The sequence below is a fragment of the Rousettus aegyptiacus genome, unplaced genomic scaffold (genome assembly GCF_014176215.1).
Source record: "Rousettus aegyptiacus isolate mRouAeg1 unplaced genomic scaffold, mRouAeg1.p scaffold_m13_p_2, whole genome shotgun sequence".
NCBI classification, from domain to species: Eukaryota; Metazoa; Chordata; class Mammalia; order Chiroptera; family Pteropodidae; genus Rousettus; species Rousettus aegyptiacus.
Window position 1 is genome coordinate 128,611,582 of NW_023416295.1, and position 128,534 is coordinate 128,740,115.

Below are 128,534 nucleotides of genomic sequence, written 5' to 3' on the forward strand. Positions count from 1 at the left end.
GATGAGCGCTGTTGGATAATTCATCCTTCTTTATCATCGTCTTTTTTCGTCATCGACCTCTTTTATGAGCTGAGAATCTAGTAGACAAGACTATTTAAAACAAGAACAATGACATCTCCAAAGAATCTCAGCATTAGAATGGTAATATTAACTCAGGTGCTGTGTTATAGACATTACATACATATCTCTTGTAGGCTAAGGGACCCAGCAGAGAGGAGATATTCATAAATCATGAATACATCATTCCCCCAGTACTCAGTTCCTCTTACTTACATCTTAGCAATCAGTGCTCATTTACATGTAGTACAGCAAGGGTGCTAGGACTTTTTTCCAGTGTATTTATTATATCTACTTGATTCCAAGTGCCTCAAGGGCAGAGAACTTATCCTTTTTTATTCCTCTTCTACTTCTTACAAGTAGGAAATTCAAGAGATCAATAAATGCTGACAAATATGAACCTGAGTCACATAATTTAATCCCTCCCCTGAATCCCAAGTTTATAAAGAGCAGCACAGGATGGTAGAGAGAGCTTTGAATGTGAGTCTGGACAGAGAAGCCAGATTCTAGTCCCAGCTCAATTTCTTGCTAATCTGTGAAATGGGGATAGCAACATCAAGCCTTACTGCCTCCCAAGGGTTCTGCCAGCCTCAAATAGCCTTGAAATGCTTTCCAAAAGTCCTAACAATGCTTTGCAGCCATTAAAAAGCATGTCCTATATATAACATATAAAGATGACATATAAAAATACATGAATGATTATTATAGTCTTCTTGTGGATTTTAACTGTTTTAAAGAGGAAAACAAGACATTGTTATGTAAAAAAAAGTTTCAGAACAGCATGAATTGTATGATTCAATGTCAATTAAAAAAAACTAATATTAAGTTATACCATTTAACAGTGGTATGAAGAGTGGGATTAAGGGAGCCTGTCATTTTTTACATCTTACATTTCTATATGTAGATCTGTAATTTAGTTATATATCAATAAAATATATGCATTTTATTATATAAACAGATTTACACTTACATGTTCATATTAAGTATGTATTTCTGTATTTGCATTTGAAAATTTTACAATAAGTCCATTTAAACTTTTTATTGTAAAAAAATCTTAAAGCAAATGTGAAGTATTTTTATAACATTAGATCTGATCCCAAGCATGACAAACTTTTGTTTATTTTATAATTCTACTCCATGATTCTATGGGGAAATGGTGGCAAAAATAATAAAAGGGACAAGGACAACCACAAGACTGGGCTTAGGGGAAGAGTAATGGAGAGTAGAACCTAGACCCAGCCAAAGGGCCATAGCCATTAGCTGAAAACAATCCCCTTTCCTCCCTGAGCGGGGACTGAATTTCCAGGAAGAGTTAGTCCTCCAAGCCTCAGAACCCAGTACTGTCCTCATGCCCCAGTCCTCTGGCCTTCTTGTCCATTGGCTCCTGGTTTCTTGGGATGTTTCTGCTCTTAACATCATTTAAAAGTGCCAAATCAAATAATCATAAGTCCAGCTGGATGGAAAGTCAGAAAATCAGGAGCCTCTTTAGTGAAAGATGGTGGTGTGTATCAAGTCTGACACCAAATTGACCTGCCCGCTTGAGGAAGAGGAAATGAGTTCAAGTGGAACATATTGACACCCTACTCAGTTGCTCACATACCCTGAAGTCGAAGGCCTCTCAGATAGCTGGATATATCTATCTGGGCCAGCACCAAAGATAAACACTTCTGGGAATCACTCAGCCACTGGGATTTGTTGGAAAGTTCTACACCTCATTACAGCCTCAGCTACTCATTCTCACACCCAAATCCAATGGGCTCAGCTGAACTGAAAAAGTTAAAAAAAGAAAATACAAAAGCAAACACTTATGTAGTGCTTACATTGTGGCCTAAGTACTATTCTAAGCACTTAAATACAGTAATGCATTTAATCTTCACAAGAGCCCTATAGAGTAGAAATGATACTATCATTTTTCAGATGAGGAAACTGAGGCACAAATTTGAACCCAGGAAGTCAAACTCTGGCTCCACACTTTTAACCAGCTCCCTATGCTGCCTATTAGCTAAGTACCATGAGCAGCATTTTGTAGGCAGTGTGCGTCTGCTAAACCAATCTCTCATTTGACACATATGGGCAGAAACCCAAAAGTGGACTGGACGGCCAAGGCTAAATTCTCTCACTCTCTTGCTTTTCTCCAAAGACAGGGCTTGGGATGAGGGAGCAGGGCCAGAGAGGGAAAGGCAAAATAGGTGAAGGCCCAGGGGACACAGACAGTACATGTCATAGAAGAGGCATTGGGCAGGCAGCAAGAGGCAAGGTTTAGCCTTGGCATTGCCATTCACTTGCTATATGCCCTTTCTTTAAGGGGATAGTCACCAGAACCTGGTAATACAATGCATGGCATATAGTAGGTGCTCAATAAAATAATTAAAAAATGTTTAAAGCCAAATGGAAAATCTCTAAAATGCCTTTGAGCTCTTAACACCCTGTGAGTGTGACAGGAAAGAACCCTCCCACTTTATCTGCCACTAGCCCCTTTGACGAAAGCTTAGCAGGGACAGAATTAAAGGAACCTCATTAATTTGTCTCCTCTACCCCATCACTTTGAAATGTGGGGCCCCCTCATACTTACATCAAAAATAATTACTGTCATCCAAAATAACAAATCATTAACTAGGCTCTAGATTTTAGTCTAATAGCTGCCTAAGGGGCAGCTCTTGAAAAGCCAGGTGTGAGCTAGCTCGTTTCCTCTCCAGACATTTATGGAGCATAGTCATGGCAAAGCACCTACTTGTGTGCATATATGGGAAGACAAAGGCAAATAAGACACAACTTCATCCTGTCCTCAAGATCATAGTACCATAAAAAGAGACAGAAAGTCTACAAATAACTATAAAATATATCTAGGTCCAGCCCAAGAGGGCAGAAAGAGGAAGTGGAGTTATCGTAACAGACTGTCTTAACCTCAAGATGGGAGAAGACAAAGGTATGTTTTTTCCATACTTAACCTCAGCTTCTATTCCCTGCAGCCTCGGTGGGAGAACATGTTTTTTTTCTGTTCTGAGCAGAGACCTGAGACCACCACTCATTCCTCCACCTCAGCCTCACCCTGCAGATGCCCATCCACACTGCATTCCTCCAGTACTAGCAAATGCTATCTCTCCACACAGGTTGGGACTTGCAGGACTTGGAACATCTTGCCTTTTCCTGTCTGGGAAGTAGTCTGAGACCCAAGGAAAGGTCGTCAATTCCTTTCCAGAAGAGTGGGTCCCCCATACCCATCTCAAGTACATTCCAGGACACACCTTTGAGCCTACACTCCCTCCATCCCCACCCTTCTTAAAGCTGGCTCTGCTTCCCCTGCGAAGCCCAGGTATTGGTGGGAGGAAAGGCAGATACCATCAGAGGTGAGTCAGGGAGGGGCCCACAGAACTGGTGTTCCCACTGTTACTGTTTCCTGCCCTGATGGCTCATTCACCCTCAGTCTGGGTGGGGAACAGTCAGGTACAGACAAGATGTCCCAGTCCCTAGGCCAGTCACTACTCTTTCCCCTTGGAAGTCCTTCACTTAGATTTCATGCAAGGATACAGAACCTGATGGGCCCAGGTGATACTGGACAACTGGTGCATTCATAGCCACAGAGGTAGAAGGCAGGTAGCATGCATGTGCTGAGCTGCAATCTTCTTCCTGTAGGAAGGCCCTTGATGTGCCCCAAAGGGTGGTCACAGAAGCAGCTCAAATCCCTGGAATCTTTGTTCCACATGCTCCAGAGATTGTCTCACCTTGGATGTAGAGCAAGGGTTTTGCTTGGCAACTGGGGAGGGTGCTTGTTCCCAGGGTAACAAGATATGAAGGACTTAGGAGCCTCAGGCATTTCCCATCCACTTCTGCAGTCTAAGCTGGAGTCTTGAAGAGGCTAGAAATACAAACTTTCCATTGGTAACCCCACCTCTACCCTCAAAACCTCCAGCTGCCCACCCACCAAAAACTATTAAGGTAGGTTCAGGTGAGGATGAGTAAATCAAATCAATGTCGGTTAAAAGTGTTTATTTTTAGGGGAAAGGGGAAAGGGAGCAACACAGAGGCAACTTTTGGCATCTTCTTTCCAGGCCTTCACCTCCATGTGCTTCTCAACCCAAAGCACTGGCAGGAGGGGGCCCAAGGACAGGCTGAAGGGCCAGACAGTCACAGTCAGTCAGAGAAATCTGCACAATCCTGGAGAGGTGGGATTCAAGAGTCTGTCCCAGGCTCCTTGTCCCGGAACAGGGTTAGAGCTCAGGGGCATAGGGCTCCCCAGTGGGTGAAGGCACCCGCAGTTCAGCATCATGCCTTACCACGGTGAAGAGCCCCACCACTGCCAGCAAAGCCATCACCATGACAGCGGAGCAGATGCTAAACATGTTCCGAGTGCCTGTTTTGCGATCACTGTCATGGAGGACTAGGAGTCCCAGGCAGGCCAGTAAGTGCAGGGGCACCCGGAACCAGTTGAGTACACCAGCTTGCTCTGTCTCAGGGATCACTTTTCTCCGCAGGAAGCTCATGCTTGGAAAGTAGAGCCCACAGGCCAATTCGATAAGTAGGAAGGCGATGAAGGACTCCACTGGACTCTCCTGGCCTGGGTTGGTGGAGAAAGTCAACATGAAGAGGGAGAAGACCACGATGAGAACAGCAAGGGAGAGTAGGTGCATAGGTTGAAGGTGGTACCTCTTGGAGGTAGCGATGCGATACAAGGAAGAGCCAAGCAGGCTGGCTGCCATGAAGCTGGAGAAGATAATGCCCAGTGGGGCCCCATGTGGGTCCAGTACAGGTGTCCAGAGGAAAACAAAGATGAAAATGACACTCTCAAACAGGGCCTGTATGGTACCTAGCAGCAGCACGCGGCGGTCCGACAGGAGGCAGCGCAGGCCCCCAGCACAGGTCCTTGAGAAGGCACGCTGCCGATCATAGTTCTCTCCCCAGTTGTGAAGGGCAAAGGCCCCAGCCAGAGCCAAGAGAGGGATGGCAACCACAAAGGGCGCTACAGGCCCTAGCCCCATCCAGCAGGCCACAGCCTCAGCTGCCACACCTGCCACTACAGCCAGCACATGGTTCCAGAAGGCAGCTCGGGCAAAGGTAGCTGGGATCCACTCAGCAGGGAAGTCATGCCGATCCACGTGCTCATGGATGTACCATGCCTCGAAGGCAGAGAAGAGCAGGGCAGTGGACAGCCCACCAAGTGCTCGGCCCACCAGCAACACAAAGTAGTCCTGAGAGAGTTTGGTTAAGCAGCATAGAGAGTAAGTGAGGGAGAAGAGGACACAAGACTTCTTTCGACCCAGCCAATCCACAAGGGAGGAGGCCACCAGTCCAAAGAGTACTGTGGAGGCAAGCCCACAGACGTAGAGAATGGCAATTTGACCCTCCAGGAAGTGGTAATGCTGATAGAGTTTATAGAGATAGGGGGCCTGAAGCCAGTCAGCTGCCAAGGCCAGGAAGTAGACCTGATAGAAGTCCAGCTGAAATCGAAGGAAGGAGGGATTGCTACAGGCCCTTCCAGGGGGCTTGGCCCGGCATCTTGACAGCTCCAATCCCAGGCAGGAGGCCAGGAGAACCACAAAGACAAGGTAGGCAGTCACCAGCATGGCGGGCCCCCGGACGACCTGGGGAAAGACGGGGGTTTCAAAGTCACATCCATCGCCTAGTCAGCACTGTCAAGGGGCTGGGTGTCTAAGCAGAAGGAAGCTCCACCCTACCCCGCTGCCAACTGCACTCCCCCACCCCTCAACTCCACTCCCCCAGAGCTCAGACCGGAAGGACCAGTTAGGTGGGAGGAGTGGCCGGCCAGAGCGGTCTCCTAGGACACTGTGGGGCAGGGAGGGGTAAGGCGAAGGGAAGATGAGCATTCACCCCACCCTTGCCTGGCATATGAAAGAGGGAGTCCCTTCATTAAGCCTAGCCCCGCAAATTAAGGGGCTGCTGCCCTCTTCCCCAACAGCTTCTGCAAACTTCCTTCTATTTCCTTCCACCCTCTCTGAGGAGCCCGTTTTGCCCTCAATGTCTTGTCATCTGTCCCAGGCATTCCTCCTGCCGGCGCGGGGCTCTCAAATTCCTTCAGGGTCACGCGCGCGTATCTCAGATTCCCCATCCTCCAGGTCACGGGCAGCCCCCTGCGCTCCCTAACCCCCCCGCCCCCAGTGCCGCCACACCCGCTTGCCCCTCGCCCAGACCCTGTCTCACCTGCTGCCCCGGTCTGCGGGGACGCTCCGGACACGTCCGGCTCCAGGCCGCCCGGCCACCCTGGCCGCTGTACCTCTAGCTCCGGTTCGGGTTCCAGCAGCGCACCCGCCCCTCACAGCGTGCTTCCGGGAGCCGGGTAGGCCTCCAGCTGCCGCCATGATAGTCCTGTCACGTGACAGGGGTGCGGCACTTAAACCCCGCCTTATTCCGCCTTCCTGCCCCTACCCGCGCACCTCCGAGCGCCCGACGCTGGGTGGGCGACTGCTAGAGGTTGGGGCGTTGCTGTTCCCTGTCAATCGTCGTCCGTTACCCTCCTGTGACACCGGCTCCTGCGGCTTTCGATACCTGCGGGCCCACTCCTAAATAAAGGCCTATTTTCTATCTCTTCCTCTGTGCCGTGGGTTAGAGAACGCGACTGTACTCGGGAAAATGCCCACAGTTACGCAGAGCCCCAGGGGCTGGAGCTTCCCAAAGGAATCCACGGGTTCCTCTGTTTTCCCTCTCCATTAGAGTGACTTCCAGGCCAGAAGTCAGTAAGGCCCAGACACCTGAGGGAGGCAGTATGGTGTAAAGGACTTGGACTCTGTCTGCAGACAAAGATTCAAATCCCAACCTTGTCAGTTACCAGCTGTCTGGCCTCGGGCAAGCCATCTAACTTCTCAGTGTCCCAGTTTTTTCGTCTGAAGTCATAGGAAAGCATTGCCTAAATATAAAGGCTAAAGTTCAGCGGCAGCACAGGGTTAAGACCGCCCACCTCTTGCCACTTACCAGCTGTGTTACCTTGGAAAAGTTATTTAACCTCTCTCCATCCTTGGTATGACCTCTTCAAGATCCTACAATGGCCTTTCATCTCACTAACCATAAAAGCCAAAATCTTTATAATGGCTTACCAACGCCTCTGTTTGTTCTCTATTTCTCTGACTTCATCTCCTACTATTCTCCCTCCAGCTCCTGTACTGGCTACTACCAGAGCCTTTGCACACTGTGCCCTGGTTCTCCCAGGTATCCACATAATTCCCTTCCTCAGAGCCACCAGTTCTCCGTTCAAATATCACCTTATCAGAGAGACCATCCTTGGCCATCTTGTTCATTTTTTATTTTATTTTATTTTAATTTAATTTAATTTAATTTAATTTTATATTTTTAGGCGAGGCAACTCTTGGTTGACCTCACTGATTGCAAGGACCTTGTCATTTTATGATCTCTTATTTTTTTGGCTATCTTGTTTAACATAGCAATCTACAGTAATCTACCTGATTTCCTTCCAACTCCCTATTCTCCTTTGCTGCATTTTCTTCATAACACAATACCATCTGGCATACTATATAATTTACTTATTTACTATCTCGTCTCCCAACAGATTTTGATCTGTTTTGTTCACTTATATTTCTAGCACTTAAAACAGTTACTGGTACGTAAAAAAATCCAATAAATATTTGATGAATGAATGAATAAATTAATCCATGTAAATTACTCTAAAAAGCGCTGGCCTATGTTAGCTGTTAACATTTATCAAATGGTTATTATGTACCTAAGCTCTATTTTAAGAAGTCCCGGGCCAACAGCTATAGATGAATTATCTCCTTTAACTGTCACAACAACCCTTAAGGTAAGTACTATTATTTTCCCCCAGAGTGGGGAAGGTTAGGTAACATGTCCAGAGTCACATGGTAAGAGGTCGAGTCAAAATTAGGACTCAGATCTTTCCAATTTCATGCTCATATGGTTTCTGAGATTAAATGAGTTCACCTTGCTGCACGGGTAACTAGTAAATGTAGGTTTTCTTTACACAAAGGCTTGGAGGGTAGGAAGGTCTGGGATTACATCTCAAGAAGTACTTTCTTATGATAAAGAAAACAGCTGAGATTCATATCCAAACTCCAGAGTGCCTTCATCCCTAAATGGCAAACTTCTAAAGAGTAGGGAGGGGTAGTGGTTCCCATGCACTCATCTAGAAACACTAAGACTCAGAACTCATGATTTCTCCAAGGTCATTCAGGGAGTGAGGGCATGAGTGACCCAAATGTCCTCTATCCCAGCCCTGGACTGAAGCCCACTGAACTCATGACACCCAGTCTCTCAATTCTTGGTGGTCTTTTTTTGGGGAGTGGAGGTTAACCTGAATGAAGGCAGGGAGTGGGACAGGATGACCTTACATTCCTTGCCTTCTGTTTTCCAGGACTGAGACCAGTTTTCTCCTATTATTGAGTCGCATTCTGTTCAAAAACACCTGACAGAGAGAGACTTGAAGCAAGATTACATTGTTTTGGATTATTTTTGTTCATTTTAGGACTTATTCATAACACATTTACTCTTTAAAGTTCCCCTGGCCCCTCAGAGCTGTGAGGCACAGCTGGGAAAGATCCTAGATATGGGGAATGTGCCAGCAGATGACTGTAAAGGACAAAGGGCAGGCTATGAGTGCAATTCATCTCTAAGACACACTTCTAGTAGAGGGCAGGAAGGTCTGGGGTGTGTATGTGGGAGTCACACAGGGGAGTCTTGGCTTTCAGGGCAGGTGGGGAAGATGCTCTGAGAGTTACTAGGAACCATGCAAAGGAGCAACATTTAAAACTTTTATTATGAAAATGTTTACACATACACAAAGATAGAGAGCATAGTTCTATGGACCTCTATATACTTAATTCAACAATATCGATTTTATCACTTTGTTCTTTCTACTCCTGTCTTTTTTTATTTGCCAAAATATTTAAAATTAAATATGTCTCTTCACTTTAGCATGCATTTTTAGAAAATAAGGACCTTTTCTTACTTAACCTCACAGTTATTTTTACATCTAACAAAATCAACACTGATTCCTTGGCATCATAAATACTCAGTCCATAATTAACTGTCCCCAACTGTTTGAAAATGTCTTTTTACAATTGAGTTGTCCAAATCAGGAACCAAACAAGATCCTTATATTCCATGTGGTAGTGGTCTTTTCATGTGCCTACTCATCTTTTCCCCCCTGCCATGGACTAGTTGAAGAAATTGGGTCAGATTTCCTTTAAAATGTCCCACATTCTGGATGTGTCTTCTTACTTCCTTGTTATGTCATTTAATCTGTTCTTCCATCACAAGTATTTCCTATTAAATGGAGGTTAGCTCTAGACTTTTGATTAGAATCGTGCTCAATGTTTTTGTTTGGCAAGAGTCCTTCATAGGTGGAGCTGAGTCCTTCAGACTGCGTCGCAACAGGAGGTACATGGTGTGTGGCTGTGCCCCTTTTAGTGATGCTAAGATTCATCAGGGTATCAGGTGATGACAGTTTGATTCCTCCGTTGTAAAGTTCTCCATCAACCATCATCCTTGGTTTCCTCCATTGTAGATATTTGCTTTGATCAATTATGTCATTAAGGGTTGCAAAATTGTGATTTTTCAGATTCCATATTCTTTCCACCTTAGCTGGAATTCTTCTGTAAATAACAAGTTTCTCCACCACTTACAGCTATTTGGCTACCCTGAAATATAGTTTACATAGGATAGGCAGCATAAATGCTTAATTCTTTTTCTTTTTAATTGTCAATTTTCAGAATAAGAAGCTGGGAGAAGCATCATTTTTCAAGAGTTTTGGGCTTAGAGCTGAGTAGGGATGGATGGCCTGAATAGTGGGTGGGGAAAGGAGGGATTATTCTGAAGCTGTGTCTAGCCCTCACTCACTCCAGGGCATGGGGTGTGTGGGGGACAGACCGATACTAGAAGGCTTGTTGTCCTGGTGCTTGGACAGCAATGAGATGGGTATGTGACAGGCCTGGTGTGCAGGTAGCTGCAGGGGGGAGAGAGAGAGAGAGAGAGAGAGAGAGAGAGAGAGAGAGAGAGAGAGAGAGCGAGCGCCAGATATGGGTAGGCAGAAAGAGAAGTAGGAAGTGAACAAACAGCTAGACGCAGAGACAGGAAGAGAGATAAACACAGAAAGGGAAACTAAATGAGAGATCATGAATGAAATGCACCCAGGAGCAGAATAGGACAGAAAAGGATAGAAATATGAGAACTGAAAGACAAAGAAAGAAAATAGACATAAAGACACAAATTGAGACGGGGAAGGGGGAAAGAAAAAGACATATATGTTAAGTAGATTTTAAATTATAAAGGGAAATAGAGAAAATTAGAAGGATAGAAAGTGAAAAAAACCAGATGTCAAGACACAGGTGAAACCAGAATGCCCCAGTGATAGAGAGTAAGAAGGAAACAGAAATAAAGGAAAGTGACATAGAAAGAATAGAAGGAAAGATAAATTGAAGGATAGAGATAAAAAAGGAAAGAACAGGGTCCTAGAGAAGGAGGGTGAGAAAGAGAAGATTGAAAAAAACTAGTGTCAGAGAACTTGAGAAATGTGGAGGGGGGCTCAGAGGCTCTCAGCTTAGGATCTAGTGCTGGGTAGCCCTGTGTGAATGGAATCATTGGGAACCTGAGTCAAGGGTTCCCAGTTTCCTTCACCCCCATGCCAGATAAGCAGAGATATCGCAGATGGAATTAATCCTGGAAGATTGAGGTCATGAGGCTGGGTAAGCACTCAGAGATTTGAAAGACAAAACAGCCAGACAGAGAACGCCAGGTTTTTAGAAGCAAAGGACTATGTAAGATGCCATGATATCCAAGGGGAGGGAGGAGCCAGAAACCCTCTGTTCAGCCTCCTCTTCTGGTCCAAGAACCACTGACCATCTTCACTTTACTTAAGATGAGAGGTAAGAGGTCAAGAGACTCTTGGGTCAGTTGGGGATATGGGCAGAGGTCCAAGGGGTAAGAAATGGCTCCTTTCAAAAGGATTCTCCTACCACCTCTAGAGGAAGAATCTACCTTATCCTTGTGAATTGCAGAGGAGTTGAGCCAAGAAGGATCTCCAAGGGAGGCTCACTAGAGGGGGAAAATGGTCAACTTGCTCACCTTCAGGGGCCATGGAGGAGGCTCTGAGAAGAAGTTTCCATTCCAGAAGTTGCAGAAGAGGAGGTTCTGGAACCAGCAAGAATATACACAGAAACTAACTTCAAAGCAGACACCTGCTCTCACCCCCAGGATTGAGGGGGAGGCCAGGGGCTCTGAGCAACCAGTTGCCTTTACCTGCCTGGATGAGGGGTCCAGGTGACCCCTTTCACTCCACCCAGAGCTTCTGCCTCCTGCCTGGGGGTTAGGGGTGGGCAATAGCCCATTTAGACTATCAGACAGTGCCTCTGGGAGGTGCGTTGTCCTCTGAAGCAGCAGCTGCAGTGGCCAATGGAGCCTGGAGTTCCCCAGGCAAGCCCTTGGCCACAGCCGTCACTGTAGCCTAAGCAGGAGCTTGGACAGGCAGCTTGGCCCTTAGAGCGAGGGTAAATGGGGCAAGGTGAGGGGTGGCAGCAGGTCGAGTGTGGACCAGAGCATGGGACACAGGAGCTGTGCGGACAAGTCGAGGGAGGACAGGCAGGGCAGGGTGAGCAGGAGCAGGAGCAGGAGCAGGGTGGTCCAAGGTTGGGACAGGAGGGGCAGGTAGCTGCGTAATAGGGATAAGCAGTACAGGAGCAGGTGGGAGGGAGACAGCCAGGGCAGGTGCAGGCACAGGCAGAAAGAGGACAGGACAGACAAGGAGAGGCAGCTGGTGGGCCGTGCCCGGAGGGTGCAGGAGGCTGTTGGTGGGTTGCCTTCTTGTTCCGAGGCCCCAGATGTAAGCCTAGAGAGAAGTCCATTAGGCTGCAGGAACAGGCAGGCTGGGGGTTGGGTGAAGGGGAGGGCAGGGATGCAGTAGGAGGGGCGGGCTGTGGGGGCAGGGGTGGAGGCAGGATTAAACCTAAGACACTGCTGAGCCTTGCTGATCCTTCAGGGAGCTCAGACCTTCCCATCCAGTGTTCCGATTTCAGGCCTGCCCGGCAATGCTCTTCAACCACCCTCCCTTCTCCACTGAAAATCCTCCAACTGCACCAGACTAGGACATGTACTTCAAATAAGATGTGCACTTTCATGCCTTCAGTCCTTTGTTCACACTGTTCCTTCTGCTTGGAGTGCCTTTCCTCTTTTTTTCCACCTGGGAGGTCCTATAGTCTCTGAAGTTTCCCCCTTTATTCAATCCAAAAATATTTCTTGAGCTCCAGGAACCTGATAACTGCCTAAGTAAGGACCCCCGCCCATCACTCTCCAGCCTTGATGGCCAGAATGGCTACTTCAGGCTCCCAAACAGTCTCTGTAGGGGACTTAGGGAAGAATAGGAGGAGGAGGAGTAGGAGGATGACGATGAGGAGGATGAGGATGAGCAGCAGCAATAGAAGTGCTCAGAGACTGAGCAAGGGATATGAGTGGGAGCTGGCAGCTGAAGGAGGACGCCTGGGTGTTTTCAGACAGGGCAAGTCCCAGGCGTGGGTGTGGGGATGCCCAGCTGTCTCTGGGAGACTGACTACCAGCTTGGACGAGACAGCTAGGTTTCCTCTCTTATGGAGCTCTGATGAAAAGTGAGGGGTAGTGAGTGAGGAGTGGGGACCAAAGCCAAAGAGGGTAAACAAACAAATATATTAGTTTATTTCAGAGCATGCAAATGGCAATGAAAAAAAAAAATGGTGATGTGATAAAAAAGTGACTCAGAGAGGTGGATCCATCAGAGGGGCAGCTAGACAGCCCCCTAACAGTCAGATATGACAGCCCTTAAGGATTTTGAGAGAGACACAATCTGTCAAGCCCTGACAGACCAGGGGAGAGCTGCCTGAGGCTGAATGGAATCCAGGAAGCTGGGTTATGGAGAAAAATAAAGCTGAGAAGGGGATAATGAGAGCTGGAAGTTGTAATCTAAAATTGGGTTATCAGGGAAAGTGCCACTGAGAAGTGACATTTCGGCAAAGACCTGAAGAAAGTGAGGGAGGAGTCATAGAGTTATCTACTGAAAGAACATTCCAGAAGAGGGACAGCAAGGGCGAAGAGTAAAGTGGAGTCATAATGATAGAGGTGGAGAGCAAGGCAGAGGCCTTGGGAGGCACGACAGGGACTTGAATCTTATTCCAAGAAAAAGGGAAAACCACTGAGGGTTTTAGGCCAGAAAGTGTAGGGTCTTCTTTGTCCTACTCCTGCCCCTGGTTAGAATGTTCTGTTTCTTGTGTAACTGGTAAAACAATTTTGGAAAACGGTTTGGCACTATCTGATAAAATTGCGATTGCCTATACATACACCGATTCTTAGTTTGGTAGCCTCGAAAATTTCTTGCATGTGTGTACTTGGAAACATGTACAAGAATGTTCTTAACGGGATTATATAGCCCGAACTAAAAACAACTCAAACATCCACTAACAGTAGAGTAAAAAAAAAAAAAAAACAAAACTGTGGTATATTCATGTAACTGAATATTATGCAACAATGAAAAAGACAATTATATGCAACAACTTGGATATATCTCGCAAACAAAGTAAGACACAAAAGAATAATACAGTATCATTCCATTTATATAAGCTTCAAAACGAGCAAAGTTAAGCAATTGTTTAATACATACATAGGTGTTAAAACTATAAAGAAAAACAAAGAAATAATGGTCACGAAAGTCAGGATGGTGGTTACTTCTTAGGGGAGGGAAGGAATTATGGAAGAAACACATGGAAGTTTCTGAGGTGTAGGCAATACTCTCATTCTTGACCTGAGTAGCAGTTGAATAGGTATTTATTTGATTCCAGTTTATTCTGTACACTGTTCATAATATATTTATATGCTCTTTCAGGAAAAGAAAATAAAAGTATCATTTCTTTTACTGCTCCATGCTGCCTCATCCAAATCATGATGTTGAAGTTAAATGCTCCTAATTCATACATCTTACATCAGACCTCAAGGACAGCAACCTTCCTTGTATTTCTGACACCTATCATTGTGTGACATATAGCAGATCCCCAAAAACTGTTTGCTGAGTTAGCTTGAATTGAATTCCCCCAACTCTCTCATCCCGTAGAGAGGCAGATAGCTGCAGAAGAGGAGGAAGCCTGCAGTGGTGAAGAGAGCTCAGGATCACCAAGACCTGGGTTCCCATTTCCTAGCTGTGTGATATTGGTCAAGTCACTTAATCTCTCTGGTCCTCAGCTCCCTCTTCTATGAAATGGGGATTATAACTGCTACCTCTCTGTACTGCTGTGTGGATTAGATAAATGAGTTATATACAAATGTATGTGCCTAGCAAATGCCTGGAACATTTAGGTACTCAACAAAGAATAGCTTACCAACCCTCTCTCCCAGTCCCACACCTTTTCTTCAAAGGAGTCTGCTAGAAGGGGCGACCAGACATCAAATATGGGCCCAGATCCTCAGGGCTCCTTGGGGCTAAGGCTGAGATGTAGTCTGGTCAAGAGCTGGCAAACAGTGAGATCTGATTGAAGCTGAACAGATCCCAGGCAGTTGGTGGGAGCTGGCAAGGGAGGTAAGACACCAGGGTCTGGGAGTTTCCATCCAGGGGAAGTCCCAGGTGTGGGTGCTGGGGTGCCAGGGTGGCCCCACCCAATGCCCTGGCCCTAGGGGATGTGGGCACAGGGAGGAAAGTGGGTCAGAGCAGGGCTAGAACTTAACCCTATTGGTCCCATGAACTTTTTGCCAGCTCTGGAGGAGACACAGCCACAAAAAAAGCCTGCTGCTTTCTCCAAAGGGCCCTCAGTTCCTTTTCTTCGGAAAGGAAGAACCTTAGAACGTTTGGGTCTAGACAGGAGGAACTGGAAGCCCCCCAGTGTACAGAGGAGAGATAACGTCCTAACTCTTGAATGGAGGTTCTGTACAAAACAGACTGCTACACCCACCCACGCGGTGGCTGGCAGACACCTGGAGCACTCACCTTACACACACTCTAGGCAACTGTGGAGGCAGGCATGTTCCTTGCTCCTCATTCCAGGAGCAGGACAGGTCAGGGCTGGATCTTAGAGGGGGTGGGGTGTCTGGTAGAACAGCTCAGAGGAGCCTCTGGTGAGACTCCAGCTGGGTAAATGCAAACATCCCTCACTCAGAGGGCTTTGCCAAAAACATGGGGCCTTGCTTTCCATGTATAATCTCAGGCCTAAACCTATAGATTTATCTTCTCTATTTGTACCTCTGTTTCCCTTTCTGGAGGAGATAAAGAAATGGATGGGATCACCAGGTGTCCCAGGGTCCCGCTTTGGCCATTAGGAGGTACTTACCATGCCTTCTTTGCAGCATATCCAAAGCTAGTTAGGAGCAGAATGGAAGGTCCCTTTTCTTTCTAGGGGAGCAGGGTGGCTGGGAGCCAGGACCCCAATTCCAGGGCCTTTGCACATACTCTTCTGTGGCCCTCCCTTCTCTCCACTCTTCCACTCACTCTTTCCCAGAAGCCTTTCTTGATCTTGGCTGGTGGAAAATCAGCTACTATCCATTCTCATAGTACCTTATGCCTCTCCACACTGGTTACCACTTGCAATTTTGTAAATTATTTGGTTAACATCTGACTACAGACTACAGGCCTGCAAGGGCAGGAACCACACCTGGGTATTTCCTGGGCCTAGCATAGTGCTTGGCATACAATGAATGCTTAATAAAGATTTGTTGAATTCATGAAAAGTACATGTTTAGAGAAGAAATTCCTAGAGTTGTTTAGGTTAGTTCTAAAATCCTGTGTTTCAAAACCAGGGCCTTATTCTATGTGGGGATCTGGGCAGCACTGAGACTGGTAAGGGCCTTCCACACACAAACTTATTCACCAGAAGGGCCAAAAAACTGGCAAGCACAGAATAGGCCTGGTACAAAGGGTGGAATTGAGCAAGTACCCAGGGCAGGGCAGGCACCAGCCTTGGCACAGAACAGGCCTAGGGGAGGAGATGAGAAAGGAGGGGAGGAAGGGAAAGGAGAAGACACGTGTTGTGCAAAACATGTTTTCATCACACCCTCCCGGGCGCCCTGGTCTCCAAACCCCGATGGCACTTCTATGCCTTAATGATGTCCTTGGGGGTTGTAACAGAGCTCCCCCAACCTCCCGCAGACATCTGCCAGCCACCTCTGAGTATGGCGTAAGACATCCTCCCTAGTACCAGACTGGGCAGGGGAAAACTACCTATTCAGTTTCCTGGTGCTGATGGGGAGAGGGCAAGAGTGAAAATTTGGGGTGGGACAATGAAGCAAAGTCAGGGCAGGTGGGACAGATGTATGTATTCTTTTCCTCTCACGATCTCTCATTCTAGTCTGCGTGATGAAGGGAGCAAAGAAGCCTATTCCTAGAGCCCCCAAGATACTATTTCTCTAAGTTGCCAGAGTGACCAAGTAGAGCCACCACAAACAGAGCAAAGCCTAGAAATAAAGATGACCCAAGAGAAAGAGAAATGAAGGGAACTCTCTTCACCAGTTTCCAGAGTGGGAGGCCCTCTTCAGAAGCCTCCTCCTGAAATCCCTGGATAGAAGACTGGCTCCATTGCAAAATGGAGAGAAGAATCTGAAACCTTCCAAATGCCTCTCTTCCTTGTTTCTTAGTCCTGTCTCAGCACTTTGTTTTGACGTCCAAACTGCTATAGCCACTAGACAGACCCCAGTCACCGGGGCCTGAGGAGGCCTGGCAATCCTGAAGGGTGGGTCTTCCTGGGCATCGCCTCCTGGCTGCTGTCCCTGGCTGGGAAACAAGGAGGCTTCCAAAAGGGCAGAGCCACAGTTACCAAGATGGATGGATAGACGAACACCCACTAGCAACAAGGACAGGGGCAGACAGACTAACCAGGACAAAGAGGAGGGCAAAGAAATGGGATTCCAGACCTCCTCTCTCTTTCTAGGCTATTCTAAGTGTTTTGTTCCCCATTTTAGTTTCCCTGTCCCCATTTGCTACCCTAATTGCATAGTCTCTGAGCTCTTGGCCTGGGGACCAGCCCCTGAACCCCTCTAAGAAGGAGAAAGGGAAGAATTGAAAGAGGAGAAACCTAGCAGGGAGAGACCCAGCACAGAGGGTGTCACGGGGCTTGGGAGGTCGTGGTTCCTGGTTTTGTGTTAAGATGCCCAGCAGCTAGGGGCCTGGGAGGGAGTGGTGTCCTCGCCTGGTTTATGAGGACAGGAGACTCATTCACTGTAAACCAAGTACAGATGTGCAGGGAGGGGCGTGGGGGAGGGGGGAATCAGGGCCACATTCACAAACCACAGCTGAGCCCGCCCTCCAGCTGCCACCCCAGGGCAGGAGGGGTTAACTTTGCAGCCTCTTGGCAAAATCCCTGCCACACAGGCAGGGTGCCATCCCATCCCAGCCTGGAAGCCTGGGTCCAACTCCCTGACACCTGCCCCTCCCACACTGCTGAGAGCTGCTCCCAGGGTAACCAAGCAAAGTCAACAGCAGCCAGGCCACCTGGGGACGGGACCCTGGAGTACCTATTCCCAGCTCTTCCCACCCCTGGAGTGAAAGGGAGGGCCTTGTCTGCCCCCCATTGACGTCTCCTGTTCTCCAGAGATAGCCACAGTATGCCCCTTCTTTCCTCCTCTCCTTCATCTGACTCTGGCTACCAAAAGTGGCCTTTTTCAGAAGGGAGGACACTTGGCCCTCAGCGTGGCAGAGAGGACAGAGCAGAGTAATTCCAGTATGGAAAATGTGATGTGATCAGAAGTCCATGTCTCCATTGCTGGCCACCCCCCGAGGATTTTTGCTGGGAAGGTCCTTTGGGTGCCTCTTTCCAGCCTAGCCCAGCCACTGCTACTGCTGCCCTTCTCCACTTTCTCACTCCCACTCCTAATCCCTGTGGGACTGCTTAAGGTTCATGCACGGAACTTAAACTTCAGACCACTTCTTTTCTCTCGCTCTGTCTTCAGTAGAATAGAGACCGATACCCTGGGTTCCCATTCTAGGGCTGACAGTCTGTGGTGGTCACGATGATGTCAGAGAATGTCTCTCTCAGACACTACTAACACTGATTCTGGGTGAGCATGCGCACGCGCGCATGCGCGCACACACACCCAGAGTCAACCACATTCGTGGCGCATCTACCAGGCAGGCAAGCGCTGGTTAAGGCAGACACACACCCTGGGCTAGGGCTTTCTCCCTCACACCCAGCCCAAGGCTCCTCCCACTCCCAGCACAGTTCCTCTTGCCCTCCTCCCCAACCTCTCCCCCTCCAGATCCAAGCCTAAAGATGGGGATAACTTTGGCAGCCAGGGAGCCAGCTGCCCTAACTCCTGGAGCTTATTCAAGGCAGGGTGAAAGGGAGGAGGTGTTTGAGCCCAGGCCTCAGCACTCCCCACAATCTCCACTAGTTAAACCAGTTTGCTCCTGGAACCAAAGGACCATCTAGGGTAGGCAAGGGGAAGCAGAGTTTACTTTGCTCTGCAGACGAAGGCTAAGCAAAGGGCAAAGACTGTGGCATCTGCTCTGGCATACCCCTGCCCTATCACTCCACCCCTTGGAGTAGGCTCCCATTGCCTACTCTGGGGAGGTACCAGAGACTGGCCTCATTCAACCACAGCCTGACCAGAGAACTCAACCAGTACCCTCAGATGGCAGGAAGGGGGAAAGCGCCAGAGAGAAAGGGTGGCATCATGGGCCCAGGACACTGACCTCTTCTGCCAGCCTTGCCCGGCCTCCCCGGGATGGAGCCACGGAAGCCCAGCAAATGGGAGGGGCAGAGAGACCCAGGCGTCCTGAGCCGCCCCGCCCAGCCCCCCTCCCACCACCCCCCGCCCCCCAGCCCCAGGGCACCGAGGAGGGAGCCGGGCAGGGGCAGGAGGCAGGGGAGGGAGGAGCGAGGGCGGGAGGGGGAGGAGGGAGCCGGGCTGGGAGGGAGGTGGGGGGGTGGGGAGGGAGAAAAAGAAAGAAAATATTTTCCGTGTCCCCGCCTGCAGAGTCAGTGTGCGGTTTGGGAGAAAATGTGTCGGATATTTTGGGGCGGTCACGTGGTCGGGCAGGCTCCGAGAGGCCCCGGGACAGTCCCAGCCTAGAGCCCGTGCCCCCCCAAAGCCCCCCATTACTCCAAGCCTCTGACACTGCGACGCTCCAACCCCGCGATCGCCCTACGCCGGGACCTCGGGGCTCCACGGCCTCCCTTTCTCCTCCTTTCCCCTCCAGGTGAGTCAGGAGGGGGAGCAGGCTCGCCCGCCCGGACGCCTGGGTCCTCCAGTGAGGTGGGCTGCGGGCGGGGGCGCCGAGGAGGACGCCAGCTCTGTTCTTCTCAGGGTTGGTCAGGCTGTCAGAAGGGTCTGAGGGTAGCTTCCTGCCCCGACTTGGGGATCAGTCCTGATGTGGGAAGGGAATGAGGAAGATCTGAGACGAGCAGGGGCTGGGCTGGGCTTTATCGTTGCTCCATTTGGGTGAGGAGTTGGAGAGAGCATTTGGGGAAGAATCTTCAGCCAAAGGGCTTTTAGCCTAAGTTTGTACATAGAGTGTGAGGGAAGATAGGGTTCCCTCCTGTGGGGAAGACCACTGCCTGCCCTCCCTCAGGATTCCCCTGGGGAGCCTGAGGGGTGGGTTTTTGGTCCAAGCTAGTCCAAGTTGCTCCTTCCCTAGTGGAATGGCACTGCTTGGACATCAGCAGAGCAAGGAAAGGGTCTCTACCAGAGTGATCCTGGCTCTCTAGGTCCAAGAGTTTGTAGAGACAAGTGGATGGGATAGGGATCTGTGAAGTTTCCTTGAACCACAGTTTAGGATTCCCTATCTCCAGCTGTGAGTGTGAGTTTTGGCTCCCTCCAACTAAGGTTGGGGGTGGGCGCTCCTTAGATGTATTCTTGAGGGGAAGCCCAAACAGAACAAAGGAAGAACAGGAAGGCTGGGGCAGGGACCCAGGAATCCTGGTCTGGAGCCCCACTGACTCTGTCTTTCTGTCTTTAGCAGTAACAGTCCAGTCCCCTCAACCTGACCCAGTATGTAGGAGGGAATCTCTGCAGGTGGCCGGAGGGTAAGAATGTGCATTGTTGGGGGGGGGGGGCAGGAGGACAAGGGAGCCTGAGGAGGGGTCTAAAGGGCAAGAAGGAGAGAGATAACTGTTCTCCTTTGGGGACCACATCCAGGCAGTTGCAATCCCAGTCTTCAAGTCTGAGGCTCCTGCCTTTAGTTACTCCTCAGATACTGAGTTGGGGTTGAGGACCAAGGGAATGTCTCACATCCTTAAGGCAAGAAGAAAGAGGATAGGGGAGGGGGCAGGAGACAGTGTGCCTGGAGCTTGGGAATCCTAAATAGACAGACAGATACACACACACGCACACAGACACACACACACACACGCACACAGAACAGAGGCTGTGGCTTAGAGCCTGGTAGGCAGCACAGGGCACACACCCCCACCCGGCACACCCCCACCCCTGGCTCAGAAAGCCACCTAACTGGCACCTCCAGTTCCCCCCTCTGCCCCACCCTGCCCATGCCCTCTGATGCCCACACACATTCCACTGGCATTGCCTGCCTGCCTCCTGGGCACTGCCCCTCCCTGGGGCCAGTGGGGTAGAGGGAGGGCACCTGGGGATGAGAGGTGGAGACTCAAGGGTCTGGACTCCTCCGAGGGTGGCACAAAGCCAGAAAAACGAGGCCCACTGCTGCCTCCTGGGGAGCAGGCTGGGGGCCCAGGCTAGAGCAGAGGATGCCTGGGTTCTCTGCCCAGGCTGGGGATGGGGTCATGGAAAAAGGTGGTCGTGTTTATACAGAGGGGAGGGGGGCAGCGGGTGGAGAGCAGCCGACAAGAGCAGCTTTGTTCCAGACTCTGGAGCCGGTAGGGCAGCAAGGGAGACGCCCCCACCTCCATCCGGCAGCCCCCTTCATCCATGCCCTCCCTTCAACTCCACCTCAGCTCTAAGAGAAGCAGCTTTGTATGGGCCCCTTTCCCCTAGTCAGCCCCCGCTCAGTCTGAGGTGGCATCTTGGGAGGGGAGAAGTGTTCTTCCCTTCCACAGGTCCCCAAAAGACCAAGGCATCCGGGTCCCTAGTTTAGGATATCCTTTTACTCTCTGTACCACAGTCTTCCATTCCTTGGTCCCTTTCTCCACCCTGACTTAAGACCTTCCCCTCTCCTTCCCAGCCAAAGCAGAGAAACCAAGGCTCAGAAATGGATGAATCTCTTTCTCCTTGTCTTCCCTCAACTCTCAAGTTCCTTCTCTGAGGCAAGATAGAAGGAAGGCCAGGGAGAGCTGGGTTTTCCTTCACTCCTTATAGCTTCATTCCTTGGTAAGGACCAGGAGTCAGAAATATCCCTCTAAGACCCCCTCTTCACAAATCATCCTGCCCTATCCTCAAGCCTCTGTTTACCATCTGTAGGGGAGGAGTGGACAATGAGGCCTGGAGCACAGAGTGGGTCCCCAGTCCAAGTCAGTCTGGGGAAGATGGAGGCGGGGGGCCTCTACTAGTGTCTCACCCTTGGCATTGGAAAGGTTAATCCACCTGGAATGTGGCCTAGCCTGTTGAGCTATGGCCCAGGGGCCTCAGGGGCCCCGGACTCCTGGCTCTACCTGGGCTTAATCAGGGATGAGGACTTTAGGGAATAGGGGAAAGAAGAGGAATGGGACCCTGAGGGCTTGAAGCTCAGACTTTTAGGGCCTGGGGAGATACTGGGCTGAAGAATCTGAGGCGTTAGGGATATGGGTGTTGCCTAGTAAGGGGCAGGGGCTGCTTCATGCATTGAGACTGAGTAAAGGGTGGTGGTGTTGGGGTCTGAGTTCCTATAACCACCATGACAATTTACCCTTAGGAGCTTCAAGGCCAAGGGAGATGAGAAGTAGAAAAGGAAGAAAGAAGGAAAGAGGGAAAGAGGGAAAGAAGGAAAGGAAGGGAGGGAGGAAGGAAGGAAGAAGACAGTAGAAAGAAAAAAGACAGTCGAGGTACACAGACTGAGAAATATTGACCTTAGAAGGAAAGAGATGCAGAAATACCTATCACCTACCTCTGAGCCTGCCTGCCCTGTGGTCTCTATGTGTTTCACTCTCTCTTGGTCCTTCTCCACCCTTTTTCACCTCAGTTCATCATGGTTCTGGCTGGTAGAGGAGGTACCCAGGTTGGGGTAGCTCTCCTTTCCCAGCACCTAGTTTCTTAGAGAGGTGGGTGTTTTGGGGCTCCTGGGAAAGCCAACCTTTCCCTTGTTGGAGCATCAGGAGAGGGATTACCTGCCTAGCCCTAGGATTCCCATTTCCTTTCTTCCTCCTTCTCCTCCTTCTCCCATGTGCTCAGGTTAAAAATCTCAGGAGTCAAGCTACATTTGAGGGAGGGGAGTATGTAGGGAGGGCTTCCTTGAAACAGAGGGCTCAGATATGAGAGAAAAGGAGATGGAGAAGAAAAGTAAGCTGAGGACAAGGAGAGGAACTCTCTGGCATCATCTCTGGTCCACCGTGGGGCTTCCACCAACATCTGTGGATTTGAAGTGAAGGGTGCAAGAATGGTTAGGGAGAGAGATATAACTGGAGAGAGAGATAACTGGAGATAGAAAGACTGGGAGTGGAAACTGGGACTGGGAATATTGAGGAAGGCAGAGAGAAGGAAATGCTAATTAAAGAGAGGTATGGAGGAAGAGAAGATACAAGCAGGAATAACATGGGACATATATAGCATTCAGTATGTGCCCTAGAGTATTCTAAACACTTTACATATGTTAGATCATTTAACTCTTACAACAACCTTATGAAGTGGGTGCTATTTTTATTCCCAACTGACAAATGAGGAAACTGAGGCACAAAGAGATTAAGTAACATGACTAAGGTCCCACAGCTAGCCAAGTGGTGGGGATCAATTTTAGGAAGTCTGGCTCCAGAGTCCATGTTCCTAACCATTGCACTATACTCTCCAGAGAGTTATAGGGCCCCAAAGCCACAACAGAGATATCTTTGCTTTCTCCATAATGGTAGAGAATTTGAGTCTGGACTCTACCACTTACGGCTGTGATTTTAAGCCAGTCACTTAATCTCAGTTTTCTCATCTGTGGAATGCTTTTGTTTATTTATTTTATTATTTATTTTATTGGTTAATGAAATCTAGTAAGTTTCAGGTATACAATTTAATAGTAAGGCATATATTCATCTGCAAAATGGGAATTAGAATTCCAACTTCGTGGGATTGATGTGAAGGTTAAATTAAATGTCTAGACCAGTTGTGGTGCTTATTGGTCACTTTTCAGCTTAGGAGCTTTCCTTGCCAGGAGTCCTAAGACCATCATTCACCTTGGAAACTCAGTTTACCTTTCCTTGAAGAGTTTCTCTGAGCCTGCCTAAGCATCTACCCTGCTTTCTCCCCCTTGGGCCCTGAGCCAGGGCAGTATAAACCCTAGTAGCACAGAGGGGAGACACTTTACCTGAGAGAGGGCCATGGGCTTGGAACATCAGAGTGATCATTCTCTCATCCCTCTTTTTCTTCTCTTTCTCCCTAGGACTCTTGGAGATCCAGCGGGGAGGCCAGGAAGGGCGGGCACGGAGCCTCCCAGGCTAGGGCGGCAGTGGGCATGGGCAGGGGGTGTAGCTGAAGACCTCCCTTGCCCACTGCAGACCCCAGGGGATTCAGCCTCCCACACTGCAGCTGCCATGGCCACCAATAAGGAGCGACTCTTTGCGGCTGGTGCCCTGGGGCCTGGATCTGGCTATCCGGGGGCTGGCTTCCCCTTCGCCTTTCCAGGGGCACTCAGGGGGTCTCCACCTTTTGAGATGCTGAGTCCTAGCTTCCGGGGCCTGGGCCAGCCTGACCTTCCCAAGGAGATGGCCTCTCTGTGTGAGTTTCATGTACATTGGGGGATAAGGGCAAGTGAAAACAGGACATTTGGAGGGTGGGTGATATAGAAAATTGGCACCTCAGTTAGGAAGGCAGGCAGGAATGGGGGCTTGATCTAATGGAGTAGCTGACGGGGGTGGCTAGAAGTGGATCTGGATGTGGAGCAAATGGAAGTGTTTGCAAATGAGAGTTCTTCTGCCCAAATAGGATGGGAAAGTAGCATGCCTAAATTTGGGGGGGGGGGGGGGGTGTCTAATATTGCCTCCTGAGTGAGTTAACTAGTGGAGGAGAATACCTTTGTACAGGAGCCAAGGAGGGGTTCTCCTAAAGTCTGAGGCTGCTGTTGGCATATAATGGGGGGTGTGGGGATCTAGGCTGGGAAGTAGAGGAGTCTGGGAGGTCAATCAGCTGGCTCTGTGATCAAGAGGTGAAACTGTTCTGAATTAGGGGAGGCTGCAAAAAGAGGAATGGAATCTAGTGCCGGGTGCCCAAAGATATGTGAGGTCAAGAAACTCTCCTGTTGGTTCTGGAAAGGGTAGAAACAGCTGCAAGGAGGTGCCTCTTGCACCAGAAGTAATCCAGGGAGGTGGAGGGGGTGTTCCAGAAGCATCCTCTCTACCATCCATGTGGGTTCTGGACTCCTCCCCTCCCTCTAGGTCTGGCAAAGTGCCCATGTGCTGTGCAGATCCCTACTTGTCCCTCAGGCTTGCCCACTTTAAGTTAAGCCTTTGAGTGCTGACAGCAGGCAAGCCTTAGGCCTCTCCTCTTCCCTCTGGATCCCCTCTCCTCACACTTGGGAGTCGTTCTTCCCAACTAGGCCATCAATGGTGTGGGTGCCATGAAGTGAAGGGCTGGGATGCTGGGCTTTGTGGGGTAAATGGTCAGCATGTGAGCTGGTGTAGAGAAGGCCTCACCTGGAAAGAAGAGGAGGTGATACAATGAGAGACAGAGAGCAGTTCCAGAAAAACAGAAACAGAGATAAGAGGAAAAGACAAAAAGATAAAGACACATCCTTTATAGTTCCACAAGCTTGGGGAAAGAGGGCAAGGTGGGAGAGAAGGGGCCTATTTGGGGGGGACAATTGGAGGGTGGTGAGGATGTGTAAAGGGGTGACTAGACAGGGCTGGCAGCTCTACTGGAAAGAGCGTGTTCATCTGGGGAAGTGAGTGTGTGTGTGTGTGCGCGCGTGCGCGAGTGCGTGGACCATATGCAGTTGTGTGTGCACAGCATGTCCTTGAAACTGCTCAGATACAGAATTCCAGTGTGTGCAACAAAGAGTCAGTGTGAAGAGAGAGGCGGGTTTTAATAGGGCTGCTGACGGTGTGTCTGGTGTTGGTGAGCCCTGCCGGTGGCAAGTCCGTAGTCCAACAGAATATTTGGGTGGTGTGCAGGTGAATAAGAGAGCACAAAGCCCTTGTTTTTGGAAATCTCAGCTGGGCTTCCCCTACCTCATTTACACCCCATGAATCTATCCTGAGGCCTGGGGTAATGAGAAGGAACCACCCTCCCCACATGAATATACTTCTTACAGAGAACCATACAGCTCAATACCTTGAGACTTTATTTTCCCAGGTTCTGGGAGAGGCAACGAAAGGAGCAAGGGAGGGAGAGGAGAAAGAGATTGGTAATGGGGAGAATGCTGAGAGTCATAGCCAGTCCTCAGTGAAATTCTCCTTGTGCCCCTATGCCCTGGACACACTGAGATCAAGGTCAGGGTTCAAAGTGAGGTCAAGGTAGAGAAAGGGGTCAAACTGGGCTTTATCTCCAAAGCCTGCCCTGAAGGAGAGGGGCTGAAAAGAGACTCCAAGGGAGGAGCCAGAACCAGAGCAGGTAGCTGGGGAGGGTGCGGCTGACAGTGGGGAACAGGCCTGGGCAGAGAGGCAGTGGTAGGGAGGAGGGGAAGGCTTGGGTCCAGACAGCTTGCATGAGAGTGGGGCATGCAGCATCTGGGGTAAATAAGAGGGAGACAGAGGGGAGGGGAAGGGATCCTGGAGTCTGAGAGACCTCCCATAGTGGGAGATCAGCAGAAGGGTGAGAGTGGGGTTTCTTATTTCTCTGACCCACTGTCCCTTTTTGGCTGGAGTCATTTAGTGGAGACAGAGGAATTAGAGGCCAGAGTCTGATGCTAAAGCCACACTCACTCCTGAGTCTGTGTCTCTCTCTTCACTCTGTCTCTTTAGTCTATAGGAGGAAGGGTGGTCTATGAAGGAGTCTGAATTTCTCCCTGGGGCTGGCTCCTGGATCCTATGCTGGGTCCCTAGCACTTTGGAGAAATCCTGTTGATAAGGGACATCTTGTTCCACCTCCTGGCTTCTCCAGGGGCCTGAGTGGGTGAGGCAGGCATCTCAGAACCGGGTGGTGGAGGAGGGGAGAGGTAAAGGGAACATGTGCTGCCAAGGCAAGCAGGGGCTTGTATGCATGGGAAAGCAGAGGGGGGTGTGCATGCTCACACATGGGCATGAAACCCTGGTGCCTGTGTTCCTACTGGTGTGTTGTATGTTTGCTTTATCAAGACTGCAGGGAACAGAGTATGATAAAAGGAAAGGGAAGCCTTGTCCTCCTTCCTCTCTTGAGGTGATGAATCTATCTGTGGTCCTGAGAACCTAGCCATGTTTGTGCTCTGAACTTGGTGACAGTTTTCTTGGGGCAAGAAGCCCAAGCTGTACCACATTAAGTCACATGGAGAAACTGAGGGCAGGCTGGCACAGGAAGTAATAGAGTTCTACTTAAACTGAAAAAGAGACACAGAGACCTAATCAAGATGAGAGAGAAATACACAGGCTAAAAGGCACAGACAGAGAGAACCCAGACGTTGGGAGAGGCTAGGAGAACAAGCAGGCGGGTGAGGGTGGTGAGCAGGCGGCAGTAAGGCCTCCTCCAGGAAAAAACCCAGCCCACTGCCTCCTTCCCCTCCCCTCCCGATCTCTCTTGCTCAGGCTCAGGCTCCAGCTCCAGCCGACACAAACGGGGCTTTGATTGCAACAGGAAACCTCTCTGGCGGGGGGAGCCGGGCAAGCCGCCGCTGCTGGGGCCCAGGCTGCACCCCCCTCTCCTGGCCCCCTACCCAGTCCCAGCCCCCATCCTGCCAGCACTCCTCACATCCCTGCTTTGGGCCTCGTCTTTTATTCACACCTCTCTATTCCCCCAACTCTTCTGCTGCCCCCTCCCATTGCCCTTCAGGTGGGACTCCTAAGTTAGGACTTACTCTTGGGGTGGGGCCTTTGCTTTGAAATGCCCCTTTTTCAGTTTTTTTGAGGGAAGGTTTTAGAAGAAAAGGCGAATTTAGCATGAGGAATTTAAAGCTAGTTATCCTCAAGCCCCATCCAGAAGGTGGCAGGAGATGGGGAAAGAAGGGGTGCATAAAGAGTTAGCTCTCCCTCTCTCCACTCTCTCATTGGCCAAACTCATTCTTGCCAGAGTGGTAGAGGCTCTGAGGGGTGGCCATGCAAGACTCTTGAGTGCTAATAGCCTGGTTAGTGGGGGAAGGGTGCACTTCTCTTTGCCTCTTGGGCCATGCCTTTGTGGGGCTCTAGCTGGGAGGGGTGCGCCTTGGTGGTGGGGATCATAGGAAAGGGGGTGAGTCAGGCAGCAGCCCCCCTTCATACTCCCACCAGGCTGGTGGAGAACATCTGTTTCCCATGAAATGCTAGAAGGCTAATGGGTCTAATTGCTGCAATAAGGGCTGGGGAGACTGGGGAAAAGAGGGGGCACTAGATTCCCCCATTCTCTTACCTTTTCCTCAAGGCTGTACTAAGACTGTCTAGAATGGGGGGTTGGGTTTGATTGGAAGGGTGGGCCTGACTCCCTAATTCCTGGTCCCTTATAAGACCCCCTCTTCATGCAATGCCTGGGAAGCATACTCAGATGGGGTGATGAGGAATGGGGTGCATCTGGTAAAGAGAAAGGGGGGGCATTGAGCACTCACGACTTCCTGGAGCCCTCCCTCCACTCCTCCTGTGCCCCACTTCCAACCCCCCTCCTTGTGCCTGGCCACTTCTGGTTCTAATTACCAACCAGGCAGGCCTGACTTAATTGGGACCTTTCAGATTTCAGAGGGGGAAGGGTGGGTGGGGACTGACAGCCTGGAGTTGACTTATCAGGGCTCTTTTGCCCTTGTTTTTGGGGTACTCCCCATTTTGCACATTTTTTTTTTTTTTTTTTTTTTTGCCATTAGCCAGATTCTGATTCAGAAGTCTATAACCCTTTTTTTTCTTTTAGGTTGGGGGATGGCTGGATTAGAAATGGGGTGTTTGGGGTTGGGGCAGGAGCAGGGAAAGAGCACTGCATTCCCTCTTCATCTCTGTTCCAAGACCCCAATTCAGCCTTACCACCCCACGCCCTCTCTTCAGCAAGCCAGGCCCCTCCTCAGCTCTGCCCTGACTCGGTACCCGGCAGCCACCCGGGGCCCTCGTAACCGCCGGCCTTTCCTTCTCTCGCCTACTCTGGCACCTCTTCCTGCTCTCTATTTTTCCAAACTGGCGCTCCACTCCTGCAGCACCCCAGTGCGCCCCCCACCCGGTACAACAGATTCTTAGAAAAGCGTGCCCCGCCCTGGCCCAGCCACAACCGCCAGGCGGGGAAGGGGCCGGGCCGGGCGCAGCTCCCGCTTCCCCCGGCGCTGCCCGAGTGATCCGCGCTGACAGAGCCGGCTGGGCCGGCCCGCTGGGCGGCCGGGCGGCCGGGCGGCCAGGCGGCCAGGCGGGCCGCGGGCGGGGCGCAGAGGAGGGGGCGGTTTCCGGGAGTCGCCGCCGCTGGCGCTGTCCCGGGGCCAGGGTCCCCATTTGGCCCGGCCCGGCGAGGGCAAACTCTTGACGTGGCCAAGTTCCCGCCCACTCACCCCCTTCTCCGCCGGGCGAGGGCGCTCAGTACCCGGCAGGGGCAACCGAGAGAATAGGGAAGCGGCCCTTAGAGATCTGAAGGACACTAAGTGTGGCACTGAAGGGAGAGGGGGCGATTATTGCCAATGGCGAGGATATTTAATGGCTGAGAAAAGTTAATGCCAGACTTGCAGTTATTGCCGAGAGGGGCACTTGGCAATTTGGGGCAATTGGGGGAGGGGAGTTGGCACGCAGGAGGGCAGTTTCATCTAAGGCTCAGCTGAGGCTGTAGGAACAGGGATGGTAGTTTTGTGCTCAAAAAATGAAGTTGGGTCGAGGAAGGGGCATTGAGAGAGGCAGTGGAAGCGCTTAGGGAGTGTCCGTCGCGGGATGGGGTTTCGGGGACTTGGAGGAAGGTGGCTGGGGACGCCGCGGAGGTAGGACAGTCCAGGCTAGGAGGGGTAGACTCCAGGCAGCACTGGAGGGGGCGGGGGGACTCCGCGCCGGCGCTGGCGACTGCCTGGGCGGGGTGGGGCGGGGCCGGGTCAGGAGGAGGTAAGCGCGCCCGGCCACCCGCCCCGAGGGGGGTTCCCGGAGAGTTCACAGCGGGAGCGCGCTCCGGCCCTCCGACCGGGGGCGGGGAAGACGGGAAGGAAGGAGGCCGCGCGCGCGGAGCCGCAGGAATGTACTGTTGAGGCCTAAAGCGCGCGCGCGCTGAGGGAGAGGGAGGAGCCAGGCCTGGGAACCACGGGGTGGAGGTAGCACAAGTCCCTGGGCTTTGGAGAACTGCCGCGCCGGGAACCTCCTGTTCTCCTCTCCGCAGTCATCCTTGACACCCCTGCCTGTATTGACTTGTGTGAAAAAGGGAGTGTTTGGGGTGGGGGACAACTCGAAAGGAAATGCATGTGTTTGGTTCCTCCATTACTTCCCCTATCCCCGACCAGGGCACGCGCCTAAGTGCAAATGCGTGCAAAGCCTCCCAGGTTGGAGAATGCCTGCAAGCATTCTTGCAAAGCCAGGTGTGCTTGCACATACGTATGTGCATCTATGATCTTACGTGCGTGCAGATACGCATGTGCATTATTGCTTATTTGCAAGTCGTGACGCCTGCCAAGATAAATGCATGCACGGATGTGTGTCCAAGCAAGCAAGCGAGCCGCGGTGCAAGTGTGTATATGTAATGTGTGTGCGCTCCACTCCCAGCTCTGCTCATCTCGGTGCCCGGCCCCCTTCGCTCTCCAAGCCCCACCCCCCACCCCTCCGGGCTTCGCTTTTACAAAAGGTCTCCCCAGTGCTAGACGCTAAGGCGCCCAGAGTGAGCCGGAACGCTGCAGAAGCGGCTGCCCCGGCTTTGCGCCCCGCCCAGTCCCTTTCCCCTGCTGGGGATCCCCCGTCTTCCCCGCCCACCCCATACCCCCCATGCAGCCCCGCGCCCTATGCTAGCCCTCCCCCTCCCCCCTCCAGGAGCGGGGCGCCGCTCGGGGAGGAGGGGGAATCGGCTGCGGGTCTTTGGTGTTCCTAGCACCCAGCTTCCCTCCAAGCTGGGTCGCGATGTACGACTGCATGGAAACATTTGCCCCGGGTCCGCGACGGCTGTACGGAGCGGTCGGGCCCGGGGCGGGCTTGCTGCGCAGAGCCACGGGCAGCTCCTGTTTCGCTGGACTTGAGTCTTTTGCCTGGCCGCAACCCTCCAGTCAGCAATGTAGGTACCCGAACCCGGGGGTGGGGTGTGGGGTGCAGGAGGGGCAGTAGTTCACTCTTCCATATGTAAAAGGTGGAACTGGGGTGTGAGCGGAGATTCTGACTCTATGCGAGGGGCGGGTGTGTAGGAAAAGAGGTACTGGCCCTTTAAACGTGGGGGCCTCAGCGACTCCTTTGGGTGTGTGCAGTAGTGTTTGGAGTGTGTGGTTTTTATGGTGGGTGTTTAGCTAGGATCTGTGGTTGATGCCACTCCAGAGTTCCCGGGGATAGGGAGAGACCAAGGTGTGTTGGTAGTCTGCGCGCAGTCCGTGGCCCTAGTGGAATATGGCACCCAGGACCGCGGGTGGCGTTTGTAAAGTCCATGTGGGAAGTTGGGAGTGTAAAAAGTATTATTTGCAGAGCGTGTGAATCCTAGGAGTGGGCAGCGCCTTGTCTAGGAGGTGTGGGTGTGAGTGAAGGGGTCTCTCCAGGCAGTGTCGCCCTTCGATAGCGTTGGCAGGTCTGCATGGCCCTGTGTGGGGATGTTTGTGGCGTGAGGCCGGGAGGGCGTGTGCCCCTGCGTGGCTGCGGGGGCGGCTTTGGAAAGTGCTGTGTTCGAGCGTGCATCCTGTGTGTTCTCGGTGTAGGGTGGAAGGGGTGGTGCACACAACCGGTGAAGGCTAGGCTCTGGCGTCTCCCTCCCCCATTTTAAAAGAAGCATTTGGAAATGTGTATAGGATTGTGTGCAGAGAGATGACTTTTTTCCTATGGCTCCAACACACACAACTTCAGTAGGAAGCGAAAAGTTTAAAGCAAAGTCTGTGTATGGTTGGGGGTGGCCTGGAGGTGGCACGGTGGTGGGGAGTACAATACTGGGTCCCCAAATACCCATCTTCTCTCTATGAAATGGGAGATGCCAGGCCTGGGGCCCTAGAACCCCTTTCCAGAGCGGTAATAAAAAGCTGGGGATTGAGAGGCAGTAAAAATGAAGTCCAGATGAGAGGCGGCTTTGAAGCCTGGGCCCAAGTGCCTGGCGGGGGTGGGGTGTGGGGAGGAGCGGGTAGGGAAGCCTGGAACCCCCCCACCCCGCCCCAAATTAACCGGGGGCCGGGACCGCGCTCTTAGCCCAGTGCAGACGCCTGGGGAATAGGGGCTTGGGGGCACGCTGGGAAGGGGCGGGTGTGTGGCGCTGGGGGAGTGCGCCCGCGGGGTCACGGAGCCCCCGCCAACGCGCCTCACTCCTTGGCACTCGGCACCGCTGTTTACGAGTTCGTTTTTTTTTTTTGGTTCCAGGACAGAGCTGCTCAGATTTAACTACAAGGAGACTGAAAGAGGGAGGTGGCAAACAGGAGACAGTACTTTGGGAAGGGGGGGGCGGGTGGCAATAATAAGTGTGACATTTAAAGGGAGGAGAAAGCATGGAACTATTACTTTGCAGCAAATCCTTGTGAATCCTTAACCTTCTCCTTGCCCAATAGGATGTGGATTTGGGGTATGCTGGGAGAGGTGTTGAGGTGGAGAAAATCTCCCAGGAAGGGGTTTTGTTGAGGCTGGATAGGTACCCTGTTTTTTTGTTTTTGTTTTTGTTTTTTAGGCCTATGGAGGCCCTTTGCATACTACTTGGCTAGTAGTATGTTTTTGCATTTCAATTTAGACCAATAATTTTGGCATTTAGGGTCTTGGTAGACTTCATGCCTGTTCCACACAGTTTTAGAGAGAAAGTTGTTTAGACCTGGGTGTCTAAACCAAGGAAGGAAAGAGGTCCTTTGAGAGGAGGGCCATGTGGTATGTTTGTGCATGTTTGGAAGCTTCAGTGTCCTGGTGCTGTGTTGGCAGGCCCTGGTGTTTGTCTGGTAGCAGGGCCGATCGTTTGCAAATGTAAAGTGGAGCACTGGGTGTTGTGTGTCTGCTTTGTGACTTGTGTGTCCACTTCCACAGGGTGGTTGGAGTCAGTGTGCCCTTATGCCACCTGTGCCGGGGTCTGTTTGTGGTATCGGAGCCCATTGGTGATATGTCTGCTTCGGTGCCCTGTGTGTTGTTGATGTGAAAATGTGTGGCTCCTAGGTGGTGTGTGGCAGATTGTGAGTCCAGGCTTCTCAGCCCTGGGCCTCGCAGCTGGGAGCGTTTACAGCCGGTTATAAAGAGTTTGTTTGAAGCTCCGCTCAGCCTGGCCAGGAATTTCCTCAATTTCAGCAATTTGGGCTTTAAAAGAAGAAAAACCCAGAGCCCACCCCTTACTCCCCAGCAGGAGCCCCAGCCTAGCCCAGGAGCTGCATCCCAAAGGTGGGGGCTTGGCCCCAGACTGAGAACGGGATCTGAACTAAGTTGACCCAATTCACTTCCCTCTGCCCTTTGCCCACTGGTCTGTACTTTAGGGTTCAGGGTGGGGGTGTGCCAGAGGGGTGCCAAGAAGAGGTGACAGTGCCACTTAGACAGGAAAAGTTATCCCTGGGCCTGTCTCTTTGTGGCCTCCAGTCTTATAATTGGCTGGCACTGCCCCATGCCAGTCTGACCACACCTAGGCCCTTTCAAAAGAGAGGAAATGAGGCAGCACTCTGCAGGCAGGGAGGGTGTCAGCAGTCAACACCACCTCACACAGTGGTCTGTGGCAGCACTTGTGCCCTTAGAGGCTACCTGGAGGGATCCTGAAAGGCATTCCATCTGGTCCCACAACTCTTAGCCCCAGCCCCCTCAGAGTCTTCCACACATACCCCCCCTTACCCCCACCAAGTCTGAATAGACTTCAGCACCCTTCTTTCCTCCCCTCCTCTCTCTCCTTTTTTATTGGGGGCTCTCCCTCCAACAGGATTCTTATGTTAATTGAGTGTCTGCATGTGTTGGGGGGCGGAAGGGCTTCTCTTCTGTGAGGTGGGTGGAGCTAGCCCTGGACCGGCATCTTGGGTTTTCCTTCTGTCCTTCTGGGGCATGGGGTGGACTTCTGACCAGGTGGGCTGCAGCAGGTTAGAAGGAAGAAGGTGTTCATGAGGTGGGTGTGTGGGACACTCCTGAGGGAGGGTCTTAGGGTTTTCTTGCAATCTTTGGGCCCTCCAGCTTTGGGGAACAGGTCCTACAAGTTGAATAATTTATAGATTTTTCCAGCCTCTGAAGGTCGACCAGGCACCCAAAAAAGGTTTACTTAGCAGCTTGCTAAACCGAGGGTATCCTCCTCATACACTCTGTGTGGTGTGGGCTGAGACCCCTTTTGAGCTGTAAATGGGTATTTGTGGGGAAGTTTAGGAGTGAAGACAGGCTCAGAGAAGGTCCAGAGATAGCTCCCCTCCCCCATCAGCCCTGTTTACCCAGTGTCACCTGACTTCTCTGGTTTGCTACACCCCCAACAGCTTCTAGACCTGAGAATCTAAGAAAATATCTCAGCCTCTCCTTTTCCAACTTCTGTGACTTTCAGGCGAGATCTATTTAGAAGACCTGAAAGCCTTGGCTTCACTGTGAACTGGCAGTGTGGCACTGGGCTGGTCCCTTCCCTCTGTTGGCCTCAGTTCCTTAATGTGTAAAATAAAACTTTTGCATAGTTTCTACTATACTTTTCTGATACCTGTGTCCCATTTGCTCCACTGTCTCAGTGGTTTCTGGGGAAAACAACATTGGCAGTTATTTGGTGGGCACCATGTGAGGGAAAAGCTTGAGGATTATCTACCTTGTACTTCTTGAGAGAAAATGAGGTCCTGTTCTCCTACTGAGTAGCCTAGTAGGTCACTTAGCCAGGTGCTGGGTACAGGTGGCCTGTAATGGCCTATCACCCCCAGTTCTATTGCTTCATGAGGAGGAGGATAGTGGAAAGTAGATTATCTGATGTGATAGGGAGTGAGTAAAGAGTTCAGGGCCATGTCCCATAACCCCTCCATCTACCCACTTTCTATCTGGGTAAAATGAGGCCCAGAGAAGTTAACTTCCAGGATGGCCTTGGCCTGGAATTTGGAGATTTGAACAGTGTCGTGTACGCCTTGGGCTGGCATTATTGTGAAGGGAGATGGCTCGGCTGTGGGAGGTGCAGTAATAGTGGTTGGGGGCTTCTGGAAGTGTTTACTATGGAGCCATACGTGGTTGTTGGCACTTTAAATCACTGTGGTTGTGATGGTATCACTGCTGAGCAGTATGAAGTGGGAATGGGTGTGTGTGTATGATGATGTCTGGAGCTCTGAGGGGTCCTTCTCCTCTAATCCTCATATTGTACTGCTTGCCCCCCCAGCGGTGGAGACGCAGAGCACTAGCTCGGAGGAGATGGTGCCCAGCTCGCCCTCACCCCCACCACCTCCTCGGGTCTACAAGCCGTGCTTCGTGTGCAATGACAAGTCCTCTGGCTACCACTATGGGGTCAGCTCTTGTGAAGGCTGCAAGGTATGTCCATGGTGGGGGTGGATGCATTGGGTATCCAGAGTTACCTGGTCAGATCAGATACCAGGGATCAGAGCAGAGGGGTAATGTGCTGTGTGTGGGTGGGCATCCCTCTGGAATAGGAGGGGGATGCTTTGCACCTAGGTGGTTAATAGATTGGGTCAGGCCTGGGGCAACTTGCAAGGTCTCTGAGAGGCTGGTGCTCTCAGCATCCGGCTTCACTGACACTCCTCCATCCCCAACTCCAGGGCTTCTTCCGACGCAGCATCCAGAAGAACATGGTGTACACATGTCACCGCGACAAAAACTGTATCATCAACAAGGTAACCCGGAATCGCTGCCAGTACTGCCGGCTACAGAAGTGCTTTGAAGTGGGCATGTCCAAGGAAGGTAGGCCCCTAGTCCTGGCCTGGGCAGGAGCACTCTTGTCCTAGCCTGTGGTTACCAGTTTTCCCACTGGCCACCCCCACTCCCCTGACCTCTGAGATCTAGCTTGCCCTGGGGTGCTGCTACCTCCTCTCTGGTCAGTCCTATTTGATTAGCTCCATTCACCCAGGAAGCCCCACCCTGCCCATTCACCCATCTCAGAGCTTAATTTACCCTTCCTCTGAGTGTGTGAATGGGGTTACCATCTCACATTCCCCTGTTTCATGGAGAAGTGAGAGGAGGGCTTGCCAGTCCCTTCCCCTGCTCCCAGGACAGAGCCTGAGGTGGATCTGGGGTGCCCCCCTCCCCTGCGCCATTGTGCTGCCAAGGCTATAAGTGGATATCCTGCCGCCTGCATATCCTGCCCCCCCCCCCAAGCTCCTGCAGGGTGACAGGAAGGGCAGGATGGAGCCGAATAGCCTGGGGAGGGAGTAGGGGCTGTAGGCCCTGGGTGGGGCTAGGGAGAGCCAGCCTGGAAATGGGAGCTAATGTAGGAGATAGGGAAGCTGAGACACTGACTAGGATCCCAAGGTGAATAGATGTTCATATAAGGACTGAGCACATTAAATTAGGGTGAAAGGGGATATCCAGAGGGAGATTCTGAGAGTCCTGACCCACTCTTTGCTCCTCCACCCCCAAGCTGTGCGGAATGACCGAAATAAGAAAAAGAAAGAGGTGAAAGAAGAAGGGTTGCTTGACAGCTATGAGCTGAGCCCCCAGTTAGAAGAGCTCATCACCAAGGTCAGCAAAGCCCATCAGGAGACCTTCCCTTCACTCTGCCAGCTGGGCAAATACACCACGGTGAGGAGTGGGCAAGGCCCAGTGAGGGCAGGGGACCATTCACTTTAGGGAATGGGTAGGGGTTCTGTAGGAGGCCATGATCTGGTGCTGAAGACAAGGAGGGCATCAGAATGCAGAGGGGAGTGTTTGGGGTATTGGCAGAAAGAAGACAGTTTGCAGGGCAGGTCTTAACCTTACATTTTCGCCTGCCCTCCCTGTAGAACTCCAGTGCAGACCACCGGGTACAGTTGGATCTGGGGCTGTGGGACAAGTTCAGTGAGCTGGCCACTAAATGCATCATCAAGATCGTGGAGTTTGCCAAGCGGCTGCCTGGCTTTACAGGGCTCAGCATTGCTGACCAGATCACTTTGCTCAAGGCTGCCTGCCTGGACATCCTGGTAAGTTAATAACCCTATAGTGTGTCTTTGGCCACAGCTTGACCCTCCTATGAGACCAAGGAGTTGGTCCATACAAAGAATTTATTCTCTCTCCTCCCCCCTCCAATCTGAGACTCCCCAAATCTCCTAAAAACTCAAGCCCTTTTTGTCTTAAACCCTGCCCCTAAGACCTGATCCTAGACCTCTGGATACCTTGCCTCCTTCGGACTTCACTCCCTTCCCCAAGCTTCAGATCTTCCACCTGTCTGCCTTTTTCTCTCCGTGTCTGCTTCAGGTTGCTCTCCTTCTGGGCCTAACCTCTTCATTTTCCATGTGCATGTCATTCCTTCTTTTCTCCACCCCCATATGTACCCCTCTCCAGAGACAACACTAACCCTCCCTCTACCCACCTCCAGATGCTGCGAATCTGCACAAGGTACACCCCAGAGCAGGACACTATGACCTTCTCTGATGGCCTAACCTTGAACCGGACCCAGATGCACAATGCCGGCTTTGGCCCCCTCACAGACCTTGTCTTTGCCTTTGCCGGGCAGCTCCTGCCACTGGAGATGGATGACACAGAGACAGGGCTGCTCAGTGCTATCTGCCTTATCTGTGGAGGTACGAGGGAGCCCCCTGGTGTTTGTTTAGTTTCCTTTCCCAGCACATCTCACACCTGATTTCTGACCAGGCTGGAGACCTCTGTCCCACCCCTTGGGATTGTTGTATCTGGCCCCATCCACAGACTTCTTAGATCCAATGCAGGCTCCCTGCAGCCTGGAACATAGGACTAAAAGGGGTAGAGCCAGGAGGAGCTAAGGAGATCCCAGACACTGGTGCTGAGGTAGGGATCTGAGCAGGAGTGACTTACCAGAGCAAACCTCTTACTGAAGGGGAGAAGGTACAGGGCTTGGAACAGGGAGATGGCCTGGGTAGGTCTCAGGGACAAACAAGTGAGGGTCTAGTGGGACAAAGTTTGGGGCCTGGAGGCAGGACTAGTTGTGGATCAGCCACTTGTCTCTGTCCTCTCCATATCTTCCTCTCTCACTCCAGTATGCTTGTCCTCATAGATCGCATGGACCTGGAGGAACCCGAAAAAGTGGACAAGCTGCAGGAGCCACTGCTGGAAGCCCTGAGGCTATATGCCCGGCGGCGGCGGCCCAGCCAGCCCTACATGTTTCCAAGGATGCTCATGAAGATCACTGATCTCCGGGGCATCAGCACCAAGGGTTAGTCACGAGTGAGCCTGTCCTCACTCTTCCTAGACAAGAACAGAGTGGGTGAGAACCAGGAAGCCTAAACTGGAATCTCCGGCACATGCTAGTGGGAAGACTTTGGGCAAATTCTTTTACTGTTTATGCCTTGTTCTCCTGCTTATACTTAACCTCATAAGTTATTGTCAGGACTAAACAAATTAACACGCAATGGGCTTAGAACTGCACTGAATTAAAAATCCAGTTGCTGTAGCCATATTTCAAGTGTTCAGTACCCATATGTGGTTATGCCGACTGTATTGGACAGAGCATATATTTCCATCATCTCAGAAAATTTTACTGGGCAGTACTTGTTTAGAAGGATGCCTGGAAGATAGTAAGTGTTTGATAAGTAGGTACAAGTATTTTTAAGAATGAACATAGGAATAATTGGCAAGCTCTGGATATTAGAGGATGGAGTGCCTAGGGAGTGGGGCTGGAAGTTGGGCACAGTGTGATCTTTGAGAAGATGGCCTGAAAGAATGGAGTGAATGAGCAGTAGCTTGGCAGAGAAGACATGTAGAGGCTCCAGGCAAAGGAGTGGTCCCCAGGAACCCTAAACTAGCTGGGACAGAGAGGTGGCAGGCTTGTACTGGGAGCCCCCAGAGGGGAATCATAGGGAAGTTGAGAAAGGTCAAGGAGGCAGCCTCAAGGCATGTGCCTCTGCCCCACTGAAACTCTTTGCTCCTTCATTGCAGGAGCAGAAAGGGCCATTACTCTGAAGATGGAGATTCCAGGCCCGATGCCTCCCCTGATCCGAGAGATGCTGGAGAACCCTGAAATGTTTGAGGACGACTCCTCGCAGACTGGTCCCCATCCTAAGGCCTCTAGTGAGGATGAGGTTCCTGGAGGTCAGGGCAAAGGGGCCCACAGCCCCCAACCTGACCAGGGCCCCTGACTTCCCCTGCTGTGGGGGTTGGGGCTCCAGGCAGCAGACTGACCATCTCCCAGACACCACCAGTGACTCGGGGAGGACCTGCTCTGCTCTCTCCCCACCTCTTCCAATGAACTCCTTGTTTTTGCCAAAGTTTCCAGGGGTGCCTCTGTGTTCATCCCCTTCCTGCTCTAACTGGCTCCCTCTCCAGTGTTGGGGGTCTGCCCTGCTCCCACCAGGAAAGAGGGCAGAGGGGTGAGCCTCGGTTTGGACTCTAAAATCTCAGCACTGCCCCTCAGATAGCAGGGTCTCATTCCATAGCCTCTTTCTCTGCCAGGTGCTTAGGCCTCTGGGAGCAAACAGGAACACTAGAGACCAAAAGAGGGGAATAGGGGGAGGGCTGAGCCCACCCTCTTGCCCCTGCCCTTGGTGCCTAATGCTGCGTAATGCACCTGCAGGGTGCAAGCTGCCCTCTGTGCCCCATCTTCATACCAGGTCAAAGTGGGGCAGGCTGGGCCCTGCATTTCTGTGGGGAGCCAGGGGGTGAAAGGGACAGATGCAGGTCCATTCTGCACCTCTTTGCTTGGGCTCAGAGTTTACCTTCTGCCCTCAGTTATAAGCCCTTCCTCAGCCCTGTCATGTGCCTTGGGCTCCCCCTGCCCCCCATCTCAGCCATCGGGGTAGGGACTCCTACACTACAGAGGGGCCAAGGGACCCCATCCCCCTAGTGCCTTCCCCCGCCCCCGACCCCAAGAGCAGCTTGGCCTAGGAAGAGGGGGTGGATGCTGCTTAGCTGATCCTGCCCTGACCCAGAGGAAGCCTCTATTTATTTATTAGCTTTTGTTTACACCCTGGAATTGACCCCTTCCTCTAGGGGTCTTGGGAGGGGGAGCCCAGGGCCCCTGTAATGCCTCCCTTCTTCCAATCCCAAGTTTGTATTTAGCTGCCAAATAAGATTCCCACTGGCTCCCCTTTTTCTCTGGGGGGTCAGGGTGCTGTCCCCTCCCCTCTGTTTACATCTGCCCTCCACCCGCTGTATCGCATATTGCTGAGTTTTCTATTTTTGCAAAATAAAGTGATGGAAACTCATGGGATGTGGCTCCCTGGGGGAGATGGTGGTGGGGGAGAGGACCAGCTGACCTAGAGAGGACCTGGGTGAGGAGGCGGAGCTCCTAATCTACTGGATTTTGCAGTTTTAGTGGGACCAAGGAAATAGGATGTAACGTGCCTGGATGGAAGGGGTGGTAGGGTGGGAGGAAAGGGAGCTCACAGGGCCCACCCCGAGTGTCTGGGCCACCTACAGCTACCAGTGTGGGTTCCTATATTGGATCCTATAGATCTCTGGGAAGGCAGGAATGAGCCTCAGAGGTCTTTAAACTGTCCCTACCCCCAGTTATGTACATGTACGTCTCTGCTTGTCTCTGGGGAGTAAGTTCATTGATGCTTTATTGGTTCTTATGAGGTTCTCTGGCCCCAGAAGAAAAGACCCATAGCCTGAATCTAACTTACAGTGTTTCTATTTTATACCAATCCCTCACTCTATGAGCTCTCCCACCCTTTATGAGCTCCCTTTTATGAGTCACTCCCTCTGTCCCTTCTGACCCCATTCTTCACCCCATGATGTCCAGTCAGCCTCCATGACTCCACTGTTACCTTCTGTCCTAATCTCTCCTTGCCCCTACTTGCCCCACTGCATTTGGCTTCTACCACTGTACCCCTGTACTTATCTTCCCCTTGTCCTATGTGATGTCCCCTCAATATCACATCCTGTGGTCCGCTTTCTTCTGTGGGCCAGTGCCTTGTCTACCTTGAGCTTGACTTTCTTCATTGATGACCTGTGCATATGGGAGTGAGAGGTTGAGGATAAAAGAATAGGGAAGAGAAGAGTGGGGAAAAGCAGAAGAAGAAAGTGAAAGAAGCTCTAGAGGAAACCACAGGGCCTATGGGGTAGGAGGGGTCATTGCCATGGTAACCTCCGGTTGTGGGGGAAGGGTAAAACACCTCATAGCTTGAGGCCAGCTGAAGCCCACTCAGAGAAGGAGTCCCTTCTCCCTAGTGGCTCCTTACAGGAGCTACACTTCTACAATCTACCTTCCATTTGCTGAGCACCTGCTATGAGATGGGCACTTTCCTAGGTGCTGTGGCTTCAGTCAGTCCTTCCTGCAAGGAGTGCCACTTCTGGTCGAGGCGAGAGACCTGTGAACATAGACTTCGGGTCCAGTTCCTTCTCAAAGTTCCCTGTGATCAAGTGTGAGCCAGGGCTGAATGTTTTCCACAACCCTGTCTGTCTCCTAACAGGCTTCATCCTTGCCCCGGCTCCAGCTGCCATTCTGTACTCTCTGCTTCTCCCAGGTGGCCTCCTCCATCCCTTTCCCAGGCTCCACTACTGTCTTGGCTCCTTGGCCCCAGTCTCATTCTCTGAGCCTGGCCCTGTGCCTCTCTCTTCAGCTTCTCAGCTATCTGGACCTTGAACTTCTCAAAGCCTCTACTTTTCACCTCCATTATATCTCATCCATTGGTTCTCTCTTCAAGCCCTTAGTATGTGCCATGTTTTCTTCTAAGCAATAGATATGAATTATCTTGTTTAATTCTCACAACAATCCTACGAGCTCTGCTTGACAGATGAGAAAACAGCCATAGAGAGGGCAAGTAATTTACTCAAAGTAAATTAATAAGTGATAGAACAAGGATTTGAACTTAGGCAGTTAAGCACCCACTATAATAAAGTGGGCACTGGGTTTTCAAAATGAACAATGGTCAATACCCCTCTCTACACTACTTACTACCTCCATATTTCTTCCTATCATGTTCCTGTATGAAGAAGTAGAGAGATCATCAACTGGGAGGCAGACAGACCTGTATTTAAATCTCAGACCAGTCAGTTGCTAGCTATATGACCATAGGCAAAGATTTTTACTTCTTACCTTTAAGTCTCAACATCTGTAAAACTAGGGAACTGGGGAGATAACCTATGTCATGAGGTTCTTGTGAGGATTAATTATAACATCATGATATACTCAGCACCTGTTGTTAGGTGTTCAAAAGATGAGCTTCCTTGCTTTCTTCGTCCAGATCCTTGTATCAACTCCCTTGGCCCAGTTCTACCCTTGTCTGCTCCACTTTCTAGATCAGTCACCCCCTCCAAGTTTCCCCCACCCCGGGCGTGTCACTTCCTCCTCTGTAGCCTCTCAGATCAGTACACAAAGGCTGCTGCTGCGGATGGAGGAAAGGCTGCTCTGCTCGCACCTGTGAGTATCTGGGCACAGTCCTACCTCTCCTTACTAGTTCAGGCCCCACCTGATCTCAACCTCTTGGGAAGAGGGTTCTGATGACCTGGGTTCAGTTGAAACTTGAAAAAGGCTCTGAACTCCTTTCTGCATTCCTAAGATCCCCTGTCTTGTTCCCTCTTCCAGTTTCACAAGCCCTCCTTCCTCCTACCTATCACTTTTGCATCATTTTCCCAAGAATGGGGCTGGAGGGAGGAAAAGAAGGTTTGGGAATGTATGAGTGCTATTTTCTGAGTGCCTGTCATGTCCTAAGGATTGTGTCAAGGTACGGTTTTCCCAGTATTACTCCCAGCCGCCATCCCTGCTGCTTAATGCCTAGTGCTCAGCTCAGACCTCCTCCAGATCAATACCTTGGCCACAGATCCCACACTCCTGGGAGAACTGTGGCCCAGTAACTCATTCTGTTTCCTCCTGGTGACTCTGAGTGGGCAGTAGAGGGTTCTACTTGACTTGGGAAGATCTGGATGGGAAGAAGCTGTTTATCAGCTGCCAAGGGAACAGTAGAGTGTGTATTGGAGTCAGAATTAAGTCTAGGCGAATGGGACCACCATGAAAGGAGAGAAGGGAAGACTTAATAAATCCCCCAAGGAAAGAAAAACGGGATTAGGTAGAGCCCATTGGGATTAGTGGGGAGAGGGCACAAATTTCAATGATGATGGTGCTTGGGCTAGAGGGGAGGGAAGCAGCAAACCAACCATAGGTCCTGCCTTGCCTCAGTCTCTGTTCTGCCTCTAATGCACTGTGTGACCTTGGGCAAGTCACTTACCACCTGGGATCCAGATTTCCATTTGTAAAAAGATTCTCCCACTCTATTGTTAAGGTCAGAGAGAAAAAAAAGCAAAATGAAGAACTGTTAAGAAGTAGAAAAGAGAAAAACAGTAGCGATAAAATCAAATTTTTGAATAGGATGAAGAGAAAAACGAGACAGATTAAGAAAAACAAGTGGCAGGTCACGTATCCCCAAGAAAGGGAGAACAAGGGAAGGGGAGAAGAATTGGGAGAAAGGGTTTGGGGTGGACCATCCTGGGAGTCCCAGAGTCCTCTTTAGGGGAGATGAGTTGGGCTTGAGGTCTCTGGGTTTGTCCTGTCTGGGGAACCAGTGTGGTATGGGGGCCCCACCTGTGAGAGATGAGTCAAAAGTGGGCTTCGTGCAGCAGTGTCTGCAGCCTCCCTGACCACAGGCGTGCAGAGCAAGCAGAGCTGAGGTTACACAAGGCTGAGCCCTGAGCTGGCCTCTCACAGGATGGTGAAGCTTCCGATATATATACATATATATTTTTTACTCTTGAGATCACAGGTAGTGGGGGGCAGGATAGGGGCTGTCAACGACTTGGCACTCTACCCCTTTCCTACACTCCATGTGGATTATCTGGATTTGAGCCTAGGCTGAGGAAGAGGCAGATACTACAACAAGGAGTTAGCAGATCTTTTTCATACACCGCTGATGGGGATGTAAACTGGCATAGTCTCCTAAGGAGGTTATGTCAGCAATACTTGCCAATATTACAAATGATACCTATTTACTGACTCTACAAATCCTCTTCTAGGGATTTATCCTACAGATTCACTTGCACACGTGTGAAGTAAGTATGTGAATTTTCACTGCAGCATTATTTACAATAGCGAACAATTAGAAACAATTTAAATCCCCATCATGAGACCATGATATATCCATGCGATGGAAAACTATTTGGTTGTAAAAATGAACAAGAAAGTTCTTTATTTTCTTGGGTAGGAGGATCTCCAAGAAAGCAGTTAAAAGATGCAAAACTTTGTGTATTCTATTATTTGTAGAATTCTACCATTTGATTCTACTATTTACAGAGTGTATATATGTTTATATTAATTTGTAAATGCATAAAACAATCTTTAGAAAGACTATAACAAAAGATAATAATAATGATTATTCTGAGTGGTGTGGAAACTAGGGTGGATGGGGGGATACAATGGGAGATTTCTCACTATCTGATTTAACTTTTTGATTTTTTTTTATTGTAGTAAAATATACATAAAATTTATCATTTTAACCATTTTAAGTGTTCAATTCAGTACCATTAAGTACATCCACAATGCTATGCAACCATAAATGCTATCTATTTCCAGAACTTTTTCTTCACCCCAAAAGGAAACTGTCCGTTAAACAGTCACTCCCCATCCTACACTCCTCCCCAACCGCTGGCAACCACTAATCTACTTTCTATCTCTATGAATTCGTCTCGTTGGGCTCTGTCATATAAATGGAACCATACAGTATGTGGTCTTTTGTGACTGGTTTCATTTACTCAACATAATGTTTTCAAGGTTCGTGGATGTTAACATGTATCAGTACTTCCTTTTTATGGCTAAATAATATTTCATTGTATGGATATACCACATTTTATTTATCAGCTGATGGACACTGGGTCATTTCTACCTTTTAGCTATTATGAGTAGTATTGCTATGAACATTCTTGTACAAGTTTTTATTTGAACACCTGATTTCAATTCTTTTAGGAATATACCTAGGAGCGAAATTGTTGGATCATAGGGTAATTCTCTGTTTTAACTTACTGAAGAATAACCCAACTGTTTTCCACAGTGGTTGTACCATTTTACGTTCCCACCAGCAACGAAGAAAGTTCCATTTACTCCATCCTCATCCTCATCAACACTTCTTTTTCTTTTTTTTTTTTTAAATTAGAGCCATTCTAGGGGGTATAAAGTAGTATCTCTCTATATTTTAATTTGCATTTCCCTGATGACTAATAGTGTTGAACATCTTTTTATGTGCTTGATGGCCATTTGCCTATCTTCTTTAAATAAATGTCTAAGTCCTTTGCCCATTTTAAAATTGGGTTGTCTTTTTGTTTTTGAGCTGTAAGAGTTCTTTCTATATTCTTGATACTTATCAGATATATGATCTTCAAATATTTTTTCTTATTCTATGGTTTGTCTTTTCACTTTATTGATATTGTCCTTTGATGCACAGTTTTAAATTTTAATGAAGTCTAATTTTTCTTTTTATTTTTATTGCTTGTGCTTTTGATGTCATAGCTAAGGATGCACTGTCAAGTCCAAAACCATGAAAATTTACCCCTATATTTTTTCTAAGAGTTTATAGCTTAAGTACTCATACTTAGTTAGGCCTTTGATCCATTTTCAGTTAATTTTTGTATATGTTGTGATGTAAGAGTCTAACTGCATTCTTTTACTTGTGGATATCCAGTCATTCCAGCATCATTGTTGGACTGTTCTTTCCTTATTGAGTAGGTTGGCACCTTTGTCAAAAATCAATTGGATGAATTTATTTCTGGACTCTCAATTATATTCCACAGATCTATATGCCTGTTCTTAGGCTAGCACCACACTGTCTTGATGACTGTGGCTTTGAAGTAAAATTGGGAAGTTGGGGAGTGTGAGTCCTCCTACTTGGTTATTTTGTATTCACGAAATTCCATGTGCATTTTAGGATCAGCTTTTCTATTTCTGTAAAAGAGGTGACTGGGATTTAAATTTTTGATTTTTGAAACATGGTAATGGAATGCCTATTCAAAATTTAATGTTTTAAAAAAATCAGAAATTTGCCTAGTCTTCCTTGGAGGTCAACCCAGGAATTACTCTGCCTTCTGGTTCTTTCTCTATTCTGGATCCCCTTTGTGCAAACTAGAGAATGGAGAGAATTTTACCACCCACAGCCTTCCTTCCTCCGTTTTTCCAGACCTTTAGAAAGTTCTTCTTATGGCCTGATCTTTAGTCCTTTTGTTATTATGTCAGTCAAGTATAACTAACCTTCCCTGCCTCTTTCACATATTCCCTTATCTGTTCCAGCTTTCTTCTCATTCCTACTCCCTTTCTCACCTTATTTAGAGCCTAAGATTTTCTTCCCTTATATACAATCCAAAATTATAAAAGCTACAAGAGCTCAGATTATTCAATGCTTGTAAGAGCATTACAGATGTGGAAACTAAGGCCCAGAGAGAAAGTCTGACTTACCATACAGCTAGTGAATGACTGAGGCAGGACCAGACGGAACCTGGTCTGTTTCCTGTTTGGTTCTATTTCCACTATGGCTTGGAATCTTGGCAGAAAGACCTCAGTGTAGACCTCAGTGCCTCCAGGCCCAGTGTCCAGAACCTTAGTTAGGCTGTTCTGCCTACCCTGGCCTCCTGAAGTCTGCACACAGGAGGGGCCTGGTCCTGGCCCCTTTCTGCCATTTTGAAGAAACTGCTGAATCCACAGAGGGAAGTGAGACTATGAGGGGGGATAAGAGTTGGGGTAGAGTTTTGAGAGGGACAACCACAGGCTAAGTTTAGAAGACTGAGAGCTTGGGGAGTCCTCCTTGATGACCTATGTGTCCCCCTTTATATCCTATTACAGACCATGGTGGCTTTGTCAATGGTCCTTGTTTTCCTGCTGGTCCTGAGCAGAAGTGAGAGTGAGTTGGACACCAAGATCTCATCCCCAGGGGAGGCCACAGACTGGGGGGATCCTGATCTGTCCCTGCCGGGGTCCTGCCAGCCAGCCCCCTCCTGCCAGAAGTGCATCCTCTCACATCCAACCTGTGCATGGTGCAAGCAACTGGTAAAGAGGAGGCTTTTGAGCCACGTGTAGGTGTATGTGCAACCTGGTGTGTGGGCAGCCATGTGTAGGTGTATGTGTGAGACTGTGTGGGCACATGTGTGGCGTACTCTACAGTCCTGTGTGACTGAATTTGTACATAGGATTCCTTTGTGTGATTGTGTGTGCATAAACATGCACGCACATTTCTTGTGCATGTACATTTATATCTATTTGTGTACTTGTGTTTATATGGATGACTTGTGACTATGATTTGGAGGAAGTATGTTATTGCTGGAACTCATGCTTCTGTAAAAGTAGAGGGACATATTATGCATGTGTACATGTGAGAGAGTTTGTCAGCTTGGGCTTCCATAATAAAATACCAGAGACTGGGTGGCTTAAGCAACAGGAATTTATTTCTCATGGCTCTGGAGGCTGGGAAATCCAGGGCCAACGTGTCAGCAGATTCAGTTTCTGGTGAGAGCTCTTTGCTGGCTTGAATATGGGCTGCAGATAAGCTCTCTGGTGTCCTTTCTTATTAGGGCACTAATCCTGTCATGAGGGTTCTACCCTGATGAACTCATCTAACCCTAATTTCTTCCCAGGGGCCCTATTTCCAAATACTATCACATTGAGGGGTAATCTATAGCAGAAGTGTCTGACTGGGTTTCTGAATCCGTGTTGGGGGCTGGCAGGAGTACGTGGCTGCCTATGACTGGGATGGTAGAGGGGAATAAGTTAGAAGCCTGTGGGTGAAAGGCTTGAGTTGCTCAGTGGTCAAGAAAGGTGCTGGCGACCGGGTATCTCCCTAGCTGGTCAAACAAGGCTATTCTTTGCTTATGCTTTAAAGAGACAGGGCTCATAGAATGGCAGAACATGAGGGGTGCCTGAGCCGGGGGTGGGGGCAGAACTCTCTCACAGGAAGATGGAAACTTAGATAAGAGATGAGGGGAAACTCACTAGGAGGCAGAGCATGCCCAGGGGAAAGGTACAAAGTAAATCTGGAAGGACTGGAAGGGAAGACAGTCTGCAGGAGGCAGAGAGCAGAGGTATCAGGTGGAGCTCTTGGGACATTCGGGTACATGTTTGCTTCCTCCAATCCCCAGACCAGAGGCTGGCACCCGGGCCCACTGAGAAGCCGCTCTAACCATTTCCTTCCTTTGTGGCTTCCCAGCCCGTCCCAGGGGTGGGTAACAGACATATTGGGGGAAAGGGGTCTCCTCTTTTGTCTCCACCCTTTCCTTTTCCAGGAACTGTGGGTCTTAACCTGATCCTCTTCCCATTTTGGCTTTAGCATGCAGGGAAGGTTGGACTAGGAGGCCAGTCTCCTCCTTTTTTTGTGGTAGTGAGGTCCCTGAGAATCTCAACAGGAAGTCTGTGGCCCTAGGGGGAGGGGAAGGGTAGGTCGCTGGGGAAAAACGGGAGTAGAGATAAGGGAGGAGAAACGGGATACTATAGGAGATGAGCTCTAACAAGGAAGAAAGGATTGGGGTTCAAGGATAGCTATGGAAGAAAGAGCAGGGGAGGAAATCAGAGGGGCTCAGGGAACTGACTGAGAAGGGAGAGGTTAGAAGTGGCTGGAATTGCAGGCTGGGAGCAGGGCTGGGGGTCTGCAGGGTACTAGGGTCCAGATGCACCTTCCCTTGCGGCTGCAGAACTTCACAGCGTCGGGGGAGGCAGAGGCACGGCGCTGCGCCCGGAGAGAGGAGCTGCTGGCTCGGGGCTGCCCTGTGGGGGAGCTGGAGGAGCCCCGAAGCCGGCAGGAGGTGCTTCAGGATGAGCCGCTCAGCCAGGGTGCCCGTGGAGAAGGGGCCACCCAGCTGGCGCCACAACGGGTGCGGGTCACGCTGCGGCCGGGTGAGTGAGGAGTGGCGGGGCTGGGTCAGAGGTATGGGCGGGGATCTGTAAGCACCCTGTTGACACCCCTGCCACCCCGTCCCCAACCCCCAGGGGAACCTCAGCAGCTCCGGGTCCGCTTCCTTCGCGCTGAGGGATACCCTGTGGACCTGTACTACCTTATGGACCTGAGCTATTCCATGAAGGATGACCTGGAGTTCGTACGCCAACTTGGGCATGCACTGCTAGTGCGACTGCAGGAGGTCACACATTCTGTGCGCATTGGTGAGCACAGTGCAGCCCCACCCTGCCACCTGCCAGCCCTCTGCCTCTAATTTCAACTGCCACCTTAGCCTCTGCCAATGTCCTGGACAAACAAAGGCCCCACTTGCTCTCTCCCAATTTTTAATAGGCCACAGGTTGCTGACATCTCTCCACAAAGATATCCATCTTTTAGGTCAGAGCTGGAGGGGATTTAAGAGACTGTGCAGTAGGACTACTCATTTTACAGTGAGGGGTAACTGAGGCCCAGTCTGGAGAGACTGTGTTCTGATAGCTCCTAGGGGTCAGACAACGCTCTGTACCTACCCACCCGGATACTGCCCTGATGCCTCTCAGCCTGTCTCTTGGACAAAGTCTAAATGCTGTTGTCCCTGGCTATACATTCTGCACTCATCACTTCTCCATTCGCCATCCCCTCCTTTGCCTCATACTAAATCCTACACTCTGCCTTCTTTCTCAGCCTTCAGGAAACCCCTGCCTGATTCCCATGTGTCCTTTTAATTTCTTCCATTCTCCACTTTCCTGAGCCAGTGGTCTCAGCCCTTTGCCCCTACCAGGTACTGGGTGTCTTCTAGGAGCACCTGGCTCCCATTACCTCCTCTAGGACCACCTCCCACCTCCCATGGACTCCTCCCTTCCTAGTGCTCAGCAGTGGCTCCTCCATCCTGCTGCTGTCCTGTGACTTCTGGCAGTTTTCACTTCTTCCCTCTCCCAGGCTTTGGCTCCTTTGTGGACAAAACGGTGCTGCCCTTTGTGAGCACAGTGCCCTCCAAGCTTCGCCACCCCTGCCCCACCCGGATGGAGCGCTGCCAGCCACCCTTCAGCTTTCACCATGTGCTGTCCCTGACTGGGGATGCCAAAGCCTTTGAGCGGGAGGTGGGGCGCCAGAGTGTGTCCGGCAACCTGGACTCACCTGAGGGTGGCTTTGATGCCATTCTGCAGGCTGCACTCTGCCAGGTGAGGAGGTGGGGCAGTGATCTGAAGGGCTGTTTGGGGCTAAGACTGCCATCTATGGTTGTGCAGTGCACAATTCTAGGGGATGTCATTCATATCACAGCCACTGTACTTTGCATATTTATTTTGACAATTTTCTAGTAGATTGGAGTTAAATAGCTTGAAGCAGCAGTGTGTATTTCTAATTCAAAAGAAGGCCCCCACTAGCAGCAACCCTGCTTTGGGGCTGGGGAGAAACAGGGAACTGGAGGCAGGGGGCTAGACAAACTGATTCAGAACGAGGCTGGCCAAATCCTTGGCTCACATCACTGGCTGGGGTGTCTCAAGGGCCATGCCTAGTTGCACAGCCTATCCCCCACCCCACCCTAGGAACAGATTGGCTGGAGAAATGTTTCCCGGCTGCTGGTGTTCACTTCAGATGACACATTCCACACAGCTGGGGATGGGAAGTTGGGTGGCATTTTCATGCCCAGTGATGGGCACTGCCACTTGGACAGCAATGGCCTCTACAGTCGCAGTCCAGAGTTTGTGAGTCCCTACCCTCCCCCAGACCCTCCTCACCTGACTCCCCTGCACCCCGGCCTCATTCTCCTTACTGATAACCACCCTGCCGTCTTCCCCAGCAGTTCCTCCTCTCTACATCCCCTGACAGCTCAAAGAGAAACCTGTGTTACCCCACTCCCTAGACCCTCTGTCCTTGCCAAGCCTCCAGGGTTCCTGTAGTTGGTGGAATCTTGGATGCTGAATTTCCCTGGGCTGAGGGGCACCTTGTGCATTGTGGAGGACTTGTGGTGCTCACCTTGTGCCTACTCCCTGCCCCAGGACTACCCCTCTGTGGGTCAGGTAGCCCAGGCTCTCTCTGCAGCAAACATCCAGCCCATCTTTGCTGTCACCAGTGCCACACTGCCTGTCTACCAGGTGAGAGCTGTCTGAATGCCAGATCCTCCCATCCTAAGCCTTCCTTAAGTTTCTCAAAGACCTACTCTCCTCCCCCCATACACCCTCCTTCCAAACCCCCAGAAGCCCATTTCCCTAGAGCTGTGACCTACCATTTCCTGAAACCTCTCATAACTCAGGAGCTGAGTAAGCTGATTCCTAAGTCTGCAGTAGGAGAGCTGAGTGAGAACTCCAGCAATGTGGTGCAGCTCATCATGGACGCTTATAATGTGAGGGGCAAGTCGGGAGAGAATGATGAGGGTGGGCACTGTAGGACGGGGGCTCTCAGGAGGGGTGGCAGAACTAAGAGGGAATAATCGCTTTTGGGTAACATACCACAACTCCTACCTGCAGTTTGCATATGGCTGTCATTAATAGTTCATTCACCCAATCTTACATTCATCAATCTCAAGTGTCTGACTTGTGCAAAGCATAGAGCCCTGTTCTGGCAAAGAAGGAAAGTTAATATTCATTGAGCTTTTATTACATGCTAAGCACTGTTCTAAGTGCACATACTGTTTTGCTATCTCATTTAATCCTACTAAAACCCCTGCTTGGTAACTATTACCATCCCTATTTTATAGACGGGGATACAGACACAAGGAGGCAAAGTGACTTACCCAAGGTCACTCAGGTAACAGATGGAAGGGCTGAGATTTGTCTTCTAGTCAGCCTGTTCATAAAGAATTTAACATCTGGAGCCTGCTTTCATTAGGCTTATAAACAATTCAGATATTCTTCACAGACACCATAAAAATTCTTGTTTCTTGGATTTAGGTCTCAACTCTGCAACTAGACTTATTGATGACAGGGACCATGTCCTAAAGCCACGGGGAGAAAATCTGAGACAGCATCAAATTTCCCAGGACAAAGTCTGGGAGAATTGCCCTTTGGCCCTTATATACACACAGCTTACATGTCCTGATTTGAGGTTTGAAAACACAGGTACTGCACATTTATAGTGCCTGGCCAGCCACTGACCCACAGCAGTTCCTTGTTGCAACTGCACAGAAATGCTATTAAGAGTCCTCTGGGTCCTCATGTATATCCCTCAAGATTCTCGCAGGTCCTTCCTTCCTCCAGAAATTCCTCCTGACTAGGCAAAATGGAAGGAGCCCCAAGGTGGGCTGAGGGCAGGGTTCTGGCAGAATTTGGAATGGCTGGAGAGGGCATAATGTGGGGCTGGAGTCCATCTTCACGTTGTTACTCACTCTCTTTCTACAGAGCCTGTCATCCACTGTGACTCTCGAACACTCTCCACTCCCTCCTGGTGTCCTCATCTCTTATGAATCTCAGTGTGGGGGTCCTGAGAAGAGGGATGGTGGGGCTGCGGACCGAGGCCAGTGCAACAATGTCCGAATCAACCAGATGGTGAGAGCCAGCCAAGATAGGCAGAAGGAAGGAAGTGGGGGTGGGAGTGTGAAATTGAAGCAGGCAGGAAAAGATGGGGGGCAGGCACGGAGAACAATGCAAAAGCATGGGGTAGTCCTCCAACCATCCTTTCTGAAGAGATTTAATGAGCAGCTTCCTCAAGTGTGTTACTAGGAGGTGGGTGTTAGCATGACCCTGTCCTTTAATTTACTAAGGAGTAGAGTTCTGGATGATCAATGGGTTTGGGGTACGTTGGGTGTGTGTGTGTGTACACGTGTGTATGCACATGCATGCATGGGCACGCACATAATCTTAGTTTCATTTCTGCCCATCTTGTCCTCAGGTGAATTTTTTGGTTACTCTCCAAGCTACCCAATGCCTCCAAGAGCCCCATCTTCTGAGGTTACGAGCCCTTGGCTTCTCAGAGGAGCTGACTGTGGAGTTACATACACTGTGTGACTGTAATTGTAGTGATACTCAGCTCCAGGCTCCCTACTGCAGTGATGGCCAGGGACACCTACAATGCGGGGTGTGCAGGTGAGGGCCACCTGTTTTCCTTCACCCATGTAGCTCTGTACATATGACCAGTCCCTGCACACCTCTTCCTCTGCCTTCCATCCTAGACACCCCTAGACTGCACCCTGATTTACATCACTTGAAGCTCCTCAGATATGCTGAGACGCTCCCCTTGACCAGGACTCCCTCTGCTCTTCTACTCCTTGGTGCATTGCTGTACTTCGTATCCCTTCGATCACCCTTCTATCTCTATCTCTATCTCTTAGGAGATCTTGGGTTTAGAGCATAGTGTGAAAGACAAGTTAAGGGATGGTCAAATTTTCTGCCCCACATTTCCCTCCTCTGCCGTTCCCTCCCAGTTGTGCCCCCGGCCGCCTGGGTCGATTCTGTGAATGCTCTGAGGCTGAGCTCTCCTCCTTGGATCTGGAATCTGGGTGCCGAGCCCCGAATGGGACAGGGCCCTTGTGCAGTGGGAAAGGACAGTGCCAGTGTGGACGCTGCAGTTGCAGTGGACAGAGCTCGGGGCACCTGTGCGAGTGTGATGATGCCAGCTGTGAGCGACATGAGGGCATCCTCTGTGGAGGTACCTGGAGACTTTGGGGAGAAGGGTGGGGTCAGAGTGGTTCTCCCAAGGTTATTTAGGCTCTGGGACCTTTGAGGAACTAAGGGCGGGTAACAAAGATTCTGGTATAGGAGTTGGAGCATGTGTCTGGCATACCTGAGAGGGAATAGGATGCACATGAACATATCAGCTCTAGGCAGCCTATGATATCTATTGTATGTGGCTCTGTCCCAGGCTTTGGCCGCTGCCAATGTGGAGTGTGTCACTGTCACGCCAACCGCACGGGCAGAGCGTGTGAATGCAGTGGGGACATGGATGGCTGTGTCAGTCCCAAGGGAGGGCTCTGCAATGGGCATGGACACTGCAAATGCAACCGCTGCCAGTGCTTGGATGGCTACTATGGTGTCCTATGTGATCAGTGCCCAAGCTGCAAGACACCATGTGAGAGACACAGGTAGAGGCCTCATGTCTTACATTTTGGGAATAGGGGCATAGCAGGGCTTGCTGGGCCACTGCCGCATGCCGGCTTTTTCCTGCATATGGTATGGGTGACAATTGTCCAGCTTGTAAACTTATTGGCATCCACTGGACAGGGACTGTGCAGAGTGTGGGGCCTTTGAAACTGGTCCTCTGGCCACCAACTGCAGCATGGCTTGTGCTCATGCCAACGTGACTCTGGCTCTGGCACCTATCCTGGATGATGGCTGGTGCAAAGAGAGGACCCTGGACAACCAGCTGCTGTTCTTCCTGGTAGAGGATGAAGCTGGAGGCAGGGTCGTGCTGAGAGTGAGACCCCGAGAGAGTAAGTGGGCAGGGATGCTGTGGACATGTCAAATGGAGTCCTGGAAGTCTGATGGATAGGGTTTCAACTTGGGGAGGCAAGGTAAAGATAATGGGAAACCTGGCTAGGGGATGAAGCAGAGCTGTGAATCCAGGCACAAGTAGGGGATGGACCAAGTGGACAAGGCTAAGGCCCTGGGCACTAAGGATAGCCTTGGAACCTGCTGAGTTCCATTTGTTTTCAATAGTAGGCAGGGCTGGGGAGGCTGGATGGGGCTGGATACACACACTGTGGGCAACTGTCCATCAATCCCTATGCTCCAGAACCCAGAAGTGTGTTGTTTCTCACCCACAGAGGGAGCAGACCACACCCAGGCCATTGTGCTAGGTTGTGTGGGGGGCATTGTGGCAGTGGGACTGGGGCTGGTCCTGGCTTACCGGCTCTCAGTGGAAATCTATGACCGTCGAGAATATAGTCGTTTTGAGAAGGAACGGCAGCAGCTCAATTGGAAGCAGGTAAGGAGACTGACTGCCCACTGAGTGAGTCTTACTTGTTTTCCTTGGTTAGGTCCTCTGTTGCTTTCTCATTCCACCCTCAGCTCTGGTAACTACCATGAAGCCCCTTCCCACTCTCCCAGGTCTGTGCCTCCTCTGTTCCACCCCTCTGCTAACTTCCATCAGCTCCTGGGGTCTGGCTCAAGTTCTAGGTTGGCTTTTAGGTCCAGGTCCAGCAGTCCTGGGACTTTCCCTCACCATTTCCAACCTCTTTCCCCAGGACAGCAATCCTCTCTACAAAAGTGCCATCACGACCACTGTCAATCCGCGCTTTCAAGAAACAGAGAGTCCCCTTCTCTGAAGGGGGTAAGGATACTTACCCTAGGGCTCTTCTCACTGCGGGATGGTGGGAAATGTGTGGGGAGGGTCTGTCAGGTAGTGGCTGGGTAGGAGACTAATCCAGTGCTGGAGTGGTCACTACCTGCTTCATTCTCAGTGACACCCAAGAGATTTGCCTCCTGTTGCAACTTTGCTTCCCTACCTCACAAGGAGTGGGGTTTACCCCAACCATGTATTTAATAAAGAGTCTTTCGATTGAAGCTGTCGTTTGCTTTATCCCAAGGTCAAAACAGGCTGTGAAGCTGGGAGCCCAGCCCCTCTTGCCACCTGAGGGCAGGGGAAGATTCTCAAACTTAGAGAGCCAGTAAGTGATTGCCAGGGAAGCAGCTGGTTCGGATGGGCCGCTGGATTCCCAGAGTAATGTTGATGGAGGACAGACCACACTTTGAGATATACTCCATGTACTAGTATCTAATCTCATTCTGTCTTGCTGTGCAGGTTGTTCTTATTCATAACTGATACTCTGTTTGTACTTCTACTTGCTGCTCATCTATGGTGAAGAGGAATTTTGAAGTGGCAGTTTATAGGGTACTGGAAGTTGTACGGTGGTTCTATTTGGGGGGGAAAAAAGAGAGACCACTTTGGCCTCAAAGGATAGCCTTCTCAGAGGATATTCTCCTCAAAGAGATAATATGTAGAAAAGCCCCATTTTCTTTTTATTTAAATAGCCTAAATATATCACGAAGGAACGTACACTGCACTTTAATGGTAAAAAGATACAAGTTTATAACATCTTATAAAAACTACCATTTAAAAGTGATCTTGTTCATCTGATATTCCCCTCCCCCAATAGCAAAATAAGTATATTAAAAAAAAAAAGGGGGTGTAGAGGAAGGGTAGGAGGGATTGTTAAGATAAAAGCCCCAGGGTACAGTAGAGGCAAAGAGCATCTGGGGACAGGGTTAAAAAGTTGTGGCAGGACTCAGTGCCTCATTTAACCCTCCAACGTCAAGCCATGGAGCACAATCAGTAGCTAAATGATGACAAGAGGCCGTTGGGGGTGGACGGAAAAGACTTGGGGTACTGGGAAGGGCAGGGCTGGTAGGGCCTGGTATAACAGCTCACCCGGGAGCTGGCGCCACTCTTTCCCAGGTCCCCAAATTCCGTGTCTTGCTCTCTGAGAGCCTGCCCTACCTCCCTTTCCCTTCACACCAAACACACCTGAGGCATCTTTCCAGTGCTAGACCCCACCCCAGCAAAGGAAGGGTGGGGCATTGGGCCCAGGAGCCTTTGCAGCGGTCTTAGTCTGTGTTTTCCCTGGGGTATAAGTGGGGCTCCTGGGTCCTCTGGGTGCTAAATTATTCCTTCCATCTCTTTGCTCCCCTCTCTTTACACATCCATGACCACAGAACATGAGCATCTGGACAACTGACCTAACCACCTGCTCCTGAGTTTTCCCCACACCCAATCCTTGGCAGGGGTGGTTCTGGGATGGCTCTGCACATCCACTCGGTTCCCTCTCCCACCTACCTAGGCAGGAAGCCAAGGCTTGTTTGGAGCCAGGGCACATTCTGACCAAAACACACATTCACACACATAGAGGCATAGATCACTCAAGTGATTCTCTCCAAACAGCTCCCCCTAACCTATCCCCCAACCCTAAACAGATTAGTTGCAAGTCTGGCAGGGAGCATGGCCTCCCATTTTCAAAAGCACTCTTCGGAGGACAGAATTTTCTAAATGTATTCTCCTTCACAGAACATGTTCCCAGAGGTGAACAAAAGACAAATTCCAACCCGAGTAGAGCCTCTTGTAGGAAGGGAGCTGGCTCACATGCAGAAAGATGCCTTGCTTATAGGGACCACAGGACAGATCCAAACACTGAGGTCTAGGTTCTGCACCACAACCAATGGAAGTGCCAGCCTAAAGCTAGAGCAGCAAAGGGTGGCAGACACATTCCCCAGAGTCCCCCGACAAAGGATCTCAGAAAAAAAACCTAGAGTGCCATGCCTTTTTTCTTTCCCTGAACTCCTTGTACATCAGAGGTATGGAGGACTGCCTTCCCCACCCTTGATTCTCCTCCAGAAAAGGTTAACAGCAGGAATTTACTGGTGCTGTTCCCTACATTTTCTGGGAAATGAAATCACATTTCCTACAGGTTGCCACCTCAGATGCCCACTGACAGCTTGGTCAGGTTTACCAAGTCTCCATGATTACTCCACACCCCACAGGTCAGGGCAAGTGACAGAACACAGGCCACAAACCCCAGAACCTCCATAATGATCATTTTCTTAGCAGGAAAAAAAGAGGGTTTATTTTACTTTAGAAAATTCATGTTTACAAGCCCCTGGCTTGGGTTAGAAACACCCTAACCATCAATCTGTTGAATAAATCTTAAAAACCTCTCCAAAATAAAGCCCTCCAGTCTCCTAAATTGAGTTCCTTAGTGCCTGCTGAAATCTCAAGCACCCTCAGGTTTGGGGTGTGTATATGGGGGAAGACTGTTTTATGCTCATCCTCCCCTAAGTAGCAGGCCAGAGAAGGGTTTGGCTCAATTTGCCATCTTCAAGCATATAAACATGGATACTTACACCACACTCACACACACTCACACTCACACACACACACACACACACACACACACCCTCCCCTGCCCCCATCGCCTTTTTGAGGGTGGATAGGGTGGTGGTGTTAGAGCAGAGAGGAGCAAAGATTATGGTTAAGAATAAAATCTACATCAGGTTTCTTCCTCAGTCCTTTCTCTGCAGCACCTCCTCCCCCGGCCCTACTCTCCCGGCCAATTCTTTGTTGGGTAGGGATGGCCAGAAAGAAGGAAGCCAAGATCTTGTTCTTTGGGACCAAAGGCCAGACCCTCTCTCCTCTACCTGAATACAGTGATAGGACTTGGGCAGGGAGAACAGCTTACACTGCTCAACAGTCATGGCAGGGGACACCAAATTCTTGTTTCTTGAACAGCTGTTACTAAACTAGGACTAGTTTTGGGTAATTCCTAAGAGGGCACAAGGAGAGAGAACCCACTTTGATATCCATGACTCCCCACTCAACAACTCTGTCTGGCTTAGGAGTCAATGGCAGCGAGGTAGCCACATTCTATCTCCAAGAGGAACTGTCCAAAGAGAGAAGGAAAGAGCTTCATGGGCCACTCTTACCCAAGTTTCCTCCAAAAGGCACTTGAGCTGACCCCATTAGGTACCAGTGTGGCACAGGCCATTACAACACCCATCGGCACAAATCTTACTCTTCCCCATAGGAAATAAGAGGTACCTGTCCACTCTTCTTGGATCCAGCCCTCGTGTGCTCCTCCTACAGTTCTTCCTTTTGTCCCTACAGTGTATAAGGAGGCCAAAGTAAGCTTAGCTGTCATCCCTGATCCTATTCTCCTTCAAACAGGAGGTAAGGTGCAGGGCAGTGGAACACTGAGGATCAACTGCAACTAAAAGCTCAATTTTGGGGGAGGGCTGGACCAACCACTGTCCCTGGACCAGGACTCTGCCTCCAGATTACCTGTATCCACAGTGCATCTGCTGAAATTGCTTCTGAATAAACAAAAACAGGACAAACAAACAAATCCCTCTCCCAAATCTTTTCCATTTCAGCTGCCAGCTGGAGTCCAAAGTTGTGGGCGCCACACTTCGGTCTTGGTCCTGTACCTTGAGTCCCCCATCTATGACCTCAGCCAAGGGTCCAGGGACTAGCTTCCCTACCCAGGAATGCTGTAGGAACTTCCCCGAGATACTCATAGTCTCAGATTATTTACAGAGCTGAGGCTCTGGGGCCGCCGTCCCCTGATGCATTCTTCTGGTCTCCTGGGTCCACTCCTCCAGGAGGGGACAGTACACACAGGGTGGTGGTGGGACCATCAGACCAGAGGGGGATGCACTCTTCGGTAGATTCTTCTGATCACTCCCACCACCCAGGGCCCTTGCGCCTATAGAGAAAACTGCCCATCGGAAGTCTTGGACTGGCACCCTTGGCACATCCGTTTGTGTCTGAGTAATCGATCTGTCCGAGAAAAACACTGAGAAGAAAGGGAGGGTTAAGTGCCTGAGTGGAGAAACTCAACTACCTCTTGGCTAGATCTGTCTTCCCCACACAGGAGGCACATGAACCATTGTATGTAGCCTCAAGCATGTACATGTACACAGATGGTATGAGTGCACAGTGGTTAAGTACAAGCAAGCTCCAAGTCTGAATCCTAGCTCTACCACTAAGTAGCTGCGCAACTTTGGGCAAGTAATCTAACAGTCCTGAATCTGTACATTCATCTGTAAAATGGTACTAAAAGTACCTACTCACAGTGTGGCTGCTTTGTTCATCAAATATTTGAGCATCTATCTCAAGGCAGGTACAGTTCGTGGGGCTGTGGACAGAGTGAAGAATCGGAGGGACAAAGTCTGCCTCATGGAGCTTTTGTTCTCGTGTTCTGAAGATTCAATGTAAGAGCATGGAGCAAAGCTTGAGATCTAGCAAAGCATCCAGGAGATATTAGTTGTTATTTCTCATCTCTTGTTCTTGTCTTGTTTTGGTCCTGGCTCTTACATTAGCATCACATCAGATACTGACCCTCAGCACAAAGATTATTACTTCTCTTCCTCCAAAGTGCACCAACTCTGAAGTTCAACTGAATCCTTGCTATGCCTTTGATATGCTGTGTCCTTGGGAAGCTTAACCTCTCTGAATCTCAATTTCCCCATATATGAAATGAAGACAACACAGCCACCTTATGTAGTTAATGTGAAAATAAAACAATCTATGTCAAGGATGCTCTCAGCGCCTAGCACAGAGTAAGCTTTTAAGAAATGCTATTATTACTACAATTATTCTAATGATCCCTTTCCATGATCAGCTACACAAGGCCAGAGAGATACAAGTCAACCTGAGGTACTAATTCAATAATGGCCAGGAACACTAGGTGACCAGTGTTCAGGCAGGAAGTGGGGGCTGGCCCTGATTCTTGGGAAAGGAATGGTTTGTGTATAGGATAATGGATGGCAAGTGAGCTTACCTGATGACACCGTTCACACTGGTAGGGCTTTTCACCACTGTGCACACGCTTGTGACGCTCCAGGTGGTACTTCTGGATGAAGCGCATATCACATACATCACACTCAAATGGCTTCTCACCTGGTTCACGTGGAGAGAGAAGTTAATGTCAAGAGATACATGGCAGAGACCTTGCTCCAGGTCTTTTCTCAGAAATTTTAACTTTTAGCAATATGCATACACCTAATGGGGAAGAGACTCCAAAGCTGCTGGTCTCCGTGACACTAGGTCTAGAACCATGCAATCTACCTCATTCACTAATCTTTTTCCTCTATTTCTCTTACTCTTTTAACCCGACAAAAAGTGTGCACATGCGTGCACGTGCCCCCTAAACTATAGACTACCTTCCTCCTTTGAATAAGAGCAAGAGACTTACCAGTATGAATAAGGATGTGCCTCTTGAGGTGGTAACTGCTCCTAAAGGCTCCAAAGCAGTGTTCACAAACAAAATTTTTGGGAATCTTTACTTGAAAAGAACCATTTTGTTCCACTACCACCACCTGGGGGCAATAATTAGGCATGTTATGAGGCTCTTTCTCTGTTCCCTTCTTGACCCCATTCTACTCAGGGTCTACTTACAGCTGCTGAACAAAGTAAACCCTCTGATACTGTCACCTCCCATATCCCTTAGAGTTAGCGAGACCCTCTGAGGAAGAGGTGGAGTGGGTGAAGCTATGTGCCTGGTTAAACTCAATACTCTGAATGGGACCTGAGGGGGAATCTGCCTGTTCCTTTGCCACAGGGACATGTATCCTAACCCTCCTTCCCTTACCAAGGATGTTCTGGAGAGGACAGAGGTCAACTACCAGAGTGGTCTCTGGATGAAATCAGGGTGACATGCTCACTGGCTTAAGGGACCAAAACATCTAGGGAAAGCTCAAGGTTGAGCCATAGAGGGAAAAAAGAGGACTACAGATTACCCCATAACTAAACTGTACCAGTTTGGGGATAGCCCCATTACCTGCCTTTTTAACAGTCTTTTTTGAATGAGAGGCCTCAGCCAAGCTGTCATCATCTTTGCGACTCCGGGTCTTATCGCTGTCTTTTCGGTGGCCCTTTGAATACAAATCAAATCTAAACTCACACTCCATCTCAGGACAGGAGACCAAATGCTGCTTTTAGGCAACTTATGAGAATAAACCATCTGCTCAAAGGTTTAGAAAAAGTACTCATCCACTTCTTGTTCAAGTACTCGGTCTTAAGGGAATGTAGGTACTGAAAAGACCTTCTTTAGCTCTCTAAAATACACACATTCATTCATTCCCCAGCTGGATCCCCTTTCCCCACTTCCCTAAACAAGTACTGAAGAGTCAAAGCTTGGTATCTCCTGGCAGAGAGCTTGGGCCACCCATCCCCCAGGTACCGCAATGGGCTCAAGTGCTGTACCTGACTTGAGCACCTCAGCACATCAGGGCTACCTGCCCGCTCTCCATTCTCGGCCTGCTTGCTGGCAATCTGGCTCAGCATCATCTTCTTGCTGGCTGCAGTAGGAACCAAACTCACACCTGCTAGGCCTTCACAAGCCAGGAGACTTGCCTAAGTTGAAAGGAGATGAGGTGTCAGGTCACCTAGCAAGGCAGGGCAAAAACAGGTTGCCATCCTTTACAGAATTACCTTTTATACCCAGCTACAAACTGCTTCTCTCAAGGGGTATCCCTTCTTACTGTGAAACCCTGCTTCTTTCAAGAGCCCTCCCTAACTCATCTCACCAAAAACTGCTTGTCATCTATTATTTAGATACAGATCAAGTAAATAATTCTTATTGACATTTTTATCATTAGCACTGTGCTAGGTATAGTGTGTTTACCAATATGGTCTTTTAAGTATTTCTAGGCCTTGTTGAGTGGGCATGAGGGTCTGTCTGCTAAGCTAGTGAAATGAGAGATTTCTAGGGGAACTTCTTCCTTTCTCAGTGACTCGATGCTTCACAGAGCCAACTGCTAATTGGCAGACCTCGCTGGTGCCCAATATATATTCTATCATGTCCCACGAATATGTTTATCAGTAAAATTAGGTCATTTTTCTCTTCAGATTTTCAATTCCCTAAGTGTTCTTAATTATAACAGATATAAAAATTAAACCACTTGGAAGGATTTTGGAGGTAAATATATAATTACTCTTGACCCACCAACCCATTTATGTATGCATTTCCGTTTTTTTTTTTTTTTCCACTCCTTGCTCCACATATAGTTTAAAAATTACTTAAGGAATGATTAAGAACATTTCCTCTTTTCACTGTTACATTTTCAAACTGATTTTGTTTAGCCAACACTAGAGAATATACTTTTATTAATGAAGAAACTTTTAAGAAACAGTAAGCAAACTTCCATGATTGATTTATAAAGATATTCCTTTTGGATTATCAGTATATTTTGAAATTTCTTCTCTCACCTTCAAGGACTTTAGACTGAAATGTCTGGAGGTGGAAAAAACAGCTTTGCTATTTACATTATATAATGTTGGGCAAATTATTCCACTTCTTTAAGCCTATATTTACTTAAATGCGAAATATTTATCACAGTATCTATCTTCACAGAACTGATAAAAATTAAACTAGAATATAAAATGCTTAACAGTACCCAGTACAAAGTTACTGACTAGTGAGGCAGTCTTCTCTGAACAAGAGCAAACATGATGATGTGAAACAAAGAAAGACGAAACTAAAGGGCTCCTACTTTGCATGGAAAGGAGGAAGATATGCATATAGCTGGAAGAAAGCCAATTATACTGTAATCAGGTTGCCATCATGGTGAGACTGGTAGGGGAGGGTCCCCGGAAGAAAGCTGGGAGAAGCTCTGGGGGTGTGTGCACATAGCTTTCCTACCCAGAGGATGACAATAACCTATCAGGTCATCCTGTATTTCCAATCCATCCTGTACCCCCACAATGACAACTTCCTCCTAATTCAGTGATCTGATGTCACTCTATTGCTTAACATCCTTTGAGTTCACATTCCCTATAGAATAAAGTCTAATTCCTCAGCAGTGCGTAAAAGGCTCTTGGCTCACTCTCTGCTTAATTCTCCAGGAAACGACTCCCTCACACTAACTTTCCCAACCATCACTATCTATCCTACTCCCCTAAGTACCTCCCATTTAAATCCTCTCAACTAGCAAGCTACCTGCAGTACTCCTACTTTATCACATTCTCTCATACCTCTAAGCCTCTGCCCATGCAGTTCTCCTCATTTGAATGCCCTGTTCTGTTCATTTAGCAAAATTCTATGCATCCTTCAAGCTTCATCTTCTTTTTTCATCCAGGTAGTTATCACTCTCTCCTCTGCAGTGGTGATACCTCAGTTATTGCACATTCTTTTAATCAACAGATTCACTGAGTTTCTACTATTAGCAAACCACTATATAAGGTGGTGTACTCCACCTCCCCCCGCCCAACACAACTAGCCTGGAAACTGGTGACCAGCACTATCTTAGTCATCTTTGTCTCCCCAGCACCATATCTTACATGTAATAGCTCAATAAATTCCTGTTGGGGAAAAAAAACAGGTGAAGCATTCACAAGACTGTTCACTCATTCATGCCGCTCAGCACTTAATGTACCAAGTGTAAACGGAGTGCCTGTTGCTTTGCAAATGTCCCATCAGTGCCTGTGATGCAGTATAGCCTACCTCCTTCATTTGACTGGAAGCTCCCTGAAGGCAGGGGCTGTGGCCTGTCTCCTTTCCTTCCTCTAGATCTCCCCCTGGTGCTTAATACAGAGCTTGGCTCACTGTTGGTCAATATGTTGACTAAGGCAGCATTCAAGAGGGAAACTGTAAACACGTTTCCCAGTGATCTTGAAGGAGGAGGACTCTAGAGCTTTTTACCTGAGCCATGCTGATTTCTCATTTAATGCAACCCGAAAGTTCAGGAGTTTCTTGATCCACCTTTCCTTAACCACTGTTGTTTGAAGAACTGTCACCAAATCACTGTAACAACTCCTTCACATCCATTCAGTCCCGCTGCCATATTGAACTGCCTTTGTCTTCAAATAAAACTTAGTGTCCTCCAAAAGGAAGATAGATGTTCCAAGAATCCCTGGACTCTGGTTCCTGCCTATTGTCTGAAGAAAAAGTCTGTAAGTCTTGGTTTTCCAATTGAATTCTCTTGATGAAGTTAACGATCTGTTCCTGAAACCTGAAACCAGAAAGGGAGATGGGACTGTTAGGTGCAACATCCTCAAACCATACAACCGGTAGTGAGCTGAACTTTTTTTCAGAGCTCTCTTTGAAGCTCAGGAAGAGGACATTAGTCAAGAAGTTATCTTTCTAGGTCAAGTGAAGAAACTGGTCTCTCGGGCAAGGGAGAGGGAAGTCAATAGGAACAAAAATAACTGGGGTCTCTTACGAAGGACCTGCAACAGGCCCACTGCTTGAATTTGCCATTTCTGGAATGGAAGAAAGTAGCGGAAGCCCTTCGGGGCCTTTATGTCTTAAGGTGGTCAGAACTAGGGAGGAGAAAAGCTCAGGGGCTTGGGTAGCAGGGAGAAACCGGACTGGCAGTGTGCACTGGGCCGGGCTACATGTGCACGTTCTTGGCGTCTGCCTGAAGGGACGGAAACTCTCTGCGGAGGTGGAAGGCAGGCAAGCGAAGCCCGGCGCTGCGCGTTCCCTCCCTCCTTTTTCCCTCCCGCCAGCCAGCCAGCCAGCCAGCCGGCCGGCCAGCCAGTCAGTCGATCAGTCAGTCAGCCAGCCAGCCAGCCAGTCAGCCGCTGATCCCGCCGCACGAACCCGGAGGAAAAAGCCAAAGAGCGCCGAGAAGCGCGCAAGGTGCGTGCTCGCGCCCGCGTCCCCTCCAAGCAAGCCCCCCTCTCGCCGGCCCGTGACGCGCCGGGCGCGCGCGCGGCCCCTTCCCCTCCCCGGCAAGCCCCCTCCTTTCGCTACGCGCCCCTCCTCCCTTCCCCTCCCCCTTCCCCGCGCGGCGCCCCACGGCCTGCGAGCTGCTGAAGCGCTGCCGTCTGCTCGGACGACGCTGCGCTCCCTGGGGCGTGCGCTTACCTGCCAGGCGCGGCCTCCAGCTGCCTACCCCGCCGCGCGACGCCTCCTCCAAGCCCCTACACACTGTGCCAAGCCCGTGGCCGCCGCTGCCCCCGCCGGGACCGAGGCAAGTTTACAAACACCAACCCTGGGCCCACTTCCCCGGAAGCACTTGCCCCTCCCCCTCGTCCTCTCCGCCAAGTAGCTATATCTACTTCCGGGCTTTGGAGCCTGGACGGGCGGGGGTAGCCAGAAACGGGGTGAGTCTGAGGACGCCAGAAGCGGGGTGCAGGTAGTGAGGTGGGCGGTGCTGTCGCGCGGAAGGACGGGAAGAGGGAGGACCAGGGGTATGGCGCGTGCGCTATGGTGCGAACGAGCCCCGGCGGCCATCTTCACTGAGGGCACTAACGAAGGCCTTGAGATGATTGTTTGCTGGGGGCTCCTTGAGGTTTTGCTATGTGAGCTGGTTAAGACTCCTCGAAAGAGGGCCGTCACGTCACTTTCACTAACTCTCAGACGTTCTTCCTGTCACTTCTGACCCTAGAGCCCCAAATAGAGCCAGGACAGTTCATACCCATCCTTATCACGTTAACTCGACTGAGGTTGTCTTTACCTGAGCTTTCTTTCCATCAGGTCTAGATCTGCAGTTTCTGGGGCCACCCAGTCAGCTGGGAGAAGAGTTAACTTTCTTTGCACACTCTTGCCGTGTACACCCAACCATAATCTGAAAATGGGTGCCCTGGCGGTGGTCTGCGCACCCTGAGGCCAGCCTGGTTGGTTACCTTTACCACTTTCCCTTTTATGCCAAACTCGGTAAGTGCCTGACCTTGGCCTCGTATGGAAAAAGCCATAGGACTCCCATTCTGTGGGAGACTAGTCTCATTGGAGACTTGGCCATGCAGGGTTGTCCCCGAGTAGGATGCATTAGGAAAATGGAAACTTGAGCCTTTCTTCAAATTCTAATCCCAACTTTAGCTCTAAGGAAGTGTACCTGCTAAAGATGGACTTGCACAGTGCACTTGATGGAAGGAAATGTCCATTCCGTTAAGGTCCCAGCTTCTGCTATAAGTGCTGTCAGATTGTGAATTTAGGAGAATTAATGGAGATACCAAAAAAGAGAAAAAATCTTTATTTATGAAAGAAGACAAGACTTTCCAGCCACTTTTTGCACGCAGATTTCCCTGAGCATTCCATGTTTGAGCCACTGACAGCAAGTCCCTGTGCTCTTAGGATCATCATGAAGTTGAGATAAGAGAAGCATCACAGAAATGTCTAATTTTTAAAAAATTAGCTCACTTATTTTAACAAATCCGCACAACACAAAAGAATAAAAGGGAAAAATGTTTAGTTTCCTCCTATACTATCCTATAATCCTGAAGATGGTCATATTTATCAGTTTGGTATATATACCTCTAGGCTTTTTCTGTGTTCATACACAAATATATATATTTTTTCGGTCAGAACATATGTATTGAGCACCTACATTGAGCCACACAATGTATCTTAGACATCTAAGTCAGTTCACGTTTTAAAAATTGTTGCCTAGTGCTCCAGTTTATGTTGTGCTTCAGTCTATTTAGACCTATCTTGAGGAACATTTAGGCTCCATTTTTGAAAAATAGTGCCATAATGAACATCCTTATATAATTATCCTTTTATATTAGAGTTGTAAATAGGATTTGTGCACTTTAAATTTTAATTGATTCTGTGACATTGAATTTTAGAAGTTTGTAACCATTTACATGCTTTCTCAGAACTACAACCTTGTCAACACTGGATGCCATAAACTTTTTATTAAATTACCAATTCGATAGGTGAAGTATAGTAATTTCATTGTTTTATTATACATGTCATTAATAGGGTAGTTGAGCATCTCTTGTTTTTTGACCATTTTAATTATTTTTGTTAACTGCCTTTTCATGTCTTTTACTCATTAAGGAAAAAAAGATCATTTGTCTATTATTGACTGGTAGAAATCTCTATTGACTTTTTATTTTTCATATGCATTTAAAGTTTTTCTTGGATTTTCATTTCTCTTTCAACTTTTTTTTCAGAGCAAAAGTTACCTTTTATGGGAAAATATTTGAAACATTTCTATCAAAGATAGGAATGAGACAAGAAATTTACCATCAAACGTAATAGTCTACTAGAGTTCCTGGCCACCCAAAAGTTTCATTATTTTCATATGATATATATTCATTTATGAAGAAAATCAATTGACAAAACAGTATAACTAATGAGTTCAGGAGCATGGCCAGATGTAAGATAAACACAAATTTTATAATAAAATATAACAACATAATCAAAAATATTGAATAACCTCATGCACAATAAAAAATATTACATTTCTAGAAATAAAATGAACAGGAAACTGCAAGTCATAGTATTAAAGAAATAAGACTATTTTAGTGAAAGAAAAAAGGGTTGGTTAAATGGAGAGTTTTACCATGTCCATAAATAGGAAGACAACATTGTAAAGACATAAATTTTTGCTATATATTAAGTTAAATTCTAAATTAAAACAAGACTTTGCATGGAACTTAAGCTGATTTTAAAATTTAGATGGAAAGGAATAATTGTGAGAAGAAAAACCATTTTGGAAAACATAGAGTGGGTAAAATAACAAGTGGGGAAAAATAAAGCCATGACTTATCTTTAACCGCTTTAATGGTGTCTTTCTTTATACAAAATTTTAAAAGTTTTACGTTGGCAAATCTGCCTGTGGCTTTTGGGTTTTTGTGATGTGTTACCTCAAGATTATAAAAATATTTCCCTGTATTTCCTTCTGATGTTCTTATAGTTGCATATATTTAGTCATGTCTTTGTCTTAGCTCTGATTTATTTTTGCGTATGATGAGAGGTAGTGAGAAAAGCTATATTTAAAAGGGACCATTAATGTAGTGGCAGAAGTACTAGCCTAGAAGTCAGAAATCAGTGGTCTAGGCTTGCTCCCATGTCACCTTTGTAATCCTGGATAAATTAATTCATTCTCTTTGGCACAAGAGTCCTCATCTTGAAAATGAGGATGAATAAATAGATTGTTTTTCAGGCTAATTTCTAGCACTACTGTGAGGAACAAATGAGATCATAGATGAGAAGGCTTTGAGAAGAAAAAAAACCCTTTGCAAGTTATCATTAATACAGATTTTTGGTTTATGCAAATAAATGTAAGTGGAGCACAGCATTATTTTTCTATACTTGTGAATAGTTGGTTGCATCACCAAATATTTATTGAGAACCTTTGTTCAAGACGTTGGAAGAAGGGAGCCGAGAGTGAGAAGATGAAAACTAACATTTTTTTTGAGCGCCTATTTTGTATTTGGTGCTTTACTTAACAAAGACTTAGTTCTCCCCCTCACCCCCAAGGGTTTACAGTCTAGAAGGGGAGAAAATGCTGTGTACATAGGGAGAATTGGTACTTCTTTTAATGTTGGTATTGAGTCAATGGGTTTTGTTAATAGGTAGATAGCACAGAATCAATGTTTTCACTTTCTAACAATAAACTTGGCAGAAAATGCTTTAATAAGCAACTAATCGGTTGCCCACAGGCAGGCCTCCTGTGTGACTTTTCCTCATTTTCTTGGCACCCTCTCCCCTCTCCCCTCACCCCACCCCATCACTTATTCAAATGGTATTGTAATGAATACCAATTAGACTTTTCCTGCAACACTTCTCTATGGCTTTAAGGAGAACCTGATTATTTTATCTTTGAAAGTTGCGCTGGGTCAATTGAGCACTGTTCACCAGCCCTGCCTTTTTTCACGCGCTTCCACTCTATTGTGTTGAGCATGCCTTCTTTTACATGCCCAACTTCCTTTCACCCTGTTAGCTAGAGCGCACAGCATAGACATAGTGCTTGGCTGGGGTAGTGCTAGGCAACAGAAGTAGATACTCAGCTAATGTTTGTTGAACTAGCTGAACCCATCTCTCTCTCTGAGCTCAGCTGGGGGTGGGTAATAGAAACGAGCAATATATGGCTACCTTTGTTACCATTAGACCTTTTTGATGATAGTATTTTGAGGAGTTGGGAAACCATATGATGTACCAGGATCCTTTCTTGAGCCTGGTGATTTGTATATTTTAGAATTCTTATAGCCCCTTAATTCCTCCTTTACCTTCTTTGTTGCTTAAAAATAACTTTTATTTTAATTACATAAGTAACATGAAATTATACAAAACTATAAAAATATAGAATTGTATAAATAAGAAATGTAAAATGATAATTCTAATACCCAGAAATAGGCACAGCTAATATTTTGAAGACTTTTTTCATCTTCAGTCTCTTAAAAAATGCCTGAGGAGGGACTACTAATAGGTATAGGATTTTGGGAGGGTAATGCAAATGTTCTGGAATTAAATAGTGGGATCGATGCGCAATTTTGTGAATATTCTAAAAAAAAAAAAAAAGCCCTCTGAATTGTATACTTAAAAGGGTAAACTTTGATACGCGACTCATTTCTCAAAAAAGCTGTTATTTTTCTAGACATAGTTGTAGATACATGCACACAATGTTGTCTTTTTCTGCTGAAAGTTACAGTATATATGCTCCTTTACTGCTATATGTTTCAGCATATGTTTTCTAAGAATAAGACTGTTCTTTTAGATAACCACGATGCAATAATAAAATTTAGGAAATTCGCACTGATAGAATACTAATATTTATGATGCCATTCATAGTCAGATTCCACCAGTTGTTCCAATAATGTTGTTCATAGCAGATTTTTTTCTTCCTTATCCAAGAGACAATCTAAGATCACCCATTGCTTTTGGTTGTAGTGTCTCTAGTTTTCTTCAATCTGGAATAGTTCCTCAGTCTTTCTTTGGTTTTCGTGACATTGACATTTTTGAAGAATACAGGCTAGTTGTTTTGTAGAATGACCCTCAATTTAGATATACGTTTCCTCATAGTTAAATTCAGGTTATTCATTTTGTTGGCAGAAATATTACATAAATGATGTTGAATGCTTCTCAGTACGTCAGGTCAGGAGGCCCATCATGTCTTTCTGTCCCATTATTGGTGATGTTAGCTTTAATAGCTTGGGTAAGATGGTATCCACCAGCTTTCTTTACTGTAAAGTTTCCTTTCTCCCTTTTGTGTGAAAAGGAAGAAAATAAGAATCTGTATTTGTATTTGTTAGTATTTGCATTAAAAACTCTGAAAGGTTACCCAAGAAACTAATAATAATGGTTACCTATGGGGGTCAGAATGGGAAGGTGGCATATGGAATGTGGTGGGAAGTAGACCTTTCACTACTAATATTTTTATACATTTTGGTTTTTAAACTACCTGAATATATTGCTTAATCAAAAATAAAAAAGTTGAAAAGAAAACTTAATGAACACAAAACTATATTAATAATAAAGGAGCAACTCCAACTACAGGTGATTGTCGTAATTTATTAAGTCAGGCCCAGTGAGTGTTGCTAGGTCTTCTGACTTTTTCATGAGAAGCTGGAAGTTTCAGATTGACAGTTATTTTAAAAAAGTTTTTAATGTACTGTGTAAGCCAGACAAAACCTTGTTTATAGGTAACAGTTGGCACAGTCTTCCAGTTTGTGACCCGTGCTTTTAGACTGAACTTCATGAGGGCAGGACTGTGATCTTTTGCTCTCCATTGTACCTCTAATAGCTACCAAAGTGCTTGGTACATGCTAGATACTGAATAAATGAAGGAAGGAAAGGAGGAAGGGAGGAAGGGGGGAGAGAGGAGGAGGGATCCAGAGTGTGTAGGTAACAAAAAGTTGAGTAAATTTTGATGACTTTTATTTATTATCTCTAAGAAATTTGAAATGAGGGAAATGGGGAGAAGGATGATAGGTCAATAATTTCAGAGATGTGGGAAATTTTTGAAATAGTTGCCACAGAGAATTGAAGATAGAGCTGACAATAGGAACATAGTAGTGTTGCCAAGCACTATTGAGTGTCCAGTTAAGCAGAGTCACTGTCGCTTTTTTCCTCTGAAGATAGTTAGTACCTTCATAACAGTCCTGGGAATTCCCTTCGCCTCTATCCTGTGTTGGAGAAGTTTGATGTGGTCTGATTCTCTAATCCTTTGTCTGTGACCTGGTTTTGGTTTATTTGTTTTATCTCCAGAAGTGTTTGGATCCTCCATTGTTCTGAGATAGTATTATAATCTGTCTTCACCGTTGTCATTCAGTGGATTCTTTTACTCTGTCCTTCTCTTCTATGAAGCTTTCTTTGATTTTATTTTTTTCCTGTTTTTTCCTTCTCTTTCTGAAACTAATGTTAATTGACTATTGGGCCTTTTAGATTGACCTTCTAAAATTCTTTTTTATTGTCTATCTCTTTGTATTTTTATCTTTCTGTGCTTTATTTTTTCTTGGCTTCATTTAATTTCCATTTATTTTTTTTTAATTTCAGTTGTCATATTCTTAAAATTCTAGAACTCTGAGTGTTCCTTTTTGAGAGCAACCTGATTTCTTTTTATCCATGCAATATCATCTTGAATTTTTGAGTTGTTCTTCTGCTCCCTGTATTTTTCTTCTTCCACCAAATGTCTTTTTTCAGTTCCTTTTTACCTCTGTGATTCATGTTAGGGGCTTTCCTCAAGTGTGTGGTAGGATTTGGGTGGCCATCTGCTCACTAAAGCATATAGGAGGGCCCAAGTGCATGGATAGACTGTATTGACTTGGCATCACTGACTAGGTGATTGGACAAGCACTGAAATAAGAACTTCAGAAGGTCTTTTCTCTGGGGCTTTTGAGGTCAGTTTTTCTAAGACAGGAATCCTCCAGCCTTCTGGCCTTGGAGGGTTTACCTCTGGCTACCGTTTCTGAATGCTGACTGGGAGAAAGATGTCCATTCAATATGTAACTTCTTACTGATCCTCCAGTCTTCAGTACTGTGCCTCATTCTAACCTCCTACTGTGCCTGGTGACCCTAATTCCAGGTCTCCCTATTTCAGTTTCTCTAGAACACAAACCTCCTGCTGCTTTGGAAAGAGGAGGAGGGAAGTTGCTGGGCTGAATGGGCAGGGACAGTAGAGTGGGGGTCTAAATGCTCCTTATACAGGTTTTCATCTAATTTCCATATTTTTAGCTATGCCCCTTCCTCTTGCCTTCCAGGATAGCTAGTGTTTTCAATTCCAGAGGCTTTCCGGGCCTGTGCCCGAGGAACCAGCTTGTTTCCTGTTGGCATAGCTCTCTGCAGACATACTGGTTTTGACTTTCTGCCATTTGCTAAACCAGTTACTACTTTTCATCTGCTTTCCATCTTCTACCATTATTGACATCTCTTGCCTCATGTCTCTTTTCTCATTTGCTTTATTCTTCTGGAGTTAAAATTCCGCTGATGTAATTTTAGTGGATGTTCAGGAAGGCATAGTGGTGAACATATGCGTTTAGTCTGCTGTGTTTAATTGAAATGAGCACAGACACCATGAATTTATATCGATACCAATTTAAATGGTTAGGTGGTTTTCATTAGCAGAATGCAGCAGTCCTGGTGATTTGGTAAGAGAGGGACTGGCCAGATGGATTTGGGTTTTGCCAGGGGGATTTGGTGGAAGCACAGTAGGGCTGAAGAGTTGAGGATTTTGGACAAAGAACAGCTGAAATGATGGACCATACAATCTAGGTTGTATAAGAAAAGAAAGGTATGAGGGAGCTGATGGTGAGGAGTTTATGGGCTAGAGATCCCATGAAGACTGAAAAAAACTTGTGAAGTTTCGAACAAATGCTATTTAGTCCTACCAGCATCTTCTCAGCCAGGGCCTAAAGCTCTGTTTCTAATTCTATTCCTGTTTCTTTGCTTTAGTATTCTATCTTGCAAGTTAATGTCCTTGCATTTAAAAAGAAAAAACTGCTGGCAAGGGCTTTTCCCTCTCTCAGGTACCCAGGACAGGATTCCATGTGGAGAATAAGGGTAGTGATTCCTCACCTCCCTGTTTACCCCAGGAAGAGATGGGGTATTCAGAACCCTCACCTTCAGATTTGATTTCTGAGAGGTGACTGACTTAAAATGGATAAAGAAGGTGCCAGGTGGACAGAGTCATGGTCTTCCCTGCAGATCCTCTCTTCGGAACTTTGGGAAAGACCTCCCTCCAGCCAGGGATCTCTCTTTCTTCACCAGTCATTCCCTCCTTGCAAAGCCTTTGCAGCCTGTTTTTCACTTCTACTGCTAGAAGTAGGGGCTTCAGATTCTGACATGCCTGGGTTCAGTCAAACCCAGCTCAGCCACATATTGGCTACATGATCTGGACAAGTTACATACATATTGTCTCTGAAATCTCGATTTCCTCGTCTTCAAATGTGGATAATAAACTTACTTGAAATGGTTGTGAAGATTAGAATAATACATATTAAGTTCAGAGTGTGGAGTAAGTACTTCAATGGTACCTTTTTTTTATTAGCCTTTCTCCCTTATGCCTCTTGACCTAAACACCCCGCTACTGCCACCCATCAGGTGAGCTAGAATGAGCACTGATGAAGGATTGACTCCTTCATTTTCAAGGCCTGAGCCAGTTCTCTCTTATTTTCTCCAAACCCAAACTACCGAGGAAAAGTTTCAAGGTAGGGCCACCAGGGTCCCTTGGACCTGTGTTTTCAACTAGTGTGTAGTCCAGTGGCTGTTGACAGAAGATTACATCAGAGTAGCCCACTTTGAGGAAGGTTCCTCTTTTTCCACATTTTCATTTGGAGGGTTCCCCAGGCCTTGGTGTTTGCCCCTCTCTCCCTGGCCATCTCTCTGAACTTGTCACAAGGCTTCTGCTGCACCCTGACTCTTGAATCTGCTTTCTGTTCTAGGATCTCATCAGAATTCTGGGCTTGACCTCCTCCCATTTGAGTATCTGTACTCTCAGGATACCTCTAGTTGGATGAGTACTTCCAAGAATTAACCATTTTACTTTCCATCCAGCTTCCCCTTTCTGGATCCCAATTTCTTTTTAGGGGCACCATTACTTTTCCAGTCACCCAGGCTTGGTCCTCTTTGATTCTTCTTTCTCCTCCAATGTAGATTTCCTAAGCGTTGAATTCGGTTTAATTGGTGAGTAGCCAAGCATTTATATTCCTCTGTCTTTTCCTGCTGACACCATTCTTACTCAAGTATGAATCACCTCTTGCCTGGTTTATAGCAACAGCCTATTAATTCTTCTGCATCCTGCCAGTGTGCACTGGTCTTCTCAGAACATCAATTTCATCATATTATTTCTTGCCACAGAATCTTTCAGCAACTTCCCATTTTCTGTAGGATAAATTTAGATTCCTTGGCCTTCCTGGTATTCCAGGATCCCCATAATCTTGTGCAGCTGGTCTCCTGTATCACCCTTACAGACCTTCCCTCCAGCCAGCTGGGTGCCTTCACTGACCTTAAAATAAGCCATACTCATTTCCAGTGTAAGCTCATGGCATTTGTCCCCTACTGCTCCTGCATTCCTCTCATCCTCCCTTTCACCAATCTCATTTCTCCTGCCCATTTTCAAGATTCAGCTCCAGTCCCACTACAGATCTTCTCCAGTCTTCAACTTCCATTGATTTCTTCTTTCCCTGAATAGTGCTTGGAGTTAGCATCCAGCTATGCCCTGGGCTGTAACCGTTACATGTGCGTCTGTGTGCTCCCAGTGGGACAGGAAGGCTTTCTCAATCCCTAGCAGTCTGTCCTGAATATAGCTGGTGCACACTTCAAACAGCCACCCCCTGTTTATTGAGCACTCAATCTGCAAGGCACAAGGTTACAGCTCTTAACATAATGCTTCCTCAATGTAACTTCCTTTCATTTCTACTCTGGGAGAGGGCTTTGGAAAATCAGGATGGTTCTGAAAAGATTCTAGGGGTCGAGATACAGAGACTGACCTCTGAGGCCTGCCTAAACCATTTCACCTCCACCCATCTCTCTCATGGCCTCCCTCCATTCCACCCCCTGCAATCTCCAGAGTCACCTCTAGCAGTTTCCTGCACCTGACCCCCCCTCTGGCCTCCTGTCCCCTACATGGCTCCCCCTCCACGCCCACACTTGTCTCCCTGCCAAATAACTCCCATGCGTTCCACTCTGGGCCCTCTGATTCACAGTGGAAAGGCCCTCTTCCTGCTGGCTCTCTGCTCCTCTTAAATCTGAAGTTAATGTAGTGTGTGTTTTTGCCTCTCATCTCATTTTTCTCCTTCTTCATGTCAGCTAATGATTATTCAGGGGACTTATCTCAACCTGTTGTCCCTATCTCAAATCTGTGTAGTTTTCCTTAGGGCAAGGGTCATGAGAGTGATGTCATGGTCATGTGACTGCTGCCCATACCTCACTCCCTCTGCTGCCCTGGTCCTAACATTCTGAAAAACTGATTGTGTACTCTGCCTTCAGCTCACCTGAACGGAGACCTGAGTGGAAAGGTAAGCCTCTTGTCATTGCCTTAGGTGAGCAGTGGCCATTAGATTCCACCTACTCAATGCTAACTGCCATTTTCTTTCCCCCCTCTTTCTATTGGTTATCTCCCTGGACACTCACTTGTCCTTCTCTTTAACAGGGAAGGCTGGGACTGAGCTGCAGGACTGAGTAGGGCCTGAGGCCCAGGGTTGGGTTCTTGTCGGTTAGATCCAGGTTGGATCTAACAGTTTGAATAGGGAATAACTCCTACTCTGTTCACAGATTTTATCCTGATGGCTGACTCTAAACCACTCTTCTCCCTTGATGGGAACCCTGTGGCTGCAGAAGCCTTGCTCCGGGATGTATTTGGGCTTGTTGTGGATGAGGTCATTCGGAAAGGGACGAGTGCCTCTGAGAAGGTGGGTCTTTTCTCCCTCCTTTTCCTGCCCATCAAACCTGGCTCAGAACTTTCCTCTTCCAACAAGGCTACTCCCCAGAATTCAACACTGTTTCACTGTGAGCCTCAGGGATTATTTACTGGGTCTTACTGTTTATTTACCCATATTCATGTGTCGCTTTGAAAACATTTCTACCTTGTTGCTTTAAGTGCAGGTTGAAGGTGTTGCATGTATTGAGATGTGGTTTGGGCTGCCAGTCAATGGAATATCTAAGGGCCACCAGGATCTCCTGCTTCTCCTCCTAGGTCTGTGAGTGGAAGGAGCCAAAGGAGCTGAAACAGCTGCTGGATTTAGAGCTGCGGAGCCAGGGGGAGTCACAGGAGAAGATCCTGGAGCGGTGCCAGGCTGTGATCCGCTATAGCGTGAAGACCTGTGAGCCCTGGGTTCTGGTGGGAAGAGTGTCTGGAGTTTGTACCCAGCTCCATTCTGAGCTCCCTGCCCCCTTCTCCAGGTCACCCTCACTTCTTCAACCAGCTGTTCTCAGGTTTGGATCCCCATGCTCTGGCTGGGCGCATTGTCACCGAGAGCCTCAACACCAGCCAGTGAGCCATGCCAAGGGCCCCTCCCACCAGCCCACAAAGGATATGGGTTTTCTGGAAACATGCCCTAGGGGGAGGGGAAGAGAATGGTGTTTTGCCTTTTTCTCTGGTTTCTGAGAATCTCCACTGGCACAGTCTCCTCTCTTGCTCTTTGGCCTCCCTTTCTCCAAGCTTTCTCCTGCTCCTGACCCCATTTTGTTTTCATTCTTGCTTCTCTGGTTCTTTGTCACCAACTCCTTCCTCTCTTTGAACCCCTCCCTTATTCATTCTCACTACCTCCTCTCTCCACTAGTCCTGAAAGTCTTACCTGGAGGGACTCCTCCTCCCTTCCCCTTTCTCACTGTTCCCTCTCCTGGCAGGTACACTTATGAAATTGCCCCTGTGTTTGTACTCATGGAAGAAGAGGTACTGAAGAAACTGCGGGAGCTGGTGGGCTGGAGCTCTGGGGATGGGGTCTTCTGTCCTGGTACGTGAGAAGGAGGGAGGAGGCCTTTGATGTTTTTAAGTGTTCCTCCTTCCCCACCATTCTGTTGCTCTAAGCCGGCAGGGACGGGGAATTCCTCTTTGTTTCTTCTCCAGCTGGGCTGGGGCCAAACCAGAGAGAGGCTGCCCAATACCCTGTATCTTCTTGTTTGCCAAATAGTCCATGGGATCACTGCTCCAGTGCTTGTTCTCTCCAGGTGGGGGCTGTCCTAGGGGCAGCCCAGGATATGGAGGCGGGTAGTATGGATCCCTGGGCTGTTCTGGGCTATTATCGTGCCATTTGTAGAGCCCTGGGAATGTGTGGCCTAGGAGCCAATCACTCGTGTTTTGATCAGTTCTTCTGGGCAGCGAGGTCAGGGGAGGCAAGCTTCACTTTTGACTCACTGTCTCTCCCTCTTGCCACCATCCCCTCTCTGTGACAGGTGGCTCCATTTCCAACATATACGCTGTAAACCTGGCCCGCTATCAGCGCTACCCAGATTGTAAGAGGAGGGGCCTCCGGGCACTGCCACCCCTGGCCCTCTTCACGTCAAAGGAGGTGCGGAAGCAGCACAGGCCTACCCTGGGCTCCTGATTTTAATCTCTAGTCAGCTGAGTCTGAGAACAGTCAGGTCCTCTGCCTGCCCAGATCCATCTTCTCCAAGGCAAGCCTGCCCACAAGCAGACGTGCTTCCTTTCAGTCAAGGGGGCTCCCATTCACCTAGCCATCTGTCTGAGGTGGGGGAGGAAAAACAAGTACAGAGCATGGTCCATGGACTAGCAGCATCAGTATCACCTGGACTTTTGTTAGAAATGCACAATCTTAAGCCCCAGACCTACTGAATCTGAATCTGCATTTTAACAGACACCCTGGTGATTCGAAGACACAAGAATGCTTGATAAGCCCTGGGCTGCAGGGTCTTATCTTTTGCAGCTCACATTTGACTTTTACTAGTCTCTCTCCTTCCTGTCCTCCCTGCCCTCTCTCCCCTAGCCTAATGTGCCCTCTGCCTTCCTCCACAGTGTCACTATTCCATCAAGAAGGGAGCTGCTTTTCTGGGACTTGGCACGGACAGTGTCCGAGTGGTCAAGGCAGATGAGAGGTGAAGATCTTGTCCACATCGCCCTGACCCAGCTTGGTACAGTGTACCTTCCTGCTGTCAGGAGCTGTGGCCGCTGGCACATGCCCCTGGTGGACGTCTCTCCCCTCTCTGTTCCTGCAAATTGCCACTCTGTCTCTCAGTGCCTGCTAAAGTCTCCTGCCCCATTCCTTGAGATCTATTTACCCTTCTTAGGGAAATATCAACATTGTGGCCTCTGCATTGCTAACCCCACATTACCCTGTTCTCAACACTTCTGCCTCCTAGCCTAGAGAACCTGTTACTTCCCTACCCACTCAATTTTCTTTTCCAGAGGGAAAATGATCCCTGAGGACCTAGAGAGACAAATCAGTCTGGCTGAGGCTGAGGTGAGTGTGTCAGGAGCACTGGCTCATGGACCAGGATCCCTCTTTCTCTTCCTTGGAATATTCTTTGGGCTCTCCCTACTCAAGGCATTCCTCATCCTTTTTCTTGATCTCTGTGCCCATCTCCCCTGTGGGCTGAAGTGATCCATGGAGAGCCTGAGGGGTGAGGATGCTCTGTGGTTCTCTCAGGGACTCTTCCAAGACTTGCAGGCTGGATCGGACTCTAAGAGGCAGGAGCATGACTGAGTCACTGAGTGGAGTCCCAAGACGGCACCACAGGGAGGGTGTTGGGGCGCCGAAGTGTAGTGTGGAAGGTTTTTATGATCAGAGAGAAGCTTGGGAAGATGGGCGGGCTAGTGGTGAGGAGTGCAGGCTGTGAGCAGTGGGAAATGCAGAGGCACCAGTATTCTCCTCCACACTGCGGAGTTGTGTGAACTGCTGCAGCCATCTTGGAGGGTCTTTGGCACTATCTGTATAAATTTTAAATGTATCTCTCCATTGATTCAAAGTCTCACTGTTAGGATTTGTTCTATAAATCATCATCATAGTATGTAGAATTCTGTGTACTGGGCAACATGTAAAATTTCAAAAAAATTTTACATGTCTATGTAAATTATAGTATATCTGTGTCTTGCTTTCTTCCTTTCAGAAATGAGCATAATATAGAATTTATCACATGGGATTGTTGTAGGATTATATGAATTGATGTATGTAAAGCACTTAGAGCCATGAAGCATATGTAAATATTAGCTGCCATTATTGTTGTTGTTGTTATTGGAGTACTCTGTAGCCATTTATAAGAATAAGGTGGGAATATATACACATGTGAAAATACCTCCACTATATATTTAAGTGTGTATATATATATACACACGTGTATATATATAAAATACATATAGCAAGTTGCAGTATAGAAAGGACACTCTGAGCCTATCGTTATTTAGAACAGTGTCTATTTATTGACTTATGGATGTTACCTTTGAGTAGCAGTATGAGCAGCAATTAGAACACTTAGTATCACTTTTACTGTATAAACTTTTTTGGGTAGTAGCATTATAGACATATAATTCCATTCACATGCCATACAATTCACCCATTTATAGTGTACAATCCAATGGTTTTTAACACATTTATGGAGTTGGGCAACTGTCACTACAATAAGCATTAGAACATTTTCATCACCCCAGAAAGAAACCCCGTACTCCCATACTTCCCATTAGGCAACCACAAATGTACTTGGTATTTCTATGGATTTGCCTGTTTTGGATTTTTCATAGAAATAGAATCATATCATACATGGTCTTTTGTGATGAACTTCTTTTACTTAGTATAATGTCTTCAAGATTCACCATGTACCAGTTCTTCATTCTTTCTTATTGCTGAAAAATATTTATTGTATGGCTATACCCCATTTTAATCATCACTTTCTCAGTTGATGGACATTCAGTTTGTTTCCACTTTGGGACTATTATGAATAATGCTGCTCTGAACATTTGTGTACAAGTTTTTATGTGAACATATGTTTTTCATTTCTCTTGATTATATACCTGGTAGTGGAATTGCTGAGTCATACGGTAACTCTATATTTAACCTTTGAGGAACTGTCTGACTGTTTTTCAAAGTGACTACACCAGTTTATAATCCCACCAGCAGTATGAGGGATCCAGTTTCTCCACATCCTCACTGACACCTGTTATTTCTCTTTTCTATTATAGCCACCCTAGTGGGCGTGAAGTGGTATCTTGCTGTGGTTTAGATTTGCATTTCCCTGATGACTGTGATGTAGAGCATCCTGTCATGTGCTTATTTTCTTTTATTCTAGATATAAGTCCCTTATCAGATATATGATTGCAGATATCTTCTTCCATTCTCTAAGTTGTCTTTTCATGTTCTTGTTGGTATTCTTTGAAGTACAGAAATTTTAAATTTTGATCAGGTCCAACTTGTTTATTTTTTCTTGGGTTACTTGTTTCTGTATCATACGTAGGAAGGCTTTGATTAACTCAAGCTCGTGAAGATTTACTCCTGTATTTTCATCTGAGAGTTTTATAGTGTTAGCTCTTACATTCAGTTCTTTGATCCATTATGAGTTCATTTTTGTGTACGATGTGAGAAAGGGATTCAATTTCATTTTTTTTTTTTTTTTTACATGTGGATACCTAGTTGTCACAGCACTATTTATGAAGAGACTGTTCTTTCTTCCAATGAATTGACTTGGCATATTTGTCGAGAATCAGTTGACTGTAATTATGGTATATTTCTGGATTCTCAATTCTATTCCATTGATCTGCATGTTGATAGTGTAGACCACATTGTCTTGATTAATGTAGCTTTGTAGTAAATTTTGAAATCAGGAAGTATGTCTTCCAACTTTGTTCGTTTTTCACGTTTTCGGTTGTTCTGGATCCCTTAAACTTCCACATGAATTTTAAGATCAGTTTGTCAATTTCTGCAAAGAAGCCAGCTGGGTTTTTCATAGGGATTGTGTCCAATCTGTAGATCCATGAACGTGGACCATCTTTCCATTTATTTAGGTCTTCCTTGATTTTTTTTCAACGATGCTTTGTAATTTTCAGAGTATATGTTTTACACTTTCTTGTTAAATTTATTTCTAAGTATTTTATCCTTTTTGATGGTCCTGTAAATGCAGTTATTTTCTTAATTCCATTTTTGGATTGTTCATTGCTAAAGTTTAGATATACAATTAATTTTTAATATTGATCTTGTACCCTGCAAATTTGCTGTACTCATTTATTAAAACTAATAGTTTTTTTTTTAGTGGTTTTCTTAGGATTTTCTATGCAATTTTATGTTATCTAGAAATAGAAATCTTTTTTTTTTTTTCCTTTTCAATCTGGATGCCTCTTTTTTTATTTTCTTACCTAATTGCCCTGCTGGTACCTCAGTACATGTTGAATAGAAGTGGGAAGAGTGGACATCTTTTGTCTTGTTCCTGATCTTAGGGAGAAGGCTTTTAGTCTTTTACCTTTGATTGTGATGCTAGCCGTGGTTTTTACCCTATATCAGGTTGAGAAAGTTCCCTTCAATTCCTAATTTGTTAAATGTTTTTATCATGAAGGAGTGTTGGATTTTTGTCAAATGTTTTCCTTTATCTGTTGAGATGATCAATAGACCACATTGAAATGTGTGTTTTTAGAATTTTTTCTATTGATAGGTTGTATTATGGTAATTGATTTTTGGATATTAAATCAAGCTTGCACTCCTGGGACAAATCCCAGTTTGTTATGGTGTATAATTCTTTTTATATACCATGTTACTGATTTCGCCTTGCTAGTGTATTTTAGATATTCATGTCTATGTTCATAAGATATATTGTCTTTAGTTTTCTTATAATGTTTTGTCTGGTTTTGGTATCAGGGTAATATTTGCCTCATAGGATGAATTTAGAAGTGATCCTTCCTCTTCTGTTTTTTGGAAGTTTGTGAAGAACTGGTGCCAATTCTTTTTAAATGTTTTGTAGTATTCATCAGTAAAGCCATCTGTGCTTGGGCTTTTCTTTATGGTGTTTTTTTGAATGCTATTTAATTTCTTTATAAACTCGTACTATAAGAATTTTTAAAACATCATTTTTATCTTCCAGTAAGACATTAAAATGTTTTTGAAAGGGTATGAACTTTGGAGACAGACCTAGGTTTAGATTCCATCTCTGGAGCTTCAGCTTAAGGGCAAGTTTCTTAATACCTCTGAATCTCAGTGTAAATTAAAGGGAACAGTAACACATTGTAAGGTTGAAAGGGCCCAGATTAGACATGCAGAGAGTTTAGAGCTGGGCTGTAGCACCAGGCTCTAGGTTGCTTTTGAGATGACTTCACAGCCTTTTTCTCTCTCTGCATTTTTTCAATAGGGTGCTGTGCCATTCCTGGTCAGTGCCACCTCTGGCACTACTGTACTAGGGGCCTTTGACCCCCTGGAAGCAATTGCTGATGTGTGCCAGCGTCACGGACTGTGGATGCATGTGGACGTGAGTGGGACTTGGGCCTGAGGGTGTGATGGGCTGAGCTGAGGCCAAACCCTTGCTGTTCCTTCTACTCCACAGGCCGCCTGGGGTGGAAGTGTTTTGCTATCACAGACACATAGACATCTCCTGGATGGGATCCAGAGGTGCATATGGCCCCTGCTCCCTGAATCCCACCCTTCAAATTTTTGTTCCACAAAATAGTCATAGTCTAGGGAGCTTCAAATGGAAGTGGGGGAGAGAGTTTGGTGAGAGGAGGATTGGAGAGATGATCGCTTGGGGCTGGGAGGTCAGATAGTAGACATGGCAATTCTTCCTGACTGCTGGGCTGAGGTGAGACTGCAGCCCCGTTACTGAGGACTGGAAAGGGAGGGGGCCTTGGTTGGGTGACTCGAGGAGGAGCCAGCAGACCCAGCTTTGCTGTACCCACCCAAGGGCTGACTCCGTGGCCTGGAATCCCCACAAGCTCCTTACAACAGGCCTGCAGTGCTCGGCTCTTCTTCTCCAGGATACCTCGGTAGGTCTGCCCCTGCCCTGTCCCCATCTCTCTCCTTGGACCTCTGTCTCCTTTTCTATCCCACCTTCAAGGGAGATTTGGCTTCACTGTGTTCTCATTACCATCCCATTTGTAGCTGAATATCTGTGACCACCCTAACTCCCTGTAGTGGGCTCCCTCACTTCCCCTGTGGTCTGTCTTCATGCAAAGGAAAAACTTTCCAGCTTGAAGTTGTAATCAAAGAAATTCTGGGTTGAGTTTGGGAAGAACTCTGGGTATGGGGAGAAAACCTAGAGAAAAGGGCCCAAGTTAGTTGGCAGCCATCCCACCAGTGCTACCTGGTTGCAGGGAAAGGAAGAAATCCTCTAATACAGTGCTAAAGGAAACCTGCGTGAGGAGGGTGGGATCTGACAGTTTCCTACTCCTCCATAGAACCTGCTGAAGCGCTGCCATGGATCCCAGGCCAGCTACCTCTTCCAACAAGACAAATTCTATGATGTGACTCTGGACACGGGAGACAAGGTGGTGCAGTGTGGCCGCCGTGTGGACTGTCTGAAGTTGTGGCTCATGTGGAAGGCACAGGGCGGGCAAGGGCTGGAGCGGCGTGTTGACCAGGACTTTGCCCTTGCCCGGTAAGAGTGGGGAGTGGTTCTAGTTTCCCTCCCCTGGGTCTCTTCCTCATACCCCTTTCCTGCTCTCAGTGCCTCTCTAGCTCATTCTCTGGGTCTCTTTTCTTTTTATATGTATGCCTTTCTTTCTCCACCTGTGATTTCTCACTCTGTTTGAAGGTACCTGGTGGAGGAAATAAAGAAGCGGGAAGGATTTGTGTTGGTTATGGAGGTATGACCTACCCTGTACTCTCTGCATGTTCCTGTACCTCACTACCCACCCCTCCACCCCCCCCGCCCCAATCTATCCTACACAAAAAGCCCTGATGGAGGAAGAGGAGTGGTGAGAGGGGGACAGTCCACCTTCCTCAGCTCACTCTCTCCCCTCCCTCATTCCTCCCAGCCTGAGTTTGTCAACGTGTGTTTCTGGTTTGTGCCCCCCAGCCTGCGTGGCAAGCAGGAGAGTCCGGATTACAGCGAAAGGCTGGCTAAGGTAGGCTTTCTCTTCCCAGCTTTGGTTAACCATTTTCAGGAACTGATGCAGCTGGTGTGTTTCTACCCCCTGCTGGCTGTGAATGGTATGACAGTTCCCTTTGCCTGTCTTGCTCTAGAGGTAGGGACGTGAACTAGAAGACAACACTAACTTATCTTCATTTCTGTGGGGATGGGAATGGAGAAGAAGGCATGTTTCTGAAAAGTGAGAAGATAGAGAGGGACATTGCAGAGGAAGTCACCAGTGTATAGTATATAGACCTCTGTGCTATATGCTGGGAGTTCTTCTGGGAGCTGAGGCCCAAGACAGATGTGAGGCAGATAGATCACAGAAGAGCTTGACTCACTGATACCAGGGACAGAACAACCTGGTAATACCAGTCTAGATATGCCTCTTAGAGGCAAAGGAGATATGTCATAGGTCCCTAGGGATGGATTGGGACTAGGTGCTACAGATGATACGAAGGGACAACAATGTTTTTGCCTTTGAGTAATGTTTAGAAAACAAGAGTTACCTATTTGAAACCAATGTGTTCAAAGCAGTCTTGTAATATGCATGTTAGATGACAGGATACAGATAAAATACGTTACAAGAATTCAGAAGGGAGAAGAAGGTGTTAGAATGACTAAGGCTTGCAGTTAGACTAAAGCAGTTTTGGGAATCTGGGAGAAGTCAGGATTTGGCAGAAAATGGCCCATATGACAACCTGGAGATAGGCAGGATGGGGGAATAAAGCATACAGTAGGAAGACCAAACAGGTTAGATGTGGTAGAAAAAGATGATGTAGGCCACAGTCAGGATCAGAGCAATTGGTTCTACCTCCGGCAGGTGGCTGGGTGGGAGGGAAATGCATCTTGGGTAACTTCCTGGCCAGAAAGCCACCCCACACCTCACCTGACCCCAGGCTGCAGCTGGACACTCTCTGTACCTCATCTATAGGTAGCCCCTATACTCAAGGAGCGCATGGTGAAGGAAGGCTCCATGATGATTGGCTACCAGCCTCATGGGACCCGGGGCAACTTTTTCCGTGTGGTCGTGGCCAACCCAGCGCTGACCCGGGCTGATATGGACTTCCTTCTCAACGAGCTGGAACGGTTAGGCCAGGACCTCTGAGCCTCCTCCTTTTGGCTGCTGGTCTTGACACCCCCGCACACCCTCACTGGCTCTGTGTATTCCCGCCCTGTGTTATCAACTTTTTATGAAAAAGTGGCTGTAATAGTGTTTCTATGCTTTGATCCACTAACTCTGCTATTAAGTATTTGATATTAGGAGAATGTTTAAATAAACTATAGTATATCCTTATGATGGAATGTTATTCTGCCTTTGGAATTATGTTTACAAAGAGGATTTTACTGATATGAGAAAAATAATTTTAATATAATATTATGTTCAAAAAGCTGAATACATTGCTTTATATATAGTAATATCTGAGCTATATTTAAAAATACAGAGGAAAAGGCAGATGAAATATGCCGAAATGTTAATAATTTTCCCTAGGATGGGATTATAGACACTTTAAAAATTAATTTCTTTATGCCTTTTGTGCCCCCTTTTTACTATATTATAAATATACATTACTTTTATAATAGAAAAATAATAAAGTTAAAATTTCAACTATATTATTTTGGTATGTTTTAGAATTTGTTACCTTTCAATCAAATAATAGAAAGAATGCAAATTAATTTTTTTAAAGGCAGATGAAAGAGAGTCTAAAATGGGAAATTTTTCCCCAAAAAATCTTTAGTGGGAGAGAAAAGACCAAAAGTGGAATCTTTCTAAAATTAGCTATACTTTAGTGATATTGAAACAAAATGAGCACTGACGTATCTTGAGACCAGAGCCTTGTCCACTTATCATTCTTGAAAAATCCTCACCAAAACCAAAACACTTGTATCTTCTGTTATTGCTACCATTTTAAAAAATATACGTTTTACACTTAGAATCCCTGGCTGGTGTTGCTTCTCAGTCATTTGGGAAAGAGGCGTTTAGTTACATAAGTAATTAAGGACAAGTGGCAAGTCTACCAGAACTTTTTGTTATTTCCAATTCCTAAAAATACCATTTATGAAAATAATAACATAGTCATATAAAAGTCATCCAAAGTTATTTGAAGAGGCAAATACAAACTGTCCAAACCATAGAAAAAGAACATCCAAATCTCAGAACTAATTCTCTTGACCATTTTGGGGGGAAAAAAGCCCTTTTATTCGTAATTACAAATAATTCCCCCATAAGCTTGTTATTCTTGTTATAAGTGGTATTTTAATTTCTTCCAAATATAAAATTGCGAGAGTATTAATAATTTGAATTCCAAGCCCTAATTTTAAAGAGATTTAAATATCTGAAAAATGTCTTAAATATAGTAAAACTAAAAAAAAAAAAAACCTTTATTTTCAATTCAAAGCTAGAAAGCAAAAATAAAAACAAAATCTTCAAATTCCATGAATTATCTCCAATTGAGAAATATTTTTAAGAGAAGGCCAGAAAGACAGAACAAAATCAGTTGATTACCTATTTTTCTTCTGCTTTATAACACTGATGCTGCTTTTTCCTCTGTTCCCAAAATTCCACCTCAAAATCTCTGGGTATAATATCACAGTCCCTCTCTTGCTTCCTGTCTCCCATCAATATTTACTGAGCTCCTGCTCAGTGTAATTTCTTTCCCTGCCTTCAAAGAGCTTAAGCAGTCATCCCTCAACCTAGGTATATCCTTGCTCCAGGGCCTTTGCACCTGCTGTCCTTTTTCGCCTTAATGTTCATTCATCTACATGTTTTACTCCCTCATTGTCTTTAGATTTTTGTTCATATATCACCTCCTTAGTGAAGGTTTCCTTGAATATCCTATTTCAAATTACATTTTAACCCTCTAGTCTTAGATTTACCATTCCTTTATATGCTCTTTTTTTTTCCTCCATGATATGAATAAGCATCTGGCATACTATGTTTCAATTATTTATTATCTGTCTCACTTAAGTAGAATGTAAGTCCTGGGAGCAGGAATTTTGTATCACTGTCTCCTAAAATGGAGTCTGATATTTAATAGGTAGATAATGTTGAGTGAATGGTTAATGAGCTCCAGGTACTGGTTGACTTGCTATCAGTCACACAACTTTTAAATGGTAGAATCAAAGCCAAACTCAGACCATCTTTCTTCCAGCTCTTAACCATTGGACCTAGCCTGCGTCTGTTGACAGGTATATATAATGCATAGATGTGGGTGTTAGGGTTGTTTTACTAACCGTACACTGTGAATCTACTGCTTGTGGGAAAGATGAGGCAGCTTAAGTTACCCATCTTGCCCTTGGCTTGGGGGAATTATATTTCCCCAGGGAACCAAGGACGTTGGGAACACCTAGGTGGGTTGCAATGTTGGAATGGGGTTTCTTTGGTTTTAAGGGCTCAAAGAGTTCAAGATTCAAAAGGCCAACCTCCAAATGCCTGGAGAAGGAAAATGGTACCTACATAGGGAGGTAGGCCAGGGGCTGGGGAGCTAAAAGCTGGGTGAGGAACTTAGGATGTGGCAGCTTCCTGAGGTCAAGGGTAAGAGCCTTTTTAGAAAAGTGGATGGGAGGGAGAAAGCCACAGTAAAGTCAGCATTTGACTTGTCACTTGGAACTATTTTTATCTATTCTATATATTCACTTGACTATTTCTTGTTTACCTTTAAAAAATCTTTTTATTTTGAAGTAATTTGAAACTTATAGAAAAGTTGCAAGAATAGTTTCAAAGAACTTCCAAATATTCTTTACCTAAATTAATCAATTTTTCACATTTTGACAATTTTTTTTTATTATTGTATATGTACTATATTTTTTTCCAGACCATTTGAGAGTCAGTTGTATATATTATGCCCTTTTATCTCTTAATATTCTAGTGTATATTATCCAAGAACAAGAATATTATCTTAAATGACAGCGGTACAATGATCAAATTCAGGAAATTAACATAGACACTACACTTTAAAGTCCATATTTTTTTTTATTAAAAAAAATATGGTGACATTGGTTAACGAAATCCAGTAAATTTCAAGTGTACAAATCAACAGTAAGCCATATATATGTTGCATTGTATGTTCACTACCCACTGTTAGATTTCTTGCTGTCACCACATATTTGACCCCTTTTAACCCATCTGCCTCCCTCCTTGCCCCTACCATCTAGTAATCACTAGTCTATTATCCATGTCCATTAGTCTCTGTCCTGTTTGTTTGTTGCTTTTAGGTTTATATCCCACATATAAGTGATACCATGTAGTTTTCAACGTTTTCTGTCTGGCTTATTTCACTTAGCATGATTGTCTGGAGGTCCATCCATGTTGTCACAAATGGCAGTATTTCATCTTTTCTTATGGCTGAGTAATATTTCATTGTATACATGTACCACAGCTGCTTTATCCAATCATCTATCGTAAGACATTTCAGTTGCTTCCATGTCCTGGCCACCGTGAATAATGCTGCCATGAACATCAGCGTGCAGATATCTTTTTGGATATGAGTTTTCATCTTTTCAAACGCAGTAGAGGGATTGCTGGGTCATATGGTAGATCAATTCTTAGTTTTTTTGAGGAAACTCCATACTGTTTTCCATAGTGGCTGTACCAATTTGCAGTCCCACCAGCAGTGTATGAGGGTTCCTATTTCTCTGCATCCTCTCCAACATTTGTTATTACTTGTCCTGTTGATAACAACTATTCTAATAGGTGTGAGATGGTATCTCCTTGTGGTTTTGATTTGCATTTTCCTAATAGCAATGACAGCATCTTTTCATATGTTTGTGGGCCATTTGTATGTCTTGGGAGAAGTGTCTATTCAGGTCCTCTGCCCATTTTTTGATTCTTTGTATATTTTGGATATTAGACCCTTATCAGAGGCACTGCTTGCAAATATATTTTCCCATTTTAATGGTTGTCTCTTTACCTTGTTGATGGTTTCTTTTGCTGTGCGGAAGCTTTTTAGTTTGATGTAGTCCCATTCATTTATTTTTACTTTTACTCCCCTTGCCTTTGAGGTCAAATTCTTAAAATTCTCTTTAAGTCTAAGGTCCATGAGTTTAGTTCTTATGTTTTCTTCTATGCACTTTATTGTTTCGGGTCTTATATCCATGTCCTTAATCCATTTTAAGTTAATTTTGGTGTGTGGTCATAGACAATAACAGTCTAGTTTCATTCTTTTGCAGGTGACTTTCCAGTTTCCCAGTACCGTTTATTGAAGAGGCTTTCCTCACTCTACTATGTTTTTGGCTTTTTTGTTGAAAATTATTTACCTATATAAATATGGGTTTATTTCTGCACTCTTGATTCTGTTACACTGGTCTGTATGTATGTTTTTCTGCCATGGCCATGCTATTTTGATTATTGTTGCTTTGCAGTATAATTTGAAGTCAGGCAGAGTGATGCCTCCAGCCTCGTTCTTTTTTTCTGAGGATGGCTTTGGCAATTCACGGTCATTTGTGCTTCCATACAAATCAATTGATTTTTTTGTTCTATTTCTTTAAAAAATGCCAATGGGATTTTGATGGGGATTACATTAAATCTGTATAATGCTTTAGGTAATAAGGTCATTTTATCTATGTTGATTCTTCCAATCCAAGAACATGAAATATCTTTCCATTTCTTTGTATCTTCTTCGATTTCTTTTAATAGGGTCTTATAGTTTTCATTATATAGGTCTTTCACATGTTTTTGTTAGATTTATTCCTAGGTATTTTATTCGTTTAGTTGCAATTGCAAAAGGAATTATTTTTTCCACTTCTTTTTCTGATGCTTTATTATTAGAGTAAAGGAATATTATGTTTTTCTGAACATTGATGTTGTATCCAGAGACTTTACTGTATTTGCTTATTGTTTCTAGTAGTGTTCTTGTGGAGTCTTTAGTATTTTATATATAGAGAATTATGTCATCCACAAAAAGTGACAGTTGGACTTCATTTCTTATTTGGATGCCTTTTATATCTTTCTCTTGACTGCTCTCGCTAGGACCTCCAATGTTATATTGAATAACAGTGGCAATAGTGGAGAGCCTTGTCTTGTTCCTGATCATAGAGGGAAGGTTTTTAGTTTTTCAACATTAAATATAATGTTGCCTGAGGGTTTGTCATATATGGCCTTTATTATGTTAAGGTACTCTCCTTTTATACTGATTTTGTTAAGCATTTTGATCATAAATGGATGCTGTATCTTATTGAAGGCTTTTTCTGCATCTATCGATTTGATCATATGATTCTTATTTTTTAACTTGTTTATGTGGTGTATCATATGAATCGATTTGCATATGTTGAACCATCCCCGTGCCCCTGGGATAAAGCCCACTTGATCATGGTGTATAATTTTTTTAGTACATTGTCGTATTCAGTTCACTAGTATCTTATTTAGTATTTTTGCATGTGTTCATGAGAGATATTGATCTATAGTTTGTGTGTGTGTGTGTGTGTGTGTGTGTGTGTGTGTGTGTGTGACTTTACCAGGTTTTGGTATCAGGGTAATATTGGTCTCAAAATGAGTTAGCAAGTATTGCCTCTTCTTTGACTTTTTGGAAGAGTTTGAGAATAGGCATTAAATCTTCTTTGAATGTTTGGTAGAATTCACTGGTAAAACTATCTGGTCCTGGAATTTTACATTTTGGTAGGTTTTTGATGATTGTTTCAGTTTCCATACTGCTGATTGGTCTATTTAGATTTTCCAGTTCTTCTTGATTCAGTTTAGGAAGGTTGTATCCATTTCTTATAGGTTATTAAATTTGGTGTTATATACTTTTTCATAGTATTTTTGTATGATCCTTTGTATTTCTGCAGTGTCTATTGTAATTTCTCCTCTTTCATCCTGATTTTGTTTATTTGTGTCCTTTCTCTTTTTTCTTTAGTGAATTTAGCCAGGAGTTTGTCAATTTTATTAACCTTCTCAAAGAACCAGCTCTTTGTTGCAGTTATTTTTTCCATTGTTTTTTTGTTTGTTTGTTTCACTGAGTTTCTTAATTGTTTTCTACTTAATTGATTTCTACTCTAATTGTTACTATTTCCTGTCTTCTGCTTCCTTTGGGTATAGTTTACTACCCCCACCCCAGTTTCTTAAGGTGGATGCAGAGGACATTGATTTTAGACTTTTCTTCTTTTCTAATATGGGTGTTCAGTGCTATAAATTACCATCTAAGTATTACTTCAGCTTCATTTCATAAATGTTGCTGAGTTGTGTTTTTGTTTTCATTTGGTTCAAAATATTTCCTAGTTCCTATTTTAATTTATTCTTTGATTCATGGGTTATTTAGAAGTGCTTCTTCAGGTTCCGTATATAGCAGTGCCCCCTTATCCACAGGGCACATGTTCCAAGATCCCCAGTGGGTGCCTGAAACCATGGTTAGTGCTAAACCCTAGATAGACTGTGTTTTTCCCTAAAAGTACATACCTATGATAAAGTTCAATTTATAAATTAGGCACAGTAAGAGATTAATGACTAACAATAATAAAACAGTAATTATAATGATATAATAAAAGTTATGTGAATGTAACTATTTAAAATTGTACTAGAGATTCTAGCTAGGCAATAAAGCAAGAAAAAAAAGATTGGAAAGGAAAAAGTAAAATTGTCTTTATCTGAAGGTGATATGGTCGTCTGTGTAGAAAAGTCGAATGAATTTACAAAAATGCTGCTAGAACCTAGTTTAAAAAGATATAAAATCAATAAACAAAACTCAATTGTATTTATATATACTAGTAAACTATTAGAAGTTGAAATTAAAAAACAATATCATTTAAAATATTATAAAAGATGTGCAAATTTTACACACTAAAACCCGAAAACAATGCTAAGAGAAATTAAGACTTAAATGGGGAGATATGCCATGTTTATAGATTGAAAGATTCAATATTGCTGAGATGTCAATTCTCCTCAAACCGATCTATAAATTCAATGTAATCTCAAGCAAAATCCCAGCATGGCTTTTGTAGAAGTTGATAGTCGATTCTAAAATTTATCTGGAAATGCAAGTTATCTAGCATATCCAAAACAAACTTTGAAAAACTAAAAAGTTGGAAGACTTACACTACTGGATTTCAAGACTTAATGTAAAGCTACAGTAATCAAGACAGTGTGGCGTTTGCATAATGATAGGCAAATAGATCAATGAAACAGAAATGAGAGTCCAGAAATAGATTCCCCATGTAACTGATCAATTGATTTTTTAAACTAAGGTAGAAAAGCAATTTAGTGGAGAAAGGATAATCTTTCCAACAAATAATGGTGGAAAACTGGGCTATTTATATGCAAAGTTAAGTTAAATACTGCATGCTCTGAAACTTCATGCACTTACGGTGAAAATGTAAATGGCTGTACTTCTGGCTCTTCTGGAAAACATCTCTAGGTTCTTAATGAAATTAAATATATCTTAGAAACAAGTTCCTAGGAAATCCCACAGGGAACCTCTGTGCCTCGGGCCCATACTAAATGTCCACTACTAGGTTAGGGTGTACATAAAATGTGATGTTTGCGTATGATGGACTACTATACAAGTATCAGCAGAAATAAAATAAATTTATCTGTAGCACCATTGACACAGTTTTAAAAACAGTGATGAATGAAATGGGATGAAAATTATATTACCTTATATAAATTTAAAAGATACAGTACAACACTATATTTTTCAAGAACATATATAGATTTGTCGTATATTAGAGTGAATCCCTATGGTAAAATGAAAAATGACAGGAAGAGATGGGTACTGGATTTGATAACCCATACAAAAATATGGAGAGGCACCTTTGTAGACTTGTGATTAAAAAGGGAATGGAAGTAAGAAATCAGCAACAGCACAGACAACTCTTTCCAGAAGTTTGCCTATGACAGGTGGGACAGCTTGATGAAGATGTGGGGTGAAGAGATGGAAAGTTAAAGGGAGACATAGTAGAGGAGCATACCAGATACTGATGAGAGCAATTTGGTAGGCAGGAGAAAGAAGGGAGTCGTGCCTGGGACTCCTCAAAGGGACTAAGTGTTTAAGATGGTGAGAGGAGAGAGAATGGCCTTTGATGTGAAGAGGGCTAACTCCTCCAGTTAGCAGGAGATACTTGGAGTAGAAGAGAGCTGAGGGGTATGTGTGTTGAGGGTAGGGTGGCTCCATAGACTTGGAGATGGATGACGGGAGGAGGGAAAAGGAATGCAACAGTTCTTTTGGAAAGTGGGAAGGGGGTCTTTCAGATAATCAGGATCACTGGACATTGCTGAAACCCCCATTTGAGGTCTGCGTTCTAGAACAGTGGAGCATGTGTTATGGGAGTGGGGCTCCAAAAAGCAGAGCAGGGGAGGAGTAATACAAGACGGAGAAGCTCCCAACAGCAGAGTATGAGGTGTTATGGTGTTACGGCAGTCAAAGACCACTGCACAGGAGGGGTTGCAGAAGAGTAGGGTAGGTGTCATGTGGTGGGCAGGTGTCTCAGGACACACAAGGAGTCTTGGAGAGAAGACTGGACAAAATCAAAGGAGTGAAGGGAAAGTGTTTGAAGCAAGAAGATGGGTGCAGAGTTTGGGGGACACAGGTGAGGCAGCAGAGAAGAGACCCCAGAAAAGAAGACATGGTGGTTCCTAGACCATGAGGAGACCCTTGCTGGCCAGGAAGGTGGCCCCAGAGCCCTCCCTGCCTGCACACATACACACACCTATTATAGGCACTTCCCACCCTACATCCCTACTGACTCGGGGGTTCTAGAGGGAGGGCAGGCAGCTCCACTACCACCCTATAGGTACAAAGGTAAAACAAGGCTACCACAAGGTGAAAGCCTGTGCAAAGGAGAGGCCTTCCAGTCTGACTCAGCTCCACCTAAGAGGATACTGCTCTGGGCTCTTTGGCCTCTACTGGTGCCTTCTTCTCAGACCAGGAGTCAGGGCAGCAAAGTGCCCTCAAGGGCTTGGGTGGAGGAGGGGGCCTGGATGGAGCCCAGTCCTGTACAAGCCTCAGTACTATAAACAAGCAGAAGAGCCCAATGTAAAATGAGGAGAAGATGCCTTCCTGACATGGATTAATTTCCTTACCATAAAAAGAGGTATAATTTTGAAGAAGAAGGAGGGCTTGATTTGGTGTAGTCAGATGCAGTGGTTCTCAAAGTGTGTTCCCAGACCACAGCATCAGCATTCCTTGGGAACTGGTTGGCAATACAAATTCTCAGGCCCTGCACCAGTCCTAATGAATCAGAAACTCCTGGAGTGGGGTTCAACCATCTATATTAACAAGCCCTGGAGATGATTCTAATGAATACTCAAGCTTGAGAACCATTGTTCTAAGGGAATTTCCACTCCCATCTTCAAATATCTGTCTCTCCTTAGCCTTATTGCTGCTAGGGCCAACAGGTAGGGTATGCACGTGAAGGCATGAGCTGGAGTTGGGTAAGGGGGAAGCCTGGTGTCGACACCTGGTGGAAAGCTTCCTTATTCTCACCATGCAGGAGCCTGCAGACCAGCTCTGGAGAGCCCCTGAGCAGAGGGCAGGACCATGGGGATATTGGAAGAGTGTGACTCAGAGGGCCTTGGCCCTACAGGAATGAAGTCATTATAGCTGGTTTTCCTGTCTACCAGACAGCATAGGAACCACTGAAGGGGTATATGACAACTTAAGAAAATATTAAGAGCTCTTAAAGAGATTCAAGTACTGTACACACACACAACTTTCTGGAACTAAAAACCATTATTTTCAACAAGAAAATTATATGTATTGAAAGAGAGACGTCTGGTTACTGCTGAAACTCACATTAGTGGCTTGGAAGAACAAGTGGAAAAATATTTCAAAGCAGCACAGAGCAAATAATATGAAGAGATGGAAATGAGGAAAATATGAGACTTGGAGAATAGATTCAATAGTCTTAACATTCCAATATATTAGTTCCAAAAGAAAGAAAAGACACAGATGGAAGAGAGGCAATTTTTTTTTTTTTGCAATTTAATTGTTTTTATTATGAACTCCACAGAGAGTACGTTTAAACACGTATGTCAGTTTAGAGAATTATAGTATAAATTACATTCTTTAAAATGACAGACTCAAAGCTGTTAGTGACAGCCCAAGAAAGGGATATGTGTCTCTATGATCTGCTGCTGCTCCTTTAAAAAATTTTTTTCAATTACACTTGACATTCAATATTATTTTATATCAGTTTCAGGTGTATAGCATAGTGGTTAGACATTTATATAATTTATGAAATGATCCCCCAATAAGTTTAGTACCCACCTGGCACCATACAATAGTTATTATAATATTATTGACTATATTCCTTATGTTGTATTTTACATCCCTGTGACTATTTTGTGACTACCAATATGTACTTCTTAATTCCTTCAAGGAGAGACAATAATTTAGAAATAGAAGAATATTTTGCCAACCTGAAGAAAGATCTGAACTTACAGACTGAAAGAGCACAGGAACATACATAAAGAAGAAGGAAGGAAGGAAGGAAGGAAGGAAGGAAGGAAGGAAGGAAGGAAGGGAATAGGGAGGGAAGGTGAAGGGCAGGCGAGAGGGAGGGAGGGGGGGGAGTCTTTTCTTCTTTCAGTTCTCATTCTATCCTCCTTCCGCCACTGCCCTACTTAATTCATTCTTTTCTCTCCTCCTCCTCTCTCTCTCTCTCCATCTCCGCTCTCCCTCGCTCTCTCCCATCCTCCCTCCCCCCCCTCCTCCCCCCTCCCTCCCCCCCCTCCCTACCATACGAATCACAATAACGACAGAAAGAAGAACGAGAAAGAAAGAAAAAGCTTACACTGAAGCATGAAACTCCTGAATTCTATATTAAAGAAAAACATTTTCGAGTTTCTAGACATAAAAAAGCAAGTTATCTAAAAGGGAAAAGAATCAGATTGGCACAGAACTTTTCATCTGCAACACTGGAAGATAAAAATGGGAACACTGAGAGAAAAGGATTGCTTCCCAGGAAGCTCATACCCAACTGAAGAAGTATTCACTTGTCAGTGCAAAGGAAAGATAGTTGGAGCTATAAAGGATTCCCATATATCACCTGAGGAAATACTCAAGAAAAATTTGGCTAGAGAACAGAGAAGTCAAGATAGAGAAAGATGAAGCAGAGAAAGAACAAGCATGCGGTGAGCAACAAACCTGGCAAATATTATACTGTTAAGTGTTCGTGTCTAATTATATCTAGAACCACATGTACTATATTATCTCAGAAAAACCTGGGAATTGGAAACAGAGTGAGAAAAGTAAGTAAAAGTATTCTAAAGCTCTCTCTTATTGGGATGGAAGTGGCAGGAAATAAAATATCTTAATGAAAAATTAATTGGTATGTTTTCTAAAGATGGCAAAGAGCTATGCATTTGATTATTAGTGTTGGGAAGGAAGGTAACTATCAAGGGAATGGAAAAATATAGTAAAACTTCCAAAATAAGAAGGGAATAAGGGAAATTGGATGAATAGCAGCTTCACCAAAACAGCAAAAACATGGAATGATTAAGGAACATTCAATAAGATAAAAAAAAAAATGAAATCAAATGTGCCATTCATTCCACTTGTGAAATGCTAATTAATTGTTAAAAATCTATAAAAAGAAGAAAAAAGGGACAATGAGAAATAGAAAACAATAGAAAAGTGGTCAATTTAAACCACATCAAAAATCATATTAAAAAGAAATGGTCAAAATATGTCAATTAAAAGGCAAGTATTATCACATGGAATAAAAAAGCAAGACCCGACTGTATTCTGCCTATAAGAAACACACTTTAAATATAAAGACATATAGATTTAAAACAATTGAAAAAGATATAGCATGCTAACACTCATTGAAAGAAAGATGGAATGGCTGTATTAATATCAGGCAAAGCAGATTTCAAAGCAAAGCATCAACAAGGGGTAAAAAGGGCTGTTTCATAATGACAAAGAGGTCAATTCATCAAGAGGACATAACAATCCTAAATGTTTATGTACATAAAAAAGAGCTTCACAAATAAGTGAACTAACACAAGATAGAATATACAGATGTCAAATTATAAGGTACAACTGAAAATTATATAATTGTAGTAATCGTTGTTACCCTAATACATAATAAAAAAATAAATAAAACAATGTGATAGTAAAATAAAGTATGAAAAATTTAAAAAATAAAATAAGTGAAACTAAAACCAAATAGAAAAACTTATAATTATTTCATCACCTCTTTCAATAATTGATAGAACAAGTAGAAAGTCAGTAAGGACATAGAAGATTGAATGATATTAAACAAGTTGACTTAATTGATATAGAACATTCTACCCAACAATAAGAATAGTGACAACAGAATACACATTCTTTTCAAGTACACGCTAAACATTTACAAGATAGAGCACATTCTGGGCAATAAAACAAGTCTCAGTAAATTTAAGACAATTCAAATCATACCAAGTGTATTCTCTGACCAAAATGGCTTAAATTAGAACTTCATAGTAGAAAAATACCAAGAAAAATCTCCCAAATATTTGGAAAACAAAGAACATACTTCTAAACCACCGAAAGGCCAAAGAAGAAACCAAAAGAGAAAATACAAAGTATTTTGAACTGAATAAAACATATCAAAATTTGTGGAAAGCACTTAATGCATGCTCAGAGGGAAATTTATAGCACTAAACACCTATAATATAAAAGAAAAGAAATCTCAAATCAATTACCTTGGCTTTTGCTTTAAGAAACTGAAAAAATTGCAAAGGCAATTCAGTGGAGAAAAGACAATCTTTTCAACAAATAGCACTGACTGTAGGTTACATGCACACAAATGAAATTTAACATGTACCTCACATCACATACAAAACTGAATTCAAAATTAATCACACACCTGAATGTAAAACCAAAATCTATAAAACTTCTGTACTGTAACATAGGAGAAAATCTCTCTGACTTCCAGGTAGGCAAAGATTTTTTAGATACCACACCAAAACTATGATCTGAAAAAGAAAAAAAAACAAACAAACCGATAAATTGTATTAAATTAAAACTAAAATAATATAGGTCAGAAATTTGGATCTATATAAAGTAAAGAAGAGCACTGAAGAAAGAATAAGTGAAAGTAAATTAAAACTTATTTTTATTCTTAATTGATCTAACAGATAACTGTTTAAAGTGATAATAGCAACAATGTATTTGACTTTGTGTGCTTATGTTTATACTATATATATGCTTATGTATGCTTATATGTAAATAAAATAAATGATAACAATGGTAAAAGACAGGAGCAAGGAATCAAAGATTATTTTGTTATTATAAGAAACTCACACTACCCATGAAGTAGTGTAGTGTTATTTGAAAGTGGACTTGGATTAGCTGCAAATGTGTATTGCAGTTTTATTATTATATTATATAGATTTCATCATTAGTAGAGAGGTTCTATATGATTATATTAGCAAAGCCAAATTTATATTGTTCCAGCTCCTTATAATAAAAGCCAAAAAAAATTCAAATTCAAATGATTAGAAATCAAAATCAAATGAAAAAAATTAAAACCCACTCTGCGAAAGACACTATTAACAAAAAAAATTTGCAAATCAACTATCTCATAAAGGACATGTATCCAAAATATATAAGAACTCAAAATGTAATAAGAAACCAACAACCCAATTTATTTTTTTGAAATTTTTATAAGTTTATTTGAGCCAAACTGGTGACATATTCTGGGGAGTAAGATCTCAAATGTTTCCCAGCAACCCAATTTAAAAAGGAGCAAAAGATTTGAATGAACACTTCACCAAAGAAGATATACTGATGGTAAATGAGCACATGAAAATATGCTTACCCTCCTTAGTCATTATAGAACTGCAAGTGAAAACCACAGTGAGATAATGTTACACACCTATTAGAATGGCTGAAGTTAAAATGACTGACCATATCAACTGCGCCAAGAATGTGAAACAGCTGGAACTCTCATACGCTGCTGGAGGGAGCGAATAATGGTACAACCACCTCAGAAAACAATTTGGCAGTTTCTTCAAAAAGTAAACATATACTGACCAAATGATCCAGCCATTCTACTCCCAGGTATTTACCCAAGAAAAATGAGACATACGTCTATACAAAGACTTGTACAGAAATGCTCCCAGCAGTTTCTTTTGTAATGGCTTTATTTGAAAACAACGCAAATGTTGGTGGACAAGTAAATGGATAAACTAATTATAATACAATGGACTATTACTCAGTAATAAAAAGGAATGAACGCAATAACATGAATGAATCTAAAGATAATTATGCAGAATAGAAAAGAGTACATACTGTATGATTCAATTGATATAAAATTCTAGAAAATGCAAACTAAAGAGACAGAAAACAGATCAGTGATTGCCTAAGGATGGTGGGTTGGGGATGGAGATGGACAGATGGAAGAGATTATAAAATAGACAGGAGGAGACTTTCTGGGGTGAATGATATAGTCATCATCTTGATTGTAGTGATGATTTCACAGTTGTATACCTATTTGAAACTTATAAATGTACACTTTAAATATATGCAGTTTACTTATATTAATTATCTCTCAATAAAACTGTTAAAATGTATTACTCAATACTAGATTATGTATAAACATGCATTATCAAATCCATTTTTTAAAGGAGCAATCACAGTTAATTTCTACGATCTTGCAAATACTTGATACATATCCTTGTTACAAGCATCAATCCCAAGGTCTAAGTAATCCAATCCCAAGGTCTAAGTAATCCAAACTATTTAATGATACAAACTTCAGGCATGTGTTCCTTCATTTCATCAAGGCCATAAGTAGAAGCCAATAGGGATTAGAAAGAAAAAGGATCAAATGATCTTAGACTCCATATGAAGAACATTCCTGAGAATATTAAAAAAATAATAATACAAAAAAGAAAAATAGTGAAGGAAGATTCAGCATACCAGATAGCAGAACATCCTCTAAACCTACCGTAATTAAATATGATGGCATCAAACTAAAAATAGATCAATGGATATAATATAGAATCCTTTAGTAGATGTCAATATATGTGAGAATCATTTTTAGGTAAAGAATGTCTTTATGTTTACAAAGTTTAAAATGCTCAAGCCTATAATGGACCCAGGCTATGGCTAACTCCTAAACTCTTTTATTTTTATTGTTTTCTTTTCTGAGTAGGTAGTATATACCATTTGGTATAGCACAAAATACAAAAGGGTGAAAGTTTTCCTGTTAACCTTCCTTGTTCCCCAGTGACCTTGTGTCCTTCTATAGAGATAAACTATGGAACAAAGCTCTTGACTGTCCTCCCAAGAATATGCAAATAAGCATATGTATCAAAAGATATCATTAAGAAAATAAACAACCAAGGCACAAACTAGGAAAAAAATTATAATACATATATCTGATAAAGGATTCATAACCTGAATGTATAAATATATAATTTCTACAAATCAACAATAGAAAGGCAATTCAATTTTTTAAATAGGCAAAAGACTTAAATAGATTCTTTATAAAAGAAGATACACTAATGGTCGATAAACATATAAAAAAGTGTTCAATGCCATTATTCATCAGAGAAATGCAAATCAAAATTACACTAAAATGGCTTAAATAAAAATGGACTAGCTAAATCAAACATTGGTGAGAAGTCCTGTGGGTCCAACTAGAATTCTCATACATTGCTGGTGGGAGCGTAAAATGGTAAAACTACATCAAAAAAAGTTTAGCAGCTTCTTATAAAATGAAGCATATATCACCTCTATGACCCAACTTCTTAGTATTTACCAAAAAGAAATGAAAAAATTTACACACAAAACTATTTATATTTTAATCTTCATAGCAGCCTTATTGGTAATAACCTCAAACTGGAAGCAAGCCGGACATCCATCAGCAGGTGAATGGATAAACAAATTGTGTCATATTCATATATGGAATACCACTGAGAAATAAGAAGTTACATTGAATACATGCAAAACATGGATTAGTCTTAAGAACATTATATTCAGCGAAAGAAGCCATTTATAAAGGAGTACATACAGTAGAGTTCTATTTATATGAAGTTATCAAACTAATACACGAGAGTAGAAATCAGAAGGTGATTGATTGCCTCTTGTTGAGTTGACTGGATAGGAATGTGAGAGTATTCTCTAGGGGCATAGGAAGTTTCTGTTTTGGGTGATGATTACATGGATATATACACAATTCATTGAATGAAATAGCTAAAATCTGTACATTTTATGATGTGTAAAAAAGTGAAACTGAGAGATGGCATAGGGGCCTACAGATAAAAAGAAACTTACCTAACTGCAACGTATAGAGCTTATTTGGATTCTGATTTAAACAGGCAAACTAAAAAGATGAGGAAATTGGAAATTTGAATACTGATGCTTATTTGATGATATAAATATTTTATTGTTACATTTTAAAGTTATAATTGCATTTTTAAAAATAAAGCTTGGGAGAGTGCTGGGGGAAGTGCAAGCCAGATGGACACTGGGTGGCTCTGTGATTGCTGAGGAAAAATAATTAAACACGGGCAAAGGAGATCCTAAGCTGAGAGGCAAAATGTTATCATATGTATTCGTTGTGTGAACTTATTAGGAGGAGCACAAGAAGCACCCAGATGTTTCAGTCAACTTCTCAGTTTTCTAAGAGGTACGCAAGGAGGTGGAAGACCATGTCTGCGAAAGAGAAAGGAAAAGTTAAAGACATGGCAAAGGTGGACAAGGTCTGTTGTGAAAGAGAAATGAAAACCCCTCCAAGAGGGGAAATGAAGAAGAATTAAAGGATCCCAATGCACCCAAGAGGCCTCCTTTGACTTTTTTCTTTTTTTTGTTTTTATCCTAAGTATTGCCCCAAAATCAAAAGAGAGCATCCAGGCCTATCTATTGGTGATGGTGCAAAGAATCTGGAAAAGATGTGGAATAATACTGCTGCAGATGAAAAGTAGCCTTATGAAAAGGTTTGCTAAGCTGAAGGAAAAATATGAAAGGGATATTGCTGCATAAAGGAAAGCCCAACAAGTGAAAAAGGGAGTTGTCAAGGCTGAAAAAAAGCAAGAAAAAGAAAGAAGAGGAGGAAGACAAGGAAGGCGAAGAGATGATGATGATGAAGAATAAGTTGGTTCTAGCACAATTTTTCTTCTTGTCTATAAAGCATTTAACCTCCATCCTGTACACAAGTTACTCCTTTTAAAGAAAAAAACGAAATGTAAGACTATGTAAGATTTGTTTTTAAACTGTACAGAGTCTTTTTCTGTATAGTTAATACACCACTGAATGTGTCTTTATATAGCTTTGTCCTGGGGGCATTTTCAGTAGCCACTAACCTTGCTTGGTACAACATGAGGGTTGTAAATTGGCGTAGAAATTTCAAGCAGGTTCTTGTTGGGTGCACAGCACAAAGTAGTTATATATGGGGATGGTAGTTTTTCATCTTCAGTTGTCTCCAATGCAGCTTGTATGAAATAACTGTTCTGTTAACTGAATACCACTCTGCTTCTAAGTAAACACAATTTTTTAAATTAAAAAAAAATAATAAAGTTTGGGAAAGGGCAAAACTATAGAAATGGAGAACAGATTAGCTGTTTCCAGGGGCTATGAAGGAGATAGGGTGAAGGAAAATGGGCGTGGCTAAAAGGCTAATGAGAGATCTTGTGGCAATGGAAATGTTCTGTATATTGATGATATTGTCAATATCCTGGTTGTGATATTGTATGCAGTCGTGTATAGTTTTACAAGATGTTACCATGGGGGGAACGAGGCGAAGTGTACACAGGATCTCCCTGTGTTATTTCTTACAACTGCATGTGAATCTATAATTATCTTGAAATAAAAAAAAAAAAAACTTAATTAAAAAATAAAATGAAAATGAAAAATTTTAAAGTTTAGCCAGTCAAAATAAATATGCAAATAAACAAAATAAAAAAATAAAATATCCAGCAGAGCACAGGGGATTTTTAGGACAATGAAACTACTCTGTTTATTATAATGATGGATACATATCAGTGTAAGTCTGTCTAAATTCCCTTGAGGGCATTGTGTTAAATGAAATAAATCAGATACAGAAAATACTGTCTGAGCTCATTCATATTTGACATCCAAAAAAGCCAAACTAATGAAGAGTAGAATGTGGTTGCCAGGTGTTAGGGGCTGGGGAAAATGGGGGAGATGGTGGTCAAAGGGTATAAACTCCCAGTTATAAGATGAGTAACTCTGGGGATATAGTGTACTGCATGGTGACTATTAACAATGCTGTGTTATAATCTTGCAAGTTGTTGAGATAGGATATATTAAATGTTATCACCACACACCCACAACATGGTAATTACGTGAGGTGATGGAAGTGTTAACTAACCTTATTGTGGTAATCATTTTTCAATAATACAATAAGGCATCACATTTTACAACTTAAACTTGAATAGGTTTAATGTCAATAATATCTCAATAAAACTGGAAAATTAAAAATAGAAATAAATCAATTTGTCCAAATCCATTGAATGTGCAACAAAAAAGAGTGAACCCTAATGTAAACTATGGACTTTGGGTGATTACTATGTGTCGAAGCAGGTTCATCAGTTGTAACAAATGTGCCACTCTGGTGGGGGATGGTGAGAATAGAGGCGGCTATGCTTGTGTGGGGGCAGAAAACACATGGAAAAGCTTTACTCTCATTGAATTTTGCTGTTAACCTAAATCTGCTCTAAAAAATAAAACCTATCAAAAACAAACAAACTAACAAATAAAATATTAAATAAAAATGGTCAGTACATTCAATTTTTAAAAGTAGTAAGTATAATGCAACATAAAAACAATAGACATAATTTTCTGCTTATCAGATTGACAAAAATAAGTAAGTTGACAAAACCCCATATCAATAATGGGGTGGGAGATGGGCAATATCAGACACTAATTTCATGTAAACTTTCTAGAGGGAGGTTTAACAGTGTGTAAAAACTTGAAGTAAGCCAACCCTGTGTTCTAGTAATTCTGCTTCTAGAACCTTCCCCTCAGAAAATGCACAAAGATGTATAGATAAACACACAAGAAAGTTTATCCTAGAATTATTTTTAAGGGCAAAATATTGAAAACAATTGAAATGTATGTAATTAGTTAAATAAATTGTAGTATATACATGTAACCTAATGCCGTGCAGTAATTAAAATGATGAAATATACCTATATTATTGACATGGAAAGACATACTATGGATACTGTTAAAATGTTTTAAAAAGTGCCTCTTCTTTCTCTTAGGGACCCTGGTTTGTTTGGTCCTCAGCCTCCTTTGGGCTAATATTCCCCCTTTCCTGATCCAGAGGTCTCTCCAGCACCAGGTTAGGCAAAGGATCTATGTAGAAAGGACAGAGATGACCCTCTCCTTAGAGCAACCACACAGTCTAGTTTCTGGAATGGTTCGGAATATGTATATTTTGACTTGCTGTCCTCAGACAAATCAGGACACTCCTAATTTTAATGTCCATTTTATAGTCATGGAAACTGAGGCCCTTGAAGTCGAGATTTGCCTAATGTCTGTTCCTTTCCTGGGTCTGCGAAGGAAAGGCGGCCTGCTATATGGCCTCCCAAAATGTGCTAGAGGTTGCCAGGAGCACAAGGATTAAAGGGGTGTGGAAATGCCAGCTGAAAAAAGAGTTGAGCTGGAAGAGGGGGTGAGGCTGGGTTTTGGAAAGAGGTGAGTGCCATAGAGAAGGTAAGGCAGGATGTTACCCCAAGACCCTCAGCCCTCCCCGCCGCAGTCTTGCCTCTGCAGACACAACTCTTTAATAGTGGCTATCGAAAGTCAGCCTTCAACAAATGATGAATGAATAAATAAAAAAATGAATAAAAAGAGACACAGAGTTTATTATCGTATTGAAAGTACAAATAAAAGAACCAAGCCCTTGGTGGCCCCAGGTCTCTCTAAGTTACCCCACATTCGTCAAATGTGTAAATTCTTCAAGTTTCTCCAAGTCTAGACTGCCATGGAGTGGGAGGGGCCCTACGCCCAATCTAAGGGAATGAAGGCTCATGAACCGCCACCGTTCTGAGTCTGAGCTCGGCTGTCCACAGGTCCACAGATCTGAGTCCCTGGAGTTCCATGGTGGAGATCATGCATGCCAAGCCTGTTTGCCTCAGGGCTGAGTCTGGGAGCACAGAGAGATGAGCCCTGGTCTAGGCTTCACAGGCGGAGAAGAACTTGATGGTGTCATCTGGGCAGCGAAGTTGTCCTGACCTCTAGGTATGGCGGGACCAAGATCGAGGTGTCACCAGCCCCCAGAAAGTTGTCTGTGCCAGAGAAAGATGAGTTGTGAATGAGGTCCCTCCTAGTGCCCATTCTGTGTATCCAAGACATGAAAGCCATCACCCCCAAATCAGGCCCTGGCCCTGATCTTAGCTGTTAAATTGGTCAACAATAGCCAACTGTCTGTTAGGAAGGGATAGGGAGTTGAGAATGGGTCATGGTGCCTTACCTGGGGCAAGGGGCAGTGCCGCTGTGCATACCACTCCTGGCAGTACAGGCTGACCTGGATGCCTTGGCCCAGAAAAAGCATGGTCCACATTAGCACATTCCACGCTGGGCCTGTATGCCGGTCATGCATCATGAAATTCATCAGCCCTGAGGCAGGAGGAAAGATTGTCACCCCAACTCCAGATACCTGTGCCTTGTCTCCCTGGCTGCTCTCCTAGAAGCCCTGAATGGAATAGGAAGATCCAATCGGGAAAGATCTTGAAACCAGCTACAGCAACCCATGTAGGCCTCAAGTAGCTCATGTAAAACCAGGATTCCTCAGTTTACCCTTCAATATCTTGGCTCTCATACTGAACCTCTTAACCTCCATCAATTTTTTCCCCTTTGCCTCCCTCTATGAGTGTCCTACTCAGATGCTCCTCTCCAGCCAGAAATCTTGCTGACTCCCTATGCTGCTTCCTTCTCTGCTTCCAGGTCCCTCCTCACCCAACTCTCACACACAACTCTCACGCCTTCTCTCAGAAGGCATGCACATCCTCTTCTCTCTTGGCCTCCCCCATCAGTCTGGATTTTCCAGGAGAAAGAGCACAGGCCTCCATCCTCTGGGTGAATTCCCCTCCGGTGGCATACAGAAGCCAAGCTCACCTCCAATGACAAGGAACAGTATCAGCATGACAGGATAGAAGAAACCCAGGATGAAGCAGAAGATGTATTCATGGACGACTGCGGAGACCAGGAACACGCTCAGCATGGCTGCCCCTCGGGCCTGGCCACCAAGGAGCTGGCAGGGCCAGGGCATGAAAGATGGACCCCTCCATAAAGAGCCCCTTCCTTAAGGAAGCCAGGAGGGTGTGTGGTACAATGGAAAGACTGTAGAATTTAGGGTCAAAAGGGCTGACTGACATGTCTTATTTAAGAGCATTTTATTAGACCACTGGGCCTTAGATGCAATTTTTAAAAGGGGATATAATACTTCTCATGGTTATTGTGAAGATTAAATGTATGTGACAACTCTTGGTAACTGAAAACTGATATATGTATTCCTTAGGAGGGCAGAAAGGCCCTGTGGAGGGGCTGAAATTAAGGACAAGGAAGGAAGGAAGGAAGGAAGGAAGGAAGGAAGGAAGGAAGTTAGATCATAAGAAGGATTTTCTGCCCATTGGATTGGGTAGAATGGGGGCAGATGGAAGTCAAGGAGCCCTTAAATTAGAAAAGGTAGATGGTACAAAAAGGGAAAGGAGAGGATGTTTCAGAGAGGCTCCATAAACTGTTGGAGCTGAGGGGGTCTGCAGAGCCTGTACCCACAGCCCATCCTGATATACATAGCTGTACAGCCAGTCATGAACCACCATGTTCCAAGTGCAGTAGTAGTTGGAGAAAGATGTGGAATTCCACCAGTCCTAGGGAAGAGGTGGGGTCAGGGTGGGGGAAGAAGGTAAGCACCAGGGCCCCATTTCTTCCCAGGCCCCAGCTTCTCACCCCTGTCCCCTGTCCTCTGTTTCAATGTTCCCTCACAGGGCTGGCTCCCCGCAGAATAGAGATAGCAAGTACTCTCCCAGCTCCCTCTTCAGGACCTAGGGTCTCTGCCTTCCCTCCTACTCCCCCTCTTTCCAAAGTACCATCCACACAAAAGCAGTTAGCCCTGGCTGGTCGGGAGGTAGCAGGGTGGCATTGTAACCACACCCAGAAGAGCTCATTTCTCATTGTGGGAGATGGACAGCATAGCTGAGTCGATACCCGGCATAACCAGCATCTTCCCCTACTTTCAGCTCCCAAATGGCCTAGGTCCAGGCTGTACCTGGTAGAACATCCTGTCTCCAAATCGTAGCATCTCAGCGAAGGCATTCAGCCAGCAGTGGAGGAAGGCAAAGAAGATGAGCAGCAGCATGAAGATGCCTGGTGAGTGGGAACAAGAGGTTGTAGGTCAGACTGGCCCACCTGGAACCCCCAGGAAGATCTGAGGAACCCTCATCCAGCAACTAGGGCCTCAATTCCTACCCATCATTTATTAGTCATTCACTAATTCATGCACTAATTAGTTCATCCATTTGCTCATGAACTCCATGCCAGATGTTAGGGATAGAAGATGAAAATCAAAGCTCCAGGTCATTGAGAGTTCACAGAGTGGTTAGAGGTGGGGGAGGGGGAGAGAGACTGAGACAGAGGAACATGTCCAACCAGGTATCAATGTCAAATGTATTGGGAGTGAAGCATGGTGGCCATTGATGTGCTCGGGAGTGCAGAAGGTGGGTCATGGTGATTGGCAGCTTAAAAAGGAATGCTTCCTAGAGGAGGGGCATCTCACATGAGCCTCCAAAAAGGAAGTGGACTCTACAACTGGAAAATGGGGAAAGAACATTCCTAGCTGAGAGATCAGCATGAGCAAAGCCCCAGAGGCATGGAAGTGCATGCCTTTCAGGGAATGGCTGGGCTTATGGTGGGATGTGACATACAGGAAGGGCCTCGGATGCTAGGCCAAGGTTTAAATCTTAACTGGAGATGCCACAAATGGGGAGTCATTAGAGCTTTTGAAGCAGGGTCAGGAACAATTCATCTGTGCAGCAATGTTCTCAAAGGCGGATGGGAAAGGAAAAATTCAGGTGGGAGCAACACAGGTTGGGAGGCTGATGTGGAAAGGGCGAGCAGATAGCAAACGGAATTGAGATGCTCACAATAAGCAGTGATAGGAGGGGACGGATGTGAAAGGAGAGTCAGAGAGAAAAGGTGTTGAAATTGACTGAAGGTAAAGAGTGAGGGGAAGGAGGAGTTTCCTGCTAAGCCTTCCCCAGGGTGCAGCCTTCTCCAGCCCTGCCTTAGTGGGCATACCTGGCAACGTGGCATGCATGACAGAGAGCACCAGGGCACGGGTGCTAAAGGGCTCTCGGCTCATGTTGGCAAAGACAGGAACACAAAAGCGGCCCAGGATGAAACAGGCATAGAGGTCGCAGCCCAGAGCCTGGAGAGGAAGTAATGGACACATAACTTTGAGAGGGAGCACCGGCAGCTGTTCCCTTACTCTGGAATTGGACTCCAGCCCAGCATCTGCCTCCTCTTCCCTTAACAACACCCTTTGACCTCCTCCCCAGGCTTCCCCCATCCCACTCCCAGAAATGCCCCTTCAGCCACTGTGAGTCATAGGTGGTCTACCCTTCTAACCTAACTTCCGACCTGGGCAAAGTTCTTGACCACATAATTCCATCTGATGTTGGGTGTCCTGCAGCAGCAATAGAAATGATATATTTCTTGTTTCCGGCTTAGGCGGGGGCCCAAGTTCTGGGGTCCTCTCTTTATAACCCCTCAATTGTTCAGGCCTGGGAGGATTATCTGGGGAGAGTGGGAGCCTAAATCACTTTGCACCTTCCATAACAGAGATAGTAAATGGATTTCTAGCTTGGATGTCAGCTAAGGTGACAAACCATCTGGTGTTTGCTCCAGATTGAGAGATTTTCCAGAAACTAGGATTTTTAGTCCTTAAAAGCAGGACAGTCATGGGCAAACCATGACAGTCGATCACCCTTGTGTCACCATGGGCTGGGTAAGGAAGAAAAGTAGTCTACCTGCCACTTCTTTCCCATCTTTGTGATGGGATGCTTCTGGACAAAGTGACCAGTGTCTGGGGTGAGGCTGGGGACTTCAGGGGGAGGAGAGGAGGGCAAGGTCCCTGATGGGCCTGGGCATTTAGGGAAAGGGTACAGGATCTTACCTGGGGTAAGTCTCTCTGTAGATGAGTGTGGGGCAGAAGAGGAAATAGAGGTAGCTGGAGAAACTGGGGGCCCAGACCCCTGCACCTGGAGGGGAGTGAGAGGAGTCCATCAGTGAAGGGGAAAGGAAGAAAGGGCAGAGGTGAGGGGCATTGCTGGGGGAAGGCAGTGGGACTGAGGAGTGGCCAGCTGGATAGAACAGAGGTGCAGGGGCTGAATATTGGGTCTAGAGATGGGGTAGGGAGGTGAAACTGGTCAGGAGCTGAACCTGCTCTCTAATACCCCTATTTTGCTTCCATTCCACACATCCCATTTTCTAATGCTGGAGCTTTATTTGGCACCTAGAAGTTCCACCACACATTCTCCCTCTCTTTCGGTTTTGACATCCTAATATAAGGTTCTCATAGCCTGGGTCCTTCCAGGTTAGGCCTGGAAACAGGAAAGCACCAGAAGTCCTGGGCGACAGTGTATGGGACCTGAGAATGCCTAATGTCTAAGGACCACAGAGTCCAGTTGGAGGCCAGAACTGTGCCCAGTGGGGGCTTAGGAAGTCAGAGCTTTAATGAGGATCCTGTCATTCTGGCTTTATTCAATCAACCAAGAGACTGAGTTCACAGCAGGGCCAGCTGAAGGCCTCACCTCCTCTGGCACAAAGGATCCCAGGCACAACCTCTCTTAGGAAGGAGTAGCTTTTCATCAGGAGCCTGACCCGAGATGGAGTGGAAGGGAGGTTAAGTTGCTGTGTGGCTTTGAGCAGATCACTTAACCTCTCCGTGCTCTCCTTTGTGTGTGTGTGTGGTTGTGGTGTGTGTGTGTGCGTGTGTGGTTGTGGTGTGTGTGTGTGCGTGTGTGTGTGTGTGTGTGTGTGTGTGTGAGAGAGAGACAGAGAGAGACAGAGAGAGACAGAGAGAGACAGAGAGACAGAGAGAGAGACAGAGAGAGAGAGAGAGACAGAGAGAGAGACAGAGAGAGAGAGACAGAGAGAGAGAGATGGAGAAATGGAGAGGGGGCGGGGAAGAGGGAGCGAGGAAGAGGCAGATGGTAAAATCTGTGTGTTCAGAGTCCATAGTTTTATCTTTTTGTCGGAAGCGAGGGGAAGGCGGTACAGAAAAGGCCAGGGCGGAGCCTTCATCTGGCCAATCCCCTGTGACTCTCCGGGGAGTCAGATTATTTTTACGTAGCCCAATCCATTTTATTTACATTTCCTTGGAGCCCGCTAGTTCGCTCAAATCCCTTGCAACGAACTCCACCCCTAGTAACTAGCTCCGCCCCGCCAATACTGTATGGAGTGCCCACCCTCGCCAGGGCCTCCACCGCTCTTTGGATCTCGCCCGCCCCGCCCCATCCCATCATTGGCCCCGCCCATACCTGCTCAAAGACAAGGACACAGCAGGAGGCTGGCGGGAGCTGATATTCCACCGCTATGTGGATGGGGAGTATGCCAAGCACCGTGGTGTGAGCAACCAGCAACACGCAGCCCAGGCCCACCCCCAGTATCCAGGCCCTCCGCTCTGGGGCCTTGCCCACAGCCTCAGGGCCTGGTAGGGCGCCAGTAAAGTAGACGAGAACATGGGGATCCATGTCATCAGAGCCAAGGGCAGCTGTCCGAAGCTGAAGATCAACAGGTCAAATTCCAACATCAGCCTTGGAGTGTGGAAGGAGAGACAAGGCAGACAAATATGTAGCTCATCCCTGTCCCCTGCCTCTGTGGCCAGAGCTCTTGGAAGATAAACTGAGGTATCTTGCTAAGGTTGTGAGCTCTCCGTCTCTGAAGGTGTTCAAGATAGCACCTCTGTTGCCCAGGACTTCTAGCAAAGGGCGTTGCCTGAGGAGATTGTATCAGGAAATGGGTTTCCAAATTACCATTAGAGTTCTCTGTGAAGTTTGTGGTGTTGCAGAAGGGCTCCGTACTTCGTATTAGCATGGGAGATATTTAGAGTTCAACTTTGATTTTCAGTCGTTTTGTTCTTTTGCTATGTCTGTAGCTGTAGACTTGAGTTAATACAAAGCAGGTTGTTGAGTGTTTTGTTTGCTTAGATTAAGAGCATATGGTTTCAACGGTGAAAAATTAGAAACAACCTACATGTTCATTAAATGAACAGGACTAAGTAAACAAAACTGGGCAGTTCCAGACTCTGCATTCATTAAAATCAATGGACTAACATGGAAAGATCTCTAAGCTAGGTTGTTAGGGAGTGAAAACAAAATAATAGGTATAGTAAGTACCTTATTTATGTAAACCACACAAAATACATCTCTTTGGTTCTTACATACATGTGAATGGAGTGCACAGAAAATGCTCTGGAGGGAAGCTCTCAAAATTGTTAAAAATGTTACTTCTGGGGAGCAGTCTGGTCAAGAAGGACTGCTACTTTACGTGTATTTGAACCTTTTACTTAAGATTTTATCCTTTATCAGATGATTAGCAATAATTTTACCTAAAGGAGGTGCTGTTGCTGAACTTGCAGATTCTTGGTCCTCTTTTTTTCCTGCTTCCTAACCCCTACTTGGGGGTGGGGAGCATGCAAATATAGACCCCTAGGGGTGTACAGCCTTTTGAAGTTCACCCCAGAGTGGGGGGAGGGCTCTGGGGGAAAAAATGACCCACCACAGCACTTGTGCACATGTCTGTCTTCCCTGCAAGATCTGCAGTGCCTCATAGACAGCGAGCGGGGGCTACTCCTCATCTTTCTGGCCTCCAGGGCTGGTACTTAGGAGGTACTGAAAGGAGGTTACTTGAATTAAACAGAACTAACTTAGAAAGAAATGTGTGAGAGCAGAGAAGTGGGAAGTGTGCATGTGTGCACACATACATGTGTATCTGCCTTAGGACAAGATTCCTATTGAGAAGTATTTGAGTGGCTGTTCCCAGAGTGGTTGACTCTGGGAGGACAGACCATGAGCCATCCAAAGCTGTGGAAAAGAGAAGCTAAGAGCATGTTTTAGGTGCGAACGTTGTTGAAGCAATGCTGATGTGTGTGTAATAATCAAAGGGGAACCCGTGCCCCTTCAAGCCAGTGGCAGATACAGCCCTGGGGACCCAAGGGGTCTGATCTGATTTGTGTGCCTATCCCAGCCAGAAGAGGGGCCTACCTGCCTGCATCAATGAAGTCGATGGCCAGGGTGCTGATGATGAAGACGCACAGGCTGGCAATGAACACGTGGTAGATGGTCCGGAAATGCTGCACCTCCATCAGTTCGCTGGAGGAACAGGGGCCTGAATGTCAATGTGGGAGTGTCCTTAAGGTCATATGAACTAGCTCAGGCACTGTACATATATGAGAATGAGGCCTAGTGATTGGGAACTTCCATCTAAGAGCTGGGATGTGGCTAGGACATCTGTCCGAAGCTGTTTTCAGCCCGGACACTTCTTATTCTGGTGACCTTTCTTCCACAGTCACACCCAGGGCAAATGGAAAAACTGAACCTTAAAAATCCTTTCCAAGTTCTCTCCAAAATCATCTAGAGCCTTGGGATGAAAACAAAGGTATCCTGGATCCCAAAGCACTTTCTTTTCTTCCCACCCCCTGTCCTCACTCCTGACTTACTCAAGCAGGGACTTGCGAATGATGAAAACTTTCCATTTCCTTAAGGATGGTTCCTGGGTCCTGCATTGAGACAGTTGTCCTGCGTCAGGACCCAAAGAAAGAAGGCAGCGGGCAGAGGGCAGGGCCTTGCAGAAGGTCAGGGCCAGGGCATAGCAAGGTCCAGAGATGGAGGTCAGTGCCAGGATGGCAGAGGCGGTAAGAGGAGAAAAGGGAAGGTTGAAGTGAGAGTCCCGCGAATGCTGACAAAGGGCAAGTGAAATAATGTTTATGGTTTGTAATCCTTACGAAGGAGGAGCCCGCTCCAGCCATTCCTCAGCCCCCCACAACTCAGACTCTTACTTGCTCAAGGAATCTGGAGGGATAGTAGGCAGAGGTCTGCCTTGTAGTGGATAAGATTGTATTGCCTCTGACATGGCTTCATCCAGCAGCTCCAGCAGCTGACCCTGACATTGCTCTAGCAGTTGCATCTTCACAGCCTACAGGACAAAGCAGGGCTCACTGTCCGTCATCCAGTCAGCCATCCTCTCATTCATTCAACATTTTAGTAAGTTCCTTGTGCCAGGCACACTGCTAAATGCTAAATAGAAAGCATGGTTCCTGCTCAGAGGTTCCTGGTCAGAGGTTCCTCAGGAATTTATCCCCCTCTGGCTTCCCATGGCAGCAGTGAAGATTGAGGAATAACAGCAGGAGTGACACGTCAAGTCCCTGGGTCTGAATCCCGACCACCTTGTCATCTCTGACTTGACTCTTTTCCCTGACCCCAGCCTTCCCTCTCGTGACCTCTAGCCCCACTAACAGAAGACTCTTCACTGGTGTGACTTTTGGCTCCTGCCCCGATGACCTGTGTTTCAAGCCCCTTCATCTTAACCTTTAGCTCTAACCTGATCTGAGGGGTTTGAACCCCAAAACAAATTGTCTTTATCACCAAGCCAGTCCTCACCTCTACCTCCCTTCACTACAGGACCTGCCCATCTTGATCTCTGACCTCTGAGGTCCCTTACCTCCATATGTTGGGTCCATTGCACCAAGTCTGAGTCTCCATGTACCTTAACATTTCCTAAGAGGAGGGGCCAAAGGGCACACCCAAGGGGAAGGAGTTAGGGTTCTGCTGCCTTGTGCAAACCCAGAGGCATCCTCAGAGCAGGAAATGCTTTCTGTATGCTCAGCAGCCTCCCAGGCCACAATCAGTTGATATCTAGTATCATGGGTAGGACAGTCAGAAGAGGAAGTTATTCTGGCAGGGTGTGAGGAGGCCATCAGCAAGCAGGGAGCCTAATGACATTACTGGAAACAGAGTACCCAGGGAACAAAAAGCCGCTCCATTTACCCTCTGAGGTTAAAGAATCAGAAAGACAAGGCAAGGCCAGAGGTCTGAATGTTCCTTTACTTTTCTCTCTCGCAGCTGGGTGGTTAGGGGCAGAGGCCAGGGTCTGCCTTCCTTGGCCTCCCAGGAAAGCAGGAAGGATTGCAGGTGGATAGCAGGCCTCTCTCAAACAGGCTATCCCCACAGCCAACCCCACCTAAGCTTTCTGCCCTCCCAGAGGGTAGCTCACCTCCTCTGGAGGGTCTGCTCTCCTGCTCTCCTCTGGGCTCTGCTCTCCTCAGCAGTCAGGCTGCCCTTGGCTCCATGATGTGAATCTCGACTGACCAGGCTGCAGGCAGCCTCTGCTGTGTTCCCTCCTTTCTTTCCTAGCCCGCCAGCGAGGAGAGGTCCCATCTCTCTCAGCTCAGCTGACAGCTCCAAAGACTAAAGTCCTCTCAGGAGGAGGTGGCCTCCAGGAGTATGATAGGTTATTTGATCCGGAGGGCAGTGCTTCTCAGCTACAGGTTCTGCTGGCTGTCCAGGGATGGACTGGATGCAAACCCCCAACAGCCCAACCACCACACAGATGCCCAGCTGTGAGGTAGCCTGCTCTCCCTCCCATTGGAGCGGTGGCTATGCATGTTGTGGGAAATCTCTTTCCTAGCAGACTGAAGGTCGAGGTGGAGTCAGAAACATCTTCAGGTATCAGTGCACTCGGCTCCCTTAGACCATGAGATAAGGTGTGCAAAAGAACCTTGTAAACTCAGAAAACACCGTATGCATGTGATTAGTAGTTTGACACTGCAACAACTTTGGTGCTGTGGCTCCTCCAGGACGTGCTGGGTGCTAAGGCCTCTGACTCTCAACACTTCCTTACACCTGCTGGGATTAGTAGGTAGGCAAAACAAACATGTCTTCAGCACCTAAGGAATTTCAGGCATTGTCACATAGGGAAGAACCAGATTTAAATCCTCCCTCTAACTCCAGGCTGTTAATTTCAGGCAAGTGACCCAAATACTTTAAGCCACAGTTTCCTCCTCTAAAAAACAGGGGCAAAAGTCCCTACCTCACAAGAGTACCGTAAATGCAGAATGAGGTAAAAGCACATGGTCCAGGGCCCAGCCCATGGGGGGAGCTCAATAAATAATAATTTCCCTTTTTAGTAGGAAGTAACAGAAGGGTAAATACTTTGAGAGTTCCTCATAGTTGGGTTCCTGCTGGCGATTAACTATTAATTCTTTCTCTCCCCTGTGTCCAAAGATCAATGTTAGAAACAAGATCACAACCTTAGACCAAGGCCATGGGCTCAATGTCTCCCCACCTCTACCTCCCACCCTTCGTTCCCTGCTGTTTAGTTGAGTGAGGCTTCAGGGCCTGAAAACTCTGCCAATGGCTGCCTTCTTTGTTCCAAGTGCAGCAAGAAGGACCGAAGGTGGTCCACAGGAAAAGAGAGCTGCTATGGGGGGTAGGGGACCAGAGGCTCCAGGAACATAAGAGGTAGACACAGAGACATAGACCAGAGAACCCCAACACAGCTTTATTAACACTCCAAGCCAACACCAACAATCTTTCCAGGTGCGAGGTCCTAGGGGTGAAGAGTCAATGGGGCAGGACCTGAAAGTGGCGTTTGGAGCTCAGGGCCCCTAAGTTACTCATTACTCAATAAATGATGTAAGATGATAGCTCCTGCCAGTGGCCACGTGGGTCCCCACCTGGCCTTAGCCGCTGCTCCCGGTGGAGCAAGGGGAGCTTCCATTGCTGTCCGAGGACCCTGGCAGAGGCTGGCCCATCCGATCCACACACCAGCAAGGACCTCGGCGCTGCCCCTGGGAGGAGCGGCACTGGGGAGAGAGGCATATGGATCAGAGGTGAGGCCAAGGCTCCAGCAGGAGAGATGGGAGTGGTTCCATGATGGGAGGGGATGATGTGTGGACACCTATGTCTGAGTATGCGGAAACATCTGAGAGTTTTCAGGACCGTAAGGCCCGCCGGGTTCCCTTCCCTTGCTTCTCTTCTTCTCCACCCACAAAATTGTGCCATTCTTCTAGACTAGAACAGTAGTTCTGGAAATGTGGTGCCCAAACCAACAGCATCAGCATCACCAGGGACAGAGTTAGAAATGCAAATTCTCCGGCTCTTTGTGTGGGCTCAGCCACCTGTGTGTTCACTGCCTCACATTTGTGCACCTCTGAGTTAGGCAGCCTAACTCCGCTACTACAGTGTGTGATTGTTTAATTTCTGTGTAGACCCTAAAGTTGCGAGATCCTTAAAGGCAGGGACAATGTCTTATTTATGCAACTATATGAGACATCATCCCCCCCTTCCCAATTCCTACTTCCTGGTAGGAGCCTGTACTGATGGACCAATAGGAGGAGAGGAGCGGCCTTACCTGCCGTTTCCGGTAGAAGCCCCGATGGTCACAATTTGGCACGTAGAGGGTGTGAGTCCCTCGGTAGACCTCAGTTTGAAGTTGCTGCAGCACTGAGTCCAGATGTTTGCGGCACGGACCCTGGCGGAAGGGAGAGCAAGCAGTTCAGAATCACTTCAGCCAAGCTCCACAGCACAGTCCGCTGGCCCTACCAGGACTGACTTGGGAGACTTCTCTGAGCCTAAGAAAGCAGTCTCAGGTGGGCATCTCCAGGGCTCCCTACCCCTCCTGCTCCCTGCCAGCCCCAAACTCACCATCTCAGTGTCTCGGATAGCTCCAGGATTGGGCCTGGAGGGAGTGGTAGAGGTCCCTGGGTTCCTCTGTTGGTCTTTGCGATTCATTTCCTGTTGGCGAGTAGTCCCCGCTTGTGGTTTACTCTCCTTAGGATTTTCCCCTACAGCCACAAGAGGATGGGGGAAGAGGAGGCCAGAAATCAACCAGATGTCAAAGACCAGAGGAAAAGAGCCTTGCTCACCCCCTACTCACTAAAGTGGGTGGAAGAGAGGGAATCTGGGGGTTTAGACCCTGGCTCTACCCTTACTTTCTCCCAGCCTCAGGTTCTTTCTCTAGCAAATGGTATTATTACCTTTACTGACAATATCCCCAGACAAGTTTTATGGTTTATAAAGAAAAAGCACTTTGAAAAGCAAAAATCAGAAACAAATACAAATACAATAGTTGCCCCACATCTGTGGTTTCAATTACCTGTGTTTAACAGAGGTCTGAAAATATTTGATAGAAAATTCCAGAAAGAAACAATTCATAAGTTTTAAATCGCTTGCTGTTCTGAGTAATGTGTTGAAATCTCACGCCCTCTTGCTCTGTCCTGCCCAGATAGGAATCATCCCTTTGTCCAGTGTTGCCTTTTAAGTGAAAAGGTGAAAGTTCTTGACTTAATACAAAAAGAAAACATATCTAATGCTGAGGTTGCTAAGATCTACAGTAACAAAGAATCTTCTATCCATCAAATTGTGAAAAAAGAAAAAGAAATTCATGCTAGTTTTGCTGTCAAACCTCAAACTGCAAAAGTTACAGCCACAGTGTGTGGTAAGTGCCTAGTTAAGATGGAAAAGACATTAAATTTGTGGGTGGAAGACGCAAACAGAAAATGTGATGCAATTGATGGCAATGTGTTGCCACAAAAAGCACTGAGCTTATATGAAGACTTCAGCGAGGAATCCCTGGAAATAAGTGACACCCACACATTTACTGAAAGTAAAGGGTGGTTACGCAGATTCAAGAATAGGTTTAGACTGAAAAATATAAAAATTACTGGAGAGGCTAGATCTGCTGATGAAGAAACTGCTGCCACATTTCTGGCAGAGTTGAAGAAGTTGTTTAGGGTTTGGTACTATCTGCAGTTTTAGGCATCTACTGGGTAGGTGTCTTGAACCTTATTACCCCAGCGGATACACTGGGAGGCCTTGGGTTTGGGGTGAAAAGACTTGACTGTTCCTCAGAAGGCCAACAGGGGGTGCACCAAGGCAGGGAGATGGGGCAGAAGAACAATGGACGTGGAACTGGTCGCAGGGACCCAAGTGGAACGTGTGTCCCTGCTATGACCCTGCTGTGACTCAGCCCACCTCTCCCAGGCCTGAGCTGTGGTTACTTTAGGGGGAGTGCGGGCCTCTCTTTTCTGGTTCCCTGTGTCTCAGCCCAGCTCAATTCCAGTGGTCCCTGAGCATGTGAGATTCTGAATGTACCATTCTGCCCTGGATGGGCAGAGGGCAGTTTGCAACAGTGCAGGGAATAAGGAGCTTCCAATAGGCAGTCTGCTCCTGGCTCTGGAGAAGATCTCAGGATGGCATAGGGTGAGGAGATAAGTCAGGGCATCAGGGCGAGGAAAAGGCAGGGAGGGAAGCATGCACTGCTTGGAATTCACCCAGCTGTAAAATTACATATTGTAACTGTTGGAAAGATCGTTTCTCCCTCTCTGTGCCTAAAGCAAGCTCTGTTCAGTTCTCCAGACCTCAAACCTAGATAGTGCTCCCATCTGCCTACTACTCGCAGCTGGAGCCACTTCCTCTGTAGGAGTCTGATTCTCCTCCCTTCACACTCCTTAGCCCTTGCCTCTCATTCTCTCTATTTGGCACCCTACCATGACCATGCTCCCACTGCCTCCTCTGGCCCACCTGGACCACCCCTTTGAGGAAGAACTCCTAGCAGCCTGGACACTTGCATTTGAGACTAATTCCCTATTTCTTCACATGGAAGAAACCAGGGAGATGGGGCAGAAGAGCAATGGATGCAGCTCAGATGCCCCTGGAGTGGGAGCTGTTTGCATTTCCTGTCCTCCCCACCTCTCTGCTGCCCCCCATTTTTGGGGTTCTGACTCACTTCTGTCCCACCCACTCAATGACTCAGCCTTCTATTCTCCTCCCTAGGGTGGGGTGGGTGGAGGGTTCTGAACAGCTTTAAATCATAACTGATTTTGCAGATTCTTTCTTTTCCCACCTCTCACCCCATTCCCCAGGGGCCCCAAGTACCTGCCCTTTGACCCTAGTCTAGTCTGAAATAACTCTGGATTTGGGGCATCGTCTGTTCTAGACCTCACATTCAGGTGCTTTGGACACCCTGATATTAAGAGGCGAGGAGGAAATATTTCTCAGGGTGTGTGGATTTGGGAGCAATGGATGCAGAAAGAGGGTTTCCATCCCTCTTTCTTCAAATGGAAGCTGAGAACAACATCTGGGTCCTTTTTCCAGCTTGGGGGTTTAGGGCTGAAGGAGTTGGGCCTCTGTGGCATATGACGTGGCCCTGCACCCCTCCATAACCCCGCCCCTTTCCCCTCAAGACAAAAAATAGAGGGCGCAAAAAATGCTGAGAACTCAGACAACTCCCCGCCTTATCCTCCCGACCCTAGCTAGCTAGCCTCATCCCAGCCTTCTAGCTGACCCCGCAATTGCCCCCTTTACCTCCCTAACATGGCCCCCAGGGCTGGAGAGAAGTGTCTACGGCAGAACCTCGCAGGGCTACCCGCGCCCATCTCTTCAGGACCCTGCCGGGGTAGGGGCGGGGCGCGGACTCACCCGAGGGCTTGCGGGCCCGCCGGCAGCGCCCGCGGCCCAGCAGCAGCGCCCGCAGAGGTGCCTCCTCTTCCTCAAGCGGCTGGCATTGCAGTCCTGGGGCGCAGTTAGGGGTGTAGACCCCGCACGGCTGCCCCTCCCTCCTGAGGCAGCCCCCAGCTTCCGCACAACCCTCAGCCGGTAGCCCCGCATCCTCCTCCTCCACGCACTCCCCTGGACAACCCGCCTGCACCCCCTGCCCGCAGCCTGGGCACCGTGCCAAGGCGCCTCCTGGGCCGGCAGCGAGCAACAGAGTTAGCAGCAGTGGTGGCAGAAGCCTGTGGGGGGTCATGGTCAAGACTTTTGCCCCGTGCACTCCTCCCAGAGCAGTCGTAGCGCAGCTGCTGCCCGCCACCGTCCCTTTGCCTTAAGTAGCTCCGGTCAGAGGCCAGGCCCTTTAAGAGCCAGGTGAAGGAGGGTGGGAGGAAAAAGGCAGAGGCATTCCCTAAACTGGGTGGGACTGGAGAAGCCCGCCCCACCTGGATCCTCCCCACTTTTCTCTACTCCCTCCCTTCCCAGTTTCTGTTTACTTTCCAAATTACTCTGATTTTTCTTGCTTTGTTCCCGGGAATCTCGCCCGGAATTTGGGAGCTGGACAGCTGGCTGGAAGAACTGGAGGGTGGGAAGGGGTGGAAGGAGGAGAGGACAGAAGTTGGGATGAAGAGAAAACCTGAAATCCAGTTCGTGTGTGTAGCCGCAGGGGCGCGCAGGGGCTCCCGTGGGGAGTGAGAAGATGACAGTCTGAAAGCGGACAGAGAAGAGATGGTGCCTGGGGGTCGTGAGAGGGCTGGGGGTGAATGAAAAGAGGAAAAAGTCCAAGATGTTGGATAATGGAGTCTTGGGAGTACCGACTGCTGATGGGAGAAAGTAGGTCAAGGGCAAAGAGAGGAAGAGTAATACTGAGGAAGGGGCAAGAGAAAGTGTCCCTGAAAACGGGTGTCAGGGGGACCAGACTGGGTAAATTGATAGAAAGGATTGGGGGACAAGGTGGGGAGGCACACCTTGAATGAACTGTTGGAAACCTTAGCACTATAGTGGAGCCAGGGGAGTCTGGAAGGATTGCAGAGAGGTCAGTGTACAAGGGTGAAAACCTGGGAGATAGGAACAAGTGAGGGGGTGATTGGCCAGTTGAAATTATAGGGGTGGAGCAAAGTCAGAGGAGCCCATACTCTTGGTGCTCTTAGGAACAGTGGTCAGAGAGCAGGACACACCCCCTGACTTCCAACCTCAGTCCTTTATTAAGGTCAGCCTACCCTCCATTCCTCTCCTTTCCCGGAACCTGTCCCCCATCCCACCCCCACCCAGTATCATCCAGTGAATTATCTGAATTCATCAGGTTGTGCTGTGCACAGGGAATGTCCGAAGATGACTGAAGGCCCTCATTACACAAGCCTGTCTCTTCACCCCACCATTACCCTTCCCCAGGGAGTTTCCCACCCATCCCCAGCACTTCCAGCCCAGCTTTCCTTCCTAGAGGGAAGAAGGATGTTGCTGTCAGCAACCCACAATGCCAGGCTCTGGATTATGCAATAACCATCTCATTCTTTCCTAAAACAAGTGTTCTGGGCAGTGACTCAGTTTAAATTCTGGGCCCCCAAGCAAGAATGTTAGCAAAGGCTTCTTGAACTTTTAGGTAAATATGAAATAAAAGAATGGTACTCCCAGCACCCACCCCTCCAAGGCCAACCCTGGGACCTTAAAAGCTGCATTTGGGGAGTAGGATCTTTCAGCAGCCCTGCGATTGGACAAGTGGGGAGAAGGAGGTTTGGGAGAGTGGGAGTGGGCAGCTCTCCTCCACCCTGTGAGGCTCTGTGATCTCCTGACCTAAGCTCTAACCCCAGGATGGAGAGCTCTGTCCTTTCTTCAAACTCATATCACTATTTATTTTGCCCTGCACATGGTTCTGGCTAAGGCTTTTCTCCTGGGCTTCAGCAATCCACTCCTGAATAAGACAGGGCCTGTGGGAATTTGGGATGGGGATCAGTTGGCTGTGCTCCCTGCAGGATCTCTGTGTGATTTAAAAAATATGTTTGTGCTCTTCCTTGGTAGTTTATATTGCAGAAAAGCCCAGTCCTCTGCTAGCTTCTCACACCTACCACTCTTTTCTTAATACTCTCTCCTCCAACTCTCCCTTCCGTCATCTTACACTGCCCCCACCACCCTACAGATTTAATGCTTGCACCTCCCCAGCTTGGTCTCTCCCTGAAGTCTAAGCTTGGTTACATGATCCAGTACAGCTCACTACCCCAGTACTGCACATTCCTTTTCCCCATCCCTCCAGCATGGATGTCCAGAGCTTTGCATGATCAGTGCTGGGGTCTAACCAGGCTCTTTCTTGCCTACTGAGACTCATGAATTCTGCTTCTTCTCCCGTAGGGATGCCCTCCACCTCAGTATCCAGAGCAGGGATCTAAAGTACATAGTGGGCACTCAGGATGTAGTGTGTGCCAAGGTGCAAACCCCTGGGACTCTGTCTGGCCTCTGTGTGAGAGGACTTTGCTGAAAGCTTCCGCCAGAGCTGTGAAAGGCTAAATAGTTTGGGCTATAACTTAGGCTTTTCCATAAATAAACTCTGCTGGGATTCCTCCTCCTCATGCACATTACATTCTGTCCTCCTGTTCCTTATATTCTGCATCTCTCACGCTCAGCCCCTTCCTCCAAATCCATGACACTATCAGGTGCTGACTTCTTTTCGAGAACAAGGCTGTAAAGGATAAGGCTTGCCAGGACGCTTTTGAGCTTCAGTCTGAGGAAAGACAAGTGATGACATAGTCCATAGATAAAAACAAAAACAAAAACAAAAACAAAAACCAGAGAGGAGGACAGTGATCACATCATGACACGGCCTAAGTCTGTAAGGCTGATGGGAACTGTTATGATGACCTCAGCTGGTCTCCATCCTCCATTTCTGCCATCTATTCCACACGCAGCTTCCCAGTTGTCCTGCTGAGGCACAGTCCTGCTTGTATGACTCTCTTCCTCAAAGGCCTTTGGTGGTACTCCTGTCTACCCCCCCAACACACACCCCATAGAACCCATCTGGCGTTCATAGCCCTGTGGACGATGGCCCTGGAAGTGCACCATCTTCAGCCAGCTGGTTGCATCACCTTCCCCAGAACCCCTGGCAGTTTCCCATCTCTGGGCCTGAACTGAGATAAGGGGAAATGAAGGTGTAGTATAATTGGTGCTCAGACGTAATTACTTCCCCTGAACTCCAAGGTTTTTGCTCACAAGGACTAAACCCTCCCTACACTCCCCTTACCACAAACCAAATTCTGTCACCTCTTCCCTACCTGCTCAGCCAGCTGTCTGCCTTTTTCTGAATTCGCCTCCATTATTGTGTTGCTATCTTACATTTTTGTTTATTATTATTATTTTTTTATGTCTTATTTTACCAGTAACATTGTGAGTGCTTTGAGATTGGGACCTCCTGCTTTCTTCATCTCTGGGCCACCAGCTTCCAGCCCATGCAAGGATTTCGAATTGATACAAGTAAAGGCTAGTGTTTTAGGCGGGAGCAAAGGCAGTCTTGGGGGAGGGCATTGAGAGGTGAAGAGAGCTCCTTACAACGTTCCTAAGGCTCCTTCAGTATTAGATACTTTTGAGTGAGCCTAGCCCTCCCCAAGGGTGCTCTTGTTCCTCCCACCTCTTTAGCTCCTTCTCTCTTTCCTCTTTTCCTCCTTGCTCTCAGAGTAAAGGTCCGAGAGTTAAGAGGCCCAGAATGTGTTCAGGGTTCAATAGAAGAAGGAAACCGGGCCTCAGGATAAATCAAAGAAGGCTTCCTGGAGAACAAGGCTTTACCACAGAGCTTGGGAGAAGAGATGGATATGGTTGAAGAGAGGGGAGGTGGAGTGCAGCTCAGATAGGAAAGCACATCTTTGCGTGACAGATACGAAGATAAAGGGTCAGGAAGGGCAGAATAGTGTATGTGTGTATACGTGTGCATGATAAGTATTTTGTCTAGATTTCCAGGATCCCGATGATATCAGAGAAAGAAGAGCTGGGAAAGGAGCAAAGCAATTTTCTAGACAGGGCCGGAGTCAGCTAGATGACTGTGAACTAGGAATCATTGGTAGACAAGAAGCAGTGACTGGGGATCTGAAATTTGCTTTTTTTTTTTATTTTTTTTTGTAATTAAATGAATAAATAAAAGTATATTCGGTAGAGTCGTAGAGTATCTATTTATGTGGATGTAGCATAAGTAGAATGTAGACTGTAACAAATGAATCTAACTGTATTATACATTTACTGCATAAACATACTGAAGAGGGTGAGGAAAAAAGGTGCTGACCTAAGTAACTTTGGAAAAACAATGTTTGACTAGAAACTATAAGTCTAAAGATAAAAAGAAGAACATATTCTACATAAACACTGTACTCTATTGATAATTTCTCTCATGGGCTTATGGGTTACAAATTTTTGAAACTGCTTTACATGTATACTGGGGTTGATTAAGTAAGTAATGGACATTGGGAGCCAGCTTTCTCATGTTAGGCAGAGAATTTACAGATGAGCAAGGGGGAAGGCTAGTATGGACCCTGTGGTACTTGGTTAGAATCTGAGACATCAGTATGAACTCATGTTTTACACACACACACACACACACACACACACACGCACGCACGCACACACACATAGATAGCTAGATACAGAAACAAGTATAGATATGTGTATATATATGGGTTAGCATAACACATGTATTACCTTCCCTGAGAGGGTCCAGAAGCAATGACACACCAACAGCGGTGAGCATTCCTAGAATCTCGATCTTGGTTTCCAAATACTATTCTCCAATAAAAGGAAAGAAAACTTCCAGAAATAGCTGATTCTAGGTCTAGGGCAGGGAAATTCAAGATAAGCTGGAGCATCTTATGGAACCGGAAAGTAAGGAAGCACTCAAAAAAAATAAAAAGGGTGGGAGCATATGAAAGAGACATAAGAACTAATCTGAAAGAGCTCCTAATAGTCAAAGCTGAAAACAATTTGAGCAACAAAATAAATAACATTATATTGGATTAAATAAAGTACAGAATAAATATATATGAATGTATATAGATTGTATTAGTTTGCTAGGGTTGCTGTAACAAAGTGCCATAAATTGGGTGGTTTAAAACAACGGAAATTTATTATTTCACAGTTTTGGAGGCTAGAAGTCCAAAATCAAGGTGCTAGCAGGTCCATGCTTCTCCTGAGACTCTAGGTAGAACACTTTCTTGCCTTTCCCTAGCTTCTGGTGGTCACTATCAATCCTTGGCCATGTCCTGAGGTGAGGATATAGAAATAAGTAAGTCGTGGCTCCTGCTTCCAACAAGATCACAGACTAGTAGAGCAGGGGTCCTCAATCCCCAGGCCATGGACCGGAACTGTTTTGTGGCCTGTTAGAAACTGGGCTGCACAGCAAGCAAGCGAAGCTTTATACACATTTACAGCTGTTCCCTAGTGCCAGCATCACCGCCTCAGCTCCATCTCAGATCATCAGGCATTAGATTCTCATAGGAGCACCGGTCCCTGGTGCCAAAAAGGTTGGGGATTGCTGTAAGAGGATGGTCACATGAACTATTGATTAATAATAATGATAATAATAATAATTTATATCATCTAATATTTTCTATATGCCAAGAACTGTGCTAAGCTCTTTACATTTAATCTCCACTATAAATTTATAAGGTGGGTGATTTTATTATTCCCAATATTCATTCCATAGGAGAGCGCTGAAGTTTTAAAGAAAGAACTGCCGGAGCAGGGATTTGAATCCAGATCTTACTTGAGCCCTCTATGACTTGCCTCATTGTCACCAGCCTCCTAATAATTTTGGGGCATGTTTGTTGGAGGTCTTTGCTTAGAAACACCTGCTGAGCAAATCCATTCCCAAAAGGCGTCTTCACGGGCTATGGATTACACTCCTAAGGACTTTTAAAAATGATCACTTAGTCTGGGAAAAGGGCCATTTCACAGAGCATCTGTGGTTAAATTCTGAACTCTTAATATGTTGCCATGGCTGAAATAGCTATAAGAATATTAAGCAACAGAAGGAAGAATATGGGAAATAATCATAAGACATTTCTGAGGCTCCTAATGGAACTTTTCACCTATCATTATTTCAAACTCGAACTATCTGAAACCATACTTATCTGAAACCATCTCCCCCCACGAAACATTCCTCAGCTTTTATTTTATTTTATTTTTTTGCCACAGGTCTCATCACTCTCTCAATTTCCTGGTCATTCTCCACTCTTTTCTTTTTCATGAAATTACTCATTCCTGTTGGTTACTCCCTCCTAATGGTTCCCCCATCTGGTCTGAAGATATTTCATTTCCATGGCTATCTGAAGGTTTGGGTTCTCATTGTCTTTCACCTGAACCATGATGATAGTTTCCTATGGACTGCCCAGTTTTCAGATATGAATGACTCTGGATCTAGACTATTTTTTCTGAAATGAAAGTAGAACATGTAATTTCCTCTGCTCAGAAATCTTCAATGGCTCCCTATTAACTCTAGCAGCAAGTCCAAATCCTTGGTTTTAAATCCACTGGTTCTATAACTCTATTATTACCTGACAAGAACTACCTACCCCTTGACCAAATATGCTGTTTGAATTCAAATATCTGAACTTTTGCTCATAATTACACTCTTAACCTTCTCCTTCTTCTCTAACCACTTATTCTCTAATTTTTATTATCAAGCTCTGAATGGAATTGAATAAGTTTGTTTACCCTAATCTCAAGGAGCTCACAGTCTCTGGAGAAAACAGACAAGCACATCAACAATGACACTATATAAGAATAAAAAGGATCAAGGGCCAAGTGAACACAGAGGAAGTAGAACTTAAGTTCATCTGGAAAAATCAGAGAAGGCTTCACAGAAGAGGTGATACTTTGGTTAATTCTTAGAGAAGCAGAAATTTGCGAGGGAGAGGACTTGATGGAAAGGCCTCTGGCAGAGGGAGCAGCATTTGCCTTTAACAACCACGTGGCTGTTTGTCATGTGCCTCTTCTTAATACCTCTTATAGTTTGTCTTGTACTTCTAGCAGCTTTTCATATGCTATGTCTTGTCTACTTTTAACTGGCTTATGAACACCTTTAAAATAGGGGCCATATCCTCTACTTTCCATCTGTAAAATGGAAGTTACAATACTTACTTTACAGAATTGTTATGAGTGTTACGGATAATTCATATGATGTACGTGGTTGGCACTCAATTATTATTTTTTTTTCTGTAATGAATGAATAAAGTGTCTAAGTTCCTGGTGCACACTAAGGTACTCAGTATTTGTTGATGAATGATCTTACCCTGCTTCAAAACTGTTGTGTCTACAGCTGGAAATATGTGCTGTGAAAGGCCTCATTGGACTGGAAGAAATGCAGGGAAAGGCAGTGTTTTAGCAAGGTGGGCTACCAGCCTGTGAGCACTAACCAAACAGACGAAGGCTCTCCAATCTGAAGAGGAGGCAGAGATATTCAGATTCAACCCGAGTTCACTGACTGCTTATTTATTTTTTGCATAATTCTCACAATGTTTCATTATGACATCAAGATAAGAAGAGATATCAGGGAGGTTAAATGCCTTACCAAAAGCCACACAGCTAGGCGGTGAGATACATTGGATTCCAAGTTCAATGCTCTTTTCGCTTCAACACGAAAACTTTCATGATGTAGAAAAACATTAAGACTTTGAATAAGTTAAATACAGACATTTTTTTTCCCTCTAAATTCTCTAAATACTCAAACCACATGTGATTTCTAGAGCTAAAGACAGGTTGTTTTAAGGCAAATAAAAGGAAGGATTGTCTTATGTTTGGGGTGGTATGGGGATAAACAGAAGAAATATATCATTATGAAAAACAGCACAGACTGAAAAAGAAAGAAGTTAGAAAAAAATTTAATAAAATCATAGATAAAATGTTCCTAGAAAGTCATGAAAAGATTAGACTTCCTCTTACCCCTCTTCTTGAGCTATAAGACTACCCCAAGCTTCTTTCCAAAGATAACCTGGGGCTGTTCAAGGTTTCAGCAGGCCAGCTATGCCCTCCCATAGCTGGTCTTTGGCAAATCTGTAGAAGAAAGTATTCTGGGCTATAATAAAACATTGGTTATAATAAATATTTATTTTTCCCTCCTTAAAATTTTGTACTGAGAGTCTAGAATTTAGTATTAGACAACCAGAGTAAGTTTAGGGAAATAGCAACTAAATCTCATATATCAAGATCAAATATATGCAAAATAAATATACAGAAATAGATTGTACTATATTTTTTAAATTAAGTTCATTAAAGTAACATTGGTTAATACAATTATGTAATTTCAGGTGTACATTATAACACCTATATATTTGACATCTATATATTCTATTGTATGATTATGACTCAAAGTCCAGTTTCCTTCAGCTACCATATATTTGATACCTTTTACCCACTTTACCCTCTCCCAATCCCCCTATATTTAACCCCTTTTACCCCGTCTACCACTCCCCTCCTCCCCCACCCCCTACTCTCTGGTAATCACTAGTCCATTGCTCATGTCCCTGAGTCTCTGTCCTGTTCATTTGTTGCTTTTAGGTTTATATCCCACATATAAGTAATAGCATGTGATTTTCAACTTTTTCTGTCTGGCTTATTTTGCTTAGCATGATTATCTCGAGGTCTAGCCAGGTTCTTGCAAATGACAGTATTTCATCTCTTCTTATGGCTGAGTAATATTCCATTGTATACATGTGCCACAGCTTCGTTAGCCAATCATCTGTTGTAGGACACTTTGGTTGCTTCCATGTCCTGGCCACTGTGAATAATGCTGCTATGAACATCAGTGTGCAAATATCTTTTTGGATATGGATTTTCAAGTCTTTGGGGTAAATACCCAGTAGTGGGATTGCTGGATCATATGGTAGGTCAGTTCTTAGTTTTCTGAGGAATCTCCATACTGCTTTCCCTAGTGGCTGTACCAATTTGCAGTCCCACTAGCAGTGTATGAGGGTTCCTTTTTCTCTGCACCCTCTCCAACATTTGTTATTACTTGTCCTGTTGATAACAACTATTCTAATAGGTGTGAGATGGTATCTCCTTGTGGTTTTGATTTGCATTTTCCTAATAGCTATGGATGTTGAGCATCTTTTCATGTTTGTAGACGGTTGTATTTATATATATTAGCAACAAACAACTAGGAATTGAAATAAAGTAACATTTACAATTGTATCAAAATACAGAATGGTTCAGGGATAAACCTGACAAAGGATCTGCACACTGAAAACTATAGAACATTGCTGAGATAAATTAAAGTAGAAAAATAAATTGAGAGATATACCATGTTTGTGGATTGGAAGACTTCCATGTTGTTAAAATGTCGGTTCTCTCAAAATTAATCAATAAAATAGATTCGATGTAATCCCAATTAAAATTGAGATTGAGGTTTTTTTTTTGTTTTTTTTGGGTAGAAATTGGCAAACTGATTTTTCAGGTGGAAAAGGATTAGCTCTAGAATAGCTCAAATGAACTTTAAAATAGAACAAAATTAGAGAGGACTTATACTACCTGATTTCAAGACTTATTATAAAGCTACAGCAATCAAAACATAAAGATAAAGACAGATCGGTGCAACAGAATAGAGTCCGGAAATATAGCCACATATTGATTTTTTCTTTTCTTTAAAAAAAAAAGTTTTTTTTAAAACTTGCTCAAGTAATTTTCACTAAAGTGTAAAGGCAATTCAGTAGAGAAAGGATAGTATTTTTAACAAGTGCTGCTGAAACAGATATCTATATTCTAAAAAACGAACTTTGATCCATATCTGACACCATAATAAGAATTAACTCAAAACGAATCATTGATCTCAATAAAGTTGTTAAAGCATAACCTCAGTCTAATAATGAGCAAACCAGATAGAATGAAACTGAGGGAAATTGTACAAAATAACTGGCATATACTCTTCAGGAAAGGCTGAATTGCTATCCCAGATTGAAGAGACTAACAAGACATGACAAGTAGATGTAATGTGGGATCCTGGGTTGGATCCTGTACAAGAAAAAGGACATTAGTGGGAAAATAGGTGATGT

The 128,534-nt window shown here is 46.0% G+C and overlaps 7 protein-coding genes, 1 long non-coding RNA gene and 1 pseudogene across 24 annotated transcripts; 4 read left to right on the plus strand and 5 right to left on the minus strand.

Annotated features, from left to right (window-relative positions):
* Positions 1-4,027: 4,027 nt before the first annotated feature.
* MFSD5 (major facilitator superfamily domain containing 5) lies at positions 4,028-6,392 on the minus strand. Its single transcript, XM_016142718.2, has 2 exons — positions 6,214-6,392; positions 4,028-5,636 (listed from the first exon to the last, which is right to left on the minus strand). Exon 2 carries the CDS (start codon positions 5,616-5,618, stop codon positions 4,266-4,268), a length of 1,353 nt encoding a protein of 450 aa, XP_015998204.2. The 5' UTR covers positions 5,619-5,636; positions 6,214-6,392; the 3' UTR covers positions 4,028-4,265.
* Positions 6,393-8,784: 2,392 nt separating this feature from the next.
* LOC107509849 lies at positions 8,785-18,762 on the minus strand. Its single transcript, XR_001596667.2, has 3 exons — positions 18,665-18,762; positions 11,101-11,166; positions 8,785-9,677 (listed from the first exon to the last, which is right to left on the minus strand). It is a non-coding gene; the product is annotated as an uncharacterized LOC107509849 (long non-coding RNA).
* Positions 18,763-18,889: 127 nt separating this feature from the next.
* Positions 18,890-39,424, plus strand: RARG (retinoic acid receptor gamma). 3 transcript variants are annotated; one of them, XM_016142707.2, is made up of 11 exons: positions 18,926-19,171; positions 19,931-19,997; positions 21,110-21,255; positions 23,441-23,775; positions 34,480-34,628; positions 34,874-35,015; positions 35,692-35,852; positions 36,053-36,229; positions 36,625-36,829; positions 37,279-37,437; positions 38,160-39,424. In XM_016142707.2, the coding sequence occupies exons 4-11, from the start codon at positions 23,592-23,594 to the stop codon at positions 38,357-38,359; spliced, it is 1,377 nt and encodes a 458-aa protein (XP_015998193.1). In that variant the 5' UTR covers positions 18,926-19,171; positions 19,931-19,997; positions 21,110-21,255; positions 23,441-23,591; the 3' UTR covers positions 38,360-39,424. The 3 variants fall into 3 exon arrangements, with proteins under 3 accessions (XP_015998192.1, XP_015998193.1, XP_015998195.1); XM_016142706.2 differs by lacking the exon at positions 21,110-21,255 and having other exon boundaries at positions 18,890-19,171; XM_016142709.2 differs by lacking the exons at positions 18,926-19,171; positions 19,931-19,997; positions 21,110-21,255; positions 23,441-23,775 and adding an exon at positions 29,246-30,294.
* A 123-nt stretch (positions 39,425-39,547) lies between these two features.
* ITGB7 (integrin subunit beta 7) lies at positions 39,548-54,492 on the plus strand. Of its 2 annotated transcripts, XM_016142696.2 has the most exons (16): positions 39,548-41,583; positions 43,170-43,205; positions 45,979-46,182; positions 47,817-48,018; positions 48,112-48,282; positions 48,995-49,236; positions 49,603-49,761; positions 50,056-50,151; positions 50,310-50,399; positions 51,394-51,540; positions 51,884-52,077; positions 52,416-52,639; positions 52,853-53,072; positions 53,212-53,420; positions 53,754-53,914; positions 54,174-54,492. In XM_016142696.2, the coding sequence occupies exons 1-16, from the start codon at positions 41,344-41,346 to the stop codon at positions 54,252-54,254; spliced, it is 2,676 nt and encodes an 891-aa protein (XP_015998182.1). In that variant the 5' UTR covers positions 39,548-41,343; the 3' UTR covers positions 54,255-54,492. The 2 variants fall into 2 exon arrangements, with proteins under 2 accessions (XP_015998182.1, XP_015998184.1); XM_016142698.2 differs by lacking the exon at positions 43,170-43,205.
* Positions 54,493-54,920: 428 nt separating this feature from the next.
* Positions 54,921-64,443, minus strand: ZNF740 (zinc finger protein 740). 7 transcript variants are annotated; one of them, XM_036236107.1, is made up of 9 exons: positions 64,290-64,426; positions 63,120-63,429; positions 62,453-62,575; positions 60,683-60,832; positions 60,262-60,351; positions 59,673-59,796; positions 59,259-59,377; positions 58,550-58,716; positions 54,926-58,271 (listed from the first exon to the last, which is right to left on the minus strand). In XM_036236107.1, the coding sequence occupies exons 3-8, from the start codon at positions 62,504-62,506 to the stop codon at positions 58,585-58,587; spliced, it is 669 nt and encodes a 222-aa protein (XP_036092000.1). In that variant the 5' UTR covers positions 62,507-62,575; positions 63,120-63,429; positions 64,290-64,426; the 3' UTR covers positions 54,926-58,271; positions 58,550-58,584. The 7 variants fall into 7 exon arrangements, 3 of the variants coding, with proteins under 3 accessions (XP_036092000.1, XP_036092001.1, XP_015998202.1); XR_004955576.1 differs by having other exon boundaries at positions 58,550-59,377; XM_036236108.1 differs by lacking the exon at positions 58,550-58,716.
* Positions 63,931-84,389, plus strand: CSAD (cysteine sulfinic acid decarboxylase). Of its 8 annotated transcripts, none has more exons than XM_016142699.2 (15): positions 63,931-64,061; positions 74,865-75,001; positions 75,286-75,412; positions 75,492-75,582; positions 75,939-76,045; positions 76,485-76,600; positions 77,065-77,144; positions 77,455-77,509; positions 81,372-81,488; positions 81,564-81,628; positions 81,918-81,999; positions 82,411-82,610; positions 82,767-82,818; positions 82,990-83,079; positions 84,019-84,389. In XM_016142699.2, exons 2-15 carry the CDS (start codon positions 74,876-74,878, stop codon positions 84,190-84,192), a joined length of 1,482 nt encoding a protein of 493 aa, XP_015998185.2. In that variant the 5' UTR covers positions 63,931-64,061; positions 74,865-74,875; the 3' UTR covers positions 84,193-84,389. The 8 variants fall into 8 exon arrangements, with proteins under 8 accessions (XP_015998185.2, XP_015998186.2, XP_015998189.2 ...); XM_016142700.2 differs by having other exon boundaries at positions 63,956-64,061; positions 83,031-83,079; positions 84,019-84,154; XM_016142703.2 differs by lacking the exon at positions 63,931-64,061 and adding an exon at positions 64,269-64,395 and having other exon boundaries at positions 84,019-84,381.
* Positions 84,390-100,505: 16,116 nt separating this feature from the next.
* Positions 100,506-101,463, plus strand: LOC107509778 (annotated as a pseudogene).
* Positions 101,464-103,832: 2,369 nt separating this feature from the next.
* SOAT2 (sterol O-acyltransferase 2) lies at positions 103,833-113,321 on the minus strand. The gene is given in 17 exon segments (XM_036237355.1): positions 103,833-104,259; positions 104,445-104,590; positions 105,089-105,224; positions 105,745-105,843; positions 106,242-106,339; positions 107,270-107,399; positions 107,612-107,657; positions 108,147-108,231; positions 108,784-108,848; positions 108,907-108,911; positions 109,513-109,646; positions 109,649-109,788; positions 111,238-111,345; positions 111,693-111,752; positions 112,032-112,168; positions 112,694-112,749; positions 113,246-113,321. Coding segments are annotated over 17 exon segments (1,572 nt in total). The 3' UTR covers positions 103,833-104,208.
* Positions 113,322-114,507: 1,186 nt separating this feature from the next.
* On the minus strand, positions 114,508-118,917 carry IGFBP6 (insulin like growth factor binding protein 6). The gene is made up of 4 exons (XM_016142695.2): positions 118,453-118,917; positions 115,678-115,817; positions 115,385-115,504; positions 114,508-114,836 (listed from the first exon to the last, which is right to left on the minus strand). Exons 1-4 carry the CDS (start codon positions 118,778-118,780, stop codon positions 114,714-114,716), a joined length of 711 nt encoding a protein of 236 aa, XP_015998181.2. The 5' UTR covers positions 118,781-118,917; the 3' UTR covers positions 114,508-114,713.
* Positions 118,918-128,534: the final 9,617 nt, after the last annotated feature.

What these genes read in the sequence shown, in the direction of transcription:
- MFSD5 (XM_016142718.2), bottom strand. Translation starts at nt 5,618, where the DNA reads ATGCTGGTGACTGCCTACCTTGTCTTTGTGGTTCTCCTGGCCTCCTGC.
- RARG (XM_016142706.2), top strand. Translation starts at nt 23,592, where the DNA reads ATGGCCACCAATAAGGAGCGACTCTTTGCGGCTGGTGCCCTGGGGCCT. An exon ending in AGCTGGGCAAATACACCACG is followed by an intron (nt 35,853 to 36,052) that starts GTGAGGAGTGGG and finishes CCCTCCCTGTAG; the next exon opens with AACTCCAGTGCAGACCACCG. An exon ending in CTGCCTGCCTGGACATCCTG is followed by an intron (nt 36,230 to 36,624) that starts GTAAGTTAATAA and finishes ACCCACCTCCAG; the next exon opens with ATGCTGCGAATCTGCACAAG.
- ITGB7 (XM_016142696.2), top strand. Translation starts at nt 41,344, where the DNA reads ATGATATACTCAGCACCTGTTGTTAGGTGTTCAAAAGATGAGCTTCCT. An exon ending in CACACATTCTGTGCGCATTG is followed by an intron (nt 48,283 to 48,994) that starts GTGAGCACAGTG and finishes TCCCTCTCCCAG; the next exon opens with GCTTTGGCTCCTTTGTGGAC. An exon ending in TCATCATGGACGCTTATAAT is followed by an intron (nt 50,400 to 51,393) that starts GTGAGGGGCAAG and finishes CTCTTTCTACAG; the next exon opens with AGCCTGTCATCCACTGTGAC.
- ZNF740 (XM_036236107.1), bottom strand. Translation starts at nt 62,506, where the DNA reads ATGAACAGAACAGGGCATTCAAATGAGGAGAACTGCATGGGCAGAGGC. An exon ending in TGCTGAGGTGCTCAAGTCAG is followed by an intron (nt 60,352 to 60,682) that starts GTACAGCACTTG and finishes TTGTATTCAAAG; the next exon opens with GGCCACCGAAAAGACAGCGA. An exon ending in CAAAAAAGACTGTTAAAAAG is followed by an intron (nt 59,797 to 60,261) that starts GCAGGTAATGGG and finishes TATTGCCCCCAG; the next exon opens with GTGGTGGTAGTGGAACAAAA.
- CSAD (XM_016142699.2), top strand. Translation starts at nt 74,876, where the DNA reads ATGGCTGACTCTAAACCACTCTTCTCCCTTGATGGGAACCCTGTGGCT. An exon ending in GAGAGCCTCAACACCAGCCA is followed by an intron (nt 75,583 to 75,938) that starts GTGAGCCATGCC and finishes CTCTCCTGGCAG; the next exon opens with GTACACTTATGAAATTGCCC. An exon ending in GTGGTCAAGGCAGATGAGAG is followed by an intron (nt 77,145 to 77,454) that starts GTGAAGATCTTG and finishes TTTCTTTTCCAG; the next exon opens with AGGGAAAATGATCCCTGAGG.
- IGFBP6 (XM_016142695.2), bottom strand. Translation starts at nt 118,780, where the DNA reads ATGACCCCCCACAGGCTTCTGCCACCACTGCTGCTAACTCTGTTGCTC. An exon ending in CTATCCGAGACACTGAGATG is followed by an intron (nt 115,505 to 115,677) that starts GTGAGTTTGGGG and finishes CCCTTCCGCCAG; the next exon opens with GGTCCGTGCCGCAAACATCT. An exon ending in GCTTCTACCGGAAACGGCAG is followed by an intron (nt 114,837 to 115,384) that starts GTAAGGCCGCTC and finishes CTCTCTCCCCAG; the next exon opens with TGCCGCTCCTCCCAGGGGCA.